This window comes from Squalius cephalus (genome assembly GCF_949319135.1).
Source record: "Squalius cephalus genome assembly, chromosome: 25".
Lineage (NCBI taxonomy): Eukaryota > Metazoa > Chordata > Actinopteri > Cypriniformes > Leuciscidae > Squalius > Squalius cephalus.
Genome location: NC_137146.1, coordinates 8,717,807 through 8,847,426, shown reverse-complemented (window position 1 = coordinate 8,847,426; position 129,620 = coordinate 8,717,807). Strand labels below are relative to the sequence as shown.

The 129,620-nt window shown below is 35.7% G+C and overlaps 7 protein-coding genes and 2 long non-coding RNA genes across 18 annotated transcripts; 2 read left to right on the top strand and 7 right to left on the bottom strand.

Annotated features, from left to right (window-relative positions):
- Positions 1–10,014: 10,014 nt before the first annotated feature.
- Positions 10,015–98,578, bottom strand: LOC307153945 (uncharacterized protein). Of its 8 annotated transcripts, XM_079863760.1 has the most exons (10): positions 46,603–46,687; positions 44,651–44,830; positions 43,896–44,003; positions 43,690–43,816; positions 43,517–43,588; positions 43,255–43,382; positions 26,268–26,309; positions 26,062–26,182; positions 25,887–25,959; positions 24,596–25,764 (listed from the first exon to the last, which is right to left on the bottom strand). In XM_079863760.1, the coding sequence occupies exons 3-9, from the start codon at positions 43,966–43,968 to the stop codon at positions 25,893–25,895; spliced, it is 630 nt and encodes a 209-aa protein (XP_079719886.1). In that variant the 5' UTR covers positions 43,969–44,003; positions 44,651–44,830; positions 46,603–46,687; the 3' UTR covers positions 24,596–25,764; positions 25,887–25,892. The 8 variants fall into 8 exon arrangements, 4 of the variants coding, with proteins under 4 accessions (XP_079719886.1, XP_079719883.1, XP_079719885.1 ...); XM_079863757.1 differs by lacking the exons at positions 43,690–43,816; positions 43,896–44,003; positions 44,651–44,830; positions 46,603–46,687 and adding exons at positions 68,392–68,463; positions 98,238–98,352; positions 98,441–98,578; XM_079863759.1 differs by lacking the exon at positions 44,651–44,830 and having other exon boundaries at positions 43,896–44,038.
- Positions 35,941–42,090, top strand: LOC307153944 (uncharacterized protein). Its single transcript, XM_079863756.1, has 2 exons — positions 35,941–41,682; positions 42,059–42,090. The coding sequence occupies exon 1, from the start codon at positions 37,579–37,581 to the stop codon at positions 38,785–38,787; it is 1,209 nt and encodes a 402-aa protein (XP_079719882.1). The 5' UTR covers positions 35,941–37,578; the 3' UTR covers positions 38,788–41,682; positions 42,059–42,090.
- Positions 78,963–80,368, bottom strand: LOC307153734 (C-C motif chemokine 8-like). The gene is made up of 4 exons (XM_079863345.1): positions 80,219–80,368; positions 79,529–79,655; positions 79,378–79,445; positions 78,963–79,292 (listed from the first exon to the last, which is right to left on the bottom strand). The coding sequence occupies exons 1-4, from the start codon at positions 80,286–80,288 to the stop codon at positions 79,270–79,272; spliced, it is 288 nt and encodes a 95-aa protein (XP_079719471.1). The 5' UTR covers positions 80,289–80,368; the 3' UTR covers positions 78,963–79,269.
- LOC307153950 lies at positions 88,062–89,287 on the bottom strand. The gene is made up of 4 exons (XR_013820237.1): positions 89,146–89,287; positions 88,618–88,744; positions 88,435–88,513; positions 88,062–88,311 (listed from the first exon to the last, which is right to left on the bottom strand). It is a non-coding gene; the product is annotated as an uncharacterized lncRNA (long non-coding RNA).
- Positions 93,305–95,874, bottom strand: LOC307154046 (C-C motif chemokine 8-like). 2 transcript variants are annotated; one of them, XM_079863942.1, is made up of 4 exons: positions 95,637–95,874; positions 94,564–94,690; positions 94,413–94,480; positions 93,305–94,327 (listed from the first exon to the last, which is right to left on the bottom strand). In XM_079863942.1, the coding sequence occupies exons 1-4, from the start codon at positions 95,713–95,715 to the stop codon at positions 94,305–94,307; spliced, it is 297 nt and encodes a 98-aa protein (XP_079720068.1). In that variant the 5' UTR covers positions 95,716–95,874; the 3' UTR covers positions 93,305–94,304. The 2 variants fall into 2 exon arrangements, with proteins under 2 accessions (XP_079720068.1, XP_079720069.1); XM_079863943.1 differs by lacking the exon at positions 95,637–95,874 and adding an exon at positions 95,282–95,607.
- Positions 98,579–107,674: 9,096 nt separating the features above from the next.
- Positions 107,675–109,476, bottom strand: ccl34b.4 (chemokine (C-C motif) ligand 34b, duplicate 4). Of its 2 annotated transcripts, none has more exons than XM_079863631.1 (4): positions 109,239–109,476; positions 108,166–108,292; positions 108,015–108,082; positions 107,675–107,929 (listed from the first exon to the last, which is right to left on the bottom strand). In XM_079863631.1, the coding sequence occupies exons 1-4, from the start codon at positions 109,315–109,317 to the stop codon at positions 107,907–107,909; spliced, it is 297 nt and encodes a 98-aa protein (XP_079719757.1). In that variant the 5' UTR covers positions 109,318–109,476; the 3' UTR covers positions 107,675–107,906. The 2 variants fall into 2 exon arrangements, with proteins under 2 accessions (XP_079719757.1, XP_079719758.1); XM_079863632.1 differs by lacking the exon at positions 109,239–109,476 and adding an exon at positions 108,884–109,041.
- Positions 109,477–110,743: 1,267 nt separating this feature from the next.
- LOC307153947 (uncharacterized protein) lies at positions 110,744–111,949 on the bottom strand. Its single transcript, XM_079863762.1, has 4 exons — positions 111,807–111,949; positions 111,601–111,727; positions 111,428–111,499; positions 110,744–111,303 (listed from the first exon to the last, which is right to left on the bottom strand). The coding sequence occupies exons 1-4, from the start codon at positions 111,877–111,879 to the stop codon at positions 111,183–111,185; spliced, it is 393 nt and encodes a 130-aa protein (XP_079719888.1). The 5' UTR covers positions 111,880–111,949; the 3' UTR covers positions 110,744–111,182.
- Positions 111,950–113,643: 1,694 nt separating this feature from the next.
- LOC307153948 (uncharacterized protein) lies at positions 113,644–114,519 on the bottom strand. The gene is made up of 4 exons (XM_079863763.1): positions 114,413–114,519; positions 114,086–114,212; positions 113,903–113,981; positions 113,644–113,712 (listed from the first exon to the last, which is right to left on the bottom strand). Exons 1-4 carry the CDS (start codon positions 114,489–114,491, stop codon positions 113,656–113,658), a joined length of 342 nt encoding a protein of 113 aa, XP_079719889.1. The 5' UTR covers positions 114,492–114,519; the 3' UTR covers positions 113,644–113,655.
- An 11,626-nt stretch (positions 114,520–126,145) lies between these two features.
- LOC307153793 lies at positions 126,146–127,464 on the top strand. Its single transcript, XR_013820209.1, has 3 exons — positions 126,146–126,400; positions 126,549–126,663; positions 126,952–127,464. It is a non-coding gene; the product is annotated as an uncharacterized lncRNA (long non-coding RNA).
- The last annotated feature ends 2,156 nt before the right edge of the window (positions 127,465–129,620 follow it).

Here is a 129,620-nt window from a genome sequence, read left to right as displayed (position 1 = left end):
GTCTCTGTGGAAATATATTTTTTGTGATGTGTATATATTGAATTGAAATGACAACTCAGCTACATTGCAGTCTTTTCTCAAGATCACTTGCACAATTTAAAATCTTTAAATGATAAAGTTAATAATTAATCTCAACAAACATATATTTGGAGGAGCTGTGGTCTGGGTCTTGAGAAATGTGTTAAAGCCCCTTCCTGTATCAGGAAATCCATGTGTATAACAAGAAAACACTATGACATGACTGAGACTTCCGCAGAAGGTATTTGCCTCATTAAGTGTCAGACATAGCAGTGGCACAGAGCTTTACCACAATTAACTTTTTTTATTATTTATTATAAAATGATCCAATTAAGACTAAACATTAAAGAAGAAGAATTATGAAAGAGAAGCTAAACTGACCAAAAATGTAAGAATAAATTAAATGCAGGTGAAAATCAACTAAAAGAACATTAATTTCTTTTGAAGGAAAATAATAAATCCTACATAGTGCCACCTAGTGACCGTTAGTTCAAACAGGTAATGAAGTGTTTGTGAAGGCATGATTCCAATCCAATTAATTCATAAGTATTAAACTGGACTGGACCAACAACACACAAGTTCTAAAGGTCAGTGGACTAACATTCTGAGGAGACATTCAATTGTAAATAACATCACTCATAACTTATTTTTACTTCAGAGAATAAAAAATACTTTTTAAAAAAAAATCACACTTTAAAGGTACAATACTGTAAGAATTTTGTATCAAAATATCCAAAAACCACTTGCACAGTGTTATATATTTCTTTTAATTGTGTACTTACATTATCCTAAGTGTTTCCAAGAATTTGTAAATTCAGAGAAATTCACAATATCGATCAATCAGTGTTTTTCAACCGCGGAAAGAGGTAAAACAGCTGGAGAACAATTGTCACATAACATTTACCTCAGGAAAGCCAATTAATGACCATAATATATAGGCTATAGCATGTTTGTTGGCTAGAAAAAAAGAGCTATAGAGAGTATTTTGCTAAATATGTGTATATTACATATTTAGTATATTTTTACTTAAATCATTAAATAAAGTTATTATAATAAAAATGCATTATGTTTAATTTGAGTTATTTTTAACCTTAAATAATACTACCAGCTGATAGGGCTGTTTGTATGTTTACAGGATTATGTGGGGTTTTTTTCTTGAGAAAAATTAACGCCTGTCTTGTGTACCTAATATTTATCCAAATGAGTCAATATTGAATCAAATCACAAGAATTTAATTGAAATAGTGAAATTTGTGTCAAGCAATAATAAAAAACGTAGCTTATCAGAAATTGTACCATGTAAACATTGTAACATGTTTCTGTTTAGTTACTAAAATGTTTTGACAATCACAATACTTATTGTATTGGGGGGCCCATACATACCTTTGAAGCTGCATTGAGACGGACATTTGAACCTTCTTTGCACATTATAGTTGGTTGCCATTGAAGACCATTCTGTGTAAAACCCTGTAATGTTTTCCTCAAAAACCTTAATTAGCGCCTTGGGCCCCCAATTTGCTAAATCCGCCTGGTTATGGAGTCGCAGCATCATTCGGCTATGAGTGAAACGCAGGACGGCGGTCTGAGTCCGTCTCCGGCACGAGAACCAGTGCTGATTCGGTGGAAATTGGATAACAGACTGGTTGATTACACTTGAATTAGGCTACTTGAATGTTTAAATGTTTCATTTTTACATCTAAAATGTTTGTTACATGAGTTTAAATGTAGGCAGTATTGTATACATGTTAAAACAGTGTAAAATATGCTGTATTGCTGTACTGTATAACGTTACTCGTCGACAATAAAGGCCAACGTCATGTATACTGGTGGTTGTATGGAATACTATTTTACAAAGGTTTAGATAAAATAAAAAAGTTAGTATTACTCATAAATAAAAACAGTTAATATTACCCAATTAAAAATTTGAAAATTGTATTAAAAAACAATATTAAATATTGTTTTGTTTTTTTAAAGTTTTTCCCCAATTATTTCTACTCAATAATGTACCAGATGCAGTTACTCAGATCTCCTTAATTCTTTTACTTACATTCACTCAGTTCAGTGTATTGTAATTGATTTCACTGCTTTAAAATTTAATCAATATTTTTAAGTGTAAAAATGTTTCACCAAAACATTTTTGTAAATCATAGTAAAACTTTTTAGAGTGTATGAGTTAGGTAATAGTATTTCAACTAGCCATATGAACGTATGCAATGTCCTTATATATTAAATGTGTGTGTTTGTGTGTGGTTCAGGTATTCAATGAACCACACACAAACACAGGTAACAAATGTTCCCACAAGGATAGTAATACATGAAAATATTAATCTTGCTGGGACATTTTCTGGTCCCCATGAGGAAAACAGCTTATAAATCACACTAACTTATGTTTTTTGAATCTGTAAAAATGCAGAATGTTTTCTGTGAGGGTTGTGTTTTGGGGTAGGGTTATCTATCTATATATCTTTCCTAGCTGACTAGTCAAAGTTTGAGGGTCAATCTATACATAATTTTACCTGATTTTCATAAGTGGAAATTCCTCGTGTATTTCTCTAGGGAGTAAGGTGTATATTATCTGTCCTTCTTCCTGAGGAGTGAATGTTTTATCAGTCTGTTTTGGTTGACTGTTCTTATGATAATGAGCTCAGGCCCTCTTCAGCCTTGAGGAAAACTGTTATTCGTTAGTGTTCTGTGTGTGCGTTTGATATTCTCTGCAGGTTCTGAACACTGTGATGTACAACATACAGACTCGAAGACGCCTTTCTCCGACCTGCGAGGTCACCACAGACCTAAATCTCGGAATTGGACGACAATTATTTTGACTAATGGCAATACCCACATATCTATCTGAATGCATAATTGTTTAGACTTTATGTTCTCTTAGCAAATCAGAAGTAGTGATGATGTAATGCATGTCCTTGGAAATGGTATAATTGGTGTAAGATTTTGTGTAAGGTAGAGTTGGCTTGCGACCTCCTCGTGAGACTTTGACGCTGGTTCTACCGATTAAACTGCAAACTATTCTTCAGTAAATTTTTACTTATTTGATTGAACTTCACGACTCCTGGTCTTCTTTCATCATATCTGGTCTTGGGTCTTACAGCTGTTACCCTAACAACCTGGATCATTACAAACGGAATCCAAACATTTGTCAGAATTCTGAAGCTTGAATATGTTCATGTTTAATAGAAAGTGTGAGTGTGTGTGTGTGTGTGTGTGACTGTGTGACTGTATGCGCATGCTGTATGGTTGCTGCCCCTGAGATATAGCCCCATCGATCTAGCCAACACAGTCTCACCCCCAAACGTCACATACTGACGCGTCTTGACCAAACGGCAATATACGACGAAAAGGGTACCCCTAAAACGTCCGTATGTGACTATTCGGGTTATGGGTAGGTTTAGGTATGCGTTAGGGTACCGCTAAGAGGCGCTGCTGGTGCGCTTATGTCTTCGTCTCATATGGACGTTTTAGGGGTACCCTTTTCGTCGTATATTGCCGTTTGGTCAAGACGCGTCAGTATGTGAAGTTTTGGGGTGAGACCGGGCTGATCTAGCACGTGACTTGATTGTGATTTGGCAATAGGGGACAGCCCGCTGGTGAAAATCGGGCCGACTCCCCGAACCTTTTATTTTAGACATATATTCTGTTCAGAGGCAGTTAACCACATCCTGTTTTTCATTGCTATCAGTCCCAATGGTGATTTATAACCACATATAGTGCTTTACCACAGTGAACCACTATGGTAGAAATGTGCTGTTGTATATTTGCTACAAGACCACAGCAGGTCCACAGAGCTTGTGATTGTTTCAGAGAACAATGAATGGAAAGATGGTCACACCACTAAAAATGCAAATGGGGTTTATATCTACTTGGTAGTCTTTACTACATTGCATGATGTTTGTTTAAAAACATTAGTGTATTAATTTAATCAAGATTTAATTACTTCTAATAAAAAACTAACAGGTGTGAATTTTAAAAAAAAGTGAAAAGTGAAAGTGAAAGTGACACGTGACGGCCAAGTATGGTAACCCATACTTGGAATTTGACCTCTGCATTTAACCCATCCAAGTTAATGCACACACATTAGGAGCAGAGTAGTGAGTAGTTAACACACACACACACTGCAAACGTGGATACACACACCCAGAGCAGCGGGCAGCCTTTGTGTGGCGCCCGGGGAGCGATTAGGGGTTAGGTGCCTTGCTCAAGGGCACCTCAGTCATTTCCCACCGGTTCTGGAATCGAACCAGCAACCTTTGGGTTACCAGTCCAACTCCCTAACCACTAGGCCATGACTGCCCCCTCATCCATAGTTTGTTGAATAATGGGCTATGTATTCAGTGGCGGCTGGTGAGAAATATCTTGGGTAGGGCTGTGCCATATTCAATCAGTTTCAATAGTTTGGTAACCATGGGAGCCATCAGGTCTTTTAGGTTGTGGAACGCTCTTCCTCAAGACATCCGTCAAGCATCCACCCTTCTCTCCTCCAAAAACCTCTTAAAAACACAATTTTCCTCTGAATATTACTCTTCTGCTCACAGTCTGTAAATTATACCTTGTTATTGATGCCATTTGCTTGAATCCCTCTTTGTATGTATCTTTAACCTAACTTTGCAGGTGACCCGTATATTACATTCTGCCTTTGGTATGTGTATTGCTTTTAACATCCTTAGGCTACCCCCTTCTCTGCAGTCTCACCTTTTTCAGTAAGGGACAATATTTGGGACGATTTTTCCATTGCATTTTTTACTTTTACAAATAACTTTATAAAATAAATAATGCTTTAAATAAAAAAAATGTTCAATAGAGAAATATGCAATGATGGTAAAAATGAAGTGATGCTTTTAAATATAAAATTAAAACCGCCAGTAGGTAGTCATTCATTCACACAGTAACGAAGCAAATGGCTGTATTTATGAATGAATCATTGACTCTCACGATTCGTTCAAAGCCGCAGATTCATTCACAAACAAACACTGCTATGTTGCTGCTGTTCTGCTGTGGCTTTCGTTGGAGCTATTATTTTGTTGTAAAAAACACAGACAATACTTTGTTGAAAATGAACATCACTTAAAGGATTAGTTCACTTTCAAAAAAATGCTTGCTGATAATTTACTCACCCTGATGTCATCCAAGATATCCATGTCTTTCTTTCTTCAGTCAAAAAGAAATTAAGGATTTTGAGGGAAACATTTCAGGATTTTTCTACACAGAATGGACTTCAATGGCAACCAACTATACCAATGTTCAAAGAAGGTTCAAATGTCCGTCTCAATGCAGTTTCAAAGTCTCTACACGATCCCAGTCGAGAAATAATGGGTGAATATTAGCAAAGTGGGACAGTTAAGCTTCTTAATTTCTATAGAAATTATATTATATCTTTACATGTAAATGATTCCATTACTAAAAATCAACACTGAGCTCATCATAAGCAAGTGATAAAAAAATATAGATTCTGTGGCTATAACATCACGTCCGGGGGTGTGGCACACCATATTCAACAACCTTACAGTGAACCATGATGGTAAAGTAAAATGACATAGCATTCTGAGGTGAATAATGTTAAGATTATAAAAATTAAAACACTCATGGATCATTTGTAATTGTTATATATTTTGTTATAGGATGTAATGGTGAATCAGAATTTGTAAAAATCACATTCATATGAATCTTTTTTTGTTGTTTTTTATGTGATTTTGACACTGTCCCAGTTTGCCAATAGCGTATTGTTAAACTGGGACAGGGTATTACTGACAAACTGGGACAGCCATTTAAGTCATTCTAATGGGGGAATTGAGTTCCCTTTTTGTATGCCCCTCATAAATTTAGTTAGCTAGCTAGATATTTCAACAAAGATTGTAAACTGATTTTAAAAAACAATGCCAATTCCAAAAAAAAAAAAAAAAAAAAAAAAAAAAAGAAAGAAAGATGGAGGGTACAAGCTTGGATGGCTGGGACATTTGCAATATTTGCAAAAAACTTTTCAACAAAAAGAAATGAAACTTAGCCTGTGTGGAATAAAATTAGCCTATAAGAAGAAATGTTTATGAAGATTTCTATTTTTTAAATTTATATGGAAAAAACAAAACCAATACAAAATATTGTGGACAGGCGAGGGAGGGAGGGGTGGAAAGAATCTGCGGTACCTGCACCCCTCCTTAAAAAATAGATTTTTATTATTTTTGTTGTTGTTGTTTATATTGTTATTGTGTATTTAATTCATTGGGCCTACATTTGAATAACAATTTAATGTGTTTGAAGTGTCCCAGTTTGACAGTAGCATCTGGAAAAATGTGGTTTGGGGTCCATGTGTGTTTGAGGAAGAGTCATCCATCCTGTGTTTAATGTTTCTTTCTTTTTTATTCTGTATAGCACTTAAGCTATTTAGAATAGTATCATATGAGGGGCTAAGACATTTGGATCATAATAAAACATTATGCAGAAGGTAAATTATCAAGTGTCCCACTTTACCAGTATTCACCCATAAATAGCCTATTGACAACTGATTTATTGCATGCCAGGGGCGCGGGAAGATGTTTTAGGGTGGGGGTGCTGCTTTTCTATAAGAAACAATATCAAGTCTATAAAACTCGTCAAAACTCTGCGAATCACAACAAGCGTATCGGTGGGTTTTGACATTGTTGATGCTTTCAATCATATTGCAACGGACCGGTCTACGGGACATAAATTAAGGGTTATTGGGCTGTTTACACTGTCATACACAATAAAAGAGCCTGCACAGCGACACTTTATAGAGATGAACACCAAAAACCCTGACGGTGGACTGCGGAAAAAATCTTTCTACGCACAGACAATATGACGTCACACTCTGCGCGTATGTTTTAAAAAACATAATTTAACATATAAATAGTCCTAACACTTTTTAAATCGAAATTACATTTTCGCACAGGGCTCTGGTTTAGATTTTGGCCCATAAACATATTTAAGCTTCAGAAATCAGAATTAAATGTTTGGTTTCCATTTGTACTGATTCATGTAATCTCTGTATATCTGTATTACCATCTTTAATGCTACAGGGGAGAGTTGTGTTTCCTCCTGGATGAACTTTCACCGATGATCCTTCAGTGACAAGCACTAAAACACTGACCAAATGTTTTGATGGAAATCACTTGACTTGACTTGGCAATCACAATCATGATCTGGATCGATGTGATCATTTGCATTTAATCATTTAACACATGCTTTTATCCAAAGCAACTTACAAGTGATGAACATCACAATGTTATCATAAAGTGACAACTGATTTTGATTTCTGAAGCTTGAATATGTTTATGGCCCAGAATCTAAACCAGAGCCAGAATCTAAACCAGAGCCCTGTGTGAAAAACTCGCAATTGAGAGATATAAACTCGCAATTCTGACTTTTTTCTCGCAATTGCGAGTTTAGGCAATTCTGAAATCTTTTCTCAGAAGTGATATAAAGTCGGAATTGCAAGTTATATCTCACAATTATGATTTTATAACATGCAATTACGACTTTATGTCAGTGTCACGCAATTCTGACTTTATAACACACAATTGCGACTTTATATCACGCAATTCTGACTTTAAAACTTGCAATTGCGACTTAATATCTCGCAATTCTATAAAAATAAAAAATAGAAATGAAAAAACAGAATTGCGAGATAAAAAGTTTTTATTTTATTTTTACCTTTATCACAATTACCTTTTTTTATTTTTTATTCTGTGGAGGAAACAAGCTTCCATAGGCTCCGAATAGTTATTATGTTGAAAAGAAAACAATAAATCTAAAACAGTGCCATCTAGTGGCCATAGTTCAAACAGGTAAGGTACTGTAGACTGTAGGTGAAGGTAGGATTCCAGTCCGTTTATTAAACTGGCCTGGACTGTCAATCTACAAGTTCTAAATGTAAACTGACATCCTGAGGTGACATTCAATTGTAACTGACATCCTCTACTGCAGTTTCTTGTGTTAACACCGTGACTGTGATGTTATGTTCATTGTATTTCTACAAACCACAAAGAGAGAGGGAGAGAGACAGAGAAAATGATCCTAAGACAGTTTTTAAGTGAGTATGTGAAATTATATTTGATAAGCAAACATAGAAATGCAAATGCTCTAATTTGACATATTTTTGACTATGGAATGGTAAAATACTTGTCATGTTCCTTATTTGTAAGTTGCTTTGGATAAAAACATCTGGTATATCAAGGGTGTCAAATCCTGGTCCTGGAGGGTCTATGCCCTGCAGTTTTTAGCTTCAACTTTTCTCAAAATACTTGCTTGGAAGTTTCTAGTAATCCTGAAGACCTTGATTACTTTGGTTCAGGTGTTAAATTGCAGTTAGACATAAATTCTGCAGGGCAGTGACCCTCCAGGAGCAGGACTGGACGTACATGATTAAAATGTAAATGACCATGATCTAGATCATCAAGGGATCACCGTCAAAACATTTTTGATCGACATTTTTTTTATTGTTTCATCTCCAGGTTTTAGTGTTTTAATGCTTGTCACTGAAGGATCATCAGTGAAAGTTCATCCAGGAGGAAACACAACTCTCCCCTGTAGCATTAAAGATGATACAGAGATTACCTGGATCATTACAAACGGAAACCAAACATTTGCAAGAATTGTGAGTCTAGAATATCTGTATGGAGGTAACTCTAAACCAGAACCCTCCAATATTCACCCAAGTTACACTGGGCGGATAAAAGCTCTCAGTTCTCCTACAAACACTCACTCTCTGCTTCTGATGAACATCACTGACACTGATCTGATGCTCTACTGCTGCACTGAATGTATGCATGAGCAAATTCACTGCACTAAACTTGACTATGAAGGTAAGATTTTCTCCATATTATTTAACTGAACACTTTTCTAGTGTATTTGTAATTTAACTGCTAGTTAAAACAAAGATGTGAACTTCATTTATTTTGCATTATCTTATGTATCAAACCTCAAACTGAATAAGAAATCTGTATTCTTCTGTGTCGTGTGTGTAGATGTGAGCACTGGAGATATTTTAAATCATGATTCAGTGATCCTCAGTATCAGCCCGTGGCTGTCTGTCGTCTGTGTGCTTCTGCTGCTGTTACTGGTGTCAAGTGTCTGTGTGTGTTGGAGAGCAACAAGACTACAGAAAGGTGAATATTACTTAAACATGATTTTATGATAACATCAGACAGCTTTAAAATAATCTGATTACATTCAGTTCTCTCTAAAAAGTACTGCATTCTCTTTTAATTCTTTCTAATAAATAATATAAAATTGCATAAATTATTCTTGAAATTTTTCTTCTCCCCATTTAAAGGGAGGTTACGTTACATTTCAACATTAGATGTTAAATCCACTATTGTTTTATATAGAATAGTCTATACAGTATTTGATGCAATTACATCAGTAGTAACTGTAATAAAATTTCTGAAAAACTATGAGTAATGTCTTAGAGTAATGCATTACACCCAACACTGATAACATTATATTTACTATGTTTTTGTATAATTGTTTTCTCTAAAGGTTGTGCAAGACCTAATGACCTGCACCAGGACTGGATTCACAGTAGTGTTCAGGTCAGAATCTCTCATACATTTCTGCTGTAATTTAAGTTTGCAGGTTTCCTAGTGGTCAGTATTTGAGAGGCAAACATTTGATATTGTATAAATACATATATATTTGATTTATACAGCTGTACATACAGTACATAATGCACAAATCTGTACATAACTCTTCTGTTCCAGATGTATACCACATTATTTATTTATTTTCACATTATTTACACATTATATCACATTATTTATATATTTTAATATATATATAAAATATATGTATTATTTAAATGTTCTTTCTGTTCTTGTCATAAATGTAAATATGCATGTAAGAGCTCCTGAAAAATAAATAAGAATAAAATCCTTGTGTGTTTGCGCACACTTGGTGAATAAAGCTCATTCTGACTCTGATTTTGATTCAGTTATCTTTAAGCTGATCACATTCTCGTTCTTCTTGCTTTCCAGGGTGAAATAAAGTTTGGTCACTTTATGATGAGACGTGAGGAATGGACACTGACTGAAGTTATTTATACACCACTGAATAATATTTGTTAAATCATAATTTAAAAATTCTGCATACACTTAACATGTCTTGCACTCACACACATTAACATGTTATTGAATTTGCACTGAATATGTTAAAACAAATGATCCTGTTGTGATTGTGGCATCATAAAGCACCAATTTCTGACTAAACTTTAAACAACATTGGCTTGATGGATACATTTATTATAATGAAATTTACAAACAGGTAAAAAAGCAAAAAGCAACACTTCTAAAGAAGTGCATACAAACAAAGAAGTAAAACTTTTGGATGCATTTGCTTGTGGGTGATGTCTAGGTAATGACTTTTGAGTATCCTAAATGTTTTTAATGCCAAGCATATAGTTTAGTGACCGTTAACCACATCTTGTTTTTCATAGTTGTCAGTCACACTGGACATTTATAACCACATATAGCGCTTTACCACAGTGAACCACTAATGTGAAATGTGCTGTTGTATCTGAGCTACAGACCACAGCCGGTCCAGAAAGTGTGTGATCATTTCAGAGAACAACAGATGGAAATTCTCACCACAAGACTGCAAACGAGTTTATATCTTCTTATTTTAAAGCATGATGTTTGTTTGAAAGGGCAATAGAGTGGATTGGTTCAGTTAATCAACATTTAATTAGTTAAAAACAAACAGTGTTTGAATAAACCCTTTTAGAAACAATCAGTTTGTTAAAGGGGTCATGAACTGGATTATGTTATTATTTTATAATGTTTCCTGGCGTGATCCTATAATGTTAGTATGATTTTTTTACATAAAAAATTGTCTAGCCTGGGTGGTTTTCAGTTTGGCCGATTGGAAAAGGAGCGTTCTTTGATTGCATTCTGTATATAATTTAAACAGTTTCAATAAGATAATTTTCATCCTACTAAGAGAAACAATGTGAAGTTGATCTTTTAGTCACTGGCTTGATTTACTGATGCATAAACAGTATTGAACGATTTTGAGAGAAAGATAATCTGTCTGAACTTGAATAATTACACATCAGAAACCACTGACCACAGATCAGGCATTAGAATAAACATGGTTACTTACATGTGGCGTTAATAGCAAATTAATAGCAAACCCAAAACTAAAATCAGAATCCAAGTCGTAGTCAATAAGCGTTATTAAAATAAATTATCACAGATCAAAAATCACACTCACAATCTCTCTTACGACACTCAAGTCGATACTGAAAAATTTGCTATTGTTAATTTGTATTTTGTTTTGTTTTTGTTTTTGTTGTGTTTTTGAAATGTAGTGACTGTTATACGCTGTGTGGACCAGGCGTGGAAGTCAGGCTTTGTTTCTTTGAGCTCTGCTGTAAAAAAACAAACAAACAAAAAAACAATGTGAAAACAAGAATACTATGCTAAATATGCAACACTTTATAAGATTATTTTGTTACAAATTCAGGTATGTTTCACCACACTTGTTGGATTTAACTTACAAAAGCTTCTTAACTTCCTCCTTCACCCATGGTTGTCTCCAATCAAGACAGAAATCTCCTCGTTCAGTCTTAAAGCTGTTAAAGAGAATGAAAAAGTTAAAACAGAAATCTAGCATCAGATGCTGTTGATCTCTAATCATGACATGTTTTCTTTAGAGAAGAACTGGGATTCTTACACGACGGCCTTCAGACATGGAAGAGTTTGGTTTTTTAGCTGCCTGAAACCGATGATAGGATCAGTCACTGTTCTCGAGTTAGTCTGGAGACGACTTTACAGCATGTGATCAGCTTCTGACAGCATGTGATCACCCTCTGATTCCCTCCCTTCTTATCACCTTTTCCTTCTGCTGAGACTGAAGAACAAGGTAAACCTCAATATTCTGCACCGTACCATCAGATATAATAATATACAAACAGTTTCAAGCACTTTACCTGTTTTTTTCAGCTGGTTTATTTCTTTGAGCTCTGCTGCTGCTGCAAAAATATACATTTACATTTACAATAGGTACATTTTCTGAAGTAACTGTGAGAGGTGTTTACTGTGGCAACACTCAATATCACAATGCCATAATCATCAGTTTTTTCCCTTGACTGATAATCGAGAAACAATCTGCCACAGTGCACTGCCCCAGGTCTCTATGATATTCTGACTCTGAGCTATGTACTAGGTTACTAGGTAGAAGCAAACTCTGTTTTCTGGATTACTCAGAGACAGTAAAAGAAATGGACACAGCGACCCCATAGACTTCAACGGAGAAAAGTGAAGTCAATTAGAAGCTCTCACTTCCTGATGGCTGAGCGACTGCGCAGACTCAAACTGAGCTTGACGACGTAGATGTGACATGAGCAACCTGTCTGTCTTCTAGTAGCTGTGCCAAGAGAAATCTGAATCATTCCCTTCCGAAACTTGCAGAGACGGAGAGTGTGAGTAGGAGCTGTCCATGAGCTAGGAGCAGGAGCAACTTTATGACTCTCTATGGGCTTCTCCCTTGACTTTATGCCTCCACGTCCCCCAATTGCCTGCAAGCTTCTCCTCCTGTCTATACGGTAGTTTCTCTACTGTGCGACAGAGAGTCGTGTGGTTATTACGCAATCGTTAGCCTATTTTTACAAAAACTCACTGTAAATGATTTCTGTTGTTTTCACAGCATTATACTGTTTTTCTCAACAGTTTATTGCTGTATAACCTATGTACAGTATGTTACTGTAGATTTAGTTGCTTTCACAGTATTATTTTGTATTTTCAACAGTTATGTACTGTGCACTCAGTTGACAGTATGTTACTGTAGATTTTCAATGCATTCTGGGAAATTATTAGTTACTGTAAATCTAAATACAGCAGTGCAAATTGACCGCGAAAAACACCACACACAATTCCACAGGACTACTAACATTATCCTTACAAAAAACATTTCCAGGACTGGGTCCTACAGTCTAACAGTCTTAATTTCTGTCAGTGGGGGTGCAGGAGAGCGCGTTTACTTTGAAAGAGTTTTTCTGTTGTGACTCAGTGCATCGTCACGTCTTTTCTGCCGACCTGGAACTTCGTCATATGGTAAGTAATAAATCTTAATATGTGTATGTGTTCGAACTTCTAGCTAATAACTTTAAAGTTTTTTAGAGAATAGCTGACCACGATTTCGATGTTTAATTTATTCTCAACATTTTACTATAAGCTGTCTACAGTATGATAGGCTACTCTATGTTTCAATGTAGTTTGGGACATGTTAACCTACTGTAAATTTAAATAGAGTAGTACGAAATGACCGCGAAAAATAACCACAAGCTGCCATTTTATGAAGAAATCTTTAGTTCCCTGAGTAGCCTAACTTTGAGAGCGCAGGCCTTTGCATCGCGTCGCTGTGTCTGTCGGCGAAGTTTTCGCCATAAATATCTGGTTAGTGATGAATCTTTATTATTATTTTTTTATGCAAACTAAATAGTAGCAGGTTAACGTTTAGTTTAGAAGAAGAACTGCCCGCGGCTTATGTTCTACGCCTCGTTTAAGTCAGAAGTATTTCCTTCTTGTTGATAGCTAGCCTACTTGATTAATAAATGTGATTTTATTAACATAAATTGCATATGTAGCCTCTTATAAGGTCAGAATGATCTAATAATTTTGTTATTTACCATTTTAAGTCGGTGGAAGTGCCCGCGCGTTCATTATTTTATATCATACGGTTTATATCAAATCGATCAATATATCCTGAAATCGGATACCCAAGGTTAGGATTCGGATTCTTGTTATAAAATTAAATTTTCGATTCCTCTTATTGATTTATTCGCGCTTATTTTCGTCTAAATCAGAATTTTCTTTTACACGCCTGTGAGGACCTGACCTGGCGATCTGCCAGGACCTTGTGCAGTTGACTCAGTCAGTGTTCATTCATACACTTTTGTTACAAATTGATTTCTATTAGTAACACTAACACCAATGGGTTTTTATTTTGCACAAGTGATGGTTTAGAGCTTATCCCCTATTGTGATGTGACTTATTACAGATTATGCTATATTGTGATCACTCTTGATTCAGTAAAATATTTTTTATTTTTTTGTAGGTTTCTTGTCAGGATAAATCCTGAAAATTCGAAATGCACATCACAGTTCCAGGTGAGCAGAAAGAGTGGGAAGGTTGTTCGGAGGAAGACCATGGCCTTGAATCCACACGTTGCATCTTACATCAGGGACTTTGCAGAATATGATTGGCACAATCATTAAGGTAAGAGTAATATTAGGGATGTGCAGTGGAGTCCATATCTGTAGAAATGATTTGTGTCTGAATCTGTATTTAGAAAAAATCCAAAAAGGGTGGAAATGACTTAAACCATACATTTTTCAAATTGATAGTCTGTTTTAAAATGTAATTATGTTCCCTTTACAGTTTCCATTTAACAAATATGCCTTGTATAAGTCAAAGAATTCATATTTTTATATTATAATTGTAACATCTCTTTAAATAAGTTTTAATTAAAATATGAAATGGTAAAAATAGGGTTGAGTGATATGGTAAAAAATCATCTTGATAAAATGTTTCATATCAGTCAGTGTTGATAATTATCACAATCAATGTCAAATATTTATTTCTTTTAAGTTTTAAATGTTCTCAAACATACATTAAATAATGAAGACAACAGGTAAAGTTGTCCTGAAATGTATATGTATATTCATATAATGAAATGTAATAGGGGTGGGAATCTTTTTGATTCTACGATTCGATTCAAATCTATTCTTGGGGTCACGATTTGATTCAAAAGAGGCAGTACTTTTGAAATTGGGAATTCTCTTTTGAATCAAATTTCAATTTGATATACTGTATGCATAGAATAGAATTAAAATATATGATCAAATCTAAAATCAAATCTATGCATATCTTAATGAAATTTGATTCAAAATCGAGAATCGAACAGCAGAGAAATGAACAGCAGCTACTGTTAGTCCTAATCAAGTGGGAGTTATTTAGTTTAAACACACCTGAGACACACCTCATATCTGCGTTAATTTAATCTAACCCGCTGCCGCTCAGCGTTCACATTAGCCTCTCACGGCGTGAGCTCACGCACGTCTTTTTCATCATTAAAATGAGTAAGAATCAAATCGACAGACATGACTATGAAAGGAACTGACTATAGTAAGCATCGTAAGCCTAAATTGATCGTAGAGACCATTGGTGGTAATTGTTCTATAATCAATTTAAGGTTACAATACTTTGGGGAAACGCAGCCCTGATCAGTGACCGATTGTTTGGAGTCAGAGATATAGAATATGGGCCATTGCCTTCTCAATATTTATTACTTTAGCTTCTGATACAGGACATGTTCATTCTCTTTTACAGAGTATTTGTTCGTTACCACAGAAAACCGTTTGCGTGTCCATGTTGAACGTGTTTCTTGTATGTAAAAACTAAAGTAGCCTACCTAAGCTATTTTCTGTGAATGTGCGAGACTTCCGGTTCATTACCCACTATATGGAAATAACGAGATGAATAACAAAGTGCTGTAAATGATAAAAATATTTGTGCTATAAACTGTTGACAATTATGACAAATTCAATACATCAAAATATCAAGAAGCATAACAAGCTTTTTTGTACTGCTAGAAATAACTGTAAGCAGATGACACCGGAAGCCAGACACATTTCATTTACAAATGGCCATGCCCACTGTAAAAATAAGGTGGATACCATAGGCAAAAAAAAAAATCTCCTAAAAAGGTGTTGATAATGTGAGTTAGGTTTTTTTGATTATTAATTGTATGTTTTGCCTCTGATTGATTTGTGCTTATCATTCCTTGCAGGATTATCAGAAGTGTTGTCGCTCTTCTTCCACTTGACACCATCACTACCCTCCTCACCTGGCCTTCATCCTCATCTGTCTTGCTTTCTTTCTAAGTTTCTTTTTTACCTGTTCAGGATCATTTTTGCATGAATTGAAATACATGAATTGTTCACTGATTTTAATTATTAATTATATATTGTTCATTAGTCTTATTTTAAAGCAGATTTTTATTGTTGTGTTATATTACATTATTATTACTAATGTATTGTTTAAAAATACACAATAAACCTTGTTGTGCAGTTAAAGCTTCAATTGTTCTTTTTTCTATTTCCCATTAACAGTTAAAATAATATTCCTATATTAAAATAATATTCCTATAATAAAATATTAAAATAATAATAGCACTATAAAAGTCATAAAATAACATTTCATAACTGTATAATACTATACAGTATTATTACAAATCAACGGTGTAATACTGTGTTTTAACATGGTAAAAAAATACAGTAAAATAATGTATTTAATTTTACAGAATGCTTAACAGTACTGTATTTAGTGTTACAGTAATATTACTGTTGAATGAAATACAGCAACTACTGGATAATTGTTGCCAGTAAGTTACTGTTGATTTGACAATAAATTTTTTACAGTGCTGCTTCTACGGGGCCATAAAGTAAGATACAAGGTAATGGAGCCTTTTATACATTGTCGTATTTCTTTATAAATAAATAATGGACAAATGGAGTCTTTAAACACCTCAGATGTAAAGTTTTTCGCTGTCAAAGTGACGCCAAAATGAATGGGAGTCAATGGAATACTAATAGCAGGTGATGGTCTGCTAATCAATGGCGGCGCCCGGGGAAGGTACGCTTTCCGGGTGATGGATTACCCCCTTGGGATTACTTAATTGTTAGTCACAAGTTTTCAAACCTAGACATTTGTCTAGTTTCATTTCCCCTATTTGTAATTTATACACTCCCACACTCAAAGTCACGAGTTTTCAACCAAAGGTTTTAGAAACATTTAAGATTCAAAAGCATATGAATGTTGTTCCTGCGAGAAAAATAAATGTTAGTTATGATTAATTAAAAAATGCATCACACTATACGGTTACTAGGGTGCTCTAAATGGTTGCTAGGCTGTGAGTAGACAGTTGTGAATGTTATATTAAATAGCTGCTCGCTAGCCTGAATTAAAAGTGCCACCCTGTCCAAGCCCATGTTCTGGACCTGTGCTGCGTTTCCCAAAAGCATCGTAAGCCTAAGTAGATCGTAAAAACGATCGTACGACTGATCTTAATATTACGGTCTGTTTCCCAAAAGCATCGTAACTTAAACAGCACTTAAAAATCATCGTAGATCTACGAGCGCTCTGGAGTAATCGTAAATCCCCAAGTGCATTGTAAGAAGACAGAGTTATGAGGTCACCTCCAGGACAACCGGCAGATTACACCTTTAACTTTATTAAAATGCAATGTAATTATAATATAAGGTTTTGATTGTACTTTATTGTACACTTTCTTCCATATTCTTCCATCTGCTCCTTTCTGATCATGGAAATGTAAAAAAAAAAAAAAAAAAAAAAAATTCAAATGAATTGTATGTGCCTTGGACAAATAATGCATTTTCATGAAAGGAATAAAAAGAGAAATGAAATGAAAATGAAAAACTTTCTTACTCTTTTTTTTTTGTTGTTGGTTGAATTAATGTATAGATAAAATAAAAAGGTCAGAAAACAAAACAAAAAATATAAATAATTTAATCTAATAATTTTAATCAAAATAAAGGAACGAACAAAAAAATAAATAAAAGATGTAATATGCTTCAAAGACTGGGAAAAATAGGGATGAACAAAAAAAAAATCTGTCAATGACTCGCTGACATGCACGAAAACCAGCCATGTATTGGGCATTTCTTGGTTGGCCATCATTGGTCCCACCACCTGTTTTATTGTTGTCCTCTGTAGAGCCCTTTTCCTTTTAGCAAGGCTGGCAAAGTCCTGCCACTTCTTCCTGACCTCCTTCCCTGATCTTTTAATGCCCCTAGTTACAGTCAGTTTTCTGTCAATTTTTTGTTTTTGTTTATTTGTATGACTTCCCTTAAACCTGCTGAAAATAATATGTTTGTATAGCTCCAACTCCTCTAAAATTACCTTAATCTCTTCTTTAAAAAAAAAAAGGCATTTTCTTTTTTTTTTTTTTGGTTCAGCCATTTTGCTGGTGTCTCCACTCGTAGGTTTGTGCTTTTATAGATTATTGGCCTCGTGGAAAATGCACATCAGGTGAAAACAGTTAGGTTAAACATTTAAAATTGCAAGCGTGTGCTGCAATTACAAGCCATTCTACAAGGTGACATTTCAGCACTTGACAAACGGACAGCGACTCTTAAAGGTCCCATGACATGAAATTTTCACTATCTGAGGTTTTTTAACATTAATATGAGTTCCCCTAGCCTGTATATGGTCTCCAAGTTTCTAGAAATTTCACTCGGTGTAAATCGAGCTTTTGCTATCTTTCTCTGCCTTTGAGAAAATGGAGGCTCATACGCGCTGATCTTGAATCTCCTCTTTATGACGTCATAAGGAGGAAATGTTACCTCCCCTGTCTCTGCTTTGCCCGCCCAGAGAATATTTTCTGCCCATGAGAAAATGAGATAGGAAGTAGGAACACGAGAGATATCATGGCTTTTGAGCGAGCGAAGCATAACAATTGCTCAATAATTGGATGTACAAATGAACACCGAAGGGCCAATACAGAGCTGGGCTTGCTGGACGTCTGAAACTAAAGTCTGGATCACTCTCTTTGGCTCAGCTACACACCTCGGACAAGTAAGTCAACTAATGATAGATAAGTGTGTTGCTTTACTGTTTATGGTTACCTAGATTGTTGCACGTAGAATGTGGCTGTAACATTAGCTAAGCAGTTTATGTGTGTGAATACACACTGTAACGCGAGTGTTGTACACTTCTTTGTTATTTGGATAAACGTTTTCCTGTTGGTTATATGGCGTGGTTATATAGAGTTTGATGTAATTGTAATAAGATAAATACAGACGTTACAGATCTCTCATGAAAAGGCAACAGTAGGTTAGCGTTAGCTACATGATAATAACTGTAAACCATCCGAATAAAGTACCGTATCCAGACATAATATTTTAAACTAACCATTCGGAAACGTCCTGCTGGAGCCGCTGAGTTGCAACTTCTTCATCCGTTGCTTCTCCATCCGGATCAGATTCTGGGTCAAACTGAAATGCTTGAAAGACTGCGTGTCTTCGTGCCATTGCTATATCCAACGTAAACAAACATGCATGGTACCGTTGCGCAAGATGGTCAAGGCCACACCCACCCTCCACCTTGCACCGCCTTTCTCCTCCTCATTATCATTTAAAGCTACAGACACCGAAACGGCCTGTCTGAAGGAAGCTCATTCTGGGACTGGCTTGTAGTGGCTATAATTCTGCACCGAGGCTGAATTTTTGGAAAGAGATTTCAGATACAGTACTAGGGACCACTAAGGCCCTGGGATTCTTACACGACGGCCTTCAGACATGAAAGTCTTTTTTTTAGCTGCCTGAAACCGCTTGTTCTGCTATCACCAAATATTGGATTCAATCTTTTTGTCAACTTGTTTTGTTTCAATTAGGACAGGTTTCATATTTGTTTTTGAAATTGATTGATTGTAGGCCTCATTGATCTGAGCACATGCACCTCAGCTTTTGAGCAATAAAAGCCTGATTTGTGGATAAATTTGTCAATATTCAACAAAATATGGGGAATATCACACTAGTGTGCTTTAATATTTAACCAGGAAGTTTGCTTTGAAATGCTTTTATTTTGTACAAAATGGAACAAAGTCAGACTTGTGGAGTTTGCGGTCAAAAATTACCACCTTACAAAAAAAAAAAATGCTTATAAAACGCTTGTTATGCTATATTACCAAATATTGGATTCAATCTTTTTGTCAACTTGTTTTGTTTCAATTATGACAGGTTTCATATTTGTTTTTGAAATCGATTAATTGTAGGCCTCATTGATCTGACGATAAAGTTAAAGATAAAGTGATCTGTGAGAAAGAAAGCCTGTAATACTCAAAATAGTTTGTGTACATGAATGTTTATGTGTTTGTTTGTGTGTGTGTGTGTGTGTGTGTGTGCACGGTAGTGAGAGTGAGAGAGGATATGCATGCACAGGTCCGAGGCCTTTATCTTTGCAAGCACACATGCAATTATGTGAACATGAACATGATGCTCCTGAACACTAAATGTTTGTCTTATTTAAAAACATAATTATCTGATCTATTTTTGGTCTTACCATTCATTTTCAATGGATGGTCATTTTTGACCAATATAAGCTCAATCAGTCAGTTTAAAAAATAAACAAAAAACTTTTTCCAAATTTTTTTTCCAAATAAAACATGTAGACAAAAAGATTGAATTCAATTAATGTTTGGTGATAGTATAGCATAATTCAGATTCAAAAGGTACTTTTTGTAGGCTGTTAATTTTTTAATCAGGAGCACCACAAGTCTGACTTTGTTCCATTTTGTACAAAATAAAAGCATTTCAAAACAAACTTCCTGGTTAAACATTAAAGCACACTAGTGTGATACAGTGTGCAGAATAATTTTACATTTTATGCAATATTGCTAAAATTACACAAAATAATGCTTTTTTGGTCAAGAAATTAGGTGCATAAGCTCAGATTAAGAGGTCTACGATCAATCAGATCTAAAAAAATATATAATAAAAATGAAAAACCTGTCGTAATTGAAATAAAACAAGTTGGCAAAAAGATTGAAACCAATATTTGGTGATAATATAAAAAAATGAGACATTTAAAAGCAACTTTTGTAGACCGGTGGTCAGATTTGACAGGAACACCAACAAGTGCATCAATAATCTCTTATTTTACCTGACACACTTCAATCCTTTTGACATAATGCTGACATTTACACTTGATTTAAGAGAGAGAACATTATGTGAATATATTAGTATTTTGTTAGTGGCTCTTCAACACAAACCCGTCCTAAATAGCGCGTCTCTGTGTGTATTGAGAATGTTGTGCTTGTCAAATAAAATCAGTCATAATAAATAAATGTCATGTCTTGTGTTTTTTTTGTATCACTATTTATTAATTGATTCTTATTCATTTCAAATACAGTTTCTGAAACTTATTTATGCTACATATAAAAATACCTATTATAATCACGATTAAGTATAGTATCGTATTAAAGGCAATGAACAGCATTTAAACACAACTTCTGCTCACGTATTTGAAGGCTACAACTGGGCCATTGAGGGTAAACGTCATATTATGCGACTACGGATTACTTTACGGAGAGCTTACGACCCACTAACTGCGTTCTGCATTAGAGAAATAGTTCACTTAAAAATGAAAATTCTGTCATCAATTACTCGCCCTCAAGTTGTTTCAAACCTGTATGAATTTCTTTCTTCTGCTGAACACAAAGGAAGATATTTTGAAGAATGTCAGTAAAAAATAAATTAAGGAAAAAATACTATGGAAGTAAATGGGGTCCATCAACTGACATTCTTCAAAATATCTTCTTTCGTGTTCAGCTGAAGAAAGAAATTCATACAGGTTTGAAACAACTTGAGGGCGAGTAAATGATGACAGAATTTTCAGTTTTAAGAGAACTAGGCTATTCCTTTGTTTAACCGAATATAGTACAGATCTAGTTTTAAAGAAAACATCTCACCACAATGTTATTTTTGTAATCTTGAATCTGAAACTCTCACACATTTATTTTGTAATTGTAAATACTCTGAAGACTTTTGGAAGCAAGTAGCCTATCTATGATGGTTTTTGATACATTCTTAAAATCAAAATAGATGAGTACTTAATACTGGCTCCAGAATTGATAACACATTAAAGGTAATAATTCTTCTTGGGACGTTTCATATACATAAAGCTTAAGTAATGTCTATAACCTTTAAGTTTTTCCTAAATATCTTAAAATATGACTCATTGACTCAATTACTAAAAATAATAAGTAAATAAAACATATCTTACTAAAAAAAGAAAAGAAAGTAATTTGTAGAGTTTAATGTTTTACTCTGTACAATGTCAGATAGCCTATGTATCCTCCAATTTCAGTTTTGGCTTCTGTTTGATGTTAAATGTAATTGTATGTTTTTCTGAAAGTTGAATATCTAGTTACAAATTAGCTAATATCACTAAGCCTCTAATGTGGACTTTTCGTTTCGTAAGAGAATGGCTGGTGCATCACCCTGTTCGGGACCGTAGTTTGATGAGAATAACCGAGGTCCTTCACTAATTTAGATATCTAAATCAAATTAAACACCATAGATAAAAAGAACTAGCTAGGTTAGCTGATTACCTTAAAAGTCCATAGCAATCAGGTCGTACTTTATCAGACAAGCGGATGCAATATGAGACCTCGAACTTTTCCTGTTTGTTCGGTTTGTTCATGTGACTTTCGCCATAACCTCGTAGTCGGTCAACCCAACCTATTGCGCCATCTCCTGGGGGAACGCCGTTTACAAAACCGATCGAGCCCGTCTGATCGAGCCCCATGCGCGTAATTTGCACGGGGGTTACGGGGGTCATGACCCCCCGAAAAATCAGATCATCCAGCTAATATAAACCCCCCCCAATATCATATCATTCAGATTAAAATAAATATGAAATATTCAGAATGAATAGCCTACTTTTGTTCGTTTTCTTTATTAATTTCATTTGCCAGCAAGAAATATAGTATCATATTTTAAATAATCTGTAATGTACCCCCCGCCTATGGAAGGCATTTTCTGCCAAATTTAAATAAATAAATTAAATGATTAAAATTAAAATTAAAACCAGATTAACGATTTCATTACAGAAAACAGTACGCAAAATATGTGACAAAATTGAGAATGAAATTAAATGATTTCATTTTCACAGTGACAGTGCATTATCCCTGTCAAATTGAAAAATAAAATGCAATTGGTGATTTCACATTTCATTTTCACTACAGTCTCGAGGCAAGACTGCCAATATTAAAAAGAAAAGTCAAACGTGAAAAAGAAACTAATAGTTTTTACAATGCTCTTTATTAACGCTCACGCAATAATAGTGACACAATTCAAATACAAATGTAAATTTTCGTTTTCATTTTAATTCCTCTTTTATTTCACAGTTTTCGTTTTCATTTTCAAAGACAACCTGCATGCAAATTATATGTTAATGAGTGGGTGTGGGTAGTAACGGCGCTGAGACACGCCTTCTGTAAAGCATGAGTTGAATGTGTGAAACGAAATTATTTAAATGTGATTATATTGTAATCGAGACGACAAGATATGGCGAAATCTGTTAGGGAGCTTTTGCGGGAAGTTTTTACCAAAATAACCTTCGTACCCGCCACGGTCGATTTTTAATCGAGGTTAAGATTAAATAAAAATACTAAAATGTGTTTAGTTCTAATATTCAAACCGACAGCCAGCCTAAGTTTTTGACAGATAATGTGTGTGAGGGGTGAACTATGTTTGATGTTTGGGTAATTATGAAACGTGCTGGAGACGTTAGTGGCTTAAATTGCATGTTACTCAGAGACTGACATGTTTGGCTTGTCAAAAATGTTACATTCAGCTGTTGCAAATTTGTTGACTTTTGAAAATCCATTTTTTTGTTGTTGTTGTTTTTTTTTCGCCAGGAAAGGAGTGGTTTTGATGCACATTTTGTTGTTGTCTCTTATAACAAAAATATTTTTTTAAACCCATGAAAATACAGTTATAAAATATAAAATAATAGTGAAAAATAACTTTTTAAAACTGTTGTTCCATTATTACCCCTTAGATTTATTTGTTATTATTTATTTATTTATGTTCATTTATTCATTCAGGCTGTGAATTTTAACCTGATTGACTTAAATTAACATGAAAATGTGGAGAAAAACCGAAAAGGACTTTTTCATGGTCAACTCAAGTTCATAAGACATAGGCTACCAGCTTATTCTTGCAAATGAACATTTAATTATGGATGACATTTACATAAGTAGCACAAGGAAGGACATACATTCATCAACCAACTGCTAATGTAAGAATAAAGATGCTAAAGAGAAAAGGTGTCATCGTTTCTGACAGAGACCTCTTGCACACATTCAGAAACATCAACCACAAGCAAAACCAGTTGTTGCTGATCATAGTTTATTTGTAGTTTCAGATTGCACTCGTTCATTTGCATAATCAACTGACAAAAATGTCTAGGTTTGCTTTCATAAAAATCAGTCTTAATTTCACTCAGACTTGCGTCACCCTTCTTGACACAGTCCATTACCAGTACATTGAGTGAAATATATTTCAATGTGAAATATAATATATAAGCTAATATTGCATTTAAACACATTTGTTCTAAAACAGTTTCACTATAATTCAGTTTCTGAATAAAATTTATAAATTAAGAACTGTTACTGTCAAACTACATCATGTATTTGACAACATATATTTTAAATATTAAATTTAAATACACCTAATTCACTAACCGTCACTTTAAATATTTTCTAACTAAATCTCTTAACCCTCTGATATTCTTCATTTGGGGTGACACTAGTGATCTTTGGGGTCTCCAGAGACCCCAGGCAACATTTAATTTTGTAACAGAATAATAGTTTTTTTTTAACAAATGTAATTTTACTCTGTTTATTAATGTTTTTACTCCACATTTGTGCAGTTTTTGGAGGATTTATGATATATTTAAAAAAAAAAAAGAAAAAAAAAAGAAAATATATATATATATATATATATTTTAAAAAAATTGCCCATATTTTGGAAAATGTAGTTTTAAAAGTAAAATAAATGATAATTTTAGCCACTAGATGGCTATAGAGCTCCACTATATGCTATTTGACTAACTGAAAGATATCTTTTTTTACAGTTGGATAAGTTTTTCCAGTTGGATTCATATCTAAATATTATGAAATCATAATTCTAACAATAATTTGTCAAAGTTTAGCATTTTTTATACTGAAATAATCTTTTTCCAATATTATTACGATTAGAACCAAACCTGAAAAAGATAAAAGTTGAGTTTTTAGAGTTTATCATTTATTTCAATCTTCCTTTTTTTCATTGTACAAATGTAATCTACACTTCAGTTACTAACTGTAACAGAACAGATATGAACAGTTATATTATATATTGAGTACAAATACGTGACATGAACATCAAAATGCAATGAACTGAACAGCATAACAAATGAGCAAATAAAGCAGTAACTTTTGTCTCTTTCTCTCTCCCTCTCTGTGTATGTGTGTGTGTGTGTGTGTGTGTTCACATTGTCGATGTGTCAGTGTCACCAATTTATTTTTGTGGTGGTTCCGCATTTTGGACTGTTTTATGTGACAAATTATAAGAGAGCAGTTTTTATAGTCTCACAAATTTATTCCTCTGTGTGTGTGTGTGTGTGTGTGCGCGTGTGAGCATGATCATTTTGCATTGTGAATGTTTTTAGCACTGTTAGAAGTGTGCCACTTCATTTCTGTCTATGTGTGTTCTGTGTTGTGTCTGATTTTGATGATGAATTTTGTCCATTTTCTATGACCACGAGTGTGACTATTTTTTTCACGAAAACATAAAAACAGATATCATTACAATACTTTTTGTTTTTTGTATATCTAGAAAGGGTTGAGAGCCGTACAAAGTTTCATGCCATTTGGACAAAGAGAACATTTTTAAAAAATTCAGCAAAAGTCATTTGTGGGTTAAAAAGACCCCGAAGAACACCAAAGGGTTTTAAACTTTAGAAATATTTTAATATAATAATATATAATATTTTAAAACTCATAACTACTTCAAGATGTGTTCTCATTATGAGTTTGCTTTTAGACATTCATGATTGATGATCTGTCAGGTGATTGGGAAGATCCTCCCACAGGAGTGAGTTTACTGATAGATGATGCTGGTGGAGGCGTGGAAGTCAGGCTTTTGTTTCTTTGAGCTCTTCTGTAAAAAAAACAAAACAATGTGAATAAGAATACTACTGTATACTAAATATGCAACACTTCATAAGATTATGTTGTTACAAATTCAGGTATGTTTCACAACACTTGTTGGGTTTAACTTACAAAAGCTTAAACTTCCTCCCTCACCCATGGTTGTCTCGAATCAAGACAGAACTCTCCTCGTTCAGTCTTAAAGCTGTTAAAGAGAATGAAAAAGTTAAAAACAGAAATCTAGCCTCAGATGCTGTTGATCTCTAATCATGACATGTTTTCTTTAGAGAAGAACTGGGATTCTTACACGATGGCCTTCAGACATGGAAGAGTTTGGTTTTTTAGCATCCTGAAACCGATGATAGGATCAGTCAACTTTGTTTTGGAGACGACTCTACAGCAGTTGATCGGCTTCTGATTATCACCTGCTGAGATTGAAGAACAAGGTAAACCTCAATATTCTGCACCGTACCATCAGATATAATAACATACAAACAGTTTCAAGCACTTTACCTGTTTTTTTCAGCTGGTTTATTTCTTTGAGCTCTGCTGCTGCTGCAAAAAGATACATTTACATTTACAATAGGTACATTTTCTGAAGTAACTGTGAGAGGTGTTTACTGTGGCAACACTCAATATCACAATGCCATAATCATCAGTTTTTTCCCTTGACTGATAATCGAGAAACAATCTGCCACAGTGCACTGCCCCAGGTCTCTATGATATTCTGACTCTGAGCTATGGCTGGTTTACGTTGCTATTGTGGAAGATTTTTCCTACCTGGAATCTAATTACCTGGGGCGTCTCCAATCGACACCCAAGCGTCTACAGTCGACCCTTAATAATCTTTATACTCTAGCTCTGCGTCTACAGTTGACAACTGGATTTGAGTTCCTAACCCTAACTTGTTCCCCTAACTAACTTGCTGCGCAGCAATAATAACCGACAGACTTCAGCAAATGTCCTTTTATAGCTTTAATCACAGCCGGGAGAGTTCTCAAACAATTCTCAGAGAATCTCACCCACAAAAGTAATGCAAAAGTTTTTATAGAATAGGAACATGGCGAAAATGACATGATACATTACATAATTTCCCTACAATTTGATTGGTTCTTCATAGGCAAACCCTTCTGTTAGGTAGAAGCAAACTCTGTTTTCTGGATTACTTCATTGTTAGTCACAAGTTTTTTTTAAATAGATAGAGGATTTGATAGAGGATTTGGCCCCGAGACGCAGCATGAAAGACCAGGTGCTGGCGGAATGAAAGTCAACAAGAACGAACGAGAGTCAACAAGTAAATGCGAAGTAAATGCTTGAAATTTAAACATGTCAAGACAAAAGAAAATCGATGAGGATATGGAGGAAATTCGAAAATCTCTGAGCATGTTGTCTGAGGATCTTGCTCGAGTTGCTAAAAAACAAGAAATGCTGGAGGAGCTAATGTCGGAAATTAAACAATTAAAAAGTTTGGTAAAAGAAAAGGACATGGTGGTCGACCAGTTGGAAAGAAGGATTGATGAGTTGGAACAAAATGCAAGAGGGAATGACTTGATTATTAGTGGGCTTGATATCCGAAATAGATCTTACTCAAGTGTGGCTGCTGGAAAGGATGGTGAAGATATTTCGAGCGAAGAACAGCAATCGCTCGAATATCAAGTGATGCAATTTTTCAAGACAAAGGACATTGATATTAAAAGCAAAAATGTGTCATCTTGCTACAGTCTTCCGAGGAAAAACAAACAAACAAAGCCAGGCATTGTCTTGCGGTTTGTCGCGACTAAACATAAGAGAGACATTCTAAAGCAAGGAAAAAAACTGAAGGGGAGCGATGTTTACATAAATGAACATTTAACCAAAAAGAATGCTGATATAGCCAGAGTGGCGAGGAACCTACGGAAACAAATGAAGATTCAAGCAACATGGACAAGAAATGGGAAGGTGATAATCAAACTAAACGGAACGCCTGAGGAAGCAAAGATTATCACGGTAAGAGATCTATGCGAACTTGAAAGATTTAAAACATGAACCTTGAAATGAATGAATTGCACTCTGATGGAAATGGCAGTAGTCCTAGATGGACCAGATTGTGTGATGTTTTTGGAAGAGGATGGTTAATTTGGGGCTCAGGGCTATTGGGCCTACTGACTGTGTCTATTTCGATGGCCTTGGAATGCCGTTGTGGCGAGGGGGGCGTGGTTTCGCATGGCGGCGATGATCTTCTTCCCTCCCGGGTTTCGGCACCACTGTAATAAGGTTCGTTGTTGTGATGGTGTAGGAAGGAAGAAGGCCACAGCCGTGAAACTGGATGGATGGATTGTCTGTGCGTACGGATCATAGATAGAGGATTTGGCCTACAAGTGTTGCATATTTTAAATGACAATGACTGATTGTATGCTTAAAGATTACGTGTTTCCCTTTATTGATGGCCATGACAAAGATTTAGACCAGCCGAAGAGTGATAAAATGGACAATGAAATGTCAATGTCAAGTTTAGTTACACCCTATCTGAATTACACGCACAGTAGAAGATCAGAAGATCTGGATGAAAGAGCGCACGATGTGGGGAGTGAAATAGACCCCGAGAGGAATTTATATTATGACTCCACAACAGATGGGTCCAACTGTAAATATTTCACTGAGAAACAATTCAATGACATTGTAGAGAGGGATGGAGTTTATATTATCCATCTCAATAGCAGAAGTTTAAATAGAAATTTCTGCAATATTATGGATTATTTGAAGCGGCTGAAGAGGACATTTGATGTCATTGCGATTTCTGAGACATGGTTACGAAATGATACTGTTGAAGACTTTGGAATAACAGGCTATGAAATGTTCTTTGTAAATCGGACTCTAAAGAAGGGAGGTGGAGTGGCCTTATACGTTAATACTGCCCTGCAATGCAAGCAGGTTGTCACTATGTCAAAAGAATGTGTTGGGAATTTTGAAATAGTTACTGTGGAAATAGAGATGAAAACAAAGGATCAGTTAGTTTGTATGTTTGAGAAGGTGGTAGGTAGAAAAAATGTTTTTGTTTGTGGAGATTTTAATGTTGATCTTTTGAATTCACAAGGCCACAAAGGTACCACAGACTTTATTTATACAATGGATAGCCTAGGTTTATTTCCAACAATCACAAAGCCGAGTAGAATTACAGCACATAGTGCTACATTAATTGATAATATTTATTCAAATGTTATTGATGATGTTGTAGGGGGATTGTTGATGGAAGACATAAGTGACCATTTGCCAATTTTTGTTTATTATAATTGTAAATTAAATGGAGAAGCACCTGTAAGGAGGAAAGGAGAATGGAGGCTGAGGACTCCTGTAACCTTGAAAGCCTTTAAGGAAGATCTATTAAGATATAATTGGGAAACTGTTTATGTTAATGATGCAAATGAAGCGTATAGCTCTTTTTTGAATATTTATTTAAAGTTATATGAAATGAATTGTCCTTTAAAAATGTACATTGACAAAAGGAGGGAACAAAAACCATGGATGACAAAAGGGTTACTTAATGCATGTAAAAAGAAAAACACACTATATAGGGTCTTTTTAAGACAAAGAACGGAAAAAGCTGAGATGAAATATAAGGTATATAAAAACAAACTAACGAAAATACTTAGGATAAGGAAGGAGACATATTATAGCAGTTGTTTAGAGGAAAATAGAGAAAACATGAAAGGAATGTGGAAAGTCATAAATGGTTTAATAAGAAATAAATCTAAAGAAGCTGCATATCCTAAATTTATAATAAAAGATAACATGTGCATAGACAAGAAACAAGATGTGGCCGAAGAATTTAATGATTTTTTTGTTAATGTGGGACCAAATCTTGCAAGGGATATTGTTGAACCAAAAGAGAAAAATGGATTGGATGAATTAATTGAAAACAATCTGCAAAGTTTGTATCTAAGTGAGGTTAGTGAATCTGAAGTGAGGGGAACGGTTTTAAACTGTAAAAGCAAGAGATCACAAGACTGCAATAACATAGATATGTCCTTAGTGAAAGAAACCATAGAAGAAATTATCAAACCATTGACACACATATGTAATGTTTCATTTAGGACGGGAATATTCCCTGACCAGATGAAGGTAGCAAAGGAATCCGTGTATCATTCGTTCAATCGTTTTTTGATTTAATATTGAAAGTAGAAAAATGAGAAAACAGTTCCTTTTTCGATTTTTCATTTTTTCCAAAAAAACGAAAAACAAGAATTCAGCTTGATTTTTCGTTTTTCGTTCTGAGGTAGCAAAATTAATAAACAGCTGGAAAATTCGATTTCTACACGTGGGCGGGAATGAAACGCCCCTTTCCTCTGATTTGTCAGCCGAAGATCAAACTGTCCCGTCATCAGCTCTTCCTCAGTTCTGCACTGCAGAATAAGAGTCCTCCGTTGTGTGGATTCTTAACACGTTTATTGCAACTACATTTAATCTTTTTTTCATCAAACAACCAGACTAACGAATGGTTCGACACAACCCGTACTGGGAAATAAACTACACAGGGCTTTCTTCTGTGTAGATATAAATTCACCTAACTTTATGCTTTGCATCAGCTCGGTATGCAGGGTAAATGACGGCTGTTAGCCTAACATGGTCGCCCTCGATCGCCCAGTAATTTTTTTTTTAAATAATAAATGTAGATATAGATAATCAATATAATTAGTTGTAAATTAAATATTTTAACACTTATAGAAAAAGAAAAGAATAATGCATTGACTATATATATAGCCTAAGCCTAGGCTATATTAACATAAACGCATGAACTGTCATTCAGACTGACTATCTAACAACCGGAGGGAGAACAGAGAACAACAGAGATATTAAAATACATACTCTTCTGAGTTTTATAATGTAGGCCTTATTGTGTTTTATTAAAATTTATTAATTTATATCTCAAAGATGTGCGCTTGTGCGCAGTGCACTGGGTCATGTTGAGAGGGAAACAAACGCATTTTATTATTAGCCTATTCAGAAAAAATAAAACCGGTAAATAAAATTCAACATTAACATTATAAACACTATTAATAACATATAGGCTATTTCTATGCGTATTTTACTTCCCCTTACCATTACTTCCCCTTTGACATTTGCCTAGCCTATGTCAAATCCTTAAATGAATGGTATTCAGAAAACAACAAGAATAAAAAATAAGTAGCCACGTATAATAAAAATATAACCTAATAGCTTATAATAATAGCCTATTGTGTCCTTTATTATAAACAACATTTAGCCTATTTTAAACGCCAAGCCTAAACAAATTTAGGCTATTTGAATCGAAACTGAAACTGTACCGACGTTGGTTTCGCGCATCTCGGTCCCAAGTTTCCATATTTGCAATGCAAAATTTGGATGCTAACTAGTAATGTAAAGAAGGCTTTAAACTTCAGTCGAGTCCCAATATAGGCCTACACGTATCGGCTAAATCATCATCTTCACAGCATGGGAAATGAGTTTGGAATAACTGCTGTGCGGCACAGCCTTTATATTGTAGGCTACAACAGACAAATTAAATTAAGCAGAATAACTTTTTATATATTTGGTTGACTGTGTTTTATTTTAATAATGAACAGGCTGCGATGTCAAGTTAGCAATGCCAGAAGTGAACTGATAATAGCCTATGTTGTGAGAGCGAGCGATGCGTCGGCGCCATCACTTGGATTTGTTGCTCAGCAGGGGAAATAACTTTGTTATTCGTTACTCTGTCATTCGAAACAGTAAAAAAATATATTTTTATTTGTGTACATTCAAAATGACTACAAAATGTTATGCCTTTGAAAAATAAAGAAAACAACATGATTTCTACTTTAGTGCGTCTCAGTCTCCTTGAACATCTTTCTGGCGCACACCAAAAATGAACCAAAATAGAGTGAATAGCCTTCGGACGCGCCTACTTTTCAAAGTCAACATTTAGATTATTTGAAGTAAAATGCATTATATAGTCACTTAGGAATAAAACTCAGCGTGGTTCATGATAAAAAAATTAAAAAAACGTTACAGTTCGGAAAATATGAAAATAGCAATCCCCTGGCACTTGAGAACTCTGGTCTACAAAGAAGAAAGCCCCGTCTAGTCTATTCCCCAGTACGGGTTGTGTCGAGCCATTCATTAGTCTCGTTGATGGAAAACATGAAAAAGTTGCAATAAACGCGTTAAGAATCCACACAACGGAGGACTCTTATTCTGCAGTGCAGAACTGAGGAAGAGCTGATGACGGGACAGTTTGATCTTCGGCTGACAAATCAGAGGAAAGGGGCGTTTCATTCCCGCCCACGTGTAGAAATCGAATTTTCCAGCTGTTTATTAATTTTGCTACCTCAGAACGAAAAACGAAAAATCAAGCTGAATTCTTGTTTTTCGTTTTTTTGGAAAAAAATGAAAAATCGAAAAAGGAACTGTTTTCTCATTTTTCTACTTTCAATATTAAATCAAAAAACGATTGAACGAATGATACACGGATTCAAAGGTTATACCTTTGTTTAAAGCAGGTAATACAAATGATTTATCAAATTATAGACCTGTATCACTCCTTCCGCAGTTTTCTAAAATATTGGAAAAACTTTTTGGTAAAAGGTTGGATAGTTTTATCAATAAATATAATATTTTGACTGAGCAGCAGTATGGATTTCAGGCCAAGCAGTCAACCGGACTTGCAATAATGAAACTAGTGGATGAGTTAAGTAAGGCCACTGATGATAAGAGAGTGAGTCTGGGTGTCTTCATTGACCTGAAAAAGGCATTTGATACTATCAATCACGATATTCTCCTGAAGAAGCTGTTTAAGTATGGGGTCAGAGGGGTTGCATATTCTTGGATTTGTTCATATATAAATAACAGAACACAATTTGTTTCAGTTGATGGAATTATGTCAAGTCCCCTGAAAATTCTTTGTGGGGTTCCACAGGGCTCTGTCCTGGGACCAAAATTGTTTATTTTATATTTAAATGATCTTTGCAGGGTCTCAGGTGTTCTTAAGTCTATTCTTTTTGCGGATGATACCAATTTTTTTTTATTCTGGGAAAGAGTTAAAGGATATTGTGAGAAATGTAGAAAGGGAGATGGAATGGGAGATGGAATGGGTTAAGAAATGGTTTGATATTAATAAGCTGTCACTGAATATGAGTAAAACAAAGTTTATGATTTGGGGTAAAAATAGTGCGACAGACGTAAAAGTAAGAATAGGGGTGGAGGAAATAGAAAGAGTTAATGAAATAAAATTTTTGGGTGTTATATTAGATTCTAAACTGGGGTGGAAAAAGCACATTGATTATGTAAAATCTAAAATCTCAAAGTCAGTTGCGATATTAAATAGGATTGGGAATTTGTTAAATAAGAAGGCATTATTTATGTTATATTCATCATTATTTGTTCCATATTTAACTTATTGTCTGGAGATTTGGGGTAATACGTACAAGACGTACACCCAACCACTTTTTATTTTACAAAAGAGAGCCTTACGTATCATCACAAGATCACAATATAGGGATCATACAAACGATTTATTTTTTAAAATTAAACACTTTAAAATTTGACGATTTAGTGGATTATAAGGTTACATTGATAATGTATAAAGCATATTATAAAATGCTGCCTGATAACATTTTGAGTATGTTTGAGAAACGTTATTGTAAGTATGAGTTAAAAGGAACATGTTTGTTTAAAAAACTGAAGGTACGAACAAATATTAGATGCAGAACTATCTCTGTAAGAGGAGTGAATTTATGGAATTGTTTGCATATAGACCTTAAATTGATACAAACAATAAGTGGATTTAAAAGGCTCCTAAGAAATAAGATGATACTTTCATATAGATAAGTTTTGGGTAATTAATTTCTATGACTTTGTTGTTTCAAGTGTTTGCAAGAAGAGAATTGAGCACTGTTGACTGTTTGTGAATATTGAGAGGGATAGGCGTTAATAAGCCTTGAGCTTCAGCCTATACCCTTTGGTTTAATCAAAAGTTATGTATATGATAAGTTGTATATTTGTTGTATATTTGTTAGTGATAAACCAAATAAACGAAATGAAATGAAATGAAAATACCTACAATAGTATGAACTATTGTTACTGGAAAATTCCCACATTTATTGCCAATAAGCTTGATGCATTAGAACTAAGGGTAGGGTTAAGATTAGGGGTTAGAGTTTAGCTTTGGGGTAAGTGCACTATAGCATGCAAGTACAGTATAGGTATTGTATCAAATGGTTAAGTATACTAAAGTGTGACCAAATTATCTGTTGTAGTATAAATGGTGAGAGGGTGGTGATCTCTGTTTTAGAAATATCTGATTATCATGCAATATCACACAATGACATCACAACATCATTTAGTAACTTTTAGCAACAAATCAACCATGGTCTGTCTAAATATTCAATTCTGATTGGCTGGAAGTTCCAGTCAGTTTAATCATTTTGTTTTCACATTGGGAGGTTCTTTGCCTCCACAGCTAACCATGAACTAGCTCTTACTTATAGCATCCACACATAAAAATTATTCACAAAAAAACACAGATGTAAATTCATGGCTACAAATCACAAAAAGAGAACAAGAAAATGATCCTGATCCTGATACAAATTATAAAGATAATTATGACCCCAGGATACATCACTGAGGATGTGTCCCAGTGCATCTGCATGATGTATCTTTTACATTTACATCTGGCGCAGCCAGTGACTCCCAGGAATAGACTGGGTGGCAACCAAGGATAGTTTGTTGGCAACTGGAAAGACAGTTGGCAGCCGGGAAGACGGCACCCAGGACAGGAAGGGCCAGCTACCCAACCTGAATCTTCTGTGAGGGAGAAACCCAAAATTGCTACGGAAAAACCTTCTGAGATATACCCCCCGGGGAGCCCGAGAGGGGGGGAACCCCAATAGGACGGATCTAATGTTATCGACCCAGGCAAATGGAAATTCGACAATGCAAGCAAGATGCATCTGCGGAAAGGTATGCAAGAACCTGCACGGCCTGAAAATACATCAGGCAAGGATGAAATGCATGGAGCGGGAGAGTGTACTGCAGCGCACAGGATCTGATCCTGGTGAGACGCAGGAGGAGCCCGGCCAGGATTCACCCCACAGAGCCCAGTCCCTCCAAACAGTAGAACCCTCCAATCCCTGCAGAATAGTCCCACAGAAGCGGATCAAGTGGCCTTCAGCTAACAGCCAAAGATTGTGGTCGCAGTTTGACATCGATGTTAGCAAAATCCTTGAAGCTACAGCTAAGGGAGAAGTGGACAGCCGGCTGGAGGCCATGACGGAGATGGAGAATTTGAAAATAGATGGAGAATTTTGAGATATGCTTGTGAAATACGTCTGTATGAGCCTACATTTAGGCGGTCATTATTCGAAATTCTTAATGGCCAAATATGTGTACCAAGGAGTAGGCAATACATGGAGTTGTGCTATAGGCTTGCAAGGCGATACGCCCGCAGCGAACGCGCAACTGCAGGCTCTGACAAACACACATAACAGCAAATAATACTTCTGCACAATGTGTCTCTTTTTACAACAAAAATGTGAATTCTGCCGGTATTCAGACAGTCTCATGCATACAGATACAGATTCGGACAAGAATCGCCTACGTAGGCGATTTTTTTGACATTTCTAATTGTAAACACAGCCATGTTGAAGCCTGCAATAATGTTTTTCATTCATGTTATGGCAGTCCAATCTGCTTATTGTTTTTCGAGAATTCTGCACTCCTATTTGTCATTGTGCACGAAACTTCACGCCAATAAATCATCAGGAATATTGCTGACTTGTGCGCGTCTCTAACGCCCTCTTTACGTTCGTCCTAATGCCTGTTAGTTGTCCGTGGATTTGCCTATATTTGGTGTTATTTGCTGTATATAAACGTCTTTAGACATGCAAAATCGATTTTACAACCGATTCAATGAAGACTTGTCTCAAAAATCGAACAGGATTTTTTTCACAAAAGTGACAGCCCAAGAAAGCAAACCGGTCACTCATTTGTAGGTTGCATTGACACCTAGCGGTGGATGCAAGTAAAACAGTATAACATAGTAACCAGTAACACCATTAAAATGATATTTTCATATGATACATATTTTTTTGTTTACTTTTTCTAACATTACAGCATATTTAGCTATACATTTTAAGACAATAATGTTATGTTTTGTTACAGCTAAAGATCGGCTTTTTAATGATGTGGTCTCTGACATGAAGAAACAAGAAATAAAGTTCCCTGGATCAATGGCTGATGTCGATATAAGACGTTACGTGCTTGCAATCGTAAACTCGTTGTGGTATCTGGATGGTACAAAAGAAAACATTCAAAGAAGAGCCCTGAACCAGTCTGGATCCATAACCTGTATTCCAGAAAGGTAATTAATGCAATCAAAATGAATCAACAGCACAATTTTGATAGCAGGATTTTAAAGACAAGGAGTACTGACAATGGAGTACAATGGTGTAGACAATGGTGGTTTGGTGAATGTATTTTAAATAAATCTTTCAAAGTTGGTCTGCCATATCACTGCATTATGTTGTTGTGATATTCTGTGTTTCAGGTTCATGAACAATTACAATGGGTACAATGACTACAAGAGAAAGAAAATCAAGGCACCACAACTGGACTCAGCATCACTCAAGACTCATGTTACAAGTTTGCAAACACTAATGGAACAGAACTTTGTATCATTGTGGGGGGGCTATGCCAAGGACCTGGAACATCTAGCAGTTTCCATGAGTGAATATGCCCATTTCCTTGACCTTTCGTCAAAGGCTCAACTGGTTCGTCAGTCTCTGCCTCATCCAGTCAGAAAACTGGCCGAAAATGTCGAAGTCTTACACTTCAAGGGAGGACCAAAACAAACAACGTACTCCCTAATTGAGGACCTTGTGAACACCAAGGACTTTTACGAGCCAATAATTTTTGATAAATGTCAACATGCAGCATCACCATTCAAGAATAGAACAGAACAGAACGGCAACGTTTTCTTGATGGATTCAATGCTGTGGGAGTGGCTGTTGACCAAATAAGGTATGAGTTGATCATAAGAATATTTTTTTTACATAGTGCTTGTGATGATTGGACTCAACATTGAAACATTGTGTTTGAAGTGTAGAAACTGTTTACTGCTTGTAGGTGTACCCAAATGTAATGTTCTCTAAAGTTCTTGCCAATTTCAACAGCACTTGTTAAGTTACTTGTATTCAATGTTTTTTGATATGATGGAGGGAGAAACTCCTTTATTAAATGGTTATCTTTGATCTTTTATACAGGTATGATCCTGGTGGCAATGTTGGGGGGGTTTGCATTTTTTGGAAAGTTCCAGCCATGAGAGAGGAGGAAGAGTCAATGACCAAGGCAGTCCAAATAATGAAAACAATGGAATCCAAGTTGCCCGTCTATCATACACGAACAATGTGGAAGGATTTCATCAAGACCGTATCGTCAGCAACAAACAACTCATTGCCGAAACATGTTCTACGTCACATCTACGCTGAATACTTATCTGACGCATCAGCTGACCAAAACCCGGCTGTTGATGAACGAGTGAGACAGGCAATCTTAGGTGAGGACCTTGAACTTGTCACTGACCTTTGTCATCTAAATAAAGGTCGTCCCCAAGACACCTTTGACACTTTCTTTGATAAGCTGAACATGGAACTTGAGCAGATGTCATGGGGTCGCCCACCTGTCCGAGTTCATCTCTGTGAGGGATCTAATTGAAAGAGTATCCAAGAAGTGTCCACCAAACACTCCGATCCCCAGTGAGACTACTGTACTGTTTGCCTTTATTCCCAAAAATGCTTACAGCAATGTGGCAAAGTTGTACAAAAGTAAAGTACACATGAAATTTCAGGTTCAGACACGACAGCTACGGTCATCACACCCAGATGACCATTACTGCGCAGCTCTCTTTAAGTACATGCGGTCCTTTGCAGTCGAGCACAGGGATTTAACAACGTTTCTCTGTGTAGATGATAAGTCTAAAATAGATTTCGGAGAGCCAGGATTAGCCATGTCATCTGGAGTGCAGGGGAAAAAGTCCTTAGTAGCTTCAAGTGGTCTGCTCGGAGCCCTCGACCATGACCAGCAACAGAAAGGGTCATTTACTCCATCTGTGTACCTCAATGTTGAGATACCAGAGACTGTTGACGACTCCTTCTATAGGGGTCAAGTCACTGTGCTCCTGAAGGACTCCATATTCCAGCCTAGCAGTGCCTTCCGGCACGCAACAGAGATGATGAGGCTTCTGGGAAACGACATGGACAAGGTGAAGCCCTTCTTGATCATTTATTCCGACGGAGGGCCTGACCACAGGGTTACCTATGAAGGTGTAAAACTGTCCCTGGCTGCTGTTTTCAGGGCGCTAGACTTGGACATTCTTGTGGCTGGGCGCACAGCGCCGGGACACAGCTGGGCAAATCCAGTGGAGCGAATCATGTCTGTTCTAAACCTTGCCTTCCAAAACATTGCTCTGTACAGACAGGAATACTCAGCAGAAGTTGAACAGGTTTTGAGAAGCTGTGGTGGGATGCAGGATATTCGAAAGAAAGCCAATATGGTGGAGAAGCTCAGAGATGAGTGGAGTGGATCTGTCAAATCTATGAAAGATTTACTGGAAGAGCGCATCACTCGTGTTCAGCTGAAAGGAAGGCCATTCACTGTTCTGGAACCAGCATCTGATTTTGCAATCCATCAGGAACAGGCTGATATTATTGGCAAAATTGATGCTTCAATAGAGATCGGCAAGTACCACAAGAAAGACCTTGCAAATAAGGAAAACTACAAAACCTTCATGGCCAAACATTGTAGGGAGAGAAATTACATTGTGCAATTTCGCAAATGTGGTGATCGTGCTTGTTGTAAGCCCTTGAGAAGCAGTGTTGAGGGAGACCTACCAGCTTGGATACCAGATCCTCTGCTTTCAGAAGATGGAGCCCACTTTCAGTCTTTTGATTCCTTGTTTGGACAAGAAACATCTGAAAAAGACATGCCAAGGGGAAGCAAGGAAACTCTGACATCTGTCGCAGAAACACAACAGGTATGCATTTAAAGAATTTGACACACTCCTGAACTTTGTCATGTTATCTGCTGTTCTCTTTAGGTTTTAACTGATGTACAGTGTTGTGGTGGTGTTTGTTGCATGAAATCACATATTTGTTTTCCTCTGAAAATCCACTTTAATTGAAATCTAGTGGCTTCTTTATTTCTTGATTCTGCCTCATTTTTTTTCTTCTTCAAATGAATGCAGCTGGAATTCATGTAATAAACATGTTTTTTGACAAAGATTTCAAATTGTTTGTGATCTATATAGCCTGCATCAAAATGAGGTTTGCAATGATGCGCCCGAAGGCACGGGTTGAAGACCCAGTCAGTGACGTCACAATATGCTAATTTGTTTAAATTCACACCTACGTAATCACCATCACCAAATTTTAACTTTTTTTTTTTTTACATTGAATCTTGAAAAAAATATATATACCTACCTACCGACCCTTTTTTTTTTTTTTTTTTTGCTGTTACTGCAAACCAAAATATTTTTAAGGATGGCCTGGGCGGATAAAAGCTCTCAGTTCTCCTACAAACACTCACTCTCTGCCTCTGATGAACATCACTGACACTGATCTGATGCTCTACTGCTGTATGGACTATAGGACTGAGCAATCTCACTGCACAAAACTGGACTATGAAAGTAAGATTTTCCCCCAGATTATTTAATTTAACACTTTCCTAGTGTATTTTTAATTTAATTGCTAGTTAAAACAAGAGACAAAGATGTGAACTTCATTTATTTTGCATCATCTTATGCATCAAACCTCAAACTGAATAAAAAATCTGTATTTTTCTGTGTCATGTGTGTAGATGTGAGCACTGGAGATGTGGATCAGCAGAATACAGATACTATCAGTCATGATTCAGTGATCCTCAGTATCAGCCCATGGCTGCCTGTCGTCTGTGTGCTACTGTTACTGGTGTCAAGTGTCTGTGTGTGTTGGAGACAGGGGTGATAGTAGAAAAAAATCCTGAGCAAAATGAATCCCTTTCTGCACAATGAACTTTTTTCCCTGGGAGGTAAGCAGGCCCCTAAGCCAAGATATATACCCTGATTAACATAATTGTCAAGCGGGATCCAGGGGTGTGCTCCCCTAGGAGAACATTTTGATAAATAGTCCCTTAAATGATAGAGTCTTGTGACTTTTGTGGATATAAATGGACATCATTCAGACATGAGATGAACAAACCCAATACAAGCCTATATTACAGTAGCAGGTTTCAGTAAGTCAAATTTAAGACCATTTTAAGACATTTTAAGACTATAAAGATTGAAATTTAAGACCTACGACGCATTGCCAAAAAAATATTCAAATCGAAGTATTCATTATATTTCAATGAATTCAGTCATTGAAAAAGCATTTATTTAATTTACAGATAAAGCAATCACATTAGTAACCTTCCACAACCAACAACGCGTGTCAGAGAAAAGAACAGAATCAGATATAATTTTTTTTTTTTATAGAAAATTGTACTTTGCATATTATACTGCAAAAAACACATAATCAATTGATTTCAGTTGATCATAACTAGAGATGAAATGGCATGAACATTTCATTTCATGACTATAGTGACAAAAATTATGACGGTTATCACAGAATCCTGTACAAAAAGTACTAATACTACACAATGAAATCAATTCACCAAGTTTTATGTCGAAAACCAGCAAATAACAAATAAAATAAGCATCAATATGCACTTTTTGTTTACATAAACATTAAAATAATACCATTAAAAATTATAGCCTGATTTTAAAATTGTCTTGCAACATGTTATACTAACATGTACAAGTTCAAAAAGTTTTGACAAAATTGTTTTTTATAAAAAGATAAACCTCACATATTTCAGACTTTAAATTATTATTTATGAAAAGAATGAGTCAAAAAAATATATATAAATTACTGACATTTACAATGCACAGATATTTTATTATTAATAGTAAAATTATGTCCGATTTTCCCGTGGCGTCTGCGCTCTCCACAACGACAAAAAAGCTTGAGTGACTAATGGATTTCCACGGCACCGCCGAAAAACATGGAAAAAACGAGCGCGTCGCTTCAATTATGAGCGCGCTTATTACCGCTTACCGCGCGCCTACATTTGAATGAACTTGAGCGCGCAAAAGATGCGATATATGAACGGCCTGTTGGCGAGCTACCTCAAATCAGGCCACGATAATTTTTTCATCAAGTTAGATCTACCTTTATCGACAAGTTTGGTGTCTTCCCCTGGCTTCATAAAGTTGCACTCCATGACTTTGGCTATGTTTCGCGCTGCCAGTGTGGGAAACACATTCGTAGTGTATGGGAAACACAAAACAAATTCGCACGTGGAGTGACCGCTGAATCAATCTGATTGGCCAAAACCCAAGACCAGCCCCTGCCTACCCTATTACCGATTGGCTGAAGTAGGCTTACTGGTGTGGTTTAGTGAAAGCAAAGCCCCTCTCACGCGAACGCGAACCTGATTTTATTTTATTTTTTTCGCAGACACGTCTGTACGCCGGAAATCCGGCGTGGCGCCGGAGCGCTATCAGGCCTGTGGAGAGCAACAAGACTACAGAAAGGTGAATATTACGATTTTATGAAAACATCATACAGCTTTAAAATAATCTGATTACATTCAGTTACTCTAAAGTAATAAAATACTAGCTACTGATTACATCTTCAACAAAGTAATTAGATTACTGTACAAGATACTTTAGTCTATACAGTATTTGATGCAATTACATCAGTAGTAACTATAATAAAACTTCTGAAAAACTAAGAGTATCTTAGAGTAATGCATTACACCTAACACTGATTACATTATATTTACTATGTTTTTGTTTGTTTTCTCTAAAGGTTGTGCAAGACCTAATGACCTGTACCAGGACTGGATTCACAGTAGTGTTCAGGTCAGAATCTCTCATACATTTCTGCTGTAATATAAGTTTGCAGGTTTCCTAGTGGTCAATATTTGAGATGCAAAAATTAGATATTGTATAAATACATATATATTTTATTTATACAGCTGTACAGTACATAATGCACAAAGTCTTCTGTTCCAGTATACCACATTATTATTATTTTTTTATATATTTTTTCCTTTGTCTTATTTAAATGTTCTTTCTGCTCTTGTGTCATACATGTATATATGTATATATGTAAGAGCTCCTGAAAAAAAAAATCCTTGTGTGTTTGCACACACTTGGTGAATAAAGCTCATTCTGACTCTGATTTTGATTCAGTTATCTTTAAGCTGATCACATTCCCTTTTTTCTTGCTTTACAGGGTGAAATAAAGTTCGGTCATTTTATGATGAGACGTGAGGATTATTTGTTAAATCATAATTTCAAAATTCTTTATACACCTAACATGTCTTGCGATGTCATATACACCTTATACATATACATATACATTCTTTATACACCTAACATGTCTCACATACAATAGCAAGTTATTGAATTCACACTGAATATGTTATCTTGTTGTGATTATGTGGCATCATAAAGCACCTCTTTCTGACTGAAATTTTAACAACATTGGCTATATGGATACATTTATTATCAATGTGTTTTCTATTTGTAATTTTAATGAGATTTACAAATAGTTAAAAAAGCAAAAAGCAACACTTCTAAAAAAAATGTGTATAAAAACCAAACTGAAATGAAGAAGTAAAACTTTTGGATGCATTTGCTTGTGGGTGATGTCTAGGTAATGACTTTTGAACATCCTAATTGTTTTTAATGCCAACCATATAGTTTAGTGACCGTTAACCACATCTTGTTTTTCATAGTTGTCAGTCACACTGGACATTTATAACCACACACACAGCGCTTTACCACAGTGAACCACTAATGTGAAATGTGCTGTTGTATCTGAGCTACAGACCACAGCCGGTCCAGAAAGTGTGTGATCATTTCAGAGAACAACAGATGGAAATTCTCACCACAAGACTGCAAACGAGTTTATATCTTCTTATTTTAATGCATGATGTTTGTTTGAAAGGGCAATAGAGTGGATTGGTTCAGTTAATCAACATTTAATTAGTTAAAAACAAACAGTGTTTGAATAAACCATTTTAGAAACAAACAGTTTGTTAAAGGGGTCATGAACTGGATTATGTTATTATTTTATGTTTCCTGGAGTGCCCCTATAATGTTAGTATGAGTTTTACATTAAAAAATTGACATCATTTCGAAATAGAAGGCATTTTTTCTAGCCTGGGCGATTTTCAGTTTGGCCGATTGGAAAAGGAGCGTTCTTTGATTGCATTCTGTATATAATTTAAACAGTTTAAATAAGATTATTTTCATCCTACTAAGAGAAACGATGTGAAGTTGATCTTTTAGTCACTGGCTTGATTTACTGATGCATAAACAGTATTGAATGATTTTGAGAGAAAGATAATCTGTCTGAACTTGAATAATTACACATCAGAAACCACTGACCACAGATCAGGCATTAGAATAAACATGGTTACTTACATGTGGGGTAAGTACTTTTGTAAGTGCTTCTGTCAGTTGATTGGGAAGATCCTCCCACAGGAGTGGGTTTACTGATAGATGATGCTGGTGGTGGCGTGGAAGTCAGACTTTTTTTTCTTTGAGCTCTTCTGTAAAACAAAACAAAAACAAAAAAACAATGTGAAAACATGAATACTACTGTATGCTAAATATGCAACACTTTATAAGATTATGTTGTTACAAAGTCAGGTATGTTTCACCACACTTGTTGGGTTTAACTTACAAAAGCTTAACTTCCTCCCTCACCCATGGTTGTCTCCAATCAAGACAGAACTCTCCTCGTTCAGTCTTAAAGCTGTTAAAGAGAATGAAAAAGTTAAAACAGAAATCTAGCATCAGATGCTGTTGATCTCTAATCATGACATGTTTTCTTTAGAGAAGAACTGGGATTCTTACACGATGGCCTTCAGACATGGAAGAGTTTGGTTTTTTAGCATCCTGAAACCGATGATAGGATCAGTCAACTTTGTTTTGGAGACGACTTTACAGAATGTGATCGGCTTCTGCTGGGCATCTGCTGAGACTGAAGAACAAGGTAAACCTCAATATTCCGCATCATTCCATCAGATATAATAATATACAAACAGTTTCAAGCACTTTACCTGTTATAGTCCAGATCACAGATGCAAAAACCACAACAGCCAAACTCCTCATGAGGATCCTTTGTGTCTCCATTGTCACAGTCGATCTTCAACTCTCACTGCTTGTGTCTGAGAGAATATATGCAAGACTCTCACTAGTTCACCTTAAATAGTCAATAAAGCGGAACTTAACTCTTGTGCTTTGTTGAAAACCCTGTAACACCTTTTGTGTACTCTGTCAAAAATGACCAGCCTTTTAAAAATTGCTTGTAAACCGTTTGTTATGCTATATTATCACCAAATATTGAATTCAATCTTTTTATCAACTTGTTGTCTGTCAATTGGCACAGGTTTTGTATTTCTTTTTGGAACTGATTGATCATAGGCCTCATCGATCTGAGCTCAGCCTGATTTGTGGATAAATTTGTCAATATTCAACAATATCACACTAGTGTGCTTTAATATTTAACTAGGAAGTTTGTTTTGAAATGCTTTTATTTTGTACAAAATGTAACAAAATCACACTTGTGGAGTTCCCAGTCAAAATGACCGCCTTGCAATAAAAAAATGCTTGTAAATCGCTTGTTAGGGCTTAACAGTTTAGGACCCAAAATGACCAGATGTTTGACAGAAGACCCGGAGTCAGAATTATAAAAAATTGAAGAAAAGTTTTACTGAAGATAGTTTGCAGTATAATCAGCAGAAGTCAGCTTCAAGACTCACACAGGTGTTCGTAGGCCGCCCCGCTTACAGTTACAAAGATCACAGCAGTTTACCTTCACCAAGGTCTGAAGCATATCTCCGTAGATTATGCAGCTGACACTCGGACCCCGAAGTTAGGCACGTCGTGACCTTCCAGGTTGCAGATTTGGGTTGCTGGGTGCCAGCATGTCCCGAACAACAACTCAGTCAATCTCCAATAATGCCAGTGGTTCCTTAACCTGTAACCAAGAAGACTAACACACACACACACACCGACACAGTTCCAAGGTTGGATTTGGCAAGGCTCTAACTATAAACAGGAGTCTCATCTCAAAACATCAAGATAACAAGTTCTTTCTCTCAAGGATAGGGAACTTTAGTCTAAATGGAAAGTAAGGCTTTAACTGAGCAATGGTCCGTTAAACTATAGACTTCAATGACCCCTATTTGTTTTAACACGTTGAAGACTTTTCTCAAACACAAAACATGTCCATATTTCATTTCTGGAAGCCGGGTTAAATGAGCAAGCACTGTTACTGCATTCAGATATCAAATACTGACATTAAAGAATACACGAAAAGAACATTTCAGTGAACACACTGGTAACTTCTATAACAAAGTAAAATCTCCAGAAAAGTCATTCAAATCATTTGATATTTAGAAGGAAAAATATTGATTAATACCTTGATTATAATCACTCAAATACATTGAAGCAGCAGTGGATTCCAATCCACCCCCTTCATGCTATATCACCAAATATTGGATTCAATCTTTTTGTCAACTTGTTTCAATTTGGACAGCTTTCATATTTGTTTTTGAAACTGATTGATCTGAGCCTCATTGATCCGACGATAAAGTTAAAGATAAAGAGATCTGAGAAAGAAAGCCTGTAATATTCAAAATAGTTTGTTTGTTTGTTTACATGAATGTGTGTGTGTGTGTGTGTGTGTGTGTGTGTGTGTGTACGGTAGTGTGTGAGTGTGTATATCCATGCATGCACAGGTCCGAGGCCTTTATCTTTGCAAACACACATGCAATGTGAACACATGTACACATGAATACATGTGAACATGAACATGATGCTCCTGAACACTAAATCTTTGTCTTATTTGAAAACATATTGTCTGATCTTTTGTCAATATCACCATTCATTTTCAACGGATGATCATTTTTTACCAATATAAGCTCAGATTAATGAGGCCTACAATCAGTCAGTTTAAAAAATAAACACAAAACCTTTTTAAAACTAATTTAAAGAAAACAAGTTGACAAAAAGATTAAATCCAATTAATATTTGGTGATAATATAGCACAATTCAGATTCAAAAAGTACTTTTTGTAGGCTGTTCATTTTTGACGAGAGCACCACAAGTCTGACTTTGTTCCATTTTTAACTAAATAAAAGCATTTCAAAACAAACTTCCTAGATAAACATTAAAGCACACTAGTGTGATACAGTGTAGCCTACAGAATAATCTTACATTTCATGCAATATTGCTAAAATTACACAAAAATAATGTTTTTGGTCAAAAAATGAGGTGCATAAGCTCAGATAAAGAGGACTACGATCAATAAAATAAAAATAAAAATACCCTGTCCTAATTGAAAGAAAACAAGTTGACAAAAATATTGAATCCAATATTTGGTTAATATAAAATAATGAGAAATTTATAAGCAATTTTTTTAGACCGGTGGTCAGATTTGACAGGAACCACAAGTGTAAAGCTTACGACCCACTAACTGCGTTCTGCATTGAAATAGTTCACTTAAAAATGAAAATTCTGTCATCAGTTACTCTCCCTCAAGTTGTTTCAAACCTCTATGAATATCTTTCTTCTGCTGAACACAAAGGAAGATATTTTGAAGAACTATAATAGTTACGGGACCGTTAGTTTGATGAGAATAACCGAGGTTTGACATCTGAAAGTTTTTATTTTATTTTTCTCATCATCACTAACATTTAAGTTAGATATCTAAATCAAATTAAACACCATCAATAAAAATAACTAGCTAGATTAGCTGATTACCTTAAAAGTCCATAGCAATCAGGTCGTACTTTATCAGACAAGCGGATGCAATGAGACCTCGAACTTTTCCTGTTTGTTCATGTGACGTTCGCCATAACCTCATAGTCGGTCAACTCCTCAACCCAACCTAGTGCGCCATCTCCTGGGGGAACGACGTTTACAAAACCGAGCCGAAAGCGTATTGCATTCACTTGAGGAAAAAAAATCTACTCTGTTTTTCTGAATTAATGAGTTAATTATCTCAGAATTACGAGATAATTTTTCATGATAAATAAGTTTTTGCTCTGTTTTTCTGAATTAACGAGTTAATTATCTCAGAATTACGAGATCATTTTTCATGAATAAAAAGTTTTTGCTCTGTTTTTCTGAATTAATGACTTAATTATCTCAGAATTCTGAGATAATTTTTTCTTGAAATAAAAATATTTGCTCTGTTTTTCTGAATTAATGACTTAATTATCTCAGAATTATGAGATCATTTTTCATAAAAAAATATTTTGTTCTGTTTTTCTGAATTAACGACTTAATTATCTCAGAATTATGAGATAATTTTTCATTAAAAAAAATTTGCTCTGTTTTTCTGAATTAATGACTTAATTATCTCAGAATTCTGAGATAATTAAGTCATTAATTCAGAAAAACAGAGCAAATATTTTTATTTCAAGAAAAAATTATCTCAGAATTCTGAGATAATTAAGTCATTAATTCAGAAAAACAGAGCAAAAAAATTTTATTCATGAAAAATTATCTCGTAATTCTGAGATAATTAACTCGTTAATTCAGAAAAACATAGCAAAAAAAAAATTTTCATGAAAAATTATCTTGTAATTCTGAGATAATTAACTCGTTAATTCAGAAAAACAGAGTAGATTTTTTTTCCTCAAGTGAATGCAATACGCTTCCGTAGATGACAACTGTAAGTAGATTAAATAAATTATGCTATTGACATTGTGTCTTTGCAGTGCGTGTGTATTCGCAGATTATTGTTATGATGCCAATTTGTGGCTTAATTTAAATTGAGCATGCAATACTGCTGTGGTTAAAGGGACATGTCAAGCATTTATTTATTTATTATTTATTTATTTAAATGTTGCTGAGGAATGAGTTAAAGCACAAAGCATACACTACACTCCATAAATGTTCCTAAAGAGTGGTGAAAATTGATGGATTTATGGATCCAGTGAATTACCCACAGCATTTATTTACGGGAATGTTCAACAAACATATTCATTAGTGAACAGGTATGAAAGCTAAAATAACAAAAGAAGAAGAAGAAAAAAAAAAAAAAATAGGCAAATGTGCATGCATGCAGGACAGCTGTATTTGCCAACTGTGGAAGTACTAACAATACAGTCCCACCTTCCACATCCTGAACATTCAATCTAAGGAAGGAAGAACAAACTATAGAATAAGTTACATGTTATTGAAGAACAGTTACTTGTTTTGCAATGTATATGTATACATTTTTCTTACCCATTGGCCAGTTTGGCCTTCATGCTGCTCTCCATCTAATGTAATCATGTTATATTAGTAAATAAATGTCACAGTTATATTTATAGTAAGACCAATTTAACACACCATTACCCTTCATTGTGAAATTTTCACATCTCCTCTTTATATAATAGTGTTCCTTTCTTGAGCAGCAATCAGGATATTGGTTATCCTGCAAAGTTTTTGATTTGTCTAACTTTAATTGCATCAATTTGCTGGGGCAGTATATGGCCTAACAACAATGACAACAGTTACAATAAGGACACTTAATTTATAGACCTTTTAATCTGTTCCTAAAGGTTAGCAGACGACAACAATGAAAGCACATGATGTGATGAAAAAAAAGTAAAAATAATATGTTAATGAGATTCATGGTACCAGTCAAATGAAGAGAACTGGCATAATTCAAATTTATATTACATAAAAAAGAGGCCCACACCCATTACATTTTATTTATAAAACTGATAGACCATTGTGTCATATTTCTTTTGTTAAAGAGGTCAGCAAAAAAGTAAACAATAAAGCATTTCCTATTGTTTTGAGAGGGTCATGCTATTTGTGTGAGGTGACAAATGATTAAGAGGTTAGTGAAGTATGTGAATATTAGCCATAGAGAATATCAGTATATATTTGTAATAATTCATCATCACTGTATCATATGTTCTGCTTATTTCAGTAATAAAATGTTGCCACTCAGTGTTTTTCACAGGACTTTAATCACTAAAGACAAACTACATGTCCAATACAAGACATTAGATACACAACATTCAAGTTCATGCTCCTACTGAGCATAATGTACATTTACACATTTATCCAAAGCGACTTATATTGCATTTAAAGGTATACATTTTAAATTCTTATCAGTTCTTGCTTTCCCTGGAATTGAACCCATGACCTTGGCATTGCAAGCTCCAACGCTCTACTGTTTATTACTATATAAAATGCACTTAATTTAAATGATTATATGATTCTAAGAAGATGCAGTATTACATACAGAATAAAAAAAAAAAAAAATAGATACATAATAAAATTAGGCTATATGCAGATTAAATAAATGCAACTTGTTGAAAAAATGTAAATGACTTTTGCAATTTGTTTCTTTTAGATAGCCTAGCTACTTTAACTTAATCTACATCTGTTGTTATTTGTGATTAGAACTCATGACAACACACTAAAGAAAATATAATACACTAATGTTAAGAAAATGTCTGTACATTCATTGAAACCGAATGTATGAAGGTAAAAGAGTAGCAAAACTCGAGAGCACGTAGATGTGAATTTGAGAACTTGTACAATAAATATTTGTACTTGTACGTGAACATTTACACTCACAGCTCCAATGAGAAAACCTGTCAAATAAAAATCTGAAGTTGAATGTTGAAATTTGCACTCGCAGACAATAGTCACAAACCTGTATTCTGAATTTGAAGTTGCAGACAAGTAGTCACAAATGTGTTGCTTACTTTTTTGAGTGCATCAGTTTTTTTATTTTACAGGTTTTCAAATTGGAGCTGTAAGTGTAAATGTTCACGTACAAGTACGAATACGAATATTAATTGTACTTAAGTTCTCAAATTCACATGTACGTCCTCTCGAGTTTTGCTACTCTTTTACTATTTATGCCCCATGTTAACATAAGCGTGGTTTCTGAGCTTGACACTAAAATATCTTCAACTTCTTTGAAATTGCGTCAAATACGCAGGAATATAGCCTATACTGCAAAACCAAAGCACTTTATTCGCATACCAACCACCAGTCTATACAACTGGTGAAATATTCGTTTTTAATCTGTGATCCGTGAAATAGGGCATCAATCTGTCGCCGTTTAACATCTGCTGGAAATATTTACCTAAAATCAACTGAAACAACCTGCAGAATCACCTTATCACGTTTGTCAGCGATGAAGATTTTATCTGAATTAGGTTCAAGAGAAAACCTGCTTGTGCAGCGCCTTGAACGGGGTAAATACATTTCTCACCACGCCAAATTGAGTTCAATGAACATACATTTTATATGAAGGTAAATCAGTAGCAAAACTCGAGAGCACGTAGATGTGAATTTGAGAACTTGTACAATAAATATTCGTACTTGTACATGAACATTTACACTCACAGCTCAAATGTGAAAACCTGTAAAATAAAAATCTGAAGTTGAATGTTGAAATTTGCACTCGCAGACAATAGTCACAAACCTGTATTCTGAATCTGAAGCTGCAGACAAGTAGACACAAATGTGTAAAATGCCATTCACAGAAATACAACGACAGACACAAACTTGTAATATATATTTTGCGTTTAATCTTACATTCACATTCGCGGTACAACCTCAATTAGGCACTTGCAACTTCTCAAATCTGTCACTGCAAGTTCAAATTTCGCGCCTTGACTTTTGCTACTCTTTTCGCGATATATCAGGTGCAAAACTAACTTGTGCACTTGAAACTCAGAGGCGGTGAGAGAGAAAGGGGGGCGGGAGGAGGGGGGGTCAAAGGAGCCGTTTTATTGGTTGGCACCTAGCCAATGAAATGGGACTTCGATGATGTCACGAAACCCACGTGCACTGAAACGCTATTAGACTGATATTAAAAGAAATAAACAATATTATCAAACTCAGTAAACACCATGCTAATAATGCATACTACAGAAAAGCAGATGAGCACAGAATATGACGAAAGAAAGCAAATGTGTGTTCAGTGCAAATAAACTTGCTGCCTGTGTTTTATTAATAATGCAACGAATTATGTTTTTTGTTATTGTTTTTTTTTAAATATATATAACTGTTGATCCATTAAGCCTCATTAAGCGTTTTCTTGGTTTTCTATGGGAAGAAAACGTACAATTGTTGCGTTCATATTCTGTGCTCAATTGCTTTTCTGTGTGCTTTGTTTGTATGGTGTTTCCTGAGTTTGGTCTTTTAATACCACTGTCTCAATTAAACGCGTTGTGTTCATATTCTGTGCTCATCTGCTTTTCTGTAGTATGCATTATTAGCATGGTGTTTACTGAGTTTGATAATATTGTTTATTTCTTTTAATATCAGTCTAATAGCGTTTCAGTGCACGTGGGTTTCGTGACATCATCGAAGTCCCATTTCATTGGCTAGGTGCCAACCAATAAAACGGCTCCTTTGACCCTCCCTCCTCCCGCCCCCCTTTCTCTCTCACCGCCTCTGAGTTTCAAGTGCACAAGTTAGTTTTGCACCTGATATATCGCGAAAAGAGTAGCAAAAGTCAAGGCGCGAAATTTGAATTTGCAGTGACAGATTTGAGAAGTTGCAAGTGCCTAATTGAGGTTGTACCGCGAATGTGAATGTAAGATTAAACGCAAAATATATATTACAAGTTTGTGTCTGTCGTTGTATTTCTGTGAATGGCATTTTACACATTTGTGTCTACTTGTCTGCAGCTTCAGATTCAGAATACAGGTTTGTGACTATTGTCTGCGAGTGCAAATTTCAACATTCAACTTCAGATTTTTATTTTACAGGTTTTCACATTTGAGCTGTGAGTGTAAATGTTCATGTACAAGTACGAATATTTATTGTACAAGTTCTCAAGTTCACATCTACATGCTCTCGAGTTTTGCTACTGATTTACCTTCATAATTTTAGTACAGATAACTTGAAAATGTAAGTTATCGAATTTCAACTAAACTTTACAAGTCTCTACTTGAAATAAGTTGTTGGGTCAACTATTTTAGCTATGTCAACTAAACTTTTTAAGTTGAAAATACTTAGTAGATTAAGTAAGTTAAACTTAAATGAGTCAAAGCAAAAAGATAACTAAAAAATTTAAGTTGAGTGAACAAATTTTTTTTTTACAGTGTAGGCCTATAGTACGGAGCCCCTGAGGGGACCTGTGAAAAAAAAAAAAAAAAAAAGACTTTCGCGTGCGCACGAGAAACTTTCGGTTTGCGTTATAGCGTCATTACAGTTTTTACCAATTGCTTACACACGTTTTCAAAACTAAGTCTCCTTTTTTCAAAACTCTACACACAATTCTCAAAACTGCATACACAAAATGCAAAACGCCTCACATCTCCTTCAAAATGCAACACTGCATTCAAAATGCCATGAACACATGTCAGAATGAAGCATTTGCATCATATGGCAAACACTTCTTTCATAATAATACATTTTTGTATATACCAAAACACTGCTGTTCTAAATCTAAAGCTCTTTGGTCTTTCATAGGCTTATATCTACATTTCAATACAATGTTCTACAGTGAAAGTAATCTGAAGTAACAAGTACACTGTAAACACCAAATGCAATGTAGAAACAGAAAATATTTATTAGGTCTAACATTATTGTTGTTTACAGTAGCATACAACAAAACCATAAACATATGTACTGTAAACCAAAAGTATATTCTTTAGAATACAGTAAATACAGTTTTTCTCAGTCGCTTTGGTGCATTTCTCACATCACTATTTACATTTGCACAACAGTTAATGCAGTTCTCAAAACAATTAGTAAAAACTGCAAAACCTAGTTGATAACCTGCAAAAGCGTGTCACTTGCTCAAAATGGATAGCTCATTCCTCAAAAGCAAGTATTCATGTCAATGAAAGTGTCAGTGTCATCAAGATGAAAAGTCCTGACACATTGTTTATGAACAAGATAGTCAAATGGCTTTGTCATGTTTTCATTATGACAGTTTACTCTGTAAATGTTTTCCAATGCAAAAAAGTCAGATCTTGGTGACACTACCTGAAAATGCTCAAGACAGCACTATATACTATTTGCACAGCCATTTGAAAAATACAGTAAAGTTACACATTACTGTATTTAGTGAGGTAACTGAGTACAAGACACTGGATATGTATGTTTCACATTTTTACTGCATATGCTCTTTGCAATTCTAATTTGTTCACAGCATTGTGCAAAAGAAAAAATACACCCTTATTTACAACAAACATAAACTCGGGGGGTCCCAGTGGGTCCCAGGAATCCATTGTTCAAACCAGATCATCTGACCTTTGACCTATTTAGGCCTAAACTACAGTAAAGCAGTGATTGGTTAGTGATCAGTTAAGCAATTAGTGTTTGCACATGTGAGGAGTGTGTCTGTGTGACCTGGTGAATAAGTGTAGCATTTTGATTGGTTGTGTTTGGAAAAGGAAAGCAAGTCACTTCCTGATAGATCTTTGTGTTTTAGGTAGAGAATTGTGTGTAGTGTTTTGAAAAAAGTGTTTTATGCAATTGAAAACTGAGTCAAAGGCTGAGAAATAGCTTATGGTTTTGAAGATTTGGCATGTAGTTTTGCACTTTGAGTGAGAGGTTTCAAAAATCGTGTGACATGAAAAGATTTTGTGTGTAAGCAGTTGGAAAAAACTGTAAAGTATAATAAGTGTCAGTTTGCACAAAGCACTTTGCCTGGTTAGTGCCATGCAACATGAGTTTGGCACATTGTCTCTTTGTTGGACATCATATATTGCTGTATAATATTACTGTTGTCAGTTTTATTATATACTGTTTTTGCACTGTTCAGGTTTACTTTACATGTTATGATATGCACAGTCTAATGGAGCAGACCCGATTTACATTTCACCAGTTGTATCCTGTATATAACTCTGAATGTGACAAATACATCTTGAATCATTAAAGAGATAGTCCACCCTAAAAATGAAAATGATGTCATGTTTTACTCACCCTGATGTTGTTACAAAGCTGTATGCAGTTTGTTCTTCTGCTGAACAAAAAATAAGATATTTTGCAAAAAAGTTAATAACCAAACCGTTTAGTTTCCCATTGACTTCCATTGTATTGTCCATTCAATGGAAGTCAACAGGAACAGAAACTGTTCTGCTACTAACTCTCTTTAAAATATCTTCTTTTGTCTTCCACAGAAGAAAGGAAGTCAACAACATGAGGATGAGTAAATGATGACAGAATGTTCATTTTTTGCAGACTATGCCTCTTGATTATGAAAGCAGGTTGGTGTGAATTAAATGGATCTGAGTATAAATGTAAAAAAACGTCATTAAAATCAGTAGATCCATTAGCCTGGATGCCAGTCGAACTTAGCCCTGCCCACAACATTTGAGGTCGGGAAGTATTCTGACTAGAATCTGAGTATGACGACGTCAGGCTATAGATCCATAATAATCAATAACAAAGTCTCTTATAAAAATACAAATCCAATGATAAAAAAAAGATGCTAAAGAGAAAAGGTGTCATCGTTTCTGACTGAGACCTCTTGCACACATTCAGAAACATCAACCAGCAAAACCAGTTGTTGCTGATCATAGTTTATTTGTAGTTTCAGATTGCACTTGTTCATTTACATAAACAACTGACAAAAATATCTAGGTTTGTTTTCATACAAATCAGTCTTAATTTCACTCAGACATGCGTCACCCTTCTTAACACAGTCCATTACCAGTACATTGAGCAAAATATATTTCAGTGTGAAATATAATATATAAGCTAATATTGTATTTAAACACATTTGTTCTAAAACAGTTTCACCATAATTCAGTTTCTGAATAAAATGTATAAATTAAGAACTGCTACTGTGAAACTACATCATGTATTTGACAATATATATTTTAAATATTAAATTTAAATACACCTAATTTACTAACCGTCACTTTAAATAGCCTCTGATATTCTTCATTTGGGGTGCACTAGTGATGTTTGGGGCTCCAGAGACATGTAATTTTGTAACAGAATAATCTTTTTTTTTTTTTTTTTTTATATAAATGTAATTTTACTCTGATTATTAATGTTTTTACTCCACATTTGTGCAGTTTTTGGAGGTTTTATGATATATTTTAAATTTATATAAATTATTATTATTATTATTATTATTTTAATAGGTTTTTATACAAAAACAGCTTTTTATGTAAAATTCATTTTATAAAAGACCCAAATGACTAAATTTCATTTATGGGGATAACATGGATAATTGTACATGGCTTAGTGTAACATTTTTGCCCATATTTTGGAAAATGTAGTTTTAAAAGTAAAAAATTATAATTTTAGCCACTAGATGACTATAGAGCTCCACTAGGCTATATGCTATTTGCTATTTGACTAACTGAAACATATCTTTTTACAATTTTTTTTTCTAGTTGGATTCATATCTAAATATTATGAAATCACAATTCTAACAATAAAATTATTTTTTTGTCAAAGTTTAGCATTTTTTGTACTGACATTGTTTTTTCCAATAATGTTTCATTATGATTAGAATCAAACCTGAAAAAGATAAAAGTTGAGTTTTTAGAGTTTATCGTTTATTTCAATCTTCTTTTTTTCATTGTACAAATGTAATCTACACTTCAGTTACTAACAGTAACAGAACAGATATGTACAGTTATATTATATATTGAGTACAAATACATGACATGAACATCAAAATGCAATGAACTGAACAGCATAACAAATGAGCAAATAAAGCAGTAACTTTGGTCTCTTTCTCTCTCTCTCTCTCTCTCTCTCTCTCTCTCTGTGTGTGTGTGTGTGTGTGTGTTTGTGTGAGTGTTCACATTGTCGATGTGTCAGTGTCACCAAATTTATTTTTGTGGTGGTTCCGCGTTTTGGACTATTTCATGTGACAAATTATAAGAGAGCAGTTTTTATAGTCTCACAAATGTATTCCTCTGTGTGTGTGTGTGTGTGTGTGTGTGTGTGTGTGCGCGCGTGTGAGCATGAGCATGATAATTTTGCATTGTGAATGTTTTTATCACTGTTAGAAGTGTGCCACTTCATTTCTGTCTATGTGTGTTCTGTCTTGTGTCTGATTTTGATGATGAATTTTGTCCATTTTCTATGAAGACCACGAGTGTGACTATTTCTTTCACGCTAACATAAAAACAGATATCATTACAATATATATATATATACATTTTTTTTTTTTTTGTATATCTAGAAAGGGTTGAGAGCCGTACAAAGTTTCATGCCATTTGGACAAGAGAACATTTTTTAAAAATTCAGCAAAAGCCATTTGCGGGTTAAAAAGACCCCGAAGAACACCAAAGGGTTTTAAGCTTTAGAAATATTTTAATATAATAATATATAACATTTTAAAACTCATAACTACTTCAAGATGTGTTCTCATTATGAGTTTGCTTTTAGACATTCATGATTGATGATCTGTCAGGTGATTGAGTGAATTTACTGATAGATGATGCTGGTGGAGGCGTGGAAGTCAGACTTTGTGTCTTTGAGCTCTTCTGTAAAAAAACAAACACAATTTGGATACAAGAATACAACTAAACATGCAACACTTTATAAGATTATGTTATTACAAAGTCAGGTATGTTTCACAACACTTGTTGGGTTTAACTTACAAAAGCTTAACTTCATCCTTCACCCATTGTTGTCTCCAATCATGGCAGAACTCTCCTCGTTTAGTCTCAAAGCTGTTAAAGAGAATGAAAAAGTTAAACAGAAATCTAGCATCAGATGCTGTTGATCTCTAATCATGACATGTTTTCTTTAGAGAAGAACTGGGATTCTTACACGACGGCCTTCAGACATGGAAGAGTTTGGTTTTTTAGCAGCCTGAAACCGATGATAGGATCAGTCAACTTTGTTTTGGAGACGACAGTACAGCATGTGATCTTCTTCTGATTAGCATCTGCTGAGACTGAAGAACAAGGTAAACCTCAATATTCTGCACCGTTCCATCAGATATAATAATATACAAACAGTTTCAAGCACTTTACCTGTTATAGTCCAGATCACAGATGCAAAAACCACAACAGCCAAACTCCTCATGAGGATCCTTTGTGTCTCCATTGTCACAGTCGATCTTCAACTCTCACTGCTTGTGTCTGAGAGAATATATTCAAGACTCTCACTAGTTCACCTTAAATAGTCAATAAAGCGGAACTTAAACTGCATGGTACACATCCTGTCCGTTTATTTTTGTAGATGATTTCATCATTGTTCTGTTTCATCACCATATCTGGCTTTCCTAGTAGTTTAGATTAGGAGTGAAGTCATTTGTTGTGGTAGTTGTAAATGTCATCTGCTAAATTAGTATATGTAAATGTAGATGGGGGATCTCCGTTTGATGAAATTCTCAGATTATATTTAGCCTTGCTGTCAGTCATTTAATTGATATAAATTCAATGTATGCTGAAAAAAGTTAATCATTTTTAATATTCCAATAAAACAAGCCATTTTTACGGAAGCCCTGAACAGCAACGTAAAAAAAAAAAAAAATTACGTAAAAAAAAAAAAATTACGTAAAAAAAAAAAAATGCCATCATTTCGAGATTAAAGTCGAAATGTTTCGAGATTAAAGTCGAAATGTTTCGAGATTAAAGTCGAATGTTTCGAGAATAAAGTCTTCCGTAGAAGTTGTGTGCTTGCCGTTATTTCACATTGCCGCACAGGCATTCATGCGTGTGCGTGCGTGTGTGTGTAAACTGGATCTACACAAAATAATAGCTTTTTACTTTTATCTGGGCTTTCAACAAAGGGATATTCTACAGGTCTACCAACATGACATTAGGCTATAGGACTTTATAAAATATACTGTCAGACTGGATCAAGATATCCAGCTTTATGAATGAATGAATGAATGCATGAATAAGGCATTTATATAGCGCTTTCATATATGTCTACTGTAGGCCTACACTTAAAAGCGCTTTACAATCATTTCAGGGAATCTTTCCTCAACCACCAGTGGTTATTATATTTGAGGAAAGCACGGGATCCGGCCAAATGATGCACTTAAAATGTATCCAGAACGTACAGTGTCTATTATAGACGGCAGTTCGACTTCACAAGCTCATGTATTTACATACACACACGTAAAAAGCTATTATTTTGTGTAGATCCAGTTTACACACACACGCACGCACACGCATGAATGCCTGTGCGGCAATGTGAAATAACGGCAAGCACACACACACAACTTCTACGGAAGACTTTAATCTCGAAACATTTCGACTTTAATCTCGAAACATTTCGACTTTAATCTCGAAATGATAGCTTTTTTTTTTTTTACATAATTTTTTTTTAATTTTTTTTACATAATTTTTTTTTTTTTTTTTACAGATTTTTTTTTTTTTTTTTTTACGTTGCGGTTCAGGGCTTCCGTACATTTTATCACTAGAGTGCTTTTTATTTAGTGATTCCAATATATTTTATCTTGTAACATTGAGTATATGCCCATTTAAATGAAGCAAAATAGGAAGGAAGAGCTGACGTCATACTGTTACTTGGAGTTTTGCTAGTCGTGGGATGGCATGGGTCAAGTTTTCCATTTAACAATATTCTTGGACACAGATTCTCCATAACTGACAAATTCCTCTGAAATGCAAGACACTGTCTTCCTTTATTGACTGATTTAAAGGGTTACTTCAGGATTTAGCATTAAGCTTTGTATTAGTAGAAAACCTGTAGTATTTTCGAATTACCATGCTTTCCACCCTCATATCCCCCTGAGACAAGAGATTTATGTATTTTTTGTCTGGAAAAAATCCTCCGATGACGCAAAAATCGTCATTTTGCGTCATCGGAGGATTTTCTGGCCAGAGGCTAAAGACTACAGCCAGTAGATGGCGTTGTTCCGCATGTTTTCAACCCGCCCATAGGAGGTGGGATCTCACTCACAGAATGTACACAGTGTCAGCCGTCTTTCTTTGGAAGCTAAGCTATCAGGCTCTTGTTCTGTGGAGAAAGCTGAACCGGTAGAAACCGGTAGGAGAAAGCTGAGTAAGTAACCATCCTCCTTTTCCCGGACTTGTCCGGCGGGCGAGATCGTTCAAAATGTCCGGGATTCAGCTTTTGCTTTCTGCGGTCGCTATTCCTTGTTTACATGCACACCTTTTGTTTCAACCTAACTGAATTCATTCCGATTGGTGAATTTGAATGTAGTGTTTACATGAACGCTGAACAAGTGATCGGTTGATGTGTGCGTTTTACCATTGCTAAGAAAAATTCCCGCTCCCCCGTGAGAGATGGGAGACCCGGCGCGTCTCAGTAGTCATGCCACCGGCCTCGCGCTGTTCTCCCGCGGCCGTCAGCCTCGTCCTGCTCGCCACAGTAAACATGATGAATGAATGGCGACTGTAGAATGCAAAAGCCGAATCCCGGACATTTTGGACGATCTTTAGATCCCTCGCAAACTCATCACGTAGGCTAGCTTTGTTGTTTTAAACTGCGCACTCTTACCGGTAGGCGTGGCCTCCTGAAACAGCGAAGCAAGTGGATTCTGGGAGTTGTTGTCTTTCATCCACATAAGCCAAAAATACATTTTCTGGCTTTTCTCAGTCTAGAAAGCTCCAAATTCAAAAATTTCTTCACATTTCTTCTACTTAAATGACCTATTTTAAATACACATTCATCTTCCCAGAGGTGAAGTATCCCTTTAAACACATCCACTACTGAAAAGGCCATTTTCAGAAATAAATATAGAAATACCAAATGAATATATTTAAATATATAATAAAATGAACTAGATATACAGAACAAAAATTGGTTCCATGTATATCCATTAATATGTTTCTGTATAACTGTGTTCTTATTTAAAGGTTGTTCAAAAACTAATGATCTGCACCAGGACTGGATTTACAATAGTTTTCGTGTCAAATTCTCACTGTTTATTCTGATAAACCCAAAATAAATAAAAATAAAAAGTTTTTTATTGATAGTTTGTATTTACCATGTAGGCAAACTATCAAAATGTATCAAATTCTCTTTTTATCTTGCTTTCCACTGTGAAATGGGATGAGATGATTGGACACTGGCTGAAGTTATTTATCCACCACTGCTGTGTAATATTTCCAAAATGTTCGTTTTTACACCTTGCATCATCTTTTGTGCTCATATTAGATTTTTTTTTTTTTTTTTACTTGTGTCAGAATATGCTACAAGTTTAGCCAATGTAAGGACATATACTGCAACTTGAAAAATCTAACTTTGTCATCACCTGTAGCCACTGTTGTCTTCATATGGTATCATAATTCATCATTCATTGCTGTCAGTCGTGATGGTGATTTATAACCACACATACTAGCGCTTTACCACAATGCACCACTAATAGGAGAAATGAACTGTTGTATCTGCTACAGGTGATCATTTCAGAGAACAGCAGATGCAAAGATGGACACCACTAAGATGGTTTATATCAGCTCAGATGACTTTAATACATTGCATGAGGTTTGTTCAAAAGAGGATCGGTTCATTTAATCAACATTTAAAAACAAACAGTTGTGAATTCCATCCATACTTTGTTAAAGGCCCTCTGAAGTGCCTTGAAATGCGCAGCATTATTCAATGTGTTGACTTAATTTCCACTGAAAGAGGAAGAGAGGGCGGGACATATCGAACAGTTCCTCTTCTCTCCTCTCCTTTTTTTATTTTTATTTTTTATTGCTTTCATCCGGTACATGACAATATCATACAAAACACAGATTACAGATATATACAAATGCTACATATAAGGCCAAAATATATTAAGCGGTTGCAATTAACAGAGGGAAACGGATTACTAAATGAGGGGAACTAAATGAAAAAAAATTAAATAATAATAATAATAATAATGAGGAGTCAGAATTATTGTGTCACATGGACAGACACTGTCACATAAGACCAAAAGTCTTCCCAGACAGGGATACACACAGGGACACATGCTCTGTTCTTATTATGTAGTTTGTAAAGCAAACACTCATAAGAGGCTGTCTTTGTCATTATGTTGACCCATTTTTTTTACTTTTTTTTTCAGTTTTCAAGTGTTTCAAAATGACTCTATAGCCATCCCAGATACCCCCACCATGATCTCTGCGAACTCTCCATGTGAAATATTTGGCATCTGCTCTCTGTCTCCCAATAGACACAATTTTGGTGATAATGGTTGTTGTTCCAAGCCATTTGCTCAAAATATTTAAAATTTGGTGCCATAACGGCTGGATAAATGGACACTCCCAGATACAGTGAATAAAAGTACATCTGTCCTTTTGACATTTCCAACAAACATTATTATTTGTCAGACCCATTCTATTAAGTCTAAGGGTTGTCAGATAGAACCTCTGTATGATTTTGTACTGTGTAAATTGCCCTCTGGCTTCTCTTACGTATTTACCTGTATTGGACAAAATTCTTTTCCACACGTCCCCGATTACAGCCCCAATGTCCTTTTCCCAAATTGTCTAAATTTGTGCAGTCATTGCTGAGCACATGGTTGGTCGTCCTGTAGAATACAGAGTCTTTTTGTTGGGAATGAGGCAGTGTTAGGAAGTCCAATATATGGTTTCTGTCCGAGTACTGGATTTTTTTTAGAAACACAATTCCAGAAATGTTCTTTTCCCTTTAGATTATACTTCTATACAAGGTTATTATAAGACATAAATACCCTATTCAAATAAGTCTGCCACAGTGCCCAAGCCATTCATTCATATGCCATTTCTTCCAGTACATAGGTGATTTACCGATACAAATAGCAGAATTATGCCATAGGGAAGAGTATGGTTGTTTACATTGTGATATTTTTTGCATCTTGTGAATCTTCGCCCATACCTCTCTGGAATGCCTCATGATAGGGTTTGTGGTCATGCCCAAACATTGAGACAAATGCTCAATAGGGCTGTATGGTTGAGACAAATTTTTCTCAATAGTAACCCAATCTAATTGACTATTATTGTTCCAATGTTTGGCCATTTTGGCCATTTCATAAGATACCTTATAGAACCAAGGGTCTGGTAGTCCCAACCCTCCCGTATACCAAGAGGCACATAATTTGCTAAGCTTTATCCTGGGCCTTTTCCCATTCCATAGGAAACGTTTGACCATTATATCGTATTGATTAAGAATCAGCTGTGGTGTTGTAAGTGGTAGCATCATAAGCACATAGTTAAGCTGAGGCGAAAGCACCATCTTAATTAAATTCACCTTCCCCCATAAAGTTAACTGAATTTTTCCCCATTTGTCCAGGTTATTTCTTATGTTTTGTAAAAGCGGTGTCAAATTTAACATAGAAATCTCTTCTAACTCCTTGTTTATCCTGAACACAAATATTTTATCCCTTTTGGGATCCATTTAAAGCCAAATTTAGTTACCATATTTGCGTTTTCATATTCCGGATATAGGCATAGCTTCAGACTTTGTACAGTTAATCTTATATCCAGACACTTTAGAATAGGATTGGACTGTCCCCATTAAATGAGGTAAGGACTTATCTGGATCTTTTATCAAGGCTAAAATGTCATCGGCATATAAAAACAATTTGTGTTCTTTGTCGCCTCCCTGTATGCCTAGAATGTTTATATTAGCCCTGATCGCAATAGCCAGAGGTTCCAATGTGATGTTGAACAATAATGTGGACAGCGGACACCCCTGTCATGTCCCCCTGGTGGTCAAAAAATGGGGAAACTTTACAGTTGGTAATCACGCATACCTTAGGTGTTTTGTACAATGTTTGGACTCACTTGATAAAACACCATGGCCCAAACCCGAAATTTATAGTAGTTTAATTTGGCTAGTTTACCAGTTTTCTCCCCATCCTCATAGTTCCCAATCTAAATAAGGCGTATTCTACCTTTTTATTAGATATTTCCTGGATTTCAAATTTAAGTTTACAAATATCTTGATACAAGTGATTTGAAAAGCATTAGGATAATTCTTTTTCATAATTCTTATTTTTGTTATCTAATTCCTGTATGCTTTCCATATTATCTTCCCTCTGATGTATGCCTTAGATGCCTCCCATTCCGTTGATCAGTACTACCAGTATTAATAAAAAAAAAAAAAAAATGTAAATCTTCTTTTAACGATAAACTAAAGGCCTCATGAGATAGAAGTGAAGTGTTTAATCTCCATCTGCCTTTTCTCTTTTTGTCACAGTTAATATCAATACCTAACTTCACGGCCGGGAGTTTTAATCAAAGTTTAACTTCTGCAAGGAGTTTTAATCAAAAATGTATTATTTTGCTGTCTCTGATGGTTTTCCATTTACTTTTAATGTAGGCTAATCTTTTATTTTACTCTTATATTCATATTTAAATAGTTTTTGTATGACTATGTACTCGCATATATTCATATACTGTATTATTTAATGTATATTTATAGATCATTACATGTCTTTGTTACAGTTTTTCTCGATTGCTTAAACACATTTCTTGAAACTATATGCCTCATATTCTCAAAACAGTAAACACAAATCTATAATGTCTCACCCAATTCCCCAAACATCCTATTTTCAGGTCACAATGAAGCTCTACACTCAGAACCATTAAAGGGGTCATATAATGGTACATGCACTTTTACAAGTTGATTGTACTGAAATGTGTGTTGGCAGTGCCTGTACACAACCATCATATAATGATAAAAATCCATCCAGTGGTCTTTTTTTAATCTCCTTATATGTTTTCCCGTCTCAAATCGAGCCGTCTGAACGTGTGACGATCTGAAAGAGAGACAGAGATTGAAATCTCCAAAGCACTTGTACTGTGCGTACTGTATACAGTATGTGTGAAAACAAGACGATCTTGATCTTGATAAGGGCTCCATCAAAGAAAACAAAACTGTGCTATAGCTAAACACAATCTATAGTAATGGATTCACCATCATTAAAGAGATAGTCCACCCAAAAATGAAAATTCTGTCAAAATTTACTCACCCCGATGTTCCAAACATGTGCATTTTTTCTTCTGCTGAACAAACAATATTTTGAAAAAATTCCCATTGACTTCTATTGTATTTTTTGTACATTCAATGGAAGTCAAAGGGAACAGAAACTGTTTAGCTTCCACAAAAGAAAGTCAACAACATGAGGATGTGTAAATGATGACATAATTTTCATTTTTTGGTGGACTATGCCTTTGGATTATGAAAACAGGTTGATGTAAATTAAATGGATCATAAATGCAAAATCTGAGTATAAATATAAAAAAAGTTCATTAAAATCAGCAGATCCATAATAATCAGTACCAAAGGCTCTTATAAAAATACAAATCCAATGATAAAAAAATTGACTTGCTGCGCAGTAACACACACAAGAACCATCATCATCAGAGCTAATTTCCAGCAGAGATGCATGATGTTTGCTCAAAATATTCACAAAACCAGAAGAGGAAGACGTAGATTCTGTTTTGAAGGAGCTATCTAGACTCAAATCCTTTTATATGGTATTGTTCAAGACAGGATATTGACTTCCTTTGCATCTCTAACCAGTAAGAGTATCCTGCAGACCCCATGTGACAAACCAGTCGAATTCATGATCACAGCATTATGATGTCCTGCAACTGAAGGGTTCTTCCAAAGGTTTCTCATAATCAGCAGAAACAGTATCATTGACTGTGTGCTGCATGTTTAGTTACTTACAGTTGCCCAGTGCACCAGTGAAGCATCCAATGAGGATGACCAGAACAGTGACGGTGATGAATCTAGAAGTCCAGGCCATAGCTCTCGGTGTCCAGATCACAGGTGTTGGTCAGTTAGTTGGTGTTGATTATGTGTGTTTGTTATTATGAGGAGGTCTTTTATGAGATGTACAATAGCAGTCAGAAGGAATAATGCGTCACAAACTTAACACCACCCTTTTGAAGCCATTGCATCGAGTGATCATCAGCTCTCAAGCATTCACACCTCTCACCCACAATACAGTCAGTTTTACCCGTCAGCATAATTTATGAGAAACCAATATCCCCTCATAGAAAAAAATGCAATTACAGAGCACAAATAGACGTAGTTCCTTTAATGAGTTTAGTTTAGGGGTTATGTTTCTGCAGGTGAAAACACACAACTTGAAGCTGATGTGTTGATCTCCACTTGATGTCCTTTACCTCAGTGGATTTGTTCACGTTTATTTATTGTTGGTTTATCACAAAGTACTTTTATATTCATGTCATCTATAACTGGGTGTTTCTTCAACTATGAGCAGTTTTAATTATGTGGATTTTTCTCCCCAAAAACATTTCAACCACATGTTCATTTTCACCACCTCATTTGTTTTGTTTTGTACATTATGTATTGTTTAACCCTTTATAGGGCACTCATTTAAATATTTGGAAATTCTAAATTTTAACCTCAGAAAGCTAATGGGGGATGTTAAAGGACATTTAAACAAAAAAAATGTTTTTCATTTTTTTTCATCTTTGCATTGCAAATCAAGGTCAATGAAGTTACCATATATGAGCACTTGCCTGTCTAGGGTAAAATAAATTACCGAAAGTGAATTTAAAAAAAATATGACACAAACACACACAAACTGCAAGGAACATTTATTTATTATAGGCACAAACTGCAAGGAACATTTATTTAGAGACATCTCTGTCTTGAGGTACTGATACTGGCATCTTGTGGAGGGTGCTCTGGGAGTATGGGGTCCGGGGCCCTTTGCTAAGGGCTGTCTGGTCCCTTTACGACCGGAGCAGGAGCTTGGTTCGCATTGCCGGCAGTAAGTCAGACTTGTTCCCGGTGCATGTTGGACTCCGGCAGGGCTGCCCTTTGTCGCCGGTTCTGTTCATAATTTTTATGGACAGAATTTCTAGGCACAGCCAGGGGCCAGAGGGTGTCAGGTTTGGGGACCACACGATTTCATCTCTGCTCTTTGCGGATGATGTTGTCGTGTTGGCCCGATCAGACCAGGACCTTCAGCATGCACTGGGACGGTTTGCAGCCGAGTGTGAAGCGGCTGGGATGGGAATCAGCACCTCCAAATCCTGAAGCTTGCCCACTTCAGGTTGGTGGTGAGTTCCTGCCTCAAGTGGAGGAGTTCAAGTATCTTGGGGTCTTGTTCACGAGTGAGGGAAGGATGGAACGGGAGATTGAAGACGGATTGGTGCAGCTTCTGCAGTAATGCGGTTGATGTACCGGTCTGTCGTGTTGAAGAAGGAGCTGCCAGGCGAAGCTCTCGATTTTCCAGTCGATCTACGTTCCTACTCTCACCTATGGTCATGAGCTTATATTTGCTCATAATTGTGTTTTATCACAAACCAATATTCAGTAATTAAAATCAATTCACACAGTAGTACTAGGCCTCACACTAACAATAAGCACCTGTGTACTGTATGCCCAACACAGTCTCACCCCCAAACGTCACATACTGACGCGTCTTGACCAAACGGCAATATACGACGAAAAGGGTACCCCTAAAACGTCCGTATGTGACTATTCGGGTTATGGGTAGGTTTAGGTATGCGTTAGGGTACCGCTAAGAGGCGCTGCTGGTGCGCTTATGTCTTCGTCTCATATGGACGTTTTAGGGGTACCCTTTTCGTCGTATATTGCCGTTTGGTCAAGACGCGTCAGTATGTGACGTTTTGGGGTGAGACCGGGCTGGTATGCCATTTAACTATAATAAAAAAAAAACATACATTCATAAGGCATATGTCTAAAAATGGACACTTGCTAGTCTTAGGTAAATGGGGCATATATTCAAATATGGTGCATTTAGTTTTCAGCCAATCATTAAGCTAATTTTTACAAATGCTATGCAAATAACAACAATCTTAATCTTTAACACAACTATTCAACCAAATAATTTGTGAGTTACATCAACTTACCATGTTTAGTTATGATGTTATTACATTAGCTGTGGGAGAAGCCAGGTTCAAAAAAGCAATATTTATGATTTCTGCAAGATGGCTGTGTTTGAGGTGCTCCAGGCCACTGCTGATTGGTCAGATGCCTTGATGTCAATATCTGTCAGATAGCTTGATCTCCCCTGATTGGCTGAGAGAAAACCAGATGACTCTAGAACTCCAAATGGAGGCAGGGGGAGGGCATTTTGAATGTGTGCGGAAGTGACTAAATATGGTTACTGAAACGTTTCCAAGACATTTTTAATGTGTCATAACAGAAATAAAAATCTGTTAGTTTGAATAAAAATCAACCCCTATAGGACATAAAAGAACATAAAAGAAAAACTATTATGATGTTTTCAATATTATAAGATATCAAATGATGTGGATTTTAAAACAGACAGATCATAAGGTTATAATTATGTATGTAGATGCCCATGAGTGTGTTATGTTGATGTTTTTAGTTCTAATATTCAAACTGACAGCCAGCCTAAGTTTTTGACAGATGTGATAATGTGTGTGAGGGGTGAACTATATGTTTGATTGTTGGGTAATAATTTTGAAACGTGCTGGAGACGTTCAAAATGTTTTTTTGCGTATTTCATACTTATTTTATGGAATGACGTTTATTTTGTGGCTTAAATTACGTTACAGAGACTGACATGTTTGGCTTGTCAGAAATGTTACATTCAGCTGACGCAAATTTGTTTTTGGACAAAGTTGTTTTTATTGTCTCTTACAACAAAAAGATTGTATTTAAACCCATGAAAATGAAGTTAATATAAAATACAATATAAAATAATAGTGAAAAATCACTTTTTAAAACTGTTGTTCCTTACCCCTTAGTGTTTACTTGCAGATTTCCTTACTTAATTAGGCTGTGAAGTTTAACCTGAATGACTTAAATTAACATATATGAATATGTGAAGATATACCAACTTATTCATGCTAATTAACATTTGATTAGGGATGAAATTTACAAAAGTAGTATAGGAATGATACATACATCAACCAACTGCTAATGTAAGAATAAAGATGCTAAAGAGAAAAGGTGTCATCGTTTCTGACAGAGACCTCTTGCACACATTCAGAAACATCAACCACAAGCAAAACCAGTTGTTGCTGATCATAGTTTATTTGTAGTTTCAGATTGCACTCGTTCATTTGCATAATCAACACAAAAATTTCCAGGTTTGCTCTCATACAAATCAGTCTTAATTTCACTCAGACTTGCATCACCCTTCTTGACACAGTCCATTACCAGTACATTGAGCGAAATATATTTCAATGTGAAATATAATATATAAGCTAATATTGTATGTAAACACATTTGTTCTAAAACAGTTTCACTATAATTCAGTTTCTGAATAAATGTAATAAATTAAGAACTGTCACTGTCAAACATCATATGTATTCGACAACATAAATTTTAAATATTCAATTTAAATACCCTAATTTACTAACCGTCACGTTAAATATTTTCAAAATACAACGGCAAAATCTCTTAAACTTTAGAAATGTTTTTAAAACAAGGAACTACTTGTAGATGTGTTCTCATTATGAGTTTGCTTTTAGACATTCATGATTGATGATCTGTCAGGTGATTGGGAAGATCCTCCCACAGGAGTGAGTTTACTGATAGATGATGCTGGTGGAGGCGTGGAAGTCAGGCTTTTGTTTCTTTGAGCTCTGCTGTAAAAAAACAAACACAATTTGGATACAAGAATACTACTGTATACTAAACATGCAACACTTTATAAGATTATGTTGTTACAAATTCAGGTATGTTTCACCACACTTGTTGGGTTTAACTTACAAAAGCTTAACTTCCTCCCTCACCCATGGTTGTCTCGAATCAAGACAGAACTCTCCTCGTTCAGTCTTAAAGCTGTTAAAGAGAATTAAAAAGTTAAAACAGAAATCTAGCATCAGATGCTGTTGATCTCTAATCATGACATGTTTTCTTTAGAGAAGAACTGGGATTCTTACACGATGGCCTTCAGACATGGAAGAGTTTGGTTTTTTAGCATCCTGAAACCGATGATAGGATCAGTCAACTTTGTTTTGGAGACGACAGGACAGCATGTGATCGGCTTCTGCTGGGCATCTGCTGAGACTGAAGAACAAGGTACACCTCAATATTCTGCACCGTACCATCAGATATAATAATATACAAACGGTTTCAAGCACTTTACCTGTTATAGTCCAGATCACAGATGCAAAAACCACAACAGCCAAACTCCTCATGAGGATCCTTTGTGTCTCCATTGTCACAGTCGATCTTCAACTCTCACTGCTTGTGTCTGAGAGAATATATTCAAGACTCTCACTAGTTCACCTTAAATAGTCAATAAAGCGGAACTTAAACTGCATGGGCTACACATCCTGTCCGTTTATTTAGATGATTTCATCATTGTTCCGTTTCATCACCAACTTTGCTGTCAGTCATTTAATTGATATAAATTCAATGTATGCTGAAAAAAGGTAATCATTTTTTATATTTCAATAGATCAAGTCATTTTATCAGAGTGTTTTTTATTTAGCATTTCAAATATATTTTATCTTGTAACATTGTCCATTCAAATGAAGCAAACTAGGAAGGAAGAGCTGACATCATGTTACTTCGACTAAGAGGTTTGTTGGGGAGTTTTGCTAGTCGTGGGATGGCATGGGTCAAGGTTTCCATTTAACAATATTCTTAGACACAGATTCTCCATAACTGTCAAATTCCTCTGAAATGCAAAACACTGTCTTCCTTTATTGACTGATTTAAACACATCCAATACTGAAAAGGCCATTTTCAGAAATAAATATAAATACTAAATGAATATATTTAAATATATAATAAAATGAACTAGATATAGAGAACAAAAATGGGATATGTATATCCATTAATATGTTTCTGTATAATTGTGTTATTTAAAGGTTGTTCAAAAACTAATGATCTGCACCAGGACTGGATTTACAATAGTGTTCAGGTCAAAATCTCACATAGGCCCACTCTGTTTATTAATAGTTTGTATTTACCATGTAGGCTTATCAAATCCTCTTTTTTTATCTTGCTTTCCACTGTGAAATGGGATGAGATGATTGGACACTGGCTGAAGTTATTTATCCACCACTGAATAATATTTCCTAAATTATCATCCTTTATGCATCATCTTTTGTGCCAGAATATGTGTCAGAATATGCAACAAGTTTAGCCAATGTAAGGACATATACTACAACTTGAAAAATCTAACCTTGTCATCACCTGTAGCCACTGTTGTCTTCATCTTTTTTGTGATCAGCCCATATGGTATCATACTGTAATTCATCATTCATTGCTGGCATTCGTGATGGTGATTTATAACCACACATAGCGCTTTACCACATAATAGGAGAAATGTACTGTTGTATCTGTGCTACAGGTGATCATTTCAGAGAACAGCAGATGCAAAGATGGACACCACTAAGATGGTTTATATCAGCTCAGATGACTTTAATACATTGCATGAGGATTGTTCAAAAGAGGATCGGTTCATTTAATCAACATTAAAAACTAACAGTTGTGAATTCCATCCATACTTTGTTGAAAGGCCCTCTGAAGTGCCTTGAAATGCGCAGCATTATTCAATGTGTTGACTTAATCTCCACTGAAACAGGAAGAGAGGGCGGGACATATCGAACAGCTCCTCTCCTTTTTAAAAATAGCCAGCCAATAGCATTTATTTTATATCACAGCTCGGCCAGAGCAGTTGAGTTTGGTAAAGTCGCAGTTTCCCCCTAATGTCTGACTGTTTCTTCTCCTAATCTCATCCATATTGCTTTAAAACAGAGGTCTTCAATCCTGCTCCTGTGGGCCACTGTCTTACAGAGTTTAGTTCCTCATTCTTTCCTCACTTTCTTTCTGCAACTCGTATGAATGTGTGTGCGCGTGTGTTTGTGTTAGATATTATTTTTTTATATGTTAGAATAATCAATAAAGTCTTGTTTGTTTTTTAAAGATAATTGTTCTTGTGTTATGTGCTTACGAATTTAATGTCTTAAACTGCTGATCTAAGTTACCTTGCTAATAAATAGTGTTTTCACTAGTTTGGATATTTACATTCGCTGCAGAGCTGATACGCCCGTTCAAATTAACACTGCATGAGTCATTGGCTCGGCTGTAATAAGTGATTCTTTCGAATTAGCCTACCTATAAATTAATTAATAATTCCCTTTGAGCTAAATTGACCTGTCTGACCCTTACACAAGTGACTGGGGTGGGACACTTTAGATTCTAGAAAGCATTTGATTGGACAGAAAATCTGAAGTGCAGAGTGATGTCAAAATCATTGATCCATACTGGCAGAAGTGAGAGACTGTAAGTTTTGAATGCTTATATCTTTTAAATAGGAATTTTGTCATTGTTTTGGACACAGTAGCTTAGATAACAGTAAGGTTAACATATTCATACTAAAAGAAAAAAAAAGTCAATTTTGATTTCATGGGAACTTTAAAGAATTGGTATACCATTTATAGTCGATGATTGATTTGTACCTGATTTTTTTTTTTCTTTCTGTAAGACGTTCAAAGATAATACTCCTGTATCTTATGTTTTTTTACTTGATTTTAATGTGATATTTTATTTTACTCTATATTCATATAGTTTTTGTATGACTATGTACTCGCATATATTCATATACTGTATTATGTCATTTATATTTATATATCATTACATGTCTTAGTTTATGTATAGGCCTACTTTATTTCTCTAAGCATAGAGTATGCTTTCTTCTTGGACATTCCCAAGTATGATATGCTCTGTTTCTCCATGCAATCTATGCTCTCATGCCTACTGTATACTACACTTGAGAGTGTTTATCCTGTTTCCATAAAGATGTGTCAGTTTAAGGGTGCATGTTTTTGACCTAAACCGAGTAGTAAAACTTGACTGATAATCATCATCATCAAAGCTTTATTCAGGACACATGTGGTCCAAAAAACACAAACAATAAAACATCCCAATACAAATACAAAAAGAAATAAAAAACATACAGATAAATTCTTGTCTGTCCAGTTAGATTGCCATTTGCCAAGGATATACAGTAATCATTTCCCCCTCACAGTATTTCAGCAATCATGTCCTGTCTCCTGTTTTTAATGTGTAGAAATCACAACTAATCAGAACTGGCCATGCCCGATTAGCAAATGAATTACTCTTGTGAGTTGGTTCTTTGAATTGGTGTAATGGGTTAGCACAACGGTCCAACCCTATTGAACCGGTTCATGAGTCTGAATCATTCGGGTAATTCGCTCAGGTACTGAATCGTTTGGAGCGACTTGTCACTCAGTTAAACTGTAACTGAAAACAGACAACAAAAAAAGATATCTGCATGAAGTCAACTGAAACAAACTGTAGAATGACTTATCGCGTTTGTCAGAGATGAAAACTGTAGGCCTATTTGTATTAGGTTCAACACCTGCTTGTGCAGCGTCTTGTGTATGAGGTAAATACATGTTCTCACCACAAAGAGTACCAAAACACTGATAGTACAAGAAAATAGCGTGTGCGTGGTTAGGAACGGGCAGTCTCGAATTTACATCAGAAAAGCGTTCAAAAGGTGGCGAGAACTCCGCCGACAGAAGGGCTTCCAATTCAACATTCAGGAGGCTCTGTTTTTGCTGGACAGGAGGGTAAATCCAGTGTGGTTTTTCTAAATCCACGGAAGGGAGGGGGAGACGGGATGAGGAGGAGGGAGAGTCGAGCTAGCCTCCGTTTTCTTTGATAATACTTCGAACTGAACATCAACAAGAAGTTACGTCACCCAGCATAGCTTAGAGCACCTTTAATATAATAAAACTTCCCAGTTTTTGAATGTCTTGTTTGGAGATGTAGCCTATAGGCTACCGTACATATACAAAGTTGTTATTTGCTTCAAGTTCATTTCTGTTTTTGTTTCATGAATTCCATAACATCTTTCATTTGTTTAGTTGCTAGCCAAATAAACACTGGTACTTTGTCAATGTCAACCCAATTCGGCTGATAAATTGCATGACCTTCTCTGTGCATGAATTGCTGTTCTCCACTAGATGGCGCACATTCTATTAGGCCTACTGAAACACAAAATAGATGTAGTGTGTAGAGAAATATTACTAACTCAAAAAGGACTCAAAAGAAAAAGTATCATTAGCCCACAGAAGAGAGAAAGTAATTCTGATTCGTAATGACACGAGGATTGTATATAAATAATGACAGAATTTTCCTGTTTTGGTGAACTATTTATTTAATGATTCAGCTTAAATGTAATTAAATACAGTCCAAACTGTTACAGAGAAAAGGCTGGATGTTTGTGTGAAAGAATAAGCACAGTTTATTTTTATTTTTACATAATATAGGTTTTCTTTTTTTATGTATATAGATGGATTGATATAGATAGATTTGCGGCATCTTTAGGCCTCCATTGGCTCAGTCCTCAATCTCCTTCAGACCTGAAGGAAAGATGATCACGTTATAAGTGTTTTTATCAATACATAAGCATCATATTACAATGTCATATTATTATAGGGTCACACTTTCAGTCTGAATTGAATCCAGCGTGCGCTGTTGGATCAGAACTTAAACCGAGTCTAGTAAAACTTGACTGCTAAATCCTTGTCTATCCAGAAAGACTGCCGTTTGCCAAAGAAAGAATCATTTCCCCCTCACAATATTTCAGCAATCATGTCCTGTCTCCTGTTTTAATGTTTAGATAATCACACATTCACAACTAATCAGAACTCCAGGTAAAGTAAACTGAAACAACCTTTAGAATCGCAATGTAGTACGGAGCCCGGAATATACGATTTAATATGAATGGCGTGCATCAAAATCTTTTGTTTATTTGTGATAATCTTAAAGCACTTTATTATTATTGTCTATTATTATTATTATGACTGATATATGACAAATTGCTTTGTTCCTTTTTTGTAAGTTTTGGACAAAAGCGTCTTCTAAATATGTAGCCTAAAATGTTAGGCTTAATTACATTTTAGGCTACATATTAGGCCTATTATTATTACATTTTAGGCTACATATTTAAAAGACACTTTTGTCCAAAACTTACAAAAAAGGATCAAAGCAATTCATCATATATCAGTCATAATAGTGACTGACTAGCATCTGATTGCATCCAATCCAAATAAACAGAGCGTAATGCATACACAAACAACACAACAGGGGCCTGTTTCAGAAAGGAGGTTAAGTGAAAACTCTGAGTATGTTAACCCTGAAATGAGGGAAACTCTGAGTTTTCTGTTTCAGAATGGGAGGTATGTTAAACCTGAGAAAGCAGAGTAAGTCAAGCAAATTTTTCTGAAAGAGAGGTAACTTAAACTCAGAGTCAGTTACCATGGTAACTTACTCTGTGAACCTAACCTGGTCGGGAGCAGGTTTTCTTCAGTAAACCCTGAGTTTCTATAGGTCTCCTCCCCTTTTTTAAAGGGGAAGCGGTGTTTAAACACCTCATTCATTCTTTCAGTACATTTTTATTAATAAAATTAATATTTTATTAATAAATAAAATATTGCTATTTTTACTGCAGTTTTTTTCAATTTTTTTTTATAAGATGAAGTCTATATAACTCCTTAACTGGCAACTGAAAATACAGTAGTAGATTAGAGTTATATAATGTAGTTCTAAACAAATTCTACAGAATTAAACTGTGGCATTTACTGGAAATCACTGAAATGTGTTCATCTGTGCAACAGAAGTTGATGTACCGTCCTCCTGCTGTTCTTCCACACTCTGAGGGCGGAGGGAGAGATAAGAATACCCGTTTATACTTAGATTTAAACTTAGATTATCCACATAAAAATTTGAAAAAATCTGAATGGGTAGATTGTTTGATGTGTAGACACATAATAATAGCATTACCTCTGTAGGCCTCTCTGTGGCAGCAGAAACTATTTATCCCCATCGTCCTGTGAAGATGAGCATTTGGTCGAGTGCACTTTATAACACTATTTAATTTCTGGTGTATTGAGTAGGCGACTTACAACTGCCTGGGGTTCTGTTGGGACAGGAGGCTCCAAAAGACAGATATTACCATCAGAATCTGTTAGGACCAACAAAAAACCCAACCTCAAAGTAAAATAAATGGAAATATCAAAAATAGCCTATCTAAAAAATAACACATATGTAAACCTCTTACATTTTATGAAGGCCCTTGGATCTTTGGGAGTGACTGGCTCTGAAGTCCCTCCTGGAATTCCCTCAGCCAAAAATGCTGCTACACTGCTAGACACTGGATGCTATTTAGTTATTTAATATGTCAAATGTTTGTAAAGTCAGGTAGCCTACACCCATAATATGCTCAAGCCTTACTTGATTGAATTATGTTTTTATATTTAATTTTCAGCTGCTGCCATGTTCTTTTAATGCCTGCAGGATTGCTCCACATGAAAATTAAAATTAGGTTGAATAACATACTGTTCTTCCAGTTTCACCTCTGATATTATAACAGTTGGGTAAGTTACTCTAAAATAGTTATCAATGTTATCTTCAACAGTGTAATTAGATAAATGTAATAATTACTATCTTTAGAAAGTTTTGGTCTACTTATTACTAAATCCCATATCAACCTCAACCACTTGAACAATACAAGGAGAGACAAGAAACTGCACTTGTAATGCTTTCAAATAAACAATATACAATTGCATGAACTATTCTTGATTTGACCAAAGTGTGTAGAGGGAGAAGGTTACATAAAAAATATAGCCTACCTTTTAAAAATGTATGTTAAATCCACTATTGTTTTATACAGAATTGTTCTCTATAGTCTATGCAGTAGCCTATTTAATGTAATTACATCAGATTTTATTTTAAATTACAGAAGAATTAAGAGTTATCCCTTTAATTAAATCACAATATTTAGATTACTTGGTAATTAATTACACCCAACACTGTATAACAGTAATTCCTCTTTTTGTTTGGCACTGTTGCCATGGTGACTCGTAATATCTGCGCTCCATTGATAATGGCTTTTTATAGTTGCGGTGCACGCGCTTAACTCAGAGTAGGTCAACTCAGAGTTGATTGAACTAACTCATTTCAGCTGTTCTGTAACCGAAAGAACAGCTGAAATGAGTCAAACCGAAGTCTGTTGACTTCCCATCTCAGGGTAAGTCAACTCAGAGTTCAAGTTTTAACTCAGAGTTGGTTGAACCTCCTTATTGAAACAGGCCCCAGGGGCCCGTTTCAATAAGGAGGTTCAACCAACTCTGAGTTGAAACTTGAACTCTGAGTTGACTTACCCTGAGATGGGAAACTCTGAGTTTTCGGTTTCAGAACAGCTGAAATGAGTTAGTTCAATCAACTCTGAGTTGACTGACTCTGAGTTAAGCACGTGCACCACAACTCTAAAAAGCCATTATCAATGGAGCGCAGATATTATGAGTCACCATGGCAACAGCACCAGACAAAAAGAGGTCTTCATATTTCTCACCAGTACGAACATTATTACTGTAATTTTACAGTATTAGAACATTAATACTGTAATTTAATTAAAGGGATTACTCTTAATTCTTCTGTAATTTAAAGTAAAATCTGATGTAATTGCATTACACTATTCAACAATTCTGTATATTTAACATAGCCTACATTTTTAAAAGGTATATTTTTAATGTAACCTTCTCCCTCTACACACTTTGGTCAATTCAAGAATAATTCATGCAACTGTATATTGTTTATTTGAAAGCATTAAAAGTGCAGTTTCTTGTCTCTCCTTGTATTGTTCAAGTGGTTGAGGTTGATATGGGATTTAGTAATTAGTAGACCAATACTTTCTAAAGATAGTCATTATTACATTAATCTAATTACACTGCTGAAGATGTCATTTGTAGTTAGTAATACAAGTAACTTACCCAACTATATGTTATTCAACCTAATTTTAATTTTCATGTAGGGGCAATCCTGCAGGTATTAAAAGAACATGGCAGCAGCTGAAAATTAAATATAAAAACATAATTCAAACATTTTTTTTTTACAAACATTTGACATATTAAATAACTAAAGCATCCAGTGTCTAGCAGTGCAGCAGCATTTTTGGCTGAGGGAATTCCTGGAGGGACTTCAGAGCCAGTCACTCCCGAAGATCCAAGGGCCTTCATAAAATGTACATATGTGTTAGTTTTTATATGGCTATTTTTGATATTTCCATTTATTTTACTTTGGGTTGGGTTTTTTGTTGGTCCCAACAGATTCTGATGGTAATATCTGTCTTTTGGAGCCTCCTGTCCAAACAGAACCCTAGGCAGTTGTAAGTAGCCTACTCAATACACCAGAAATTATGACAAATAGTGTTATAAAGTGTACTCAACCAAATGCTCATCTTCACAGGAGGATGGGGATAAAGAGTTTCTGCTGCCACAGAGAGGCCTACAGAGGTAATGTTAATATTATGTGTCTACACATCAAACAATCTACACATTCTGATTATTTCACATTTTTATGTGGAGTAGCCTATAGAATCAAAGTTTAAATCTAAGTATAAACAGGTATTCTTATCTCTCCCCCTGCCCCGCCCCACCCCGCCCCACCCCCAGAGTGTGGAAGAACAGCAGGAGGAAGGTACATCAACTTCTGTTGCACAGATGAACAGTTCAGTGATTTCCAGTAAATGCCAGTTTAATTCTGTAGAATTTGTTTAGAACTACATTATGTAACTCTAATCTACTACTGTATTTTCAGTTGCCAGTTAAGGAGTTATATAGACTTCATCTTATTAAAAAAACAAAAACAAACAAAAAAAAACAGCAGTAAAAATTGCAATCTTTTATTTATTAATAAAAGATTAATTTGATTAATAAAAAGGTACTGAAAGAATGAATGAGGTGTTTAAACACTGCTTCCTCTTTAAAAAATGGGAGGAGACCGAAAGAAACTCTGGGTTTACCGAAGAAAACCTGCTCCCGACCAGGTTAGGTTCACAGAGTAAGTTACCATGGTAACTGACTCTGAGTATAAGTAACCTCTCTTTCAGAAACGGGCTTGACTTACTCTGCTTTCTCAGGTTTAACATACCTCCCATTCTGAAACAGAAAACTCAGAGTTTCCCTCATTTCAGGGTTAACATACTCAGAGTTTTCACTTAACCTCCTTTCTGAAACAGGCCCCAGGCCTGCAGGTTAGACAATAATAATAAAGTGCTTTAAGATTATCACAAATAAACAAAAGATTTTGATGCACGTCATTCGTATTAAATCGTATATCCCACCCCATACCCGCTACACTTTAAGCATGCAGATTCCACTTAATACACAATAAAACAATATACAATAAGATTCGTTAATAACGTAGCTCCTGATGTTCTTCTAAAATGAGGACGAGCCACAAATCCGTGAGTACAGTTTACAAACCCGTGGGAACGGATTGCAAAAGCGTAGGCATGTGGTTTATGAATTTGTGGGTACAGATTGCAAAAACTGAAGGCACGGCCACGGTTTACAAATCTGAGAGCGCGGATTAGAAACTCGTGGGCACGATTTGTTAAACCAAGGGAACAGTTTGAGAATTCGTGAGTACGGTTTATAAACTGAGCGGACGGATTGCGAAACCGTCGCCATGGATTGTTTTTTTTCCCGCTCACAGGTGACTTCCCGGGCTCCGTAATGGCGTTTGTCAGCGATGAAAACTGTATGTATTAGGTTCAACACCTGCTCGTGCAGCGACTTGTGAATGAGGTAAATACATTTTCTCACCACAAAGACTACCAAAACACTGATAGTACAAGAAAATACTAAAACAAGTTTGGTGTTAACGTTTTTAATGACATTCAGAACCATAGGCCTATTAAAGTAGGCTATCATGTCACATGGAACTGCCAGAGTAGGCTTTTTTTAAAGTAATTTTGAGGAACTGTGTCATTAATAAGTCTTTTAAAGATACCTAGCCCATAGTTACATTAATTATATAAAATAACTTCCCAATTTTTTAATGTCTTGTTTGGGGAGCCTAACAGTACGTATGCAAAGTTGTTATTTGCTTCATGTTCATTTCTGTTTTTGTTTTATGAATTACATAACATCTTTCAATTGTTTAGTTGCTGGCCAAGTAATCACCGGGTTGATTAATTGCATGGCCTTCTCTGTGCATTAATGCTGTTCTCCACTAGATGGCGCACATTCTATTACTGAAACACAATATACTGTATGTAGTGTGTAGAGAAATATTTCACCCAAAAACGAAAATTCTCTTATAATTGGCAAACTATCAGTATGCTGATCTGTTTTTCCCCATTCAATTACAGTCAATGGAGACTGAAACTTTCAAACTCAAAAAGGACTCAAAAGAAAAAGTATCATTACTCACAGAAGAGAGAAAGTAATTCTGATTTGTAATTCTGATTTCACGAGGATGAGTAAAGAATGACAGAATGTTCCTATTTTGGTGAACTATTTATTTAATGATTCAGCTTAAATATAATTAAATACAGTCCAAACTGTTACAGAGAAAAGGCTGGATGTTTGTGTGAAAGAATAAGCAGTTTAATTTTTTTTTTCAAAAGTGCATTTTAATTTGAAAGCAGATCAAACAAAGTAATTAAGTGAAATATCTTTTAACATTCATAAGCTAAAAGGGTATCTAATGGTGCTTTTTTGATTAAATAAACTTACATAATATATATTCTCTTTTTTTATATATATAGATGGATTGATATAGATAAATTTGCGGCATCTTTAGGCCTCCATTGGCTCAGTCCTCAATCTCCTTCAGACCTGAAGGAAAGATGATCACATTATAAGTGTTTTTTATCAATACATAAGCATCATATTAAGATGTCATATTAATAAAGGCTCGTACCTTTCAGTCTGTATTGAATCCAGCGCGCTGTTGGATCAGAGCAGTACTTGTCTTTCTCTGTGTAGAATCTGCAGGACAGATATACAGTACCACTGAAATAAACACAATATCAGGCATATAAAACTGTGAAATGTGTGTAGAGAGAGCTTACACTATAGCATCCACACACGGACTCAGAGCATTCTGATGCCTGTATCCAATCAGTTTAACTTCAGGAGGGATTCTTCCCTTCGACACTTCCTTACAGCAAGTCACTCCAACTCTAGTGGGCCGACGATCTGAAAGAGAGACAGAGATTGAAATCTCCAAAGCACTTGTACTGTGCGTACTGTATACAGTATGTGTGAAAACAAGACGATCTTGATCTTGATAAGGGCTCCATCAAAGAAAACAAAACTGTGATATAGCTAAACGCAATCTATAGTAATGGATTCACCATCATTAAAGAGATAGTCCACCCAAAAATGAAAATTCTGTCAGAATTTACTCACCCTGATGTTCCAAACGTGCATTTTTTTTAATTCTGCTGAACAAAACAATATTTTGAAAAATGTCCCATTGACTTTATTGTATTTTTAAACAGAAACTGTTTAGCTTCTAACACTCTTTAAAATATCTTCTTTTGTCTTCCACAGAAGAAAGAGTGTCAACAACATGAGGATGAGTAAATGATGACAGAATTTTCATCTTTGGGCGGACTATGCCTTTGGATTATGAAAGCAGGTTGGTGTGAATTGAATGGATCATAAATGCACTTTAAAATCAGCAGATCCATAATAATCAGTACTTAAGGCTCTTATAAAAATACAAATCCAATGATAAAAAAATTCCTAAAACTTACAGTTGACTTGCTGCGCAGTAACACACACAAGAACCATCATCATCAGAGCTAATTTCCAGCAGAGATGCATGATGTTTGCTCAAAATATTCACAAAACCAGAAGAGGAAGACGTAGATTCTGTTTTGAAGGAGCTATCTAGACTCAAATCCTTTTATATGGTATTGTTCAAGACAGGATATTGACTTCCTTTGCATCTCTAACCAGTAAGAGTATCCTGCAGACCCCATGTGACAAACCAGTTGAATTCATGATCACAGCATTATGATGTCCTGCAAATGAAGGGTTCTTCCAAAGGTTTCTCATAATCAGCAGAAACAGTGTCATTGACTGTGTGCTGCATGTTTAGTTACTTACAGTTGCCCAGTGCACCAATGAAGCATCCAATGAGGATGACCAGAACAGTGACGGTGATGAATCTAGAAGTCCAGGCCATAGCTCTCGGTGTCCAGATCACAGGTGTTGGTCAGTTAGTTGGTGTTGATTATGTGTGTTTGTTATTATGAGGAAGTCTTTTATGAGATGTACAATAGCAGTCAGAAGGAATAATGCGTCACAAACTTAACACCACCCTTTTGAAGCCATTGCATCGAGTGATCATCAGCTCTCAAGCATTCACACCTCTCACCCACAATACAGTCAGTTTTACCCGTCAGCATAATTTATGAGAAACCAATATCCCCTCTTAGAAAAAAATGCAAACAGACCAAAATACACGTAGCTCCTTTAATGAGTTTAGTTTAGGGGTTATGTTTCTGCAGGAGAAAACACACAACTTGAAGCTGATGTGTTGATCTCCACTTGATGTCCTTTACCTCAATGGATTTGTTTACGTTTATTTATTGATGGTTTGTCAAGAAGTAATTTTATATTTGTCATCTATATCTAGGTGTGTCTTCAACCATTTTTTTCCTCATAAACATTTCAACCACATCTCACATTATGTATTGTTTAATATCAAATGTTTCTAAGACAGTTTGAATGTGACATATATATATAACAGAAAAAATAAATAAAAAATATGTTAGTTTGAATAAAAATCAACCCCTATAGGACATAAAAGCACCTGACGTTAAAGGAACGTCCAACTATTATGATGTTTTCAATATTAAAAGATATCAAAAGATGTGGATTTTAAAACGGATAGATTATAAGGTAATAATTATTTATTTATTAGCTGGCAAGTATTCAGTGAAGTGATCGATGCCCATGAGTGTGTTATGTCGATGTTTTAGTTCTAATATTCAAACCGACAGCCAGCCTAAGTTTTTGACGGATGTGATAATGTGTGTGAGGGGTGAACTATGTTTGATTCTTGGGTAATTAGGAAACGGGCTGGAGACGTTCAAAATGCTTACAAGTAAAGGAGTGGTTTTGATGCATAAAGTTGTTTTTATTGTCTCTTATAACAAAAATATTGTATTTATGAAAATGTAGTTATAAAATATAAAATAAAATATAAAATAATAGCGAAAAATCACTATTTTAAACTGTTGTTCCATTATTACTGCTTTGTGTTTGTTTACTTATTTACTTCCTTAATTAAGCTGTGAAGATGTTAATGACTTAAATTAACATATATGAGTATGTGGAAAAAAATCGAAAAGGACTTTTTCAGTGTCAACACTCAAGTTCATAAGATACCAATAATAAGAGTACCAACTTATTAGCATTTGATTATGGATGAAATGTACATAAGTAGCACAAGGAATGACATGCATAATCATCAACCAACAGCTAATGTAAGAATAAAGATGCTAAAGAGAAAAGGTGTCATCGTTTCTGACAGAGACCTCTTGCACACATTCAGAAACATCAACCACAAGCAAAAGCAGTTGTTGCTGATCATAGTTTATTTGTAGTTTCAGATTGCACTCGTTCATTTGCATAAACAACACAAAAATTTCCAGGTTTGTTTTCATACAAATCAGTCTTAATTTCACTCAGACTTGCATCATCCTTCTTGACACAGTCCATTACATTGAGCAAAATATATTTCAATGTGAAATATAATATATAAGCTAATAATTAATTTAAACACATTTGTTCTAAAAGTTTCTATTATTCAGTGTCTGAAATATTCGACAATATACATTTAAAAAAAATTAAATTTAAATACCCTAATTTACTAACCGTCACGTTAAATATTTTCAAAATACAACAGCAAAATCTCTTAAACTTTAGAAATGTTTTAAAACAAGGAACTACTTGTAGATGTGTTCTCATTATGAGTTTGCTTTTAGACATTCATGATTGATGATCTGTCAGGTGATTGGGAAGACTAATGTGCTGGTGGTGGCGTGGAAGTCAGGCTTTGTTTCTTTGAGCTCTTCTGTAAAACAAAAAAACAATATGAATACAAGAATACTATGCTAAATATGCAACATTTTATATGATTATGTTGTTACAAATTCAGGTATGTTTCACCACACTTGTTGGGTTTAACTTACAAAAGCTTAACTTCATCCCTCACCCATTGTTGTCTCCAATCAAGACAGAACTTTCCTCGTTCAGTCTTAAAGCTGTTAAAGAGAATGAAAAAGTTAAAACAGAAATCTAGCATCAGATGCTGTTGATCTCTAATCATGACATGTTTTCTTTAGAGAAGAACTGGGATTCTTACACGATGGCCTTCAGACATGGAGGACTTTGTTTTTGCTGACTGAAACTGATGATAGGATCAGTCAACTGTACATTGGAGACGACTCTACAGCATGTGATCGGCTTCTGATTATCACGTGCTGAGACTGAAGAACAAGGTACACCTCAATATTCTGCATCATTCCATCAGATATAATAATATACAAACAGTTTCGAACACTTTACCTGTTATAGTCCAGATCACAGATGCAAAAACCACAACAGCCAAACTCCTCATGAGGATCCTTTGTGTCTCCATTGTCACAGTCGATCTTCAACTCTCACTGCTTGTGTCTGAGAGAATATATTCAAGACTCTCACTAGTTCACCTTAAATAGTCAATAAAGCGGAACTTAAACTGCATGGGCTACACATCCTGTCCGTTTATTTAGATGATTTCATCATTGTTCTGTTTCATCACCATATCTGGCTTTCCTTGTATATTAGATTGTCATGGTAGGTGTAAATGTCATCTGCTATTGTGTAAAAGTAGATCGGGGATCTTGTCAGGGTTCTGTCACCTCTGTTTGGTTTGTATCTGGATTGGTGACAGAGCTCTGACTCTGACTATCAATTGTCTGGCCCCTCCCATCTTGTTACCTGATCATTGATTAATTTGCCCCGCCTGCCTTGTTCGTTACCCTCTTTTGTTTGCTCCCTATTTAGTCTCCCTGTGTTTGCAGTCCTGTGCTGGTTCGTTGTCCATGTTCCCTTGTTTTCCTGTTCCCACCTAAGACATGTCTCGTTTTCCCCCACGGGGAGTTTTGTTTGTAGTTTTGGTTTTTGTTTTATTTACTTAATAAACATCTTTTCCTGCACTTGAGCCCTCGCTCCAATTATCCATCTCGTGACAGATCTCCATTTGATGAACTTCTCAGATGATATTTAATTTCAAACCTTGCTGTCAGTCATTTAAATACAAATTCAATGTATGCTGAAAAAAGCTAGTTATTTTTAATATTCCAATAGGACAGTGTGTCAGTAGTGTTTTTTTTAAGTGATTCAAATATATTTTATCTTGCAACATTGACCATTTGTCCATTTAAATGAAGCAAAATATGAAAGAGCTGACGTCCTACTGTTATTTCAACTAAAGGCGGGTGTACACGGTGCGATTTTTGCTGTTTAACGAGCTCGCAGATGGTCGCGTGGAAATCGGTGATGCTCGCATGGTCGCGGCTCGCAGCGTGTGAGAGGAATTACGAGCCGAGCGGTTACGAGCACCTCCCGACCTCCCGATAATTTTTAAACATGTTTAAAAAATTCGGGGAGTCGGCCCGATTTTCATCAGTGTGTAGGCCAGGGTTCACCAATCTCGGTCCTGGAGGGCCGCTGTCCTGCAGAGTTTAGCTCCAACCCCAATTAAACACACCTGAACCAGCTAATCAAGGTCTCATTAGGCATACTAGAAACTTTCAAACAGGTGTGTTGGAGCTGGTTGGAGCTAAACTCTGCAGGACAGCGGCCCTCCAGGACCGAGATTGGTGAACCCTGGTGTAGGCTGTCCCCTATGGACCACTTGCACTGAACTCCGTGACGCACTTCCGTTTGGAAACAATACATATCACTTATTTCCGGTTATGTTTAGGCCTACCAGAGAAAGTCTAATGAGGGGAGAAGTGCCACTCAATAAACTTCCGGTTGCAGTTCCACTCTTGTTCCATATGAGGGCGCTCACATGACGAGTGCAGAATGAATGGAGGTCTATGGAGCTATACCGCTCAAAATCCACTTTTCTTAGGATATAATTTTTTGTCTAGTAATTTGAATGTTGTTTTCGAAAGGGGATGCAAAGAAATTACACATTGCTTGGTGTTAGATGTTTTAGAGTCACTTATTTGCTTTAAAAAGTCTTTCAAAATGTCAATGACGTCAGAATGCTGACGTCATTAGCAGAATGCTAGCGTGTTATGGGCAACAACAACTCAACCTGTTAGAAATCGAAAAGAAATAAGTACTCGTTCATTCAACTTTCGATCTATAACCCATGTTGAACTTGCAAAACCTACAGTCAAATCTGAGATTTCTCAATGGCAATCGGGTGAGGGAGACAAATTTAGCCGTCTAGCCCCATTGACTCCCATTCAGTTTGCACTCATGGCGAGCGCCCCCAGTGGAACTCTGATTGGAACTACAACCAATAGGACTTAATAGGGCGTTAGAGTGAACAGGCTTTCCGTAGACGGGCTTTGGGCCTACTTTCAATGTATTGTGGTGGTCAATGAGTTGAACAAACACCACCTAAAATGGGTGTCTGCGATACAATTTAGAAATTTGGACATTTTTATTGACAGATGAAGGGATTTTCCAAACTCATCGGAACATGAAGTTTTAAAGGTCACGTTATATGCCCCTTTTCACAAGATGTAAAATAAGTCTCTGATGTCCCCAGAGTGTGTATGTGAAGTTTGAGCTCAAAATACCCAACAGATCATTTTTTACAGCATGTTTAAATTGACATTTTTTGGGGCTCAGAAAAACGAGCTGTTTCAGTGTGTGCCCTTTAAATGCAAATGAGGTGCTGCTGGACAACGCAGGGGGCGGAGCTTCATGAGCTCGCGCTCAGTCTCTCAGGAAAAATTCATCTCACGGAAGGATGATAATATCAGAAACTCTCAGTAACGGCGTTCATTTCGAGTCGGACAATAATGCCTACAGAGTCAGAGTGCTGTATAGAGATGGAACAGGTATAGTTTAGTAGTTTAATTACGGTTATAACGTATTTGTCATCTGCTTGTATGTATCCATTATTAATAGCCTACAAGTCTGCTGTTTCGGACCAGGTCCGAATTTTGATCAAACATATACTGATGAGTTTAATAAAGTTTATTGTACATCACACAAAAGATGAAGCGTCAGTTTTACTTCAGAAAATCACCGTAAGAGCTGAGTAAACACAGTAGCCTAAGTTATAAGAAGTGCGCAAGTAGCCAGTAGAGTTGAGGGAGCATTCCTGTGGGCGGAGGTTAGTCAAAAAACGGTTCTAGTGACATCACTAAAGAAGGAAGTAGAGGGATGTAGTCCAATCGAGCCGTTTTTTGTAGTCAACTTCTGTTAAATAAAATATCTCGCTTGGCATTGAACTTTGAGCTTTATAATTTTACAGATATTATTTATGCTCTAACAGCAACATTACACACTAACTAAAGTTTGAAACATGGGATCACGCAGAACGGGACCTTTAATCCAAACCAAGCCAATCTGTGAAAGCTCTGCGGCTGTTAAAAATACGCATTATTTCACCACAGGGTGTCACTGTTCGTCTGCACTAGTGACCGCGACGCTGAAGTGTGTGAAAACAGATGAATAACATCAGTACGAACCACGAACATTTATTTATTTGGATTAAATATTTTAATCATTCTGTGTCATTTTTCAATGTCAATATTTTTACTATTTACACGTTCATGCCCAAAATGCTAAATTAATATTCAAAAAAGTTGACTGTCCTCTACGCTGTGTGCGTTACTGTTGAAGATAAATTAAATAGCCTAGCCTATTTAACATCCTTACAGGCACCTCGCGAGATTTCATTCATTCAACTATTTTTAAAAGACTGTAATAAAGCACCAATGCACACAAGCAATCCTTTTTACTAGTCAAATTCATTAAACAATGTAAACTAAACAGGTATAAGTAGGCTAAGAGTAAAACACTGTTAATGAGAAGACATATAGCCTAAGACTACTGCAGGTTAGTGGATAAAATTTATTATTCAGAATGAACAGTTGGAAAGAAAATATATTTATAGGAACATTTCAGCAGCCTCAAGATAATTAATACAGAGATCATTATTCATTATTTTAATCAATTGGCATCCATAAAACGTAGTGATAATCTGCATTCTCATGTATGTATGTGCGCTGAACGCTCTAACCGGAAACTCCCGATATGTAATAAGTAGAACGCGGAAGTAGTTGTGCAAGTAGCCCATTGCCAAATCATACACAACCACACAGGCTAGATCGATGGGGCTATACTCAGTGGCAGCAACCATACAGGCGTGCGCATACAGTCTCTCTCTCTCTCTCTCTCTCTCTCTCTCTCTCTCTCTCTCTCTCTCTCTCTTCTTTCTCTCTCTCTCTCTCTCTCTCTCTCTCTCTCTCTCTCTCTCTCTCTCTCTCTCTCTCTCTCTCACACACTCACACACTCACACACTCACACACACACACACACACACACACACACACACACACACACACACACACACACACACACTCTCACTCTCTCTCTCTCTCTCTCTCTCTCTCTCTCTCTCTCTCTCTCTCTCTCTCTCTCTCTACTACAGAACTATATAAAACATTTAACTGATACACAGAACAAAAAGTGGTCAGTGATAGTTCACCAACAATGAAAATTCTGTCATTATTTAATCACAGTACGTCGTTTCACGTTTGCTGCGATGCTTTCATGATCGTGTTCTGAGGTCATAAATAAACGTGCTTCATAATCTGAGAATGTGTTTGTTCTCAGATGCTGGGTACTGACTAAATAAATGAGCATTCTTAGACATGTTTGACTGTCATTAGTCTGGTGGAAGATGATGCACAGTTCCCATCATTAGAGTGTTGTAGAGAAATGGAACGTATGACTCTGCTGTTTCATCTGACAGTCATAGGGTTTTAGTGTGCGTGTGTGTGTGTGTGTGTGTGTGTGTGTGTGTGTGTGTGTGTGTGTGTTCGTTCATCTTCATTACTGCGACCTCTGGGTTAAATCTCTGCAGGTAGCCTACTTCAGAAACACACGCTACACCCAGATTACACACAAAGTCCCTCCCTATGGTCTGATGGTTTCAAATCAATTTGTAAGATGTCACTAAAAACTTCTCATTGTTGTAGGCCTCAGGCCTTTGTTCAAAGGTAAAGATCAGCAGAATTCCAGAAATAAAATGACATGAGCGATCTTGTGTTAAATTGGATTTAGAAAAATATGATTCCACAATATTTTTTATTAAAGTTTACATTCATAATGCATCCAATGAACTTTTGTAAGCACTTCAAGACATTTAACTGATATATTTGTAATAATTTAGAAAAGAAAAGAGAAATAATATTAGGACAATAAATATGTTACTTTGTTAATAAATAAATAAAACATTGAACAAACAAAAAGCAGTACTCCTTGCAATTGTGTAATATATTAAATTCTAAAAAGAAAATAAAGGTTTATAAATTAAGCATTATAAATAAAACTAAGACATTTATATTTCAAAAATAAATAAAAAGATGAAGGAATAACTGGACTTAGACTGCACAGCAGCTAAGTGTGAAAGCAAACCACAGATAGTTTCCTTTGTGAAATATGTTCAACATGTTTTTCCCAGCGTAGAAGAGAGTGTATTAAAGTGTAGCTTGACTGACTGACACGAACGGAAAAGTGTGGCTGGTGAAGACCAAGTTCAAATCCCCATGTGTGTCGTTTAAGATTTAGTATAATCTTCACATATGACACCCATCTGTTGAATTAGAACAGAAGAAAAAGGTTGTCATATTATATTCAGTTCATCTGTTATTACTCCTTACGCATTCCACAGGTTTAAAAAAAAAAATAAAAAAAATTGTAAGCTGTAAATTCTAACCTTTTTTAGATTATTCATCCTTCTGCTGAGCCATTTAGCTTTAGGATTGATGCAGTACATTTTATTTTCAGCAGTGAACCTGTAAAGATGAAATGGAGAAATGCATTTAGACTGCAGATATTGGCACAATAAAATGCTCTTTGACAAAAAGAGATTCCTTTGAATGTTGCTGGACTGACTTACACTACGGCCGCAGCACATTTGCCTGTTGCTGGAAAGATGTAACATTTTGTGATATTGATTGTTGGTTTTTTTAATGTGAGTGTATCCTCTTTGCAGCATAGTGGCCTTTTAGGGTCATAAGAGATCACTGCCAAACAGACAGAAAAACATCCAAAAATAATGTTTTCCCATTTAGTTTGATTTCAAAAGCTATTGATGGTGTTTGGTTGAATAAATAACACTATTCAAAGTTTAACAGCCCATCTTTTTTCCATTAAAATACGTAAGAATCATTAAAACAAGATCATTTTATATGTGAAGCAAAACTTCACAAGATATTAAGACTTAAAGAACATATCTTAGATTTTTCTGAACTTTAAGAACATATCTTTAATTTTTCTTGTTTTAAGCATGAATATAAAATAATTTAGTGAGATTTATGCCTAAAACAACATAAACATTTTTCCAATCTGATAAGAAATATAAAACTTTTTTTAAAATTAAACTTTTTGCGTGGAGAATGTAGGAGAATAAGAGAAGGCTACTCACCTCCTGATGTAAACGCACACAGGAACGCAACCAAACAAATCATAACCATCAGTTGTTGAGATGCTGAGTACAGGTGCATGATTTCTGAGGGATCTTGTGTGCTGTGAAATTCCACAAATGGTTTACTGCTCTTGAGCCGCTGCTGCTTTTTATGTCCTCAGAAAAAAGGGAAGTATTGTCTTTCTTCATGCTTCTGAATAAAGCGAATGGAATAACTTACGCCATAGTTAATCATTCTAAAACATGACATGCACAAAATAAAATTTTTTTTCTTAGGATAAACATTTACAGATATCTCAGTTGTTGCTTCACAGAAAGATTAGCTGTATGTTCTAATTATTTGATATGACAAATCATGGACGACAGGAATGATTTAAGAGGATCGTCATGGGGTTTCTCTGAAATTTGTCATTTGTCAAGCCTCAGATCAGGACATGTGAAAGGAGTGTAAAATACAGGACTGAATAATGGGACATCAAGTCACCCTAGTCAGATGATGCTGTGTCACTGTTCTTTTGCAAGAATGAGCTAATCAGAGGAAAACGTTTAGAATTAAAGGGGTGGTTGAGTATGATTTCACTTTTCTAACTCTAGTTAGTGTGTAATGTTGATTAATGCAAAGTTACAACGCTCAAAGTTCAAAGCAAAGGGAGATATTAAAGAAATCGTTTTTTAAGGTGTAAGCCTCACGCTCGATCGGCCCAAAGCCGGCATCCGACCAGCGCGGAAGGTCTTAACGTGTTACTGTCTTTTCTCGTGGCAAAGTATTTTTTGATTAAATGCAATACATTTGAATATGTATTCTCTCGTTATTTCATCTGACTCCATAAATGAGAAGGTTTTAGTTATATCTGTGCATCATTAAATGTGAGCGAATGTTTGACTATTCCTTTGAACTCTTTAATGAAAATAATGCCAAAGACGGTTAGAATAATCAAATGTAACAATTTATTATGTCAGGTAAATGTATCATGCCAATTTCTTAATCAGTTCAAAGATAATCGATACAAAACATCAAAAGCTCTGGAATAGAGAGAAGATGCGAACCCAACATTAATATATACATGAGGCTGAGAGGTCTCACTCTCAGCCTCACGGGCTAATCTGAAATACAGAAAGGCCCCAGATCCCCTGCTGCATTTCATTATATAGTCAGGACCTCTTTCACTTGGAAACATCTTCTAACAATGGAAATTTGCATTCAGAAGTTACACCTTTTGGGGGGTCGGAGACGGTTTGTCTAGAGACCACCTTCCTTTGTGTGTCAGTTATCCCTAAACTCTTAAAAACCTTATTACCAGAGGTGGAAAGAGTACTGAAAATTTGTACTCAAGTACAAGTACCGTTACATTGCTGAAATAATACTCAATTACAAGTAAAAGTACTGGTGTCAAAAAAGTACTTAAATAAAAGTACAAATTACTCTTCTCAAAAACTACTCAGAGTACTAGTTACTAGTTACTTTTTAGCTGGCGATAGTTAATGTATTACCAATAAATATTCAACCAAATCATAGATTTATGTAGAAAATAGCTACCTTTAACACGTTTTACCTTATTGTCGAAGGACATTAATTAGTGGTCATGATACTGGAATTTCTAACTTCAATATGACACCTTGAAATATGTCAATATTCAGTTGGCCTAGCCTATATTTTTTAATACCATCGGGAAAACTACCACATACTAAAAATTTTAATATCTAAATTTTTGTCCATCCATTTTGTCAAGGCAATCATTATTTTCAAGCATCGAAAAGCACAACACTCATTGTAACAGTAGGCTATTTGAATGGAAAAGTTTAATTCAAGTCTTCTGAAGAGACACGTCCACTTTATATGGTGAGATTTTAATTTAGGCTTTTGTTTACATATTTGAAGATTGATCAATAACCATTACAATAATCTAATTTAAGTATTTACTCACTCAGTGTATTTGTCTTTACAATAGGGTAATGTTAACTGTTGCAATAGCTCACACACAGCACAAGGAAGCTTGATTTCAAACTGAATTTAATTTGCAAAAAAGACTAGATTTTTCCATCTCTGTGGATTTTTCATAACTTTTGACAACGTTTATTTCAAGAGCATGGAGAGATTGGAGCTGGACGTCATTTGAGTCTGCAGTGAGAACCACTTGGAGAGATTCGCGATTGCACATGATATGACACACTCCGAGAGCGCACACTCAATATCCGATTCCATTTCATTCGTATATTTGAGAGCTCGCGTCCAGTTTTCTGCGATTACATGAATGTGCTCTCACGTTACAATATTGCACTCGTGACATTTGCCATTAAAAAATGCCATAGAAACTTGCAGGTATTAATAAAATTATGTGTAGGCTAATAATTGGCCTACCAATCCCGCGCTGAGAGGAGGCGGGTGTGTCAAACTCGCTGTCGTTGAGATGAGAGAATGCGAACGCGCAGCTGGTATCGTATCTGTGTATAGGGCCTATAGGCTACTGCAGAAAATGAGTATTGACTGACAGATATTTAAGTATTGATAAATATAGATATTTTGACAATACTACTATGTAGTTAATTGTTTCTCCAAACTTTCAGTCCAGCCATTAATCACTCTGAGCTCCTCGCCTCCTTCACTTATGATCAGCTCTTCAAAACCTGCTGCGATTGTGGCGGCTTTAATTCAGTCCAAATATCAGGGGTTTTTATTGGTCCGTTTCTGATCAAATATTTTTATTGGCTACCGAAATGCCGGTCAAAGATTTGAATATCAATTCAAATTGTACTCAGTAACGAAATGTGATTTTACAAGTAGCGAAGTAGATTACTTAGCTTAATATGTACTTGAGTACAAGTAAAATTACAGATTTAAAAATATACTCAAAAAAGTACAAGTACCCAAAAAACGACTTAATTACAGTAACGTGAGTAGTTGTAATTCGTTACTTCCACCTCTGCTTATTACCTCTTGTTTTACTTATTTGGAAATGAGACATTTGTACCAGTCGCACTGAGACATTTTAAATGATACCAAACATGAAAAATACTCTGTGATAATCATTCACATTAAACTATACATTTTCTTGGGTGACTTCAGGTGATCTGAGCATGAGAGAGAGGGGGTGGGGGATGAGGGAATGAAATGTAGATTAGGATGACTCAGAGGTGAGACTTTCGTCTCAATAGTGCACAAGGGTGAGTTCAAATGTTAATTTCCAGAGAGGTCCTTTGTCCTCTCAGGGTCTGGTCGCTCTTCAACTGTCCGGCATTTTGTAATTTCTCAATTCTTACAAAGGACTACAACAAATGGCTGGCAGGGACTACACGACATTCCTCCAGGGTTAGTGACATCACCAACCATAAAATTTACATCAACCCCGCCCCCGGGAACACGCAGTCCATGTTGAGAAGAGGAAGAGTTGTTGTAGTCCAGTACATTTGTGAGTCAGCTCAAACTGTAGCATCCGTCTTTTCACATGCAATAGAAAGTCACTCTGTGTGCATGAGCGATTTATAGATTAGCACAACCCTCTTTGTCGGGAGGAGCAGCATATTTGCATTTAAAGGGCCAGACACAAAACGGTGCGTTTTTGTTAACTCTCAAAAAGTGACAACTTTAACATGCTATATAAAAATATCTGTGGGGTATTTTGAGCTAAAACTACACACACACACACACACACACACACACACACACACACACACACACACACACACACACACACACACACACACACTAAAACATACTAAAACTAAAACATAGTTATGTCGATCTATAGCAAATATTATTATTTATGTGCTCAAGAGCGTATTTAAGTAATAAATATTAATATTCTCTGCTGGGTATTCACATTTTTTTTTTGAAGTAGGCTACTGTTATATTGCACAGATTTACAGCAGTGATTTTTTAAATAGGCTACAGCTATATGCGAGTGTTAATATTTGAAACTATGTTTATCCTGTAGACGCAGATTATAACATGAACACATTGCAGGGGAGGATCAATAAATAATTCGATTTTTAATACCTGATGTCACAGTCACAGATAGTCGTAACAGGCCTATATGTTAACCGGCTGACAGCCTATTAGAAAACAGGAACCTTTAAACAACTATAACATAGGCCTATACAGAACCAATATAGGCCCTGGCTGGCCCTCATATTTCATTAACAGGTAAACAACAAGGAAAATGAGTTTGCCATTAAACATTTTATTTGCACTTTGTGCCAAAAAATGCAAGCATTGGAGAACAAATCAACAAATCAACAACAAAAAATGGTTGTGCTTTAAAATTGAAAATCAGCTGCTTGCGTTCGGGTTCGTCTGATGTCTTTCTTTAATACAGTGAATTATCATAATTTGCGTAAAATTCCGAGTTTGAGCTGATCCACTGATCCTGATGGAAACATGAAGAAGCCAAGTGAATGACGCACTACTGTAAAACAGCTCTATTAGCCTGAGGTACACTGAGGTGCTTTCACCAAGCGTTCAGCCCCCGCCCCATCGTCCAGACTGCACCAAGGGGGTATTCCCATAGGGGTACTACACCCAATTCATTTCAGCTGATTAATTGCATGGCCTTCTCTGTGCATTAATGCTGTTCTCCACTAGATGGCGCACATTCTATTACTGAAACACACAATATATGTAGTATGTAGAGAAATATTTCACCCAAAAACGAAAATTCTCTTATAATTGGCAAACTATCAGTATGCTGAGTCTGACCTGTTTTTTCCCCATTCAATTACAGTCAATGGAGACTGAAGCTTTCAAACTCAAAAAGGACTCAAAAGAAAAAGTATCATTACTCACAGAAGAGAGAAAGTAATTCTGATTTGTAATGACACGAGGATGAGTAAATAATGACAGAATGTTCCTATTTGGGTGAACTATTTATTTAATGATTCAGCTTAAATATAATTAAATACAGTCCAAACTGTTACAGAGAAAAGGCTGGATGTTTGTGTGAAAGAATAAGCAGTTTAATTTTTATTTTCAAAAGTGCATTTTAATTTTAAAGCAGATCAAACAAAGTAATTAAGTGAAATATCTTTTAACATTCACATAAGCTAAAAGGGTATCTATTGGTGCTTTTTTGATTAAATAAACTTACATAATATATATTCTCTTTTTTATATATATAGATGGATTGATATAGATAGATTTGTGGCATCTTTAGGCCTCCATTGGCTCAGTCCTCAATCTCCTTCAGACCTGGAGGAAAGATGATCACATTATAAGTGTTTTTTATCAATACATAAGCATCATATTAAGATGTCATATTAATTTTGGGTTGTACCTTTCAGTCTGAATTGAATCCAGCGCGCTGTTGGATCAGAGCAGTACTTGTCTTTCTCTGTGTAGAATCTGCAGGACAGATATACAGTACCACTGAAATGAACACAATATCAGGCATATAAAACTGTGAAATGTGTGTAGAGAGAGCTTACACTATAGCATCCACACACGGACTCAGAGCATTCTGATGCCTGTATCCAATCAGTTTAACTTCAGGAGGGATTCTTCCCTTCGACACTTCCTTACAGCAAGTCACTCCAACTCTAGTGGGCCGACGATCTGAAAGAGAGACAGAGATTGAAATCTCCAAAGCACTTGTACTGTGCGTACTGTATACAGTATGTGTGAAAACAAGACGATCTTGATCTTGATAAGGGCTCCATCAAAGAAAACAAAACTGTGATATAGCTAAACACAATCTATAGTAATGGATTCACCATCATTAAAGAGATAGTCCACCCAAAAATGAAAATTCTGTCAGAATTTACTCACCCTGATGTTCCAAACATGTGCATTTTTTTCTTCTGCTGAACAAAACAATATTTTGAAAAATTTCCCATTGACTTTATTGTATTTTTAAACAGAAACTGTTTAGCTTCTAACACTCTTTAAAATATCTTCTTTTGTCTTCCACAGAAGAAAGAAAGTCAACAACATGAGGATGAGTAAATGATGACAGAATTTTCATCTTTGGGTGGACTATGCCTTTGGATTATGAAAGCAGGTTGGTTTGAATTAAATGGATCATAAATGCAAAATCTGAGTATAAATATAAAAAAAGTTCATTAAAATCAGCAGATCCATAATTATCAGTACCAAAGGCTCTTATAAAAATACAAATCCAATGATAAAAAAAATCCCAAAACTTACAGTTGACTTGCTGCGCAGTAACACACACAAGAACCATCATCATCAGAGCTAATTTCCAGCAGAGATGCATGATGTTTGCTCAAAATATTCACAAAACCAGAAGAGGAAGATGTAGATTCTGTTTTGAAGGTGCTATCTAGACTCAAATCCTTTTATATGGTATTGTTCAAGACAGGATATTGACTTCCTTTGCATCTCTAACCAGTAAGAGTATCCTGCAGACCCCATGTGACAAACCAGTCGAATTCATGATCACAGCATTATGATGTCCTGCAAATGAAGGGTTCTTCCAAAGGTTTCTCATAATCAGCAGAAACAGTGTCATTGACTGTGTGCTGCATGTTTAGTTACTTACAGTTGCCCAGTGCACCAGTGAAGCATCCAATGAGGATGACCAGAACAGTGACGGTGATGAATCTAGAAGTCCAGGCCATAGCTCTCGGTGTCCAGATCACAGGTGTTGGTCAGTTAGTTGGTGTTGATTATGTATGTTTGTTATTATGAGGAGGTCTTTTAAGAGATGTACAATAGCAGTCAGAAGGAATAATGCGTCACAAACTTAACACCACCCTTTTGAAGCCATTGCATCGAGTGATCATCAGCTCTCAAGCATTCACACCTCTTACCCACAAAACAGTCAGTTTTACCCGTCAGCATAATTTATGAGAAACCAATATCCCCTCTTAGAAAAAAATGCAATAACAGACCACAAATACACGTAGCTCCTTTAATGAGTTTAGTTTAGAGGTTATGTTTCTGCAGGTGAAAACACACAACTTGAAGCTGATGTGTTGATCTCCACTTGATGTCCTTTACCTCAATGGATTTGTTGACATTTATTTATTGATGGTTTGTCAAGAAGTAATTTTAATTTTTTCATCTATAACTAGGTGTGTCTTCAACCATTTTTTTCCTCAAAAACATTTCAACCACACGCTCATTTCCACACGCACAGTTTGAATGTGACCTATAACAGACAAAAAACAAAAACAAAAAAAAACTCTTAGTTTGAATAAAAATCAACCCCTAGGACATAAAAGCACCTGACGTTAAAGGAACGTCCAACTATTATGATGTTTTCAATATTAAAAGATATCAAAACATGTGGATTTTAAAACGGACAGATTATAAGGTAATAATTATTTATTTATTAGCTGGCAAGTATTCAGTGAAGTGATCGATGCCCATGAGTGTTATGTTGATGTTTTAGTTCTAATATTCAAACCGACAGCCAGCCTAAGTTTTTGACGGATGTGATAATGTGTGTGAGGGGTGAACTATGTTTGATTCTTGGGTAATTAGGAAACGGGCTGGAGACGTTCAAAATGCTTACAAGTAAAGGAGTGGTTTTGATGCATAAAGTCAACGCTATCTCACGACCTCACTCGTACGAATTTGAACGATTTGTCTAAACTCACGTAATGGGTAGGTTTAGGGGCGGGGTCAGGGGTAGGTCATTCGTATGAATTCATACGAATTGGGTAAATCGTCAAATATGTACGATTTAGGAAAAATCGTACTAATTCGTACGAGTGAGGTCGTATGAATTCGTACGAATTAGCCACCTCGTCGAATTCGTACGAATTGCCGTGAGATCAGGCTGATAAAGTTGTTTTTATTGTCTCTTATAACAAAAATATTGTATTTAAACCCATGAAAATGTAGTTATAAAATAAAATATAGAATAATAGTGAAAAATCACTTTTTAAAACTATTGTTCCATTATTACTGCTTAGTGTTTGTTTACTTACTTATTTACTTCCTTCCTTCCTTCCTTCCTTAATTAAGCTGTGAAGATGTTAATGACTTAAATTAACATATATGAGTATGTGGAAAAAAATCGAAAAAGACTTTTTCATTGTCAACACTCAATTTCATAAGATACCAATAATAAGAGTACCAACTTATTCATACAAATTAACATTTGATTATGGGTGAAATGTACATAAGTAGCACAAGGAAGGACATGCATAGCCATCAACCAACTGCTAATGTAAGAATAAAGATGCTAAAGAGAAAAGGTGTCATCGTTTCTGACAGAGACCTCTTGCACACATTCAGAAACATCAACCACAAGCAAAACCAGTTGTTGCTGATCATAGTTTATTTGTAGTTTCAGATTGCACTCGTTCATTTGCATAATCAACACAAAATTTTCCAGGTTTGTTTTCATACAAATCAGTCTTAATTTCACTCAGACTTGCGTCATCCTTCTTAACAAAGTCCATTACCAGTACACTGAGTGAAATATATTTCAATGTGAAATATAATATATAAGCTAATCATTTATTTAAACCGTTTTCTAAAACAGTTTCACTATTATTCAATGTCTGAATAAATTAAGAACTGTCACTGTCAAACTACATCATATGTATTTGACAACATACATTTTAAATATTCAATTTAAATACACCTAATTTACTAACCGTCTCGTTAAATATTTTCAAAAACCAACGGCAAAATCTCCTAAACTTTAGAAATGTTTTTAAAACAAGGAACTACTTCAAGATGTGTTCTCATTATGAGTTTGCTTTTAGACATTCATGATTGATGATCTGTCAGTTGATTGGGAAGATCCTCCCACAGGAGTGAGTTTACTGATAGATGATGCTGGTGGAGGCGTGGAAGTCAGGCTTTTGTTTCTTTGAGCTCTTCTGTAAAACAAAACAAAAACAAAAAAACAATGTGAAAACAAGAATACTATGCTAAATATGCAACACTTTATAAGATTATGTTGTTACAAATTCAGGTATGTTTCACCACACTTGTTGGGTTTAACTTACAAAAGCTTAACTTCCTCCTTCACCCATTGTTGTCTCCAATCAAGACAGAACTCTCCTTGTTCAGTCTTAAAGCTGTTAAAGAGAATTAAAAAGTTAAAACAGAAATCTAGAATTAGATGCTGTTGATCTCTAATCATGACATGTTTTCTTTAGAGAAGAACTGGGATTCTTACACGACTGCCTTCACACATGGAGGACTGTGGTTTAGCAGCCTGAAACCGATGATAGGATCAGTCAACTTTGTTTTGGAGACGACTCTACAGCATGTGATCAGCTTCTGATTATCACCTGCTGAGATTGAAGAACAAGGTACACCTCAATATTCTGCACCGTACCATCAGATATAATAATATACAAACAGTTTCAAGCACTTTACCTGTTATAGTCCAGATCACAGATGCAAAAACCACAACAGCCAAACTCCTCATGAGGATCCTTTGTGTCTCCATTGTCACAGTCGATCTTCAACTCTCACTGCTTGTGTCTGAGAGAATATATTCAAGACTCTCACTAGTTCACCTTAAATAAAGCGGAACTTAAACTGCATGGGCTACACATCCTGTCCGTTTATTTTTGTAGATGATTTCATCATTGTTCTGTTTCGTCACCATATCTGGCTTTCCTTGTACAGTATATTAGATTGTCATGGTAGGTGTAAATGTCATCTGCTAAATTAATATGTGTAAACGTTTTATCGGGGATCTCCATTTGATGAACTTCTCAGATTATATTTAATTTCAAACCTTGCTGTCAGTCATTTAATTAATACAAATTCAATATATGCTGAAAAAAGCTAGTTATTTTTAATATTCCAATAGGACAAGTCAGTGTGTCAATAGTGTTTTTTTATTTAGTGATTCAAATATATTTTATCTTGTAACATTGACCATTTGTCCATTTAAATGAAGCAAAATATGAAAGAGCTGATGTCACTGTTACTTCAACTAAGAGGTTTGTTGGGGAGTTTTGCATTTCACGATGGGTCAAGTTTTCCATTTCACAATATTCTCCATAACTGTCAAATACTTCTGAAATGCAAGACACTGTCATCCTTTAATAACAAAGTTTAACACATCCACCACTGAAAGGCCATTTTCAAAAAATAAATATATAAAAACTAAATGAATAAATTAAATATATTTATATTAATGAAAATATTAAACTATATAATACAATTAACTGATACACAGAACAAAAAGTGGTCAGTGATAGTTCACCAACAATGAAAATTCTGTCATTATTTAATCACAGTATGTCGTGATATTTCACGTTTGCTGCGATGCTTTCATGATCGTGTTCTGAGGTCATAAATAAACGTGCTTCATAATCTGAGAATGTGTTTGTTCTCAGATGCTGGGTACTGACTAAATAAATGAGCATTCTTAGACATGTTTGACTGTCATTAGTCTGGTGGAAGATGATGCACAGTTCCCATCATTAGAGTGTTGTAGAGAAATGGAACGTATGACTCTGCTGTTTCATCTGACAGTCATAGGGTTTTAGTGTGCGTGTGTGTGTGTGTGCAGTGTGTGTGTGTTTGTTCATCTCCATTACTGTGACCTCTGGGTTAAATCTCTGCAGGTAGCCTACTTCAGAAACACACGCTACACCCAGATTACACAAAGTCATAAAAAGACTAATTAAAAAGTAAGTAAACAACTCAGCCACTTAGATATCACTGCTTTACCCCATGTCAAAATCAAACTGGAAATGGCCTGAAAACATGATGACTGTGGGTGGGGTGGTTTTAGTGAGCAATCTGCTTGGTAAAGTTAAAGGTACATCTTTGTCTGTGACCAGTACAAGATTGATGACTGCTGAAAATAAGTTTTGACTATTAAAAAGAAAAGCTGAAAATTAGTTCACAAATAATATTGTTAATTGTTATTGCCATCATAAATGTAAAAATGCGTAAAAACACTAACTGAAATGAAACTGATACTCCACAACCGCTTGGAATGGTTTTCATGGTCTGATGGTTTCAAATCAATTTGTAAGATGTCACCAACAACTTCTCATTGCTGTAGGCCTCAGGCCTTTGTTCAAAGGTAAAGATCAGCAGAATTCCAGAAATAAAATGACATGAGCGATCTTGTATTAAATTGGATTTAGAAAAATATGATTCCACAATATTTTTTATTAAAGTTTACATTCATAATGCATCCAATGAACTTTTGTAAGCACTTCAAGACATTTAACTGATATATTTGTAATAATTTAGAGAAGAAAAGAGAATAATATTAGGAAAATAAATATGTTTCTTTGTTAAAAAAGAAATAAAACATTGAACAAACAAAAAACAGTACTCCTTGCAATTGTGTAATATATTAAATTCTAAAAAGAAAATAAAGGTTTATAAATTAAGCATTATAAATAAAACTAAGACATTTATATTTCAAAAATAAATTAAAAGATGAAGGAATAACTGGACTTAGACTGCACAGCAGCTAAGTGTGAAAGCAAACCACAGATAGTTTCCTTTGTGAAATATGTTCAACATGTTTTTCCCAGCGTAGAAGAGAGTGTATTAAAGTGTAGCTTGACTGACTGACACGAACGGAAAAGTGTGGCTGGTGAAGACCAAGTTCAAATCCCCATGTGTGTCGTATTAGATTTAGTATAATCTTCACATATGACACCCATCTGTTGAATTAGAACAGAAACAGGTCAGGAAGTGGCCCCTTACATGATACATATGCCAGTATACAGTACATTGTGTTGGTATAAACCTTGCGAGAAGAGGTTGTCATATTCAGTTCAGCTGTTCTGTATTACTCCTTACACATTCCACAGGTTTTAAAAAAAAAAGTAAGCTGTAAATTCTAACCTTTTTTAGATTATTCATCCTTCTGCTAAGCCATTTAGCTTTAGGATTGATGCAGTACATTTTATTTTCAGCAGTGAACCTGTAAAGATGAAATGGAGAAATGCATTTAGACTGCAGATATTGGCACAATAAAATGCTCTTTGACAAAAAGAGATTCCTTTGAATGTTGCTGGACTGACTTACACTACGGCCGCAGCACATTTGCCTGTTGCTGGAAAGATGTAACATTTTGTGATTTTGATTGTTGGTTTTTCTAATGTGAGCATATCCTCTTTGCAGCATATTGGCTTTATAGAGTCATGAGAGATCACTGCAAAACAGACAGAAAAACATCCATAAATAATGTTTTCCCATTTAGTTTGATTTCAAAAGCTATTGATTCTTTATGGTGTTTGGTTGTATAAATAACACTGTTCAAGTCTAACACTTGGGGGAAAAAGAGCCAATCTTTTTTCCATTAAAATATGAAAGAATCATTAAAACAAGATCATTTTATATGTGAAGCAAAACTGCGAAAGGTATTAAGACTTAAAGAACATATCTTAGATTTTTCTTAACCCACTGGAAATGATTTTTTTCCTTGTTTTAAGCATGAGTCTAAAAGAATTTAGTGAGATTTATGCCTAAAAACATAATAAACATTTTTCCAATCTGATAAAAAATCTTTTTTTTTTTTTTAAATTAAACTTTTTGCGTGGAGAATGTAGGAGAATAGGAGAAGGATACTCACCTCCTGATGTAAACGCACACAGGAACGCAACCAAACAAATCATAACCATCAGTCGTTGAGATGCTGAGTACAGGTGCATGATTTCTGAGGGATCTTGTGTGCTGTGAAATTCCACAAATGGTTTACTGCTCTTGAGCCGCTGCTGCTTTTTATGTCCTCAGAAAAAAGGGAAGTATTGTCTTTCTTCATGCTTCCTATGAATAAAGCGAATGGAATAACTTACGCCATAGTTAATCATTCTACAACATGACATGCACAATTATTATAATTTTTTTCTTAGGATAGACATTTACAGATATCAGTTGTTGCTTCACAGCAAGATTAGCTGTATGTTCTAATTATTTGATATGACAAATCATGGATGACAGGAATGATTTAAGAGTATCATCATAGGGTTTCTCTGAAATTTGTGAAAGGAGTGTAAAATACAGGACTGAATAATGGGACATCAAGTCACCCTAGTCTGATGATGCTGTGTCACTGTTCTTTTGCAAGAATGAGCTAATCAGAGGAAAACGTTTAGAATTAAAGGGGTGGTTGAGTATGATTTCACTTTTCTAACTCTTGTTAGTGTGTAATGTTGATTTTTGAGCATAAACAACACCTGCAAAGTTACAACGCTCAAAGTTCAAAGCAAAGGGAGATATTAAAGTAATCGTTTTTTAAGGTGTAAGCCTCACGCTCGATCGGCCCAAAGCCGGCATCCGACCAGCGCGGAAGGTCTTAACGTGTTACTGTCTTTTCTCGTGGCAAAGTATTTTTTGATTAAATGCAATACATTTGAATATGTATTCTCTCGTTATTTCATCTGACTCCATAAATGAAAAGGTTTTAATGATATCTGTGCATCATTAAATGTGAGCGAATGTTTGACTATTCCTTTGAACTCTTTAATGAAAATAATGCCAAAGACGGTTATAATCAAATGTAACAATTTATTATGTCAGGTAAATGTATCATGCCAATTTCATAATCAATTCAAAGATAATCGATACAAAACATCAAAAGCTCTGGATTAAAGAGAAGAGATGCAACCCAACATTAAGATAATATACGTGAGAGGTCTCACTCTCAGCCTCACGGGCTAATCTGAAATACAGAAAGGCCCCAGATCCCCTGCTGCATTTCATTATATAGTCAGGACCTCTTTCACTTGGAAACATCTTCTAACAATGGAAATTTGCATTCAGAGGTTACACCTTTTGGGGGGGTTGGAGACCGTTTGTCTAGAGACCACCTTCCTTTGTGTGTCAGTTATCCCTAAACTCTTAAAAACTTTATTACCTCTTGTTTTACTTATTTGGAAATGAGACATTTGTACCAGTCGCACTGAGACATTTTAAATGATACCAAACATGAAAAATACTCTGTGATAATCATTCACATTAAACTATACATTTTCTTGGGTGAATTCAGGTGATCTGAGCATGAGAGAGAGGGGGTGGGGGATGAGGGAATGAAATGTAGATTAGGATGACTCAGAGGTGAGACTTTCGTCTCAATAGTGCACAAGGGTGAGTTCAAATGTTAATTTCCAGAGAGGTCCTTTGTCCTCTCAGGGTCTGGTCGCTCTTCAACTGTCCGGCATTTTGTAATTTCTCAATTCTTACAAAGGACTACAACAAATGGCTGGCAGGGACTACACGACATTCCTCCAGGGTTAGTGACATCACCAACCATAAAATTTACATCAACCCCGCCCCCGGGAACACGCAGTCCATGTTGAGAAGAGGAAGAGTTGTAGTAGTCCAGTACATTTGTGAGTCAGCTCAAACTGTAGCATCCGTCTTTTCACATGCAATAGAAAGTCACTCTGTGTGCATCTCATAACAGTTCCTATATGAGTGATTTATAGATTAGCATGACAGAATATGCTAATTGAAGATAGTTAACTCCACATCAGCAACATAAATTCACCAACTAACCATTCAGAGACGTCCTGTTGCATTCTACGTGTTGTCACTTCTTGAGTCTCTCCATCTTTGTCTGACTCCTTTTAAACATAAAATGCAGAACAGTTTCTGTCATTTTAGTGTGTGTCTGCATGAGGTAATTGGAGCTGCTAACACACGAGCTCTTGAAACCCCACCCTTTGTGTCGGGAGGAGCAGCATATTTGCATTTAAAAGGCCAGACACAAAACGGTGCGTTTTTGCTAACCCTCAAAAAGTGACAACTTTAACATGCTATATAAAAATATCTGTGGGGTATTTTGAGCTAAAACTTCACACACACACACACACACACACACACACACACACACACACACACTCACTCACTCACTCACTCACTCACTCACTCACTCACTCACTCACTCACTCACTCACTCACTCACTCACTCACTCACTCACTCACTCACTCACTCACTCACTCACTCACTCACTCACTCACTCTCTCTCAACATGCTTCCTTTGTGCATGCTTCCTTCGGGCAACTCGCTCAGGCACTGAATCGGTTTGAGTGACGTGTCACTCTCCAGATGAAGTCCACTGAAACAACCTTTTGTCAGCGATGAAAACTGTATTTGTATTAGGTTCAACACCTGCTCGTGCAGCGTCTTGTGAACGAGGTAAATACATTTTCTCACCACAAAGAGTACCAAAACACTGGTATAGGCCTATTAAACCATTTCACATGGAACTGCCAGAATAGGATACCTTTTTTAAAGGGCACCTATTATGCCCCGTTTCACAAGATGTAAAATAAGTCTCTGATGTCCCCAGAGTGTGTATGTGAAGTTTTAGCTCAAAATACCCAACAGATCATTTTTTACAGCATGTTTAAAGGGTAAGTTCGGTATTTTACACTAAAAGCCCTGTTTACAGATCGTTTCTGATGAAATAGAACGGTTAAGATTAAAATTTGGACACATGCTGCTGTCCCGAGAATTTTAGGTTTCTTTCGCTTTCCCCAAAACCTCTAGAATGGGTGTAAAGGTGCACTGGAACAATCCTTCATAAAACGCATTAAACTTTCGTTTACAAAGACGTGAAACTCACCGAGTGGTCAGGGGTGTTCACTGATATGCTCACACAAAAATCGCTGCAAAAGATGCTTTCCAACAGGTGTTTTACCATTCGTTGTAAAACTGTGGATCTATTTTTCCAAACGTCTCACACCCGTAGATTCTTCCGTTGAGAGCTTGAATAATAGACACTCCAGCCCAGTTGGTGGCGATAATGCACCTTAGCCAATTGCAAGCAAACCGCTGGCATTTCATTGAATACACAGAAGCAGCAGAAGAAGAAGCGGCGGAGTAATACCGTACCGCACACAGCCCATCCAATTCAAGTCAATGGAGTTGGACAAAAACTACGATAAAACCTGTTGGAAAGCATCTTTTGCAGCGATTTTTGTGTGAGCATATCAGTGGACACCCCTGACCACTCGGTGAGTTTCACGTCTTTGTAAACGAAAGTTTAATGCATTTTAGGAAGGATTGTTCCAGTGCCCATAGGCTGCCATTGTGTAGGTGGGGAAGCGAAAGAAACCTAAAATTCTCGGGACAGCAGCATGTGTCCAAATTTTAATCTTAACCGTTCTATTTCATCAGAAACGATCTGTAAACAGGGCTTTAAGTGTAAAATACCGAACTTGTCCTTTAAATTGTCATTTTTTGGGTCTCAGAAAAACATGCCGTTTTAGTGTGTATCCCTTTAAATGCAAATGAGCTGCTTTTGCTGGCCCAAAGGGCGGAGTCTCACGAGCTTTTCTTCATGTTCGTTTCTGTTTTTGTTTTATGAATTCCATATAACATCTTTCATTTGTTTAATTGCTGGCCAAGTAATCACCGGTTGACTTTGTCAACCCAGTCGAGTATCCCCAGAGTGCAGTCTGGACGATTGGGGCGGGGCGACACATTAAGGAGGGGCTACACGTGTCGCTCCGCCCACCCCCAATTTCATTGGTTTATAATACAGCAATCTTTTTGGCGTGAACGCTTGAGGCATGAGCATGTGTATTCCTTTATGTACGAGTTTATGAATGATCTACTACGCTGTTTGGCCATACTACAGAAATATTAAGTGATAACCATGGCGATTTCAATTATCAATTGGATAATGTTTTGATTAACTTAATTACGAGTTAAACAGTTAATACATCTTAATAAGTTAGATGAAGTTACTGTACAACAAACAATGCCTTCATGCAGGCAGACCGCCGTGTAATAAAGCCTACGTGCTGCTAAATCTGGGGAACGAATTCTTCATTCGTGGCCATGATATATATGCTATATAGCCTATACTTAGGTCTATATTAAGTGTCAAAAATATTTGTATAGCGCTCAATTCACATCGTTTTAAAGCAGCTTTACAAAAAGTCATATAGGCCAATATAAGCTTTAATATTGAGCAGTTCAGGGCTGGGAGATATAAAGAAATATGTTGCTGATATAAATGATACAATGTTTGAGATTTAGCTATATTATATTTATTAATTTACCCATCAGATAAGTCAGTGCCACTTTAAGTGAGCAATGAGCATGACTGCATTAAATTACTAGCATTGCAAGGAGAGATAGCCTGTTAGGCTGATAGTAGACAATATTTTCCGAATGTCATGCAGCTGGGCTCTGTAATTTTACATCATTAATCTATGCTTCTTCATTTTTCCATTAGGATCAGTGAATAAAAACAAACTCGGGATTTTACACAAATGATGATAATTCACTGTATTTCAGTAAGACACAGTTCTGAAAGTGTGTTTTATTTTATTTTAAACCACGCGTGGCAAATAATACAAGTTATTAATACATAATTTTAATAATACATAATTTTTTTTTGCGTACAATGGGAATTAAAAACCCTGCAGCGCTGAAAAGTGGAGGGAAAAATATACTAAAACATATTATGTCGATCTATAGCAAATATTATTATTTATGTGCTCAAGAGCGTATTTAAGTAATAAATATTCATATTCTCTGCTGGGTATTTACATTTTTTTGAAGTAGGCTACTGTTATATTGCACAGATTTACAGCAGTGATTTTTTAAAATAGTTAGGCTACAGCTATATGCGAGTGTTAATATTTGAAACTATGTTTATCCCGTAGACGCAGATTATAACATGAACACACAATGCGGGGGAGGATCAATAAATAATTTGATTTTTAATACCTGATGTCAAAGGTGCTCTAAGTGATGTTGGGTGACGTCACTTCTTGTTGACATTTGAAGTATTGTCAAACAAAACGGATGCTAGCTAGACCCTCCCCCCTCCTCATCCGTGCACTCCCCAAACCCCACCCCCAAATCCTTCTTGTCGGTTATTGGCTGGAGCAGTTTGTTGTGTTTCGTGGTGCGGGTTAGCCCAGTTTGTTTTTCTTGCCGTTTGTGGAGCCTGGGGTGTCTACAGAGACCATGTTTTTTTACAGTGTGTTCAGGGGACAGGCAGCTAGAGGATAGTGAGGAGATGTTTGTTGTATGTGACAAAAAATGTTTTGGCCTAAAAAACGTGTGACATCGCTTAGAGCACCTTTAATACTGTAAAATCATTCACAAAATAGTACATAAAGGAATGCGCATGCTCAGGCTTGAATCATCTAGGCCAATTAGATTGCTGTAAAATAAACCAATTAATTTGGGGGTGGGCGGAGCGACACGTGTAGCCCCGCCCGACTGCACCAAGGGGGTATTCCCATAGGGGTACTACACTCAATTCAGCTGATTAATTGCATGGCCTTCTCTGTGCATTAATGCTGTTCTCCACTAGATAGCGCACATTCTATTACTGAAACACAATATATATGTAGTATGTAGAGAATTATTTCACCCAAAAACGAAAATTCTCTTATAATTGACAAACTATCAGTATGCTGACCTGTTTTTTCCCCATTCAATTACAGTCAATGGAGACTGAAGCTTTCAAACTCAAAAAGGACTCAAAAGAAAAAGTATCATTACTCACAGAAGAGAGAAAGTAATTCTGATTTGTAATGACACAAGGATGAGTAAAGAATGACAGAATGTTCCTATTTGGGTGAACTATTTATTTAATGATTCAGCTTAAATATAATTAAATACAGTCCAAACTGTTACAGAGAAAAGGCTGGATGTTTGTGTGAAAGAATAAGCAGTTTAATTTTTATTTTCAAAAGTGCATTTTAATTTTAAAGCAGATCAAACAAAGCAATTAAGTGAAACATCTTTTAACATTCACATAAGCTAAAGGGGTATCTAATGGTGCTTTTTTGATTAAATAAACTTACATAATATATATTCTCTTTTTTTATATATATAGATGGATTGATATAGATAAATTTGCGGCATCTTTAGGCCTCCATTGGCTCAGTCCTCAATCTCCTTCAGACCTGGAGGAAAGATGATCACATTATAAGTGTTTTTTATCAATACATAAGCATCATATTAAGATGTCATATTAATTTAGGGTTGTACCTTTCAGTCTGTATTGAATCCAGCGCGCTGTTGGATCAGAGCAGTACTTGTCTTTCTCTGTGTAGAATCTGCAGGACAGATATACAGTACCACTGAAATGAACACAATATCAGGCATATAAAACTGTGAAATGTGTGTAGAGAGAGCTTACACTATAGCATCCACACACGGACTCAGAGCATTCTGATGCCTGTATCCAATCAGTTTAACTTCAGGAGGGATTCTTCCCTTCGACACTTCCTTACAGCAAGTCACTCCAACTCTAGTGGGCCGACGATCTGAAAGAGAGACAGAGATTGAAATCTCCAAAGCACTTGTACTGTGCGTACTGTATACAGTATGTGTGAAAACAAGGCGATCTTGATCTTGATAAGGGCTCCATCAAAGAAAACAAAACTGTGCTATAGCTAAACACAGTCTATAGTAATGGATTCACCATCATTAAAGAGATAGTCCACCAAAAAATGAAAATTCTGTCAGAATTTACTCACCCTGATGTTCCAAACATGTGCATTTTTTTCTTCTGCTGAACAAAACAATATTTTGAAAAATTTCCCATTGACTTTATTGTATTTTTAAACAGAAACTGTTTAGCTTCTAACTCTCTTTAAAATATCTTCTTTTGTCTTCCACAGAAGAAAGAAAGTCAACAACATGAGGATGAGTAAATGATGACAGAATTTTCATCTTTGGGTGGACTATGCCTTTGGATTATGAAAGCAGGTTGGTGTGAATTAAATGGATCATAAATGCAAAATCTGAGTGTAAATATAAAAAAAGTTCATTAAAATCAGCAGATCCATAATTATCAGTACCAAAGGCTCTTATAAAAATACAAATCCAATGATAAAAAAATTCCCAAAACTTACAGTTGACTTGCTGCGCAGTAACACACACAAGAACCATCATCATCAGAGCTAATTTCCAGCAGAGATGCATGATGTTTGCTCAAAATATTCACAAAACCAGAAGAGGAAGACGTAGATTCTGTTTTGAAGGAGCTATCTAGACTCAAATCCTTTTATATGGTATTGTTCAAGACAGGATATTGACTTCCTTTGCATCTCTAACCAGTAAGAGTAGCCTGCAGACCCCATGTGACAAACCAGTCGAATTCATGATCACAGCATTATGATGTCCTGCAAATGAAGGGTTCTTCCAAAGGTTTCTCATAATCAGCAGAAACAGTATCATTGACTGTGTGCTGCATGTTTAGTTACTTACAGTTGCCCAGTGCACCAGTGAAGCATCCAATGAGGATGACCAGAACAGTGACGGTGATGAATCTAGAAGTCCAGGCCATAGCTCTCGGTGTCCAGATCACAGGTGTTGGTCAGTTAGTTGGTGTTGATTATGTATGTTTGTTATTATGAGGAAGTCTTTTATGAGATGTACAATAGCAGTCAGAAGGAATAATGCGTCACAAACTTAACACCACCCTTTTGAAGCCATTGCATCGAGTGATCATCAACTCTCAAGCATTCACACCTCTTACCCACAATACAGTCAGTTTTACCCGTCAGCATAATTTATGAGAAACCAATATCCCTCCTTAGAAAAAAATGTAATTACAGACCACAAATACACGTAGCTCCTTTAATGAGTTTAGTTTAGGGGTTATGTTTCTGCAGGTGAAAACACACAACTGGAAGCTGATGTGTTGATCTCCACTTGATGTCCTTTACCTCAATGGATTTGTTGACATTTATTTATTGATGGTTTGTTAAGAAGTACTTTTATATTTGCCATCTTTAACTGTTTAACTTCATGTTTCTTCAACTATTTTTTTTCCTCAAAAACATTTCAACCACACACTCATTTCCACCACATCTCACATTATGTATTGTTTAATATCAAACGTTTCTAAAACAGTTTGAATGTGACATAACAGAAAAAAATAATAATAATCTGTTAGTTTGAATAAAAATCAACCCTTATAGGACATAAAAGCACCTGACATTAAAGGAACGTCCATCTATTATGATGTTTTCAATATTATAAGATATCAAAAGATGTGGATTTTAAAACGGATAGATTATAAGGTAATAATTATTTATTTATTAGCTGGCAAGTATTCAGTGAGGTGATCGATGCCCATGAGTGTGTTATGTCGATGTTTTAGTTCTAATATACAAACTGACAGCCAGCCTAAGTTTTTGACGGATGTGATAATGTGTGTGAGGGGTGAACTATGTTTGACTGTTGGGTAATTAGGAAACGGGCTGGAGACGTTCAAAATGCTTACAAGTAAAGGAGTGGTTTTGATGCATAAAGTTGTTTTTATTGTCTCTTATAACAAAAATATTGTATTTAAACATAAAATAAAATATAGAATAATAGTGAAAAATCACTTTTTAAAACTGTTGTTTCATTATTACTGCTTTGTGTTTGTTTACTTACTTATTTACTTCCTTAATTAAGCTGTGAAGATGTTAATGACTTAAATTAACATATATGAGTATGTGGAAAAAAATCGAAAAGGACTTTTTCATTGTCAACACACAAGTTCATAAGATACCAATAATAAGAGTATCAACTTATTCATACAAATTAACATTTGATTATGGATGAAATGTACATAAGTAGCACAAGGAATGACATGCATAGTCATCAACCAACTGCTAATGTAAGAATAAAGATGCTAAAGAGAAAAGGTGTCATCGTTTCTGACAGAGACCTCTTGCACACATTCAGAAACATCAACCACAAGCAAAACCAGTTGTTGCTGATCATAGTTTATTTGTAGTTTCAGATTGCACTCGTTCATTTGCATAAACAGCACAAAAATTTCCAGGTTTGTTTTCATACAAATCAGTCTTAATTTCACTCAGACTTGCGTCACCCTTCTTGACACAGTCCATTACCAGTACACTGAGTGAAATATATTTCAATGTGAAATATAATATATAAGCTAATAATTTATTTAAACACATTTGTTCTAAAACAGTTTCACTGTAATTCAGTTTCTGAATAAATTAAAAACTGTCACTGTCAAACTACATCATATGTATTCGACAACATACATTTTAAATATTCAATTTGAATACACCTAATTTACTAACGTCACGTTAAATATTTTCAAAATACAACGGCAAAATCTCTTAAACTTTAGAAATGTTTTTAAAACAAGGAACTACTTGTAGATGTGTTCTCATTATGAGTTTGCTTTTAGACATTCATGATTGATGATCTGTCAGTTGATTGGGAAGATCCTCCCACAGGAGTGAGTTTACTGATAGATGATGCTGGTGGAGGTGTGGAAGTCAGGCTTTTGTTTCTTTGAGCTCTTCTGTAAAACAAAAACAAACAAACAATGTGAATACAAGAATACTATGCTAAATATGCAACACTTTATAAGATTATGTTGTTACAAATTCAGGTATGTTTCACCACACTTGTTGGGTTTAACTTACAAATGCTTAACTTCCTCCCTCACCCATGGCTGTCTCCAATCAAGACAGAACTCTCCTCGTTCAGTCTCAAAGCTGTTAAAGAGAATGAAAAAGTTAAAACAGAAATCTAGAATCAGATGCTGTTGATCTCTAATCATGACATGTTTTCTTTAGAAAAGAACTGTGATTCTTACACGACGGCCTTCACACATGGAAGACTTTGGTTTTTTAGCAGCCTGAAACCGATGATAGGATCAGTCAACTTTGTTTTGGAGACGACAGTACAGCAGTTGATCAGCTTCTGATTATCACCTGCTGAGACTGAAGAACAAGGTAAACCTCAATATTCTGCACCGTACCATCAGATATAATAATATACAAACAGTTTCAAGCACTTTACCTGTTATAGTCCAGATCACAGATGCAAAAACCACGACAGCCAAACTCCTCATGAGGATCCTTTGTGTCTCCATTGTCACAGTCGATCTTCAACTTTCACTGCTTGTGTCTGAGAGAATATATTCAAGACTCTCACTAGTTCACCTTAAATAGTCAATAAAGCGGAACTTAAACTGCATGGGCTACACATCCTGTCCGTTTATTTTTGTAGATGATTTCATCATTGTTCTGTTTCGTCACCATATCTGGCTTTCCTTGTATATTAGATTGTCATGGTAGGTGTAAATGTCATCTGCTAAATTAATATGTGTAAACGTTTTATCGGGGATCTCCATTCGATGAACTTCTCAGATGATATTTAATTTCAAACCTTGCTGTCAGTCATTTAATTAATACAAATTCAATATATGCTGAAAAAAGCTAGTTATTTTTAATATTCCAATAGGACAGTGTGTCAATAGTGTTTTTTTATTTAGTGATTCAAATATATTTTATCTTGTAACATTGACCATTTGTCCATTTAAATGAAGCAAAATATGAAAAAGCTGATGTCACTGTTACTTCAACTAAGAGGTTTGTTGGGGAGTTTTGGATTTCACGATGGGTCAAGTTTTCCATTTCACAATATTCTCCATAACTGTCAAATACTTCTGAAATGCAAGACGCTGTCATCCTTTAATAACAAAGTTTAACACATCCACCACTGAAAGGCCATTTTCAAAAATAAATATATAAAAACTAAATGAATATATTAAATAGATTATGTTAATGAAAATATTAAACTATATAATACAATTAACTGATACACAGAACAAAAAGTGGTCAGTGATAGTTCACCAACAATGAAAATTCTGTCCTTATTTAATCACAGTATGTCGAGATGTTTCACGTTTGCTGCGATGCTTTCATGATCGTGCTCTGAGGTCATAAATAAACGTGCTTAATAATCTGAGAATGTGTTTGTTCTCAGATGCTGTGTACTGACTAAATAAATGAGCATTCTTAGACATGTTTGACTGTCATTAGTCTGGTGGAAGATGATGCACAGTTCCCATCATTAGAGTGTTGTAGAGAAATGGAACGTATGACTCTGCTGTTTCATCTGACAGTCATAGGGTTTTAGTGTGCGTGTGTGTGCAGTGTGTGTGTGTGTTCGTTCATCTCCATTACTGCGACCTCTGGGTTAAATCTCTGCAGGTAGCCTACTTCAGAAACACACGCTACACCCAGATTACACAAAGTCCCTCCCTATGGTCTGATGGTTTCAAATCAATTTGTAAGATGTCACTAACAACTTCTCATTGCTGTAGGCCTCAGGCCTTTGTTCAAAGGTAAAGATCAGCAGAATTCCAGAAATAAAATGACATGAGCGATCTTGTGTTAAACTGGATTTAGAAAAATATGATTTCACAATATTTTTTATTAAAGTTTACATTCATAATGCATCCAATACATTTTGTAAGCACTTCAAGACAAACTTATATATTTGTAATAATTTAGAGAAGAAAAGAGAATATTAGGAAAATAAATATGTTACTTTGTTAAAAAATAAATAAAACATTGAACAAACAAAAAGCAGTACTCCTTGCAATTGTGTATTATATTAAATTCTAAAAAGAAAATAAAGGTTTATAAATTAAAATTATAAATAAAACTAAGACATTTATATTTCATAAATAAATAAAAAGATAAAAGAATAACTGGACTTAGACTGCACAGCAGCTAAGTGTGAAAGATTGTTTCCTTTGTGAAATATGTTCAACATGTTTTTCCCAGCGAGAAGAGAGTGTATTTAAGTGTAGCTTGACTGACTGACACGAACGGAAAAGTGTGGCTGGTGAAGACCAAGTTCAAATCCCCATGTGTGTCGTATTAGATTTAGTATAATCTTCACATATGACACCCATCTGTTGAATTAGAACAGAAACAGGTTAGGAAATGGCCCTTTACATGATACATATGCCAGTATACAGTACATTGTGTTGGTATAAACCTTGCGAGAAGAGGTTGTCATATTATATTCAGTTCAGCTGTTCTGTATTACTCCTTACACATTCCACAGGTTTAAAAAAAAAAATGTAAGCTGTAAATTCTAACCTTTTCTAGACGCTTCATCCTTCTGCTGAGCCATTTAGCTTTAGGATCGATGCAGTACAATTTATTTTCAGCAGTGAACCTGTAAAGATGAAATGGAGAAATGCATTTAGACTGCAGATATTGGCACAATAAAATGCTCTTTGACAAAAAGAGATTCCTTTGAATGTTGCTGGACTGACTTACACTACGGCCGCAGCACATTTGCCTGTTGCTGGAAAGATGTAACATTTTGTGATTTTAATCATTGGATTTTCTAATGTAAGCGTATCCTCTTTGCAGCATATTGGCTTTATAGGGTCATAAGAGATCACTGCAAAACAGACAGAAAAACATCCATAAATAATGTTTTCCCATTTAGTTTGATTTCAAAAGCTATTGATTCTTTATAGTGTTTGGTTGTATAAATAACACTGTTCAAAGTTTAACACTGATCTGATAAGAAATATAAAACTTTTTTTTAAATTAAACTTTTTGCGTGGAGAATGAGGAGAATAGGAGAAGGATACTCACCTCCTGATGTAAACGCACACAGGAACGCAACCAAACAAATCATAACCATCAGTCGTTGAGATGCTGAGTACAGGTGCATGATTTCTGAGGGATCTTGTGTGCTGTGAAATTCCACAAATGGTTTACTGCTCTTGAGCCGCTGCTGCTTTTTATGTCAGAAAAAAGGGAAGTATTGTCTTTCTTCATGCTTCCTATGAATAAAGCGAATGGAATAACTTACGCCATAGTTAATCATTCTGCAACATGACATGCACAAAATACATTTTTTTTTTCTTAGGATAAACATTTACAGATATCAGTTGTTGCTTCACAGCAAGATTAGCTGTATGTTCTAATTATTTGATATGACAAATCATGGATGACAGGAATGATTTAAGAGTATCGTCATGGGGTTTCTCTGAAATTTGTCATTTGTTAAGCCTCAAATCAGGACATGTGAAAGGAGTGTAAAATACAGGACTGAATAATGGGACATCAAGTCACATTACTCTGATGATGCTGTGTCACTGTTCTTTTGCAAGAATGAGCTAATCAGAGGAAAACGTTTAGAATTAAGTAACTGTGTCAAAACAGATCAACTCTGTGGACAACAAGTGTATTATGTTATTACATCATACAAAAAAAAATACAAAAAATTAAACACTATACTGTATATGCAACTAAAGGACATCAGTATTACAAAAGTAAAGTAAAACTTTTAACAATTTGACAAGTGTCTTCGGCTGGTGTGAAATCACACCACAACATGCTTCCTTTGTGCAAAATGTTCAAATGGAAAAAGTGCCGCATGCAAAAAATGTTGCAGACATATAGGCATATACATTTTTTTTCCAGATAAAATGAGACACGAAAAATATACTATTTGAAAAAATATACTATCAAAACCTTATTTTGGTCAAATCTTAATTTATAATTAATTCATATTGTTGGGTTATTAGACTTTTAATTTGTTCTCTGTTGAACATTTTTAAAAGTGTGTTTTAAGTTAAAGGTAGACTATGTAACTTTTAAATTAACAAAATTTTAATATTAAGTCAATACATCATCAGTCCTTCTTCCAAAACGTGTTTTTGTCTTACTCTGATTCACTATGGATTCACTAATTATATTTTAACCTGATGGGATGGTTTTCGTGGGAAATTGTGTATGTACGTCATTTGCCCGGGTGTCTCATCATATCCATAAATAGAGAAAAGTTGCTCCAGCTACTTTGGTGTGTGGTGTGGGAGTGTCATAGGTTAGTTGTCACAATGAGTTGGAAAGGTTGACACGGAGCATGCTAAATCTCGAAACTCTCGAAATAACCCGTTTTAGAAAAATGTTGAACAGGAAAAAGGCAAAAAGAGAATTTGTGTCAGAGCTCGCAATAAAACATGAATCAACATTGTCTTGGCTTTTCAGAGATGGCGAGAATTAAAGGTGCTCTAAGCGATGTTATGCGTTTTTTAGGCCAAAACATTTTTTGGCACATCCAGCAAACATCTCCTCACTATCTGCTAGCTGCCTGTCGCCTGAACACACCGTAAAAAAACACGGTCTCTGTAGAGAGCCCAGGCTCCACAAACAGCAACAAAAACAAACTGGCCCAGCCTGGACCACGAAACATAACAAACAGTTCCAGCCAATAACCGACAAGAATGATTTGGGGGTGGGGGTTGGGGGGTTAGTGCGCATGCACATGAAGGGGGGTGTGGGGAGTGGAGGAGACAGAAGCATGAAGAGGGAAGTTAGCTACGTTAGCCTAACAACGACTAACGTTAAAATTGTATATTCTTGAGAATTTTGAGATGGCCGACACTCGACCAAAGAGACGACGTTCCGATGAACAAATAACAAAGAATAGGGAAAAGGAGAAGGAACACGAAGTCCCAAATTTACATCGGAAAAGCGGTCGAAAAGTGGCGAGAACTCCGCCGGCAGAAGGGCTTCCAATTCGACATTCAGGAGGCTCTGTTTTTGCTGGACAAGTTGGTAAATCCAGTTTGTTTTTTCTAAATGGTTCATGACTGTTTCAGGAAGCACGGAAGGGAGGGGGAGGGGATGAGGAGGAGGGAGGGTCGAGCTTGCCTCCGTTTTGTTTGACAATACTTCGAACGTCACCAAGAAGTGACATCACCCAACATCGCTTAGAGCACCTTTAATGGATTTGAAATGTTGTAAAAGCCACGTGGAGGTGTCATTTTTATGACTCAGCTGGCGATTCTTGTTAATTCTTGTGTGTTACGCAGCAAGTTTGAGCTTCTCCAAGAACCACTGACATTTGTTCTCGTCTGTCAAGCAAGTACTTTGTAACTTTTGGCCCTCAAGTGGATAAAAAACAGTGTACCTTTAAAAAGGGTTTAGCCAGCTGCTGAATAGTAGGCTACCTCTTCCAGCCAGTCAGTGGGACTATCGGTTGACAACTTTCAACGAAACGTCATCGATTGAAAGATCTCAGGTTAGACTAGGTTAGACCTCACAGCCTCATTTTCATTCCTGTCAAAAAAACTTTGGTCTATTATAACTAACGAAATTAAGAACTTATTATGTTTAATAACAGTTCACATTTTACAATATAATCATAATTAGATGATTAATTTTTTTTAATTATAATATAAAATGCAATAAATGCAGAATATTAAAGGTATTTGTGAAGTAAAGCTAAAACAAAGGTTCCAAAAGGGGGTTTCATGCCATAGAAGAACCTTTTTTGGTTCCCCAAAGATCCTGTCAATGTTCTTAATAGAATGTTTCGCTAAGTTTTAAAAATCAAATGAACCTATTTTAACTATAAAAAAAAAAAACTTGAAAGGAAAGATTCCATGGATGTTAAAGGTTCTTCATGGAGTGTGATACACTTTTATGTATTTAAAAAAGTATAAACTTAAACTTTTGACCTTATAGTTACTTAGAATAAGCATTTGTGACATATTTTACATGTAACAACTAGCCCTGGTCTTCAGTACACACCATTTCCTTATTTGGTCAAGTGGATATTTGTTGCGTGTTGACCATAAGGGCCGGTCTGTGAATGTCACAACTCACACCCTCCTTCTCTTTTACAAATATGGAACAAGGGAATATACCATGTACAGAATTAGCAATAAGTGCAATATATTCCAGCCAAGAGGAGTTATTTTTATTTGTGGTGGACTGTTATAGTCCAAGTGAGTTTGAGGCTTTAGTCAGGACAGGAAATCCCCATAGTCACATAACGGCAGAGTCATGGATAGTCTGTCTTGAGATCTTTCCTCTACATCATTTTGGTAATAGCACAGCTGTAACCAGTTTAGACACGTGAGTGGCTATTTTTTTCCCCTCATTGACTTTGTGTGGCTTAACAGATCAGCCACAATGCCAACATGCAGTATCTTTTTTTTGTGCTGCTTTACCAACATAGAGTAGATTGGGGAACTTGTGATTAATGGTTGAATTTATTTTTTCCTCAGTCACGAGACTCCATTCTTAAACAATCCACTGAAAAACATTAAAACAGAATTATTTAGAATTACCCATACTGGTTTATAAAGTTGTAATTACAAAGAATTTGCTGCTTTGTGCCAAAGGACACAGTGAACATGCCTAAAGACTCATTATATATCAATACACAAACAAAACTATACATGTATGATAGATGGCATACAGTATATACACAGAATGTGCATACAATTCAATACAATATACAGTATATGATCAGATTAATAAAAAAGTGAATATTAATATTAAATCAATCAGAATTAGGCATGGAAAGCATGATATATTGCACTATATTGGTTATTGTCTGATATTAGAGATTTTTTTATTATTATATTGGCCAATATTGGATATTTAATTGTGCTGATAAGTGCCAATTCCACCAATTTTTACATTTAGATTACCCTTTTTCCCCTAGTTTTCATTTAAAACAAAAAATTGTGCAAATAAGTGCTAATTCCACCAATTTTTACATTTAGATTACCTTTTTCCCTTGTTTCCATTTAAAACTCATAATTACAGAGCCCCTAAGAGAGTATGGTCTAAAAATATGAGATGAGAGAAAAATAAAAAAATAATGTTTTTGCATTCACTCTCAAAACTTTTGTGTTCCTCTTAGAAACCTTGTTCACTCACAAAAGGATTGAAATATACATAGTTTTTTCCTCCCACCTCATATTTTTAATCACAAAGAGTTTTTGGAACTCAAATTTCCCAGTGCTGCCATTGTTATTGCGTTTTACCTTTGTAGGGTAATATTGTAGCAGTTGTGTTGTCTTTTTGCTTCTGACACAAGGATGAATTTAGCTTTGATTTGAAACACATTATGATTATTTTAGTGCTTTTGTATATAAAGTTGATTTTTTTTTAAAGATTAATGGCAGGTTCAGACTACTTTTTGTCTGTTACGTATAAGTCATTATGTCATATTATGCAATTTTGACGGAAAAGAGCTTCTGTGCTCCTATTGGTCAATGTCACAGATGTCGTGGAGGATCTAAAAAATAAACATGCTAGTTTTTCTGTCAGGACATCATGAAGCATCACAGATGCGGTGTCTCTTGTTGTAGACTATGACACACTATATGAGATCATGAGATAAGATCGATTCTTGCATCCTGACGCTATTGTCGTTTACAAATCACTATGACACCCTACGTCAAATGGATCATGCCAAAAATCATTTAGTCTGAACCTGGCATAAGACAAATTTTAGACTAGGGGCTTCACAAACATTAGCAGACGCTGTGTGTCTGATTGTGTTGGTTTCATTATTTATATATCTTCAACATTTCTTGGAAGGCAAGAGCTGGAAAAAAAAAAAAAAATGGGTGTGAGGGGTCGCTGATGATCTTGTCAACCTGTTTCCTGGATCTCACCTCATACAAGTCCTGGAGGGAGGGGACAAACTGTTATCTGGAAATATTCTGCACCCATACTCTAATATATAGGTCTTTAACCTCACATGGATGTTTTTAATGTGTTTTTAAACATTCAAACTCGTAAAAATGAAACAAAAAGTCTGAGTGACCCTTCGGTTTATTCGCATTGCAGCGCTTCTAAGAAAGCTCAACTGTTGTGGAGGTGATGCATGCAAAGATAGCAAGGCGAGACAAGAAACCACAGCTCAGGAAGTTGCTCATGTTGAAATCATCCCACATTGCTGACAACTGAATCAATGAGACAGATATTAATAACCCTCCGTGCATACGACATGTGCATCATCATAGTGGCCCACTCAACATTTAACCTTATATATATTTTAATGCGCCTCTGCATAGTGGAAACAACGTCAGTAAATGTATTATTTTTTTTATCAAACTTATGTTAAACTACAACCAGAGAGTTTTACAGAGTCATACTGATTGTGTAATATAATATTACTATGGCAAATTCTAAATAGTAAAACAATGTAAACTTGTATACTGTGTTTTGTGGTCTCATCAAGACAACGTTTATTGGTTCCCTCGCTTTCTTTCTAAATAACTTAACATATCTGGTTTGCTTTTCTGCCTTACTGTGCCATGCTAACTTAGTGAAAAATGTTTGTTGATTAGCAGTTACCACTTAGACCACAGATGAGCCCTGATAACAGGAAATAGGAAATGAGACAGATAGAGTCGTGAACTTGAAAACGGTTATGACTGCACAACATACGTATTAAGAAATACTCTTTTCTACTATATCTTGAGTCGACATACTTTTTTTTTGTGGAGATTGTTAATGTTAGTTTATACAGTTTTCAGGTAAGCTTATTGGTTACTGAGTTTTCATTAAAACATGGTTCTACTGAACTAAACAAATTTCTCTTTGTGAAGCATAAGAACATTTCTCCTAGACTTTCACATACAAAACCACTGATAGAGAAAACATGTTTGTGTAACTGGACATTTGACTCAAAATCTTATAGCTGAGATATCGCCCTTGTGACAACTGTGTGAGAACAAGCACCAGACCAGTGACTATAGTGAAATGTGCGCCATGACCTTAGTATTATGGGGGGGTTAAATTTAGTTTATCTGAGTCATTGTTCCTTTTACAAATGTTTACTGTGGTAACCATAGTTTCCACCTAAATGGTTAATAGCTGCTTCAGTAATTAGAACTATAATTATTTGGAATCTACTTCAAAAGACTGGTGAGTAATACAACAACATGTTCCTGGATCAACATCTTTGTTGATCCTGGAACAACTTTCCAATCAACCAATCAGATTTGAGGGACAAGTTTACAGTTTATGTCAAGTTTAGGCTTAGAACCAGAGTTAGGGTGCTTCTACATCAGTGCTATTCACCTATCATTTCCCTCTGATTTTAGGGAAAAGTTATGGGTAGGGTTAGGTTTAGGGGTAGGGATAGGGATAGGGTAGGACTAAATTTTGGGACAGGAATGTTATTCCAGGATCAACAAAATATGTTGATCCAGGAACATGTCTTAATTGGCAAAATCACGGTGACCTGAGTAATACCATGTACAGCAGTATCACATTGTGGTGCCTAATGCATGTGGGCAGAAGCTATGGTTACCATGGTAATTTCTGTAATGGTGGTACCCAGAATTAAATGAAACATTTACATTCACATATTTCTCTCTTTAAATTAATTAATATAAAACGATCTCTGTTTTAACCCTAGAATGCATAAAAGGGGTCAAATTGACCCGGCATGCTGTGATTTTTGAAATATTTTATCAATAAAAACATTAATTTATTTGATATTCCATGAATTTTTTACAAAGCTTGTTTCTGATCCTCATCAGTGTCATTTTCATATTTCTTAGTCATAGGCTGGGGAAAAAGTATCTCTACCCTAAGAACGCATAAATTCATTTCCTATGGAATTTTTACTCAGCACAGTATTTTTGGATACATATTTGTCAATAATAATTTTTATTTTCTTGAAACTTAAAAATCTGTTGTGACTTTTTTGCTCTGAGCCAAGAATTTGCCTCAACCCTGACATCAACTCAAGACATCAGCCCTGATGAATACACATTTCCCTACTAGGAGAAAAAGCAGTAGGCCTATGTGAAATTATTAGTATGTCTGAATTCACAGTATTCATTAAACAGCAGGCAAAAAAAGTACTTGGATGACCTAATACTTTACTATCCATGGGAGAGGAGTCTTGAATGGCAGGGAAACAACATAACTCACTCTATAGTTCACATGACAATGCCAACATGGTGGAGGATGTAGTACATTCAGATTGCATTGACATTATACACATGCATGCTTGGTAATACTTTTTATACTATATACATGCAGACCTTTTTAACAGCCATGAAGCTCTCAAATGTAGAATCTGTTCTGTTCTGTGAGAAATATGGGTAGTGAAGGTTCAGACCAAATACTTTACAGTAGATCCAAATTAGGAGTTTATGAAAAAGTACAACTGCATTTTAAAAATAATAAATGTATATTTTGCAATATACAAGGAAAGTGGACAAATAAACATGTTTGATATATTAAAACATTTGTGTATCATCAATTATTTTAATGATTTAATTAATACACCAATTTTTTTAAAGACAATATTTATGCATTTGTGCAAGTTTTTTGGTTCATGCATTCTTGGGTTAAAATATAAGTATGCAGATGCTGTTGATGTGAACATTTATTGTCCATCGAGATTGTATTTTATTTAAAAACGCAGAAGTAATACATATGCTGTCAACGTACATTTTGAAGTCTGTTTTATAATTTGTGTAATTTGATAAACATTTGTGATGCCGTTGTGATGCCCTCTAGTGGCGAACTTAGCTTCTTTCTTTATTTCATTGTTGTTGTTTTTTTTTTTTTTGTTGGTACATGCCGCCATCTACTGAGTGGATGAATGTTGAAAGCTCTGATTGTGCTCCATTTTGATTGGAAAAATATATATATTTTTAAATTGCATTATTCAAGGCTTTGAAATACAACAACTCCACTGACTGCACAGCACTTGAATGGTGTACAATGGTGCCAGTGCTATAGGTGGAGAGGAGAGCGAGAGATAGAGCCAGTTAAGTTGCGTGGGGATTCTTTGGAGGCCATGACTGATATGGGTCAATACAAGAGGGTATTTAGCCAGGACATTGGGGTTTCACTCCTACTCTTTTACAAGAAGTGGTATGGGAATTTAAATGACAGGAAGTTCTTTGATTTTACCCTGTCTGTCTGATTTGAGAAAAAGTGGCCTAGACATTGATTCACATTGGTCAAGCATGAGGTGTAAATAATTGTCCACTTTTAACTCTCATCTGTGTATGTTCAATTCAAGAGGTCTTCATTTTAAAGTCCATGACTTATAATTTGTGTAATTAGATAAAAATTTGGGATGCCATTAGCCCCCTCTAGTGATGAATTTGTCTTTCATTCTTTCATTCTCTCTCTCTTTGGTACACACGTCGCCATCTACTGAGTGCCCATGGCTGAATGAATGTTTAAAGCAAAAGCACATTTTTAAACAAATTTTTGATTAGTTCTCAGGTAAAAACTTGTTTTAATTGCATGCATTTTCACACTGTCTTCGTGTTGCACATTATTCAAGCCTTTGAAATGCAACAACTCCACTGACTGCACAGCACCTGGACCTGTGGCTGTTTAGCACATATAGGTGTGATAATGACTCTAATTAGCTTGTTTCACAGAAACTTCATCTTGACAAGAAAAACAAAACAGCTAGGATATCCTTTGATTTCACCCCACCTGTCTGATTTGAGAACAAGTGGCCTGGACATTGTTTCTTAGTGGTCTTTCTTGACGTAATGCCGCTTTGAATGTTGGGAAGAAGTCTGCTGCGAAGCCCGCATCAGTGCAGGCTCGGCAGAAGTGTGCATCGAGGGCGCATATCGACCGCAGAGCACGCGAGCACCCTTCTGAGGCCTAAAATGACAAATGGGACACCCTACGGTCTCACGGACTTAATGGACACGTGCCATTTTAAGTCCACAAGACCGAAAGTGCATATGAAGTGTACCATTTGGGATAGGGCCTTTGTTGAACTAACGACATCATTATGTCGTGGCCACGCGTTGTAAAGTCGTGGCCTTGAGATCATATGTTGAGGGAACGATATATTTTTCTCGTGGCCACGACTTCATATTTTGAGAGAACGACATCTATTTATCGTGGCCACGAGTTATGTTGAGGTACCACACCAGTCAATACTGTACATATACAGCAGTCGGAGATGGAGATGACTGATGAAATAACATTTTACTTTGAATTAGGAATATCATATAAAGATATAGTGCGGTGTATATACTCTGGCAATAAGACATGAGGACGTAAGTGAAAGACACTTGAAATGCATTCTTAAGTTGGGCTTTTTCGTCGGAAATTTGCTGGCTTGAATGAAATACTCGGGTTCTGAATAAAGTCCCGTTTAAGGCAATAAACAAAAACAAATTCTGAGAAACTTAAATTAACAAATAGCAAAGTAAATTATGACCGGGGTAAAAGGAGGAGCCCGTATCGCGTGTGAAGATTTGGGGTACTTCTCAATATCCCTCCTCGTCTCCTCTCTCCTCCGTCCTCCGTCCTATGACCCGGAAACCGATTGAGCTCAGCCATCTTGAAGGACATCTCAATTCTCTAATTGCATCGTGAGGAGGCGAGGATTGAGGAGGCTTCCCGAGGAGTTATGAGTGAGGATACACAGGTGTATCTTATGCGGAAGAGTTTTACCGACTAAACGTATACATTCTCCTCCCCCTTCACATCGGTCACAATAATTTTAATTTATGTTTGCAGTTTATATAAACCACACATCTCACATATTTCAACAGGGTATCTTGCTTTATTAATATTTATTATGAATTTCTTAAACTTCAACAACATAAGGACAGATCCTTTGAGCACTGCTGATGACGCAGAGAAGTGATTTTATACAGTATTCCAATGTATAAAAAAAGCTTTCATTCGATTCCTCTGTCCTCCTTTTTCTTTCCTTGCAGCCTTCCCTCGTATCCTACAGGGGGTGGAGCTGAGACGCGAGGAAAGGAAGCAAGGAAAGGAGACGAGGATGCACAAATAAGAAATGAGAAGCACCGTCAGTTCCCACATTATAAAACTGGTAGCCACGAGAAACGGATGTCGTTCCCTCAACATATTAAGTCTTGGCCACGAGAAACAGATACGATCTTGTGCCCACGAGATATTATGACGTTCCCACGACTTAATATCACGTTCTCACGAGTTTATATGTTGTGGCCACGACAAAACTAAGCGAACCGAACATGTCCCCTCCCGGTCACCGTACACAGGCATTAAAAAGTTGCCATGTATTCTGATGAAATAAAACAAATCAAGCAACATAAACTTAAGAAATGACATTTTATTATATGCGCTTTTGTGGCTCCATCAACCAGTCAGTGTGGTCATTTTCCTGTGAATTTCATAGTGATTAGTCCCTAGGCATATAAAGCTCAGGCATCAAAATTAGGTTTTAAAAAGTATCATGTCTGCCTGTTTCCAATTATATACATTGAAATGTCTTTCATTGTAGAATCCAATAATTCTTTTCATAGCTTCATGTACCCTCAAATGTTTCCACAAAATCTGTATTGTATATTGTATATTTTGTATTGCTCTATTAGAGTGTATATATTGTATTGCATATTGTCTGCTCTATGCTTAGTGTTGCTGTCAGGTATTGGAAAAAATCTATCAATCAATCTAGCCCCCCCGGAAATGTGATTGCATTCAGCGATAGCATGCCACTCTTTGTTTGAAAAGTTTGCAAGATGCTGCATCTTGTGTTTACTTTGTTTACTACAGTGTCTATAGAGATGAAAGTGTCTTGGAGCCAAATAAAGGTTTCGTGATAAAGGAAAGGTTTTGCGGGCCACTTGCACTCTGCCAAGGCTCGTCGTATCTTTACATAGCTCACGCTAAAGGTCATATGATTTTGCAGTATACCACAATTACTTTCCCTAGCCAGTCACATCGGTAGATGCACATTTTAAAACATTCCCCTTTATTATTCTGCAAGTGAGCTGAAATGTTGTTTAAGTGAATATTTAATCTGAAATCTTGGCATAGTGAAGGCCTTCAAACACGCCAACCATCATTATTTGTTCACTGGAATAGATTATTTTGTTCAATATAAATAAATTATATAAAAACTCAATCCAATAATAAAAAAAAGTGTAATTTTTATTATGAACATTCATCATCACATTAATTATTTCCAGATAAAGGACCTATGATGTAAGTGGTTGGATTATTAGAAATTGTGTCCTCTGTACTTGGAAAAAGGCTGTACGTATGTTTAATGCGTATTTCCCCCCGAGTTCGGTGTATGACCACAGAGACTTTGTCACAGCAGCCCCTTCTAAACACTAACCACACCTGACTGCAGGAAACCAACACTCACAACACTCTCAATATTACCAAGTTAGAAAGTTGCTATACATGTACAATGTTTACATCTTCACTTTTATTTTTTATTTTTTTGCTCAAAATTTGTCAAATATTAACTTATAATAAAAATATATAATATATATATGCATTGTAAGCTAATATATATATATATATATATTATTATTTTTATTTATTTTTAACACCTTGTTTATTAGATATTACCCATGCCTGTTCATTGAAACTCAGACTTTACATGACGCTGTATGTAATAGTTGGCAAATATATAATTTTCAAAGCTCATTCGTTATTGATTTTATCCTTTACTGTGTGTACATCTTGGTACTTTCCACTGACACACCTACAATTAACAGTGGCCGCACTCTCATGGTCATGCAGACCACTTAAATAAAATGATGCATCTCATTTTAGTGAGCTGTGAAAGTTCCTGTATGTTCAGGGTGGTCGACAGAAAGGTGATGTGGGGGCTTCTTGTTTCCATGCAGACAGATGACACCTCTGAGGGAGGAAGTTCTGATGTTCATTTTCCCCCTTGTGAGTGTTTATAAAAGTGCACACTGTGGTGAGCCGAGACAATAAGCATCAGACTCACACAAAAGAAGATGAGGTGTGTGTCGATAACTCCTCTGCTGTTCCTGGCTACTGTGCTGCTTGCTCAAGTCACCTGCCAACGTAAGAAGCTTTACCTATTTGTAAAAAGCTCTATATATATTCAGTATATATATGCCATATTAACACTTAACTTTGAATTTTGAATTAAATTGTGTTGACTAAATTAATGTCTGTGTTTAAAATGTTTGTTTCCCTTGTGTTTTTGTAGAGTCTGGCCGTTCAACCTGCCTTTGTCTTAAGATGTCAAAATGTGTTCTCCGCAAGGAAAATATCAAAAGTTACACGATACAAAGAGCAGGTGTCTGCCATATTGATGCCATTGTGTGAGTTCTCTTTTTTTTTTTCTTGTGAAAGTGTATACACTGTGATAGACTTCAGACACCTATTCAACACTATATTTCACGATAAATCTGAGCTTATGTGTCAGAATAGTTCTTTTGGCCAGGCCTTATTTTTGTATAAGGTATTGACGTTTTTTTTACCCATAACAATTCGATGGAAAAACAAGTACTTTTATTGTACTTGTATACAGTTTAAATTGAATCAACATATGTACATTTGTATATTTTGTTGTATTATCGTGCTAAATTATTACTTTTATGTATTTACAGATTTAAAACAGTCAGAGGTACTTTTTGCTCCGACCCACTAAAGCCTTGGGTGAAAAAAGCCATGCAATTTGTGGACGAGAAGGCGGCGGCAATTAAAACGACATCTCGTCCCATATTCTCCACATCAACATTTCAAACAGAATCAACGCTGGACACAACATCACACTGGAATACAACAGGATAAACTAAAAACTACTTCACCATGGACTATGCGTATAAGTTAACATATATCTGAAATGTTTGTGCTGGATTTTATTTGATTTGATTTCATTCAAATGTACAGCATAAAATATACGGCATTGCTATGCGTGTTTTTTATTTAGCTCAGCTAAATTGAATGTTTTCCCCCCCAATATAGTTAATAACCAATAAAAAGTGTTGTGCGATAAGTTATAGAGCTAGAACTAAACCTGCAGTTCAGAAGTTTGTTTTTCATGTGTTTATTCAATAACCTGTAAAATAATTTATAAAACAAATTAATAAAAAAAAAATGCTTAAAATATGTTAAAATGGAAATTCTGTAGTACTTTTTACCTTGTGTGTGTGTGTGCACTTTTACATCTATCTTTGTAAAGGTTTAAGTGAAACACTTTACAATAAGGTCCATTAGTTAACATTAGTTAATGTGTTATCTAACATGAACTAACAATGAGCAACACATTTGTTATAGTATTTGTTCATCTTTGTTAATGTTAGTTAATAAAAATCCAGCTGTTCATTGTTTGTTCATGTTAGTTCATGGTGCATTAACTAATGTTAACAAATACAACCTTTGATTTGAATAATGTATTAGTAAATGTTGAAATTAATTTGAACTAAGATTGATAAATGCTGTAGATGTATTGTTCATTCTTAGTTCATGTTAACAAAGGTAGTTAACTAACGTTAACTAATGAATCTTATTGTAAAGTGTTACCGTTTAAGTATCAGACCATCATAGCGAGGACAAAGAGAGTAAAGTGAGGATATTTTGGCCGGTCCTCACTTTCTGAGATTTCTTTTAAAGGCCTGTTTGAGGGTCAAGACTTGGTTTTAGGGATAAGGATATAATTAGGTTTAGGCTTCAGGTTAGGCACTATTGTGATGGGTAGGGTTATGGTAAGGAGCTTGCATTGTGTCAATGAATGTCCTCACAAAGATAGATATACAAGTGTGTGTGTGTGTGTGTGTTTCTCAGTGGGTAAGCTATAGTGAAGTGTTCACACATACTGTTAACCCTTATGTGGGTTTAGACACTCAAATCCACACTGTTCTGTGGGATTTCCCCTTTCACAACAAATACTTTACACAAACTCACTCTGGTTTCAATCTCTTTAAGTACAGTATCTTACATTTTAATTTTTTTTTTTTTTTTTTTTTTTTTCAGTATTGGATTAACATACCATTTTTTTTGGGATGGTGTGTGTGTGTATGTGAAAAACTGCAGTTATGCATATCGAAGCCCCCGACTCATTGCATGATGCATGCACACAAATTCCATGCACACAGCTCGGTTTGAGTGGAGGTGGAGTATATCACAGGGTGAGTTTTTTCTTGTGAGAAAATGTGGGTGCTTAAAGAATAGGTTGGTGGGCAATGTGTTTTCCATACAAACTCATGCCTCTCTGGTGTACTTAAGTAAATAGTTACATTTCACATTGTTTGAGTCTTGGCTGACCAATGCATTTAAATTATGGCTAAAGAGATGTTCTGAGATAGATAAAGTGAGGGCCTTGTTGTTAAGAGCAAAAGTCAGTGAGGTAAATGAAAGCTAGGTCAGGTTTTTGTGGTCTGGGATTATGGTTGCATATCATAGTACGCAACAGCACGATGAAACCCCTCAGACAGGCCGTATCACAATAATCTTTTCTAAACTGCTTTTGCTCTTTCTTACATCTTTAAAAAATCTATTTTTTTTTAAACAAATATTTTGATCGCTAAATTGAGTTCACCCAAAAATGTTACAATTTTAATACCAAATTAATAAATTACCTATGTGGATATGAAATATTGATTTGGGTTGAAATTATTTCATAATTTTACACACATATTATCTTGAATCTTCTACTAAGAGAAGTCCATTACAGTGTTATCACGGGTCAGCCAGACTCCACTGTCAGCCAATCACAATGCTTTCAATCACCAGAATACTGATCACCCGCACCTGCAACACATTCCCTCACTAATCACATCTGCATATAAGCACACACCTCGAACACTCACATGGTTTGGTCTCATTTGAGCAATATGACTCCCTTACCTGCTGTTCCCAAGTTCCCGAGTTCCTTTTGCCATTGCCTTCCAGTTCTTTGTTGTCTCCTGATCCTCACCTGTATGTATCCATCCATGATCTCCAATCCACCTGAAACACAAAGACGGTCCGTATCTTTCCATTACTTAATCAAAAAACTGCCGTATCAGTCTGCAAAGACTCGCCTGCATTTACTTGTTACTCATCTGTGTAATAAAGAAGCTGCTATAGATTTTTATCTCTGTCTTGAGTCTCTGTTCTGTAACAAATGTAGACTACACTGTAATCAAAGGTCATTAAGTAGGCTACAGTGAATAACTGAAACACAAGATGGCACAAGTTGTGTTTGTGTGAAATGAAAGCAAGACTGTGATGTGATACGAAAGACATGAAAGTAGTGTTACTGCTCCCTAGTGCTTACTGAGCAAGGGGTATCCAT

Bases quoted from the DNA above. Each gene is read 5' to 3' on its own strand.
- LOC307153948 (XM_079863763.1), bottom strand. From the start codon at position 114,491: ATGCACCTGTACTCAGCATCTCAACGACTGATGGTTATGATTTGTTTG. The intron at 113,982-114,085 runs GTAAGTCAGTCC...TCATCTTTACAG, and splicing joins AAATGTGCTGCGGCCGTAGT to GTTCACTGCTGAAAATAAAT. The intron at 113,713-113,902 runs GTTAGAATTTAC...CTAATTCAACAG, and splicing joins GGATGAAGCGTCTAGAAAAG to ATGGGTGTCATATGTGAAGA.
- ccl34b.4 (XM_079863631.1), bottom strand. From the start codon at position 109,317: ATGGCCTGGACTTCTAGATTCATCACCGTCACTGTTCTGGTCATCCTC. The intron at 108,293-109,238 runs GTAAGTAACTAA...TCTCTCTTTCAG, and splicing joins CACTGGTGCACTGGGCAACT to ATCGTCGGCCCACTAGAGTT. The intron at 108,083-108,165 runs GTAAGCTCTCTC...TCTGTCCTGCAG, and splicing joins CCGTGTGTGGATGCTATAGT to ATTCTACACAGAGAAAGACA.
- LOC307154046 (XM_079863942.1), bottom strand. From the start codon at position 95,715: ATGGCCTGGACTTCTAGATTCATCACCGTCACTGTTCTGGTCATCCTC. The intron at 94,691-95,636 runs GTAAGTAACTAA...TCTCTCTTTCAG, and splicing joins CACTGGTGCACTGGGCAACT to ATCGTCGGCCCACTAGAGTT. The intron at 94,481-94,563 runs GTAAGCTCTCTC...TCTGTCCTGCAG, and splicing joins CCGTGTGTGGATGCTATAGT to ATTCTACACAGAGAAAGACA.
- LOC307153734 (XM_079863345.1), bottom strand. From the start codon at position 80,288: ATGCATCTCTGCTGGAAATTAGCTCTGATGATGATGGTTCTTGTGTGT. The intron at 79,446-79,528 runs GTAAGCTCTCTC...TCTGTCCTGCAG, and splicing joins CCGTGTGTGGATGCTATAGT to ATTCTACACAGAGAAAGACA. The intron at 79,293-79,377 runs GTACGAGCCTTT...TCTTTCCTTCAG, and splicing joins GATTCAATACAGACTGAAAG to GTCTGAAGGAGATTGAGGAC.
- LOC307153945 (XM_079863757.1), bottom strand. From the start codon at position 98,513: ATGGAGACACAAAGGATCCTCATGAGGAGTTTGGCTGTTGTGGTTTTT. The intron at 43,383-43,516 runs GTAAGTTAAACC...TTTGTTTTACAG, and splicing joins AGGGAGGAAGTTAAGCTTTT to AAGAGCTCAAAGAAAAAAAA. The intron at 26,183-26,267 runs GTAAAGTGCTTG...CTTCAATCTCAG, and splicing joins AAACCAGCTGAAAAAAACAG to CAGGTGATAATCAGAAGCCG.
- LOC307153944 (XM_079863756.1), top strand. From the start codon at position 37,579: ATGAAATTTCAGGTTCAGACACGACAGCTACGGTCATCACACCCAGAT.
- LOC307153947 (XM_079863762.1), bottom strand. From the start codon at position 111,879: ATGGAGACACAAAGGATCCTCATGAGGAGTTTGGCTGTCGTGGTTTTT. The intron at 111,728-111,806 runs GTAAAGTGCTTG...CTTGTTCTTCAG, and splicing joins TGTGATCTGGACTATAACAG to TCTCAGCAGGTGATAATCAG. The intron at 111,500-111,600 runs GTAAGAATCACA...TCTCTTTAACAG, and splicing joins CCATGTGTGAAGGCCGTCGT to CTTTGAGACTGAACGAGGAG.